The 137,016-nt window shown below is 37.6% G+C and overlaps 21 protein-coding genes across 35 annotated transcripts in view; 12 read left to right on the top strand and 9 right to left on the bottom strand.

Moving 5' to 3' along the window:
- Nucleotides 1–1,061, top strand: part of LOC122843892 (RNA/RNP complex-1-interacting phosphatase-like) — a 3,287-nt gene extending 2,226 nt beyond the window's left edge. For both annotated transcript variants that reach the window (XM_044139008.1, XM_044139009.1), the window contains exon 2: nt 1–1,061. This exon is cut by the window's left edge and continues 1,540 nt beyond it. The gene's annotated coding sequence lies outside the window, so the exon portion shown is untranslated.
- An 83-nt stretch (nt 1,062–1,144) lies between these two features.
- LOC122843890 lies at nt 1,145–3,891 on the bottom strand. Its single transcript, XM_044139005.1, has 2 exons — nt 3,564–3,891; nt 1,145–2,391 (listed from the first exon to the last, which is right to left on the bottom strand). Exons 1-2 carry the CDS (start codon nt 3,754–3,756, stop codon nt 1,694–1,696), a joined length of 891 nt encoding a protein of 296 aa, XP_043994940.1. The 5' UTR covers nt 3,757–3,891; the 3' UTR covers nt 1,145–1,693.
- A 1,287-nt stretch (nt 3,892–5,178) lies between these two features.
- LOC122843849 (zinc finger protein 271-like) lies at nt 5,179–8,447 on the bottom strand. Its single transcript, XM_044138945.1, has 2 exons — nt 8,113–8,447; nt 5,179–7,525 (listed from the first exon to the last, which is right to left on the bottom strand). The coding sequence occupies exons 1-2, from the start codon at nt 8,303–8,305 to the stop codon at nt 5,661–5,663; spliced, it is 2,058 nt and encodes a 685-aa protein (XP_043994880.1). The 5' UTR covers nt 8,306–8,447; the 3' UTR covers nt 5,179–5,660.
- A 670-nt stretch (nt 8,448–9,117) lies between these two features.
- Nucleotides 9,118–17,157, bottom strand: dnai2b (dynein, axonemal, intermediate chain 2b). The gene is made up of 12 exons (XM_044138952.1): nt 16,804–17,157; nt 15,598–15,759; nt 15,319–15,437; nt 14,371–14,513; nt 13,493–13,606; nt 13,285–13,424; nt 12,409–12,531; nt 11,326–11,549; nt 10,162–10,297; nt 9,936–10,082; nt 9,522–9,749; nt 9,118–9,441 (listed from the first exon to the last, which is right to left on the bottom strand). The coding sequence occupies exons 1-12, from the start codon at nt 16,984–16,986 to the stop codon at nt 9,247–9,249; spliced, it is 1,914 nt and encodes a 637-aa protein (XP_043994887.1). The 5' UTR covers nt 16,987–17,157; the 3' UTR covers nt 9,118–9,246.
- Nucleotides 17,158–17,886: 729 nt separating this feature from the next.
- LOC122843877 (gastrula zinc finger protein XlCGF57.1-like) lies at nt 17,887–21,659 on the top strand. Its single transcript, XM_044138986.1, has 2 exons — nt 17,887–18,153; nt 19,367–21,659. Exons 1-2 carry the CDS (start codon nt 17,979–17,981, stop codon nt 20,611–20,613), a joined length of 1,422 nt encoding a protein of 473 aa, XP_043994921.1. The 5' UTR covers nt 17,887–17,978; the 3' UTR covers nt 20,614–21,659.
- A 572-nt stretch (nt 21,660–22,231) lies between these two features.
- On the bottom strand, nt 22,232–25,795 carry LOC122843857 (zinc finger protein 184-like). The gene is made up of 2 exons (XM_044138954.1): nt 25,666–25,795; nt 22,232–24,573 (listed from the first exon to the last, which is right to left on the bottom strand). The coding sequence occupies exons 1-2, from the start codon at nt 25,709–25,711 to the stop codon at nt 22,712–22,714; spliced, it is 1,908 nt and encodes a 635-aa protein (XP_043994889.1). The 5' UTR covers nt 25,712–25,795; the 3' UTR covers nt 22,232–22,711.
- Nucleotides 25,796–26,244: 449 nt separating this feature from the next.
- On the top strand, nt 26,245–29,067 carry LOC122843868 (gastrula zinc finger protein XlCGF57.1-like). Its single transcript, XM_044138971.1, has 2 exons — nt 26,245–26,584; nt 27,345–29,067. Exons 1-2 carry the CDS (start codon nt 26,476–26,478, stop codon nt 28,832–28,834), a joined length of 1,599 nt encoding a protein of 532 aa, XP_043994906.1. The 5' UTR covers nt 26,245–26,475; the 3' UTR covers nt 28,835–29,067.
- A 1,301-nt stretch (nt 29,068–30,368) lies between these two features.
- On the top strand, nt 30,369–33,743 carry LOC122843887 (gastrula zinc finger protein XlCGF8.2DB-like). The gene is made up of 2 exons (XM_044139002.1): nt 30,369–30,720; nt 32,161–33,743. The coding sequence occupies exons 1-2, from the start codon at nt 30,639–30,641 to the stop codon at nt 33,252–33,254; spliced, it is 1,176 nt and encodes a 391-aa protein (XP_043994937.1). The 5' UTR covers nt 30,369–30,638; the 3' UTR covers nt 33,255–33,743.
- A 4,415-nt stretch (nt 33,744–38,158) lies between these two features.
- LOC122843841 (gastrula zinc finger protein XlCGF8.2DB-like) lies at nt 38,159–40,866 on the top strand. Its single transcript, XM_044138923.1, has 3 exons — nt 38,159–38,177; nt 38,467–38,517; nt 39,536–40,866. The coding sequence occupies exons 2-3, from the start codon at nt 38,499–38,501 to the stop codon at nt 40,504–40,506; spliced, it is 990 nt and encodes a 329-aa protein (XP_043994858.1). The 5' UTR covers nt 38,159–38,177; nt 38,467–38,498; the 3' UTR covers nt 40,507–40,866.
- A 1,775-nt stretch (nt 40,867–42,641) lies between these two features.
- On the top strand, nt 42,642–52,732 carry LOC122843839 (zinc finger protein 501-like). Of its 7 annotated transcripts, none has more exons than XM_044138921.1 (6): nt 42,642–42,953; nt 44,011–44,104; nt 44,281–44,372; nt 45,697–46,077; nt 49,989–50,093; nt 51,426–52,732. In XM_044138921.1, the coding sequence occupies exons 1-5, from the start codon at nt 42,914–42,916 to the stop codon at nt 50,000–50,002; spliced, it is 621 nt and encodes a 206-aa protein (XP_043994856.1). In that variant the 5' UTR covers nt 42,642–42,913; the 3' UTR covers nt 50,003–50,093; nt 51,426–52,732. The 7 variants fall into 7 exon arrangements, with proteins under 7 accessions (XP_043994856.1, XP_043994851.1, XP_043994850.1 ...); XM_044138918.1 differs by having other exon boundaries at nt 42,644–42,953; XM_044138916.1 differs by lacking the exons at nt 49,989–50,093; nt 51,426–52,732 and adding an exon at nt 47,431–49,360 and having other exon boundaries at nt 45,697–47,136.
- An 835-nt stretch (nt 52,733–53,567) lies between these two features.
- Nucleotides 53,568–57,728, top strand: LOC122843840 (zinc finger protein with KRAB and SCAN domains 7-like). The gene is made up of 2 exons (XM_044138922.1): nt 53,568–53,968; nt 55,161–57,728. Exons 1-2 carry the CDS (start codon nt 53,950–53,952, stop codon nt 56,555–56,557), a joined length of 1,416 nt encoding a protein of 471 aa, XP_043994857.1. The 5' UTR covers nt 53,568–53,949; the 3' UTR covers nt 56,558–57,728.
- A 166-nt stretch (nt 57,729–57,894) lies between these two features.
- On the top strand, nt 57,895–63,006 carry LOC122843832 (zinc finger protein OZF-like). 3 transcript variants are annotated; one of them, XM_044138908.1, is made up of 3 exons: nt 57,895–58,263; nt 59,111–61,320; nt 62,054–63,006. In XM_044138908.1, the coding sequence occupies exons 1-2, from the start codon at nt 58,245–58,247 to the stop codon at nt 60,565–60,567; spliced, it is 1,476 nt and encodes a 491-aa protein (XP_043994843.1). In that variant the 5' UTR covers nt 57,895–58,244; the 3' UTR covers nt 60,568–61,320; nt 62,054–63,006. The 3 variants fall into 3 exon arrangements, with proteins under 3 accessions (XP_043994843.1, XP_043994842.1, XP_043994841.1); XM_044138907.1 differs by having other exon boundaries at nt 59,084–61,320; XM_044138906.1 differs by having other exon boundaries at nt 57,895–58,290; nt 59,084–61,320.
- Nucleotides 63,007–64,032: 1,026 nt separating this feature from the next.
- Nucleotides 64,033–75,987, top strand: LOC122843830 (zinc finger protein 771-like). 2 transcript variants are annotated; one of them, XM_044138903.1, is made up of 3 exons: nt 64,033–64,168; nt 64,868–65,248; nt 74,428–75,987. In XM_044138903.1, the coding sequence occupies exons 1-3, from the start codon at nt 64,150–64,152 to the stop codon at nt 75,705–75,707; spliced, it is 1,680 nt and encodes a 559-aa protein (XP_043994838.1). In that variant the 5' UTR covers nt 64,033–64,149; the 3' UTR covers nt 75,708–75,987. The 2 variants fall into 2 exon arrangements, with proteins under 2 accessions (XP_043994838.1, XP_043994837.1); XM_044138902.1 differs by lacking the exon at nt 64,033–64,168 and having other exon boundaries at nt 64,831–65,248.
- On the top strand, nt 67,515–71,618 carry LOC122843835 (zinc finger protein OZF-like). The gene is made up of 2 exons (XM_044138911.1): nt 67,515–68,103; nt 69,343–71,618. The coding sequence occupies exon 2, from the start codon at nt 69,357–69,359 to the stop codon at nt 70,578–70,580; it is 1,224 nt and encodes a 407-aa protein (XP_043994846.1). The 5' UTR covers nt 67,515–68,103; nt 69,343–69,356; the 3' UTR covers nt 70,581–71,618.
- A 1,096-nt stretch (nt 75,988–77,083) lies between the features above and the next one.
- LOC122843831 (zinc finger protein 84-like) lies at nt 77,084–80,358 on the top strand. Its single transcript, XM_044138905.1, has 3 exons — nt 77,084–77,465; nt 78,238–79,149; nt 79,305–80,358. Exons 1-3 carry the CDS (start codon nt 77,441–77,443, stop codon nt 79,985–79,987), a joined length of 1,620 nt encoding a protein of 539 aa, XP_043994840.1. The 5' UTR covers nt 77,084–77,440; the 3' UTR covers nt 79,988–80,358.
- A 314-nt stretch (nt 80,359–80,672) lies between these two features.
- On the bottom strand, nt 80,673–84,660 carry LOC122843834 (zinc finger protein OZF-like). The gene is made up of 2 exons (XM_044138910.1): nt 84,229–84,660; nt 80,673–83,684 (listed from the first exon to the last, which is right to left on the bottom strand). The coding sequence occupies exons 1-2, from the start codon at nt 84,272–84,274 to the stop codon at nt 82,453–82,455; spliced, it is 1,278 nt and encodes a 425-aa protein (XP_043994845.1). The 5' UTR covers nt 84,275–84,660; the 3' UTR covers nt 80,673–82,452.
- A 494-nt stretch (nt 84,661–85,154) lies between these two features.
- LOC122843836 (gastrula zinc finger protein XlCGF52.1-like) lies at nt 85,155–89,336 on the bottom strand. The gene is made up of 2 exons (XM_044138912.1): nt 88,916–89,336; nt 85,155–87,402 (listed from the first exon to the last, which is right to left on the bottom strand). The coding sequence occupies exons 1-2, from the start codon at nt 88,959–88,961 to the stop codon at nt 86,240–86,242; spliced, it is 1,209 nt and encodes a 402-aa protein (XP_043994847.1). The 5' UTR covers nt 88,962–89,336; the 3' UTR covers nt 85,155–86,239.
- A 1,075-nt stretch (nt 89,337–90,411) lies between these two features.
- LOC122843838 (zinc finger protein 501-like) lies at nt 90,412–92,881 on the bottom strand. Its single transcript, XM_044138913.1, has 2 exons — nt 92,422–92,881; nt 90,412–91,738 (listed from the first exon to the last, which is right to left on the bottom strand). The coding sequence occupies exons 1-2, from the start codon at nt 92,465–92,467 to the stop codon at nt 90,585–90,587; spliced, it is 1,200 nt and encodes a 399-aa protein (XP_043994848.1). The 5' UTR covers nt 92,468–92,881; the 3' UTR covers nt 90,412–90,584.
- Nucleotides 92,882–93,084: 203 nt separating this feature from the next.
- On the top strand, nt 93,085–95,961 carry LOC122843833 (gastrula zinc finger protein XlCGF52.1-like). The gene is made up of 2 exons (XM_044138909.1): nt 93,085–93,466; nt 94,148–95,961. Exons 1-2 carry the CDS (start codon nt 93,409–93,411, stop codon nt 95,371–95,373), a joined length of 1,284 nt encoding a protein of 427 aa, XP_043994844.1. The 5' UTR covers nt 93,085–93,408; the 3' UTR covers nt 95,374–95,961.
- A 2,611-nt stretch (nt 95,962–98,572) lies between these two features.
- cart4 (cocaine- and amphetamine-regulated transcript 4) lies at nt 98,573–103,192 on the bottom strand. Its single transcript, XM_044138901.1, has 4 exons — nt 103,088–103,192; nt 102,859–103,007; nt 100,406–100,489; nt 98,573–99,257 (listed from the first exon to the last, which is right to left on the bottom strand). The coding sequence occupies exons 2-4, from the start codon at nt 102,988–102,990 to the stop codon at nt 99,150–99,152; spliced, it is 324 nt and encodes a 107-aa protein (XP_043994836.1). The 5' UTR covers nt 102,991–103,007; nt 103,088–103,192; the 3' UTR covers nt 98,573–99,149.
- A 7,957-nt stretch (nt 103,193–111,149) lies between these two features.
- si:ch211-191i18.2 (uncharacterized protein LOC564095 homolog) lies at nt 111,150–131,943 on the bottom strand. 5 transcript variants are annotated; one of them, XM_044138900.1, is made up of 7 exons: nt 131,531–131,943; nt 126,935–126,980; nt 126,461–126,726; nt 116,271–116,354; nt 115,971–116,146; nt 114,051–114,145; nt 111,150–112,071 (listed from the first exon to the last, which is right to left on the bottom strand). In XM_044138900.1, the coding sequence occupies exons 3-6, from the start codon at nt 126,528–126,530 to the stop codon at nt 114,083–114,085; spliced, it is 393 nt and encodes a 130-aa protein (XP_043994835.1). In that variant the 5' UTR covers nt 126,531–126,726; nt 126,935–126,980; nt 131,531–131,943; the 3' UTR covers nt 111,150–112,071; nt 114,051–114,082. The 5 variants fall into 5 exon arrangements, with proteins under 5 accessions (XP_043994835.1, XP_043994833.1, XP_043994832.1 ...); XM_044138898.1 differs by lacking the exon at nt 126,935–126,980 and having other exon boundaries at nt 126,461–126,629; XM_044138897.1 differs by lacking the exon at nt 131,531–131,943 and having other exon boundaries at nt 126,461–126,629; nt 126,935–127,857.
- Nucleotides 131,944–137,016: the final 5,073 nt, after the last annotated feature.

The raw sequence follows: 137,016 nt of genomic DNA, 5'->3' as shown, positions 1-137,016 counted from the left end.
TGGGGTGGCTCCAGCAGAGACCTCCTTCAGCAAACATCAGAAGACTGTTAGCTTTCTGCTCTCTACTGGCTAAAGACTCATTCTTCTTTGATGGAAGGATCCACATCCTCCAAGATATGGACATTGGTTAAGAGAAGTTATGTCTTACATTCATTTAGAGAAGATCAGATATACTGCTAGGGGATCTGTATATAAATTCTTTGACATCTGTCAGCCATTTATATCTTATGTCGGGAATATTTCGGCAGATAACTTTGTGTAAAGGTCAAATATTGGTTCTGTGTGTGCAAACCTGTGCTCTGTATCGGCTGATGTATGAATAAAAGGTGTATTCTTGTTGGGTGTTGGGGTAGTAGATCCGGTATAGGAGGGGTGGGTTGGGAAGGATTTTTGTTGTATACTTCATCAGTTTTATTTATTTTTTATTTTTTTTATTTTTATTTTCTTTGTTTTTTTATGTGTATGTGTGTGTGTGGTGTATGTAAAAAAAATAATAAAAAGACCTTGATAAAAAAAAAGCACGAGGAGAAGGTGGAGAGCAACATCGCGGCACAGCATGTCAAGGCTTCTGGTGAAGAGTTACCAGAAAATCAGTGACCCAATGAGAAACAGACGAGCCAGAAACAAACCAAACGTAGAGCCCGACGTCGCTCCAAGAACAGGGACAAGAAGCCTGGCTGTAGGTCAGCACAGGGTCGTGACCCTGCCTCCTGAACCAAGTCGCTACAGCCGAGCTCACGCTAATCAGCTTAGACTGAAACAAACTTTCGTTTCTTTTACAGTTTCTGGGCGATTATTTGTTTCCTGCACCCGAAACACAAAAATTGACTTAAAAGCTGATGAACGATTCCCGCAGATAAAACCAAACATAACTCTCTGATTCTGGAGCGTTTAGATCAGATGATTAGTTATTATTTATTCCCATTATTGACAGCTGCACTTATTTACTGCAGCATCGCGACTGGTCTGATCATCAATATTAAGGATTCTAACTCGATATTATACAAAAAGTCTGTTTTTTGCGAATTGAAATTTGAATAAAGTTTTACATATGAAAAAAACATGTTTTCTTTCATTTTAATTAAAAAAATTTCTGGATTTCTCAGATTGAGGAAAGTTGAAATTCAATAATCTTTGAGCCACTTCCACTGGTACAAAATCTTTTAATGTGGAAACAAATTTCTGCATTGAACAATTATTTCAAAATATTATCTGATCTGAGACATAACGGATAAAAAACATAACTCTGCTTCAGTAACAATCTCTGGTTCTGAATGGAAACTCCTCTAAAAATAATTTCAGGGTGGGGAAGTTCAGAAACGCAAGTCGTTGTCCTTCCATCTCATCTTTGTTTATCGTCTTTAATCAGAAACATTCTGATGTTTAAGACATGAAGATTTCAGGTTTTTCTTTTTTTCTTTATGGTAAAAACTTTTCCATCAATCATAGATGCTGTTTGGAGGAGGATTAGGGCCATTGATAAAAACATAACTTTTCTCACAGATTAAAGTCAGAATTCTGGAAAATGTCAGAATTTCTCTGGATTTTATTTCCAGAAAAACAAAAGTACTTTTTAAAAGTAGAAAAGCCTAATAAGCCAAAGATTGGAGTAGAAAATCCAGAAGTTAAAGTTAAAACCAAGCTGCAGTCAATATGCGTGGAATAAACTGGATTAGAAGCCGGGATTAGAGGTTTAGAGTTTCCTCTTCCTTTTTTTCAGAACTTTCTGACTGTCTGGGTTTTGGTTGTCGCTCCGAGGCCGACCCCGGTTCCTCTTCTTCATGCCAGTCCGGTTTGGGTTCTCCTCTTTCTGGGCTTCAGGCTCTTTGACGTCAGAGACCTGCTGGAGCCGCCTGGCTCTGCTCTGGGTTCTGGTTTGGTTCTTCAGAACCTTCTTCCTGCTGTGGGTTTGGAGGTGAAGCTGGAGTTCGCGAGGGACGTCAAACTGCTCCCCGCACAGACCGCAGACCGGCGTGGGGTCCCGGAGGTGGCCTCTGACGTGCCTGAACAGAAACCTGCGGGCGTTGAAGGCGCGACTGCAGGCCTGGCAGCTGAACCCGTCGCCATGGCGACTAGGCTGATCAGGAGCTGATCCGGGGTCAGGCGAGCCTTTGCTGTAGTCGTCGCTGTCTTCGGTGTCAGACGACAACACAACCGGGACGTCCGGGTCTGGGTCAGCCACGGGGTGGACGCCGTCGCATAGCCTCGCTGACGGCCGGGAGCTGTAGGTGAACTCGATGATCTCCGCCGCGTCCAGAGCGGGGCGAGTCTCCTCGGCTTTGACCTCAACATGGCAGGAAGGCTCAAGAAGCAGGTTCTGGTCCAGGTTCTGGTCCAGACGGGTCAGGAGCAGGTCGTCTCTGGGATCCAGCAGATGCTGTGTGAAGACATCTGGAAAAAAATAAAAGTAAATATGAGATTCACTTTGAGTTCAGACACAATATAGACATCCATATAAAACTAGGACTGCAGCTAGAAACTACTGCAGTAATTGATTTACTATTCTGATGATCAATCGGATAAAAAGTTGATACATTCTGAAGAATTTTCACTTCAGCCTAGTTTGTAAAATGATCATTTGATCATTTGTAGCAAAAATCTGCAAATAAAAAAATATTCCAATGTTTGAAAAGCTCAAAGTTTCATGTTTGACTTAATACAATGTAGGGATGATCCATTGATTAATCGCTGGATTAAGAAATCTATAATTGGATTGAAAAAGGTGTATTTCTACAGTATGTTGGGTTTTAATTTTTAGCAAATTACCTTTTTTAAGAGTTTGTACACGACAGTTAATGATTAATCGATTACAAGATTAGTTGAGGATTATTTCAATACCCAATTAATCACCATTAATTGTTTCAACCTTATAAAAATTGTCCTTCATGGTGTGTTAAATGTGTGTTTGTTAGTCTCAGTGTGTGTGAGCTGTGTGGTTTTAGCATTTGACAGAAATTAACAAGAACTCAGAATTTCTGATTTTTGATGCACAATATTTCTGTTTCAACTTTCCTGGTGCAGACGCTCTACAGACAGACAGCCGAAAACTGTTCTCAAGTAAAAATACAAAGCAGTAGCACTGAAAAAAAATAGAGTCGCCAACATCTTTCTGCCTGGTTTTCTAAAGAGGAGTGACAGGTGGATCAGCAGTGTTTCCCCAACAGCTGATGGTGTCATCCAGGACATGTTACTGTGGAATATCGTCTTAGCTGCCCAGAAATTAAGCTTCAGTCAGAGGATTCTTCAAATTTATCGCAAGACTGACTGCTATTGCCCACAGCATCTAAGTGAAGATGCTAGGATGACATGAGATTCGACATGTCATTGGGATAAATAAAGAACAATTTAAAGAAATTTAATTATAAGATCCTAAAAACAAAAACTTTAATTCCTTTTTAAAAAGTCTAAATTCAAACACCCGCCTCAATTTAGTGTCTTTCAAAGGTTCTGAGGAGTACTAACCCATTTTACTGGGTAACTTGAGCTCCCCTGCTGGTGGAAGGCTGCATCGCAGAAGGTTTTATGTCCAAACATTCCCTGTGGACGGACAAGTGGAGGCTCACCTGCGGCCGGTGCCTCCATCACGGACTTGTCCAGGGCGCAGAGCAGCGCATGTTGGCGGGAGATCACCTGCTGGCTGAGAGCGGCTTCCTCTTCGTACTTCACGATGGTTTCCTCAAAAGCCGCCAAAATCTCCTCGACCGCCGCGTTCAGGCGCTGAGTGACGAACAGACGCAGCTTCTGGGACCGAGACATGTCGCCTTCCGGGGGCAGAGGTTGGAGTACGAGGACTATTCTGGAGAAAAGCAGCTCCGAATGACCGGCTGCTGCTAACGAGGGCTACGGAAGTAAACAACAGAAGAACTTCCGGAATTCTTCTTCTTCGCTTTTGCGGCTGCTTGGAATTATTTTAATCACTTTTCTGCCCTCTTTTGGTTTTACGTGTTAACTAAAATCATTCGACTTCTAATAAACCTAAAAGTATTATCCTAGTTAACACAAATAACCTTTTTTCTACTATGATACTCAACTCATTGTCTTCAGTTCTTTAACTGCAAATAAGTCTAGGAAATACTAAAAACCTTGAACTGTGATGGGTATAAAAAAATAATTGGTGCATTTTAAATAAAATAAATATGGATGCAAATCATGAAGTAGTGCAATCTGCTTTATTTTTTCTGAAACCCATGCAAGAAGAAGATTGAACTGAACTCAAGCAAACCCAAGGCATGCATCAGACCCAATAGCAGCAGCATTTATGGTTCTCCTTTGCAGAAAGACCCCGGGTCGGGAATTGAACCCAGGACCTTCTTGCTGTAAGACAACAGCTCTCCCAACTGCTCCACTGTGCAGCTCCTAATTTGTGACATGAGAATAAATAAACATTTGCCTGATCAGATCCTGTTAGCTTCACATGAAATGTAAGAAAAAAATTTCAAATATTGATCAACAGATGTTAATTTACCAGTTTCACAATTATAATAATCTTTAATCACAGTTCTGCTTCAAATAAAGAACTTTATGTTTCCTAGATTAATTAATCATTTACAGGTCTGTATTACCTTCATGAACAGTGATTTAAAAAAAAAAGAAATGAACCTGTAAAACTGTGATATTAAATTTGATGCCTGTTGAAAATCTATGTGCAAATAGCCTTTGTGTTGGTGCACCTAAAACACAAAGCTAGGAAAGAGATTTGACCAAAGAAGGAGACAAGTAAAAATGTTACTTCACATCAGGGCCGTTACAGATTGGACGAGTAATTTTCTGCCAAATAAAATCATAAATTTTTATTTTAATTTCTGATATGGACAAGAAAAAAAAATTATATATTCTCTGATGCCAAAAAGTTGTAAATTTGCAAGAATTGTTTCCTCCATGATTACAGGGATAAATTTACAATATTAAAACTAAACTATTCTTTGGCATTATAGTCAAAACTTTGTAAAAAAACAAACAAAAAACTAAGTTTATTATCTGATGTTCCTTTTTTCCAGTAAATTCCTGACTGTTTGACATCAACGAGTATTGAAGGTTTTTTTTTATTAAAACTGTTAATCTCTTACACTTTTTGGGTGGAAATTTACTCCCTATGGCCAATTATTCACAATATCCTCATTACTACAACATGAAATGTAAATCTGCAAATAAATTTAAAAAAAATAACAAAAAGCAACCTTAGCATCGTCCATGTGGCTTTATTTAACAACAGACCCACTACAACCTTTACAAAGGGATACAAAGCAGTATTGATTTTTCTTGAATAAAATTTATTCTTAGGTTTGAAAGTAAAAGACCTAGTATCTGGATTTTTGCAAATCTCAAAAACCACACATACAGCACAGCTGAAGATTATTAAATAAATACATTTATAATTTCTTCAGTAAAAATGGTCTTCAGTTGTAGAAGCAGATTTCCATGTAAATCTGCTTCTGGTACTAAAGCAGCTCCATAGGATGCAAGAAGACACTTTAACTTGAACTTCATTTATTTTTGTCAGAAGGTGGCACTACTGAGCTCTTCCTTAAGAAATTAACCATTTCTCAGAATATTTTTCAGTAAAAACCTCACTGTTTCAAGAAGCTTCAGGAAATAACTGACATACAATTTTTCAAACAGATAAAAACAGTCATTGAAGCAACTTCTGCAGATGAGTCACTTCAGCTGTATGACGTGCATCGTTTCAGGTTGATGCTCGTGTCCTTGGGCGTTTGCTCCCCTGACGACTCACCAACACACTTATGGTATTTGAACTCCGTGAACCAGGCAAAGCTTTTCTTACACTTGTCGCATTTGTACTTCCTTTCCGCATGGTATTTGTAGCTGTGAGACAGCAAGCTTTCCTTGGTTTTGTATTTTTTCCCACAAACCAAGCAGCTGAACGGCTTCTCTTTAGTGTGAGTTCTTATGTGAACCTTGAGGTTCGAGCTGGAGGTGGATTTGTGTCCACAGATGGAACATAAGTAACTCTCTGTGTGTTTATTCATGTGGATCTTCAGGTGGGAGCTATAGCGGAAGACTTTGGCACACTGTGGGCAGCTGTGTGGTTTTACGTCCGTCACATATTTTACTCCTTTCTCCAAAGGCTCTTGTTTCTGCGGGTTTGAGCTCAACCGCGGCTTCGAGCTCAACCGCGGCTTCCTGTAGTCCTTCCAGAAGTCGCTGTCGACACTGTCGTCGCTCTCAGGTTGCAAAGACTCCGACGGTTTGTTATTGGAGCAGCTGGAAGGATTTCTGCCAGAATCACTTTCTGGATTTGAACCCGACCCAAGTTTTGTTTTCGGTCTCCAACATTCGCTGTCGTCCGTGTCGGAAAACTCTGCTGGTTTTTCCATCTTACTCGGTTCCTCTTCTTCCACACAGTCTTTATGCTCCTCTGTGGGATGACACTGTAAGAACGGAGGCTTCTCTTCGTTCTTCATCGGCACAGGACTGAAAGTTAACCTGCCAATCTCCGTCTTCTCTTCTTCTTCTTTAATCTGCAGAGGCCGCAAATCCTCTTCCTCCACCTTCTTCTGTATCTTTGTGATCCTGTCAGTCTCAGAGACGTTGTTGGGTCCATTGAGGTTGAAATTTGGCAGAAGTTGGCTTGAGTCTGTCCACAAGTCATTTTCAGCTTTAAAAGATGCTGAAACCTCCATGTTGGTCTCTGTTTGCAGATCAGAATCTGTGTTCACCGGTTCTCTTGTGCCAGCGTCATCACCCTCAGCCGCCTCCTCGGTCTGTACCTGAGGAAGCTCTGATGTTTTATGAATAGCCTTGTGTTTAATCAGCCGAATATAGGTACCAAACTCAGCGTCACACACTTTGCACCAGAACGGCTTATTCCTTTTCTCGTGCATCTCCATGTGTTTGGTGAGGTGCCTCCTCCAGGCGAAGTTCTTCCTACAGATCTCGCAGGTAAACTGGGTTTGTCCGATGTGGAGCCTCATGTGCTGAATCAGCGAGTCTTTGTCGCTGCAGCTGGTGTTACAGACCGAACAACTGAACAGTTTTCCTCTGGAAAGGTGCAGGTCGACGTGTTCGTTTGTGGAGAATCCGTCACCACTCTGAGAGCCGCAGAGCAGCTTGTTGGTTGGAATCTGTTCCTCAGTTTGTTCATCAGGAGGCTCAAGAGAGTCGCACTCATGATTAACAAGCTCCGACTCTGAAGTGACGGTTTTCTTGCATATAATGCAGGTCAGCAGCTTCTCACCTATATGATCTGAGGTGTGCATCGTCAGCAGACCTCCTGTTGTGAATTCTGCTGCACAGAAAAAGCAGCTAAGCCCTTTTGTGTCAGAATGACTTTCCGAATCACTCGCCTCTTTAATTTGTCTAGTTAAACTCAGCGGTGCGCAGTCGCAGTTTTTAATGTCCTCCATATCTTCTTCACTTGCATTTTTAAAATCATTTGTTTCAGTTAGTCTTTGAGGAGAATGCAGATTGTTTTTCTTATCTTTACAAAGCTTGTCCTCCTGGTCCAGTCCAGAGCTCTTAATCTGATGATTCGCTGGAGTCTTTACTTCAAACACCTGCAGGGTAGCTACAAAACAGAAACAACAAATTTATGTTTGAATTAGTGTCTATACATAAACAACCTGCTACATTAAACCTCTCAAAGTTTGATGTTTATAAAGTGCTCCAACAGCCACAGCTGAAACAATGTGCTGAACATCAGTCATAAGGAAATAAGACAAAAGAAAGCATAAAAATAAACTGACAAAGCTAAACACAAAATAATTAATTAAAAACTCAATTCAAAACACAATAAAATGATGCAGTTAATCAGATAAATTATTAAGTAAAATCAAGTCTCCGTTGGGTTGAAGGCCAGCGAAACAATAATGTTTCAGACAGGTTTTAAAAATAGACATGGTCTGTCAAATTTAGGGCCAAAATGAATAAATATTGATCATTAATGGGACAAGTTAGTGATATGTGGCATTAATTTAAGTTACAATCTGTTCAGTATAAATTCAAACACCCGCCTCAATTTAGTGTCTTTCAAAGGTTCTGAGGAGTACTAAGCCATTTTACTGGGTAACTTGAGCTCCCCCTGCTGGTGGAAGTCTGCATCACAGAAGGTTTTATGTCCCAACATTCCCTGTGGACGGACAGGTGGAGGCTCACCTGCGGCCGGTGCCTCCATCACGGACTTGTCCAGGGCGCAGAGCAGCGCGTGTTGGCGGGAGATCTCCTGCTGGCTGAGAGCGGCTTCCTCTTCGTACTTCACGATGGTTTCCTCAAAAGCCGCCAAAATCTCCTCGACCGCCGCGTTCAGGCGCTGAGTGACGAACAGACGCAGCTTCTGGGACCGAGACATGTCGCCTTCCGGGGGCAGAGATTGGAGTACGAGGACTATTCTGGAGAAAAGCAGCTTCGAATGACCGGCTGCTGCTCACGAGGGCTACGGAAGTAGACAACAGAAGGACTTCCGGAATTCTTCTTCTTCGCTTTTGCGGCTGCTTGGAATTATTTTAATCACTTTTCTGCCCTCTTTTGGTGTTACGTGTTAACTAAAATCATTCGACTTGTAATAAACCTAAAAGTGTAATCTTTCGCCACTATTATAATATGTTTTCTGATACTTCGTGTTTTATGTTATAAACTGCGTTGTTCGTGTTGGAAAAGCTACTGGGACAAAATGTTTACCCTTGTCAGATCAATAAAGTATCTACATTTCTGTTTTTGATTACAGATCAGTATAATAAGCATTATTTTTACAGCATTGTGAAAGTACTAAATCTAAATTTAACACTGAAAGAAACCCCTGTCTTTGTTTATTTTCTTGATCAAATGTATGCTCTGACTTACCTTGTTTGGTGTTTTCATGAATATATATGTAGAAAATAAAAATCTGTACAATTTGGAAATAGAAAATATTACAAAATGTTTCAGTGTTTTATATCAGTGGTTTAGCCCTGTTTTTTTTTTTTTTTTTTTGCCAGTCTTTAAAGTACAGAAATCAAGTTCATATTTCTACAGTGATCAGTTTTAAAGTCTAAAATCTAAAATCTGCTCATTTTCCCCAGCCTGATTTTTGTTCCTTGTTTGTGTAAAACCTTTCCAGACTGTTGAGGAACCCTGTTTTTATGAAGTGCTCCATGGTGTATGAACAGATCACACAAACACAGATGAACTGCACTCAGTTTAATAATGCCAGAATGTAAAAACTAAGATGCAAATAACAAGTAAATGGAAAAACATTAACCTGGAACAAAGGTGAAGAGTTTGAGGCAGAACAGATGTTTTCATTCATAAGGATTACTCAGTTTCACCATTTTCTGCCTCATTCTTCACTCCATTTTCTGCCTCATTCTTCACTTCATTTTCTGCCTCATTCTTCACTTCATTTTCTGCCTCATTCTTCACTTCATCTTCATTCTTCACTTCATCTTCATTCTTCACTTCATCTTCTGCTTCGTCGTTCACTTCATTTTCATCACAGGCCTCTTCCTCCTGGAGCAAAGAGTTTATATATTATAAAACAAATGTGACCAATAAGAATAATAGCCAAAGGATCCTCCGTCTCTCCTCACCTGTGGTGCTGCTGCTCTCCTTTCCTTCTCCCTCTTCCTCATCTCTATTTCCACCAGGCTATAGAAGTCGCTCTCAACCTTGGCGAGGATCTGCTCGGGGTTGTCGTCTCCGTCCTCCCGCCCCGCCTCGTCGTCTTTGCTCTGTTCGGAGCGACTTCTCTCCTTCAGACGGATCTCCCTCTGACGGGCCTCCAGGATCTTCTCTCGCTTTGTCTCTCTCTCAAACATCTGCAGAATAACACAGAACATTTTTTTAGAAGATGCTGGTGGATAAAGTTTATTCCAATGTGAAACAAGATCTTAAATACTTTCTTTAAAAAAGCAGGAATTGTTTTAGAATATTTTTACATGGCACTACATTTTTACTAGTTTATCAGTGAAATCTCTGATCAGGAAATGTTTTGTGTTTCTTACAGCAGCCATTAGACTCTTCTCGTTCTTCTGCAGGGTGGACAGTCCAGAGGAGATTTGCAGCAGCGTGGCTTCGCCGCTGTGGGAACCGCACGCCAGCACCTGGCCGTTGTCCTGGATACGGAGGCTGTACAGCGCTTTGTCACTAACCTGGAGACAGAGCAAACGTCACAGTGATTCTGACTCAGCGGAGGAGACACTGCTGCGAGTTGTGGTGGGATCGGAGCACCTTGACGCTCAGCGTGGGCTCACTCTGTTTGAACAGGAGGTCCCAGATGTCCAGCACACCCTCCATCTTCACAGTGAAGAAGACAGAAGGTCTCACTGGACTCCAGCAGGCGTCCATCAAGTAGGACATCTGGTACCTGGAGCACAAAAACACAGAGAAATAAAACTGAAGTCTGGTATTTAGTAGAGATGCACCAAACAGATATTAATATCTGTATCTGTATCACGATATTGGAAAAAAAAATCTGGATCAGTAACAATGTGCCGATCTATTCTGTCTAATTCTATGCTTTGTGCTCTGAATGGCGTCATGTTTATTATTTATTTTACATCATATCAGGAATTCCTAATTGTACTTTCTGAGCCATTTGACAGAAGATTTGTTACAGTTTATTCTTCGTTTATTTTCAATTCCTTTATTATTTATTTTACATTGGGTGTTATTCTCCTAACTGCACTGACTGAGCAAATAAAGAATTGTTTTAACATGTTTGACCAAGCTTGGTGCAGAGTTATGAAATAGATTTTTAATTTAAAAAAATAAATCTTTCATGTCAATCCAGCTCTGTTTCTCCGTATCAGACTGGCATCGTCTGATACTACACTGCAAAAACACAAAATCTTACCAGATATTTTTGGTCAAGTTTCTACTGCAAATATCTTAGCGAACTGGAAATGAGACAAAACTAACTTACAAGGAACTTTTAAGAAAATAATTCCTTAATATTGATGAAATAGTTCTAGTTTCACTGGTAGATTATTTTGTTTATAACATGGGAAAAATGTCTTGTTGTAAGTGAAACAATCTGCCAGAGAAACTAGAACTATTTCATCAATATTAAGAAATTACTGACCAAAACAAGCTCCAATATCTTGCTGAGAAGTTACTTGAAAGTTAGTTTTGTCTTATTTCAGCTGTACTAAAATATTTGCACTAGAAACCAGAGCAAAATTGCTTGAAGATTTTGTGTTTTTGCAGTGTAAACCTCAGATATTGGTATTGTATTGACAGTGATACTGGTATTTAGAGTAAAAAAGAGCAGAGAGTTCAGGAAGAAGAGGAAGAGAAAAGACAATGAAGAAGAAAGAAAATGGAAAACACATGGACAGCCCAACAGAGTGATCTCTGCAGAGCCTCTTCCAGAGGAGTGAGGCTGATTCCTACTTGGTCCACATGATGGAGGACTCCTTGATGTCCTCTGACCAGATGCGGGCCGTCCAGTCCCCAACAGTCAGGAAGTTTTTGGGGAAGAAGGGATTCCTCTGAATGGCGTAGATGGGTCCGTGGTGGCCCTCGTAGGTGCAGACGATCTTCTCGGCCGGAGTCTTCGCCTTCCTGTTGCAGGAGACCACCATGCCTTGCTCTGTGCCCACCATGAACTTCGTTGGCTGAGGGAAACATCAACATCATCAGGGTGTTGACATTTAGCTTCCAGCAGACTTACATAAAATAAGTAAGTCTAGTTTTTTGTAACTTAAGCTCTAAACAACTTAAGCTTTGGATGTATTATTATCATTATTATTATTACTGTAATAATAATAATTATAATTATAATAAAAATAATAATAATAAAAATAATAATAATAATAATAATAATAATAATAATAATAATAATAATAATAATAATAATAATAATAATAATAATAAAGGTAAGGTAGTCAAGTCCAGGTTACTTGAAAAGCACATTTCAGAAACAAGGCAGTTTAATGTGCTTTATGTGATGAAAACAAAATAAAAAAGGTAAGATAATCAAGTTGTTGACAAATAATAATGTCTTAAAATTATAACAGACACAATTATTGATGATAGTAACTCAAGGCCGACCTCAAGCTGAAGATGTTTAAAAGAACATGTTAAAAACAGGAACTAACAGCGTTTCTACACAGATTTGGAGGATTCTGGGAGAGGCGGCCATGTTTACCTGGCTGAGCTTAAAAACCATCTGTGATAGTTGGTTATTATTTGCTGAGATGCATTATTAGCTAAACTGACCTCAAATACAAAAATTGCACTCATTGCATCAGACTGTAGCTATGGAAACAACAAATAAACTATGAGAACTTTTATTTGGAACGTGGCAGTTCCTGTTGATGTTAAAGTTTAAACAGTTTAAAATGTTTTAATTCATCAATGCTGAAATCATTAAGTCTAATTTAATAATATTCTTATTCTGAATGGATAAATGTTGAAACTGCAGCTTCGGTTTGTGAACAAAACAAAAACAAAGCAAAAGAAACAAACAGTCACCATGGTGGGCTCAAACTCCAGAGAGATGGCACCTAAAGCCCGGTCCAGATTCCCCTCCCGGCTCGGGTCCAGAACCAGACGATCTGTTGGCTCGCTCAGCTTACGAACGTCCCACCACAGAATCTGACAAGAGAAGATAAACCGTCCTCTCAAAGGCTCATTACTTTAACTAGGACATCTTCATTAATCCATCAAATGTCCCTCCATCATTCACTGACCGGTCCGGTTCGGTCTCGTCCAGCCGTCATTGATCTAAAGCAATAACTAACAATCATTTTAGTAATCAGTTATTCTGAATCAGATAAAAGCTATTTGTAAACCAGCAAAAACATTAAAAAATGCTAATAAACAAATACTTCAATTATTTTTCTTAAAAATCTTTTTTTATTTTTCTGTCTGAAATGCAACAAAGTAGCATTTCTTCAGCGAATGTTTGAAAATAAATAGCAAAAATTGTATCTGTAATTAAAAAATACTTCTAACATCAACATGTGAAAAGCTCAGCCTGACTTATCAATGCGGTGTACAGCTTACCTTTGGATTAACTAATTAGTAATTCAATGGTAAAAGGAGCTTAATGGATCTTATTTTACAGAATTTAAATCAGATGAAACTAAATCTATTCTACTTGATGAGTTTTGAATTAAACTTATTAAAAGACAAAGTTTTTTTTTGTCCTGAATGCAAAACATATATTTTTTGTATAGTGTAATATCTTAATATCTGGGTTGTTCTTTCAGCAAATGACCTTTTCTTGAGAGCATACAACAGTTAAAATTTGTAAATTAATTAATCATTTCAATAACTGATCAATCGATTCAGTCCCATATTAATCCACCTATAAGGAATGATTTAATCTGTGTGGGATTGTTCCACCTGTCCGTCGGTGGAGGCGGAGAAGGCGTCCGTCCCCGTCTTGGACTGCAGCCAGATGATCTTGTAAACCGGGTCTCTGTGGTTGTGCTCCAAAGAAGAATACTCCACAGGGTGGCTTCCTCTTCGGGTGTCCCAGAAGGCTAAAACAAACACACCCTCAGATAAATCTCCATCCTGGGAATGATTTGAATCCTGAATGTGAACGCACCAATCTGCCCGTTGTAGCTGCCCCCCACCAGAGTGTGGGGGTCCTTCGGGTTGTAGTCCAGACAAACCAGTGGAGATTCTGGTTTCAGAGCCATCTCAGGGTAGTTTGGGTTCTCTGGAAGACAAAATATCCAACAAATCTGGTTGAGGTGGAAATACGTTTCTACCTTAGAGCTACAAATATCAAAGCTTTTTTTTGTTTGATAGATGAAGAGGAGCTCGGAGCTGTGAAGTGAAAGCAAAATAACACAAAATTGTTGTTTTTTTAAAATAAAATTGTTTGGTGTACCAGTAATGGTTTTTATTTATTATTTCTGACACATTTGCTAAAGTTGTCACTCATATTTATACAGTCTTTCCCATTTTTAATCTGGTTCTTATTTGATTTCATATTATTGTGTTCTATAGTTTATCCAGCTGGTTTCTGTTTGTGACCTAGTAGCATCTCTGATGTTGTGTTTAATGACACTAAAGACAATCTGAATTCTCCAACCTGGAGAACATGTGTCCACCAGATTTACACGCCTGGATTCTTAATTTCTGCACATTTGTTTTAATACCTTGCCCTCTGTCAGACTAGATGGAAACATCTGGAAACATCTACAGCTGAAACCAGAAGTTTACATACACTAAATTAATTTTTTCCCCACTTTCTGAAGTTAAATCAGACCAAACTTCTCCTTAGGGCTGCAACTAATAATTATTTTACGAACCAATTATTCCACCTTTCCATCATCTATAACCATCTTCCCTATCCCAGCTGAAGAAGAGCATCCCCACAGCATGATGCTACCACTACCACTAGAGGTTTTTGGTTATATTGTGTCAAGGAAAACTGAGGAAACTTCACCAGGCCTCTGTGACTGAAGTTTGACCCACCAAGGTCCCAGATGTAGGAGTCAAAGCTCATGTCTGCGGGGCTTTTTTGGAAGTCCAGGCTGCAGTACGCCGCCGCCAACTTCCTGCCACCATCGGGATGCCACGACAGGCCGGTAATGGTACGCTTCACCTCGTTGGGATCTCTGAGGGAGACGTGAAGCATGGAACAAAGTCTCAGTGGTGAATCAGTCTGACGTAGGATTGAAACTATTAATCAAATTAATGGTGATGAATCGATTAGTAAATAATCAACTGATTTAAAAAGAGATTGATAACTGCCGTATACAGAATCTAACACACTGAGCTGATATTAAGCCAAAACTGTACAAAAAATATAAAAATTTTCCATGCAAGGTAAAAAAAAAATCTCTTCTTCCTTCTAAGAACTCCTCTAGTGGTAATTTTATCTTCACCAGGTTCAAATTCTGTAAATAAATCTCTTATTAAACACCTTTTGACATCCAATTAATAATCAGTTAATCCAAAAAATAATCACCAGATCATCCCAACACTGTATTGATGTTAAGTCAAGTAGAAAGGTTTAAGCTTTAACATGTTAGAAATATTTTTCAGCTGGAGAAAAAATTTTTGGAATTACACCAACATTTAATTTCCCTTTAGGAACAATAAAGTGTTTTTGACTTGAATTGATTTGAATCCTTTAGTACAAGAGTTCACCAACGGAATGCTGCTAATGCACTTTATGCAAGAAAATTTTTATTTTCCACCATCGGGATGCCACGACAGGCTGGTAATTGAACTGAATGTCTTGTTTATTTGCATCATTTAATGTATTTTTTAATACAGTTTAAAAGGCTGAAGTGGTTATATAAAAAATCTGCATAATGTGAAAATTTTTCCTATTAATCGTCAGAGTAATCGATAGATTAATCAATAACTAAAATAATAGTTGGTTTGAGCCCTGCGCTGATGCTTGGTCAGATTTACCTGAAGACGCTCATGGTCTTTGCTGTCGGAAACGCCGGTACTTTCTCAATCTTGTCTTCCTTGAAGTGCTCCTGGTAGATGTCTATGGTGTTGTTCTGTCTGATGCAGTGATCCATCACCTGGTTGTCATGGTGATAGCAGAGGGACAGCAGTTAGGTAAATCGATAAAACAACATTTTCTGTCTTTACATGGCCTTCACCTGAATGGAAAGACTTAAGATCAAATAAATGGAAGCAGCGATGACTTTCAGTTGCTGATTGGACCAAAGTTGATCTTACGTAGCCCAGTTGCACGAGGCTGTTGACGTAGTTTTCCTCTTTTTCAATCTTCTTCTTGAAGCGGACGGTTTGTTCCAGGTCCCTCGGGTTGATGTCTTTTGGCCACGCACCCTCCATGTGGTTTACGCCACAATTGGCGGACTCAAAGCGCTCTGTGTTTACCTGAAAACAACAAACATTTTACCCAGATTAACACGGCTTAATCCTTAGTTGCTTAAAACTTAAAAACGTCAGATAGTTTCATTGTTTCCTCCAAACACTTTACATACTTTCACAGCTAGGAATAATTTTATTAAGTCCACCAAAACATGCTAAAATTAGACTTTTATCCACTTACATATTGCTTAAACAGAAGGCAAAGACAACATGTTTCTCAGGGATGTTGCATCATGTTACTGTAATGTGAAAACGTTTATTAACTTGGCTCGTTTATAATCATAAATGAACACGACAAAATAAGGTACAATGTTAGAGGTTGGTCTATAAAATAACAGTCCAAGATCTAAAAGTATAAAAAGAATAATAATTTATTGTAAACCTGCAATACACATAAGAATTAATATTCATATATGTCTAAAATGTTCCCATCTTTAATAGGCTTTCAAGTAACTGAAATAAGTAGCTTCTAATTACTAATCAGATGAAAATATGGCATAGAAAGCATGTTAATACATTACATTAAATTATTTTATTAGATATTTAATTTTTTTTTATTTATCTTAAATGATTTTGGAAAAACTTTAATAATTTTTAAATTGTTTGCATATTTCTGTTGCTATATTTTCCCACACCTGGTTTGGTTCGTCCAGAAGCTACAATTATTTAGACACCGTAAATAAAAAAGCAGCTAAAGACTAAAAAAAATATATTTTCCTCTATTTCATGAGCAGAAAGTCATGCTAACTTTCTGTTCATGAAAAGAGCCAAAGACATCACAGCATCACCAGATTGATCCATCAAGCTACTAAAAAGCTTGACAGGTGTTCAGATTCTGCACTTTATAGTCTTGCATTTATTATGTAGGTTTCACCTAATTTGCTGATTTGACATTTACGATGATTTATTTTCCCTTCTTCTGAATCTCTTCTAATAATAACAACCCTACATAATTAAGTAATAAGGTAAAATAAGTGATTTACTATGAAACGGTCAGAAAGTGTTACCAAAAACCGTTATTTAAAAATGAATTTAAAAAGGTAAACCAACCGGGTGCTCGGACATGTCCATGCAGGCCTGCGAGGCCTGATCTCTGGGGGTCTTTACGACAAAGTTGGAGATCAGGTTCGGATTCGGCTGGATGTCCACCATCACCGTCTCGGCCCGGTCGGAGAACAGACCGGGGCGGCCAAACTCCCGGCGGAACTTTGTGTAAACGTAGGTGATCTCCATGGCTGGAGGGATTCGCCGTGCAGCCGCCGGGGACGAGCACCGAGAAGCAGTAGGACGGACTCAGAGCAAACCGGGCTACAACTTTGTCCAAAAGAACCGAAGACGAACTGTAACTGAAAGAAAAAAAAGACAAAGGCGGCGGAGCGGCTTGTCGTATCCTAGCAACGCCGCCATGGCAACAACTTCTTTTTTTTAAAACGGCTACAGTTTTCAAAAATAAATAATGTAGTTAATTTCCCCAATTATTATTCTCCACAATGGAGACCGGTTTTCCTCTATAAAATTTAAAATATGGTATGCGGTAATTATAATTGTAAAAAGTTGATATTAAGCTTTTAATTTATTTTAAAAGTCCAAATTATTACTCTTTGTCTCGTTATTATTTATTTGAATCTCTAATATAATACAGACCGTTTAATTTTCCAATCTCTTAAGTAGCAGGAAAGGACTCAAAAAAACACGGCAATATGTACTATAACAATTTCAGAAAGAATTACCAAAATTTAAAAGGACTAATTTTACATCTTAAAAAGCACAACCTTGGTAAGTTTGAGTTTCAGTACAGAGGAAAATGTTCTGCTCTAATGTATTGACTGTCACAAAGACGTCACAATAAAGAGTACTCATTCAAAATGTTGTAAGCATGTTCAAATCTAAAACAAAATCTATTTTTTACAACACGAGTCAGTGTCAAGTCAATGCAAAACCAGATTTATAAATAAATATTTTGCATAAATTTAGACAAAGACGTCCTTAATTCAAAATTTACCTGGACTAATACCTGGGAAAAAAAATATAAATAAAAAATTCACGATGGAGTTAAATGACAAGCAGTTGTAAACAAAACAAGGAGGTCGCGAATTGGGGCTTTTATTTTGAAAACCCATCCGGAAACCGATCTATTGTTTACTCAAATTTAGCAAAAGGATGGTTTGGTTTGGTTCTTTGGTTTGAAACAACCCAAAAAAACGCCAAAGTCTTCAGCTGTAAAGATGTCCAGACTCCAGAGTCTGAAGGTCTTCGTCAGCCAGCGGCTGTCCGCGGCCGTGGAGGATATTCTGAGACATCTGGAGGAAACGATCCTGGAGTACGAAGAGGAGACGGAGCGACGCCATCGAGACTTTCTGGATGTGATTTTAACGGCTGAAATGAAGCATGGCAAAGCAGGTTTGCATCTACACTGGGGTTATAAATCCTCATTTGAAAACTCTAACAGCAACTACAAAGTCTGAAGGAGTAAAATGCTTTACATTTTGTCAGAAAACAAAAATCTGACGTTTTATTATGATTAAGAATAAAATTTTATGGGGTTTTTTTCTGCAGCAGGAACGTGATATAGATGGAGGTCGGTATATAGAATACCCAAAAATTGTACACAAGTAAGAGTAGCTTTACTTCAATGTATTTTTACTTAAGTAAAAGTAAAAAGTAGCCATCCAAGAAATTACTTAAGAGTAAAATACAGCGGCGTTAAATGTCTCCAAATTAATATTACGGATGTCACAATTTAAGACGGAGCTCGGCAAAAAAAAAGTCATGTTCCTTAAAGTTTTTCACATTTCACAGCTCAGATGGAAAAATAAAATTTCATGGATAATTATTAGACATTTACTCTACAAATCTGAGATCTATAAGAGAGAGACAGGAGGAAATGTTGACAGAAAGCCAAATGAAATCTGTTTTACTGTTCTCCAAACCCCACATTTTCCGTTTTTATCATTCTGATGTTCATTTCAACCATATATATCAACCCAAAAAGAAATGTAATTATGGTGCGAATAAAAAAGAACAAATAAATAGCTGGAGATCAACAATTCATATTATTCTGCATTAGCTTAATAAGATGTTAAAAATGTATTTCCCTATTTTTTAAATAGCTCAAACATTTTTTTCTACATAATAATGTTTGAGAAAACATAGCTCAAACATAATGTTTGAGTTATGTTTCGTTATTATTTATTTGAATCTCTAATATAATATAGACCGTTTAATTTTCCAATCTCTTAAGTAACAGGAAAGAACTCAAAAATCACAAAAATATGTACTATAAAAAAATTTCCTAAACATAAATTATAATGTTTGAGTTATGTCAACATCCTAAAATAGATCAGTTATAACCAGTTGTGCTTACAATTAAATTACAACTAGCAAGAAAACAGGGTTTTAATTAACTAAAACTGGCAACATAAAATATTACTGTTGTTAAATTTTGGTGCAGAAGAGTGCAGAACTCTTCACAATAGCAAGAAAATATATTTTTATTACTTACTGGAGAAAACACTTTTGAAAAACCAAAATTTAACTATGTTCAGTACTGGAGCTGCTGCTGTTAGGAACTATTAGCAAAAATCCTTCCTTTCCTTGTGTTTCTGTGCTTTAGGTTGTTCAGATGCCCAGCAGATGTTGATGAAGCTTCACTCTGAGCAGCAACAGCTGGAGAAAAGCTCCACAGTCGACCAGGAGGAACCAAAGAGCCTCCAGTTTAAAAAGGAACTTGAAAGCACCAACATGTTTAGTGGTTCTGTCCATGTGAAGACAGAAGAACAAGAGGTGGAAGCTCAGTCTTCTGAGCTTCATGACAGCCAGACTGAAGAAATCGTAATTATTCTGGAGGAAGACGACAGTGGAGAACCTGAGACTGGTATCGGTTACACTAATTCAGACTTGATGGCACCAAAAACTGACCCTGCAGATGAGGAGTGTGACGTAATCCAGGATCATGAAAATCCTCTGAACGACATAGGGTCTAATGTTCTGAACTCGTTCCGATGCTCTGAATGTGGGAAAAGATTCGGGTCCCTGAGCTACCTGAAGCTGCACATCAGATGCCACACAGGAGACAGACCTTTCCGGTGTCCGGTTTGCAGAAAGAGCTTTTCGTGGAGAGGACGTCTCCAGAAGCATATGAGAATCCACACAGGGGAGAAACCTTTCAGGTGCTCGGTATGCGGAAGAAGGTTCAGCGAGAGCGGCAACCTTAAGGTCCACATGAGAATTCACACCGGAGAGAAACCCTTCAGCTGCACCATTTGTGGAAAGAGCTACGCACAACGAGGGAATCTGAACATGCACATGGCTGTTCACAAAGGTGACAGCATAATCAAATGCAGTCTTCATCACTCACAGCAACTTCATCATCACAGCCAGGCAGGGGTGAACAGAAACTTTGTGAAAGGACAAGAATTAGCCTCTCAAGAGGATTTAAAAGCAGGACCTAATCTCAAAGTTGATGAAAGTAGAAGTGGTAAAGTCCATGTAAACTGTACAGGATGTTCTACCTGTAAAAAACCTCTCAATTGCACTGTGTGTGGGAAAAGATTTGGCTTTAAGGGACAACTGACGGCTCACATGAGATGTCACACGGGGGAAAAGCCCTATAAGTGCCCCATCTGCTGGAAGTGTTTCTCGTGGAATGGCTGCTTGCAGAAACATGTGAAGATCCACACGGGTGAGAAACCCTATGAGTGCACTGTGTGTGGGAAAGGTTTTATTGAAAGTGGGAACCTAAAAGTTCACATGCGGATTCATACAGGAGAAAAGCCATTCAGCTGTCCGGTGTGTGGGAGAAGATACAGACAGAAAGGAGGTCTGACTAAACATCTGGAAGTCCATCAAGATCAGAAATGAGTTCAAGATGACAAACTTTACTTGAAATCGTGTGCATCTTATTTCCAGCTGTTAAACCTCATATTTTATTGAATATTTGTGAATATTTTCTCTAATTCCTAATCCTGTAGTCTATTATGCTAGTTAACCCAAATAACCTTTTTTCTACTATGATACTCGACTCATTGTCTTCAGTTCTTTAACTGCAAATAAGTCTAGGAAATGCTAAAAACCTTGAACTGTGATGGGTATAAAAAAATAATTGGTGCATTTTAAATAAAATAAATATGGCTGCAAATCATGAAGCAGTGCAATCCGCTTTATTTTTTCTGAACCCGATGCAAGAAGAGGATTGAACTGAACTCAAGCAAACCCAAGGCATGCATCAAATTCCATAGCAGCAGCATTTATGGTTCTCTTTTGCAGATACAGACATAATCAAAGCTCCAGGCCCCTGAGTTGAAGAACATCTGACTGGAAGAATTGTGTGGTAGATAGTTTTCCATATTATAAGGGATGTAGATGTTTTCGAGGCACTGATGCAGAATGGAGTGGACCCAACACATCATGTCCTGATCTAAATAGATTCAAGAAAAGAATAGAAACAGTCTTTGATGTCAAATCCGAGATCCCACTTCCATTCTTCCCAGCAGTGGTCAGCCGAACAAAATTACTCCAAAAGCACATTGACGGCTCATCCAGGAGGTCACAGATTGGCTTAGAGTTAAAATGTAACAACTAATGTTAAAATTGTATCAGATTGTAAAACGATTATGTGGGGTCCATACAAATATGTCCTGAACTAATATGTGACATGAGAAGAAATAAACATTTGCCTGATCAGATCTTGTCAGCTTCACTTGAAATGTAAGAAAAAAATTTCAAATATTGATCAACAGATGTTAATTTACCAGTTTCACAATTATAATAATCTTTAATCACAGTTCTGCTTCAAATAAAGAACTTGATGTTTCCTGGATTAATTAATCATTTACAGGTCTGTATTACCTTCATGAACAGTGATATTTTTTTAAAAGAAATGAACCTGTAAAACTGTGATATTAAATTTGATGCCTGTTGAAAATCTATGTGCAAATAGCCTTTGTGTTTGTGCACCTAAAACACAAAGCTAGGAAAGAGATTTGACCAAAGAAGAAGAAAAGGTAAAAATGTTACTTAACATCAGGGCCGTTACAGATTGGAGGAGTAATTTTCTGCCAAATAAAATCATAAATTTTAATTTTAATTTCTGATATGAACAAGAAAAATATATATATATTCTCTGATGCCAAAAAGTTGTAAATTTGCAAGAATTGTTTCCTCCATGATTACAGGCATACATTTACAATATTAAAACTAAACTATTCTTTGGCATTATAGTCAAAACTTTGTAAAAAACAAAACAAAAAAAACAACAACTAAGTTTATTATCTGGTGTTCCTTTTTTTTCAGTAAATTCCTGACTTTTTGACATCAAAGAATATTCAAGTTTTTTTTTAATTGAAACTGTTAATCTCTTACTTTTTTTTTGTGGTGGAAATTTACTCCCTATGGCCAATTATTCACAATATCCTCATTACTACAACATGAAATGTAAATCTGCAAATAAATTAAACAAACATAACAAAAAGCAACCACAGCATCGTCCATGTGGCTTTATTTAACAACAGACCCACTACAACCTTTACAAAGGGATACAAAGCATTATTGATTTTTCTTGAATAAAATTCATTCTTAGGTTTGAAAGTAAAAGACCTAGTATCTGGATTTTTGCAAACCTCAAAAAACTTTAGAATAAGCACAGCTGAAGATTATTAAATAAATACATTTGTAAGTTCTTCAGTAAAAATGGTCTTCAGTTGTAGAAGCAGATTTCCATGTAAATCTGCTTCTGGTACTAAAGCAGCTCCATAGGATGCAAGAAGACACTTTAACTTGAACTTCATTTATTTTTGTCAGAAGGTGGCACTACTGAGCTCTTCCTTAAGAAATTAACCATTTCTGAGAATATTTTTCAGTAAAAACCTCACTGTTTCAAGAAGCTTCAGGAAATAACTGACATACAATTTTTCAAACAGATAAAAACAGTCATTGAAGCAACTTCTGCAGATGAGTCACTTCAGCTGTATGACGTGCATCGTTTCAGGTTGATGCTCGTGTCCTCGTGTGTTTGTTCCCCTGACGACTCACCAACACACTGATGGTATTTGAGCTCCGTGAACCAGGCAAAGCTTTTCTTACACGTGTCGCAGTTGTACTTCCTTTCCGCATCGTGGATGGACATGTGAGACAGCATGCTTGCCTTGTTTGTATATTTTTTCCCACAAATCGAGCAGCTGAACGGCTTCTCTCCAGTGTGAGTTCTTATGTGAACCTTGAGGTTCGAGCTGGAGGTGGATTTGTGTCCACAGATGGAACAGAAGTACCTCTCTGTGTGTTGCTTCATGTGGATCTTCAGGTATGAGCTATAGCGGAAGGCTTTGGCACACTGAGGGCAGCTGTATGGTTTTACGTCTGTCACGTATTTTACTCCTTTCTCCAAAGGCTCTTGTTTCTGCGGGTTTGAGCTCAACTGCGGCTTCTTGTAGTCCTTCCAGAAGTCGCTGTCGACACTGTCGTCGCTCTCAGGTTGCAGAGACTCCGACGGTTTGTTATTGGAGCAGCTGGAAGGATTTCTGCTAGAATCACTTTCTGGATTTGAACCCGACCCAAGTTTTGTTTTCGGTCTCCAACATTCGCTGTCGTCCGTGTCGGGGTCGGAAAACTCTGACGGTTTTTCCATCTTACCTGGTTCCCCTTCCTCCACACAGTCTTTATGCTCCTCTGTGGGATGACGCTGTAAGAACTGCGGCTTCTCTTCGTCCTCTTCGTTCTTCATCGGCACAGGACTGAAAGTTAACCTGCCAATCTCCGTCTTCTCTTCTTCTTCTTTAATCTGCAGAGGCCGCAAATCCTCCTCCTCCACCTTCTTCTGTATCTTTGTGATCCTGTCAGTCTCAGAGACGTTGTTGGGTCCATTGAGGTTGAAATTTGGCAGAAGTTGGCTTGAGTCTGTCCACAAGTCATTTTCAGCTTTAAAAGATGCTGAAACCTCCATGTTGGTCTCTGTTTGCAGATCAGAATCTGTGTTCACCGGTTCTCTTGTGCCATCATCACCCTCAGCCGCCTCCTCGGTCTGTACCTGAGGAAGCTCTGATGTTTGATGAATAGTCTTGTGTTTAGACAGCAGATAATAGGTACAAAACTCAGCGCCACACACTCTGCAGCGGAACACCTTCTTCCTTTTCCTGTGCACCTCCATGTGTTTGGTGAGGTGCCTCCTCCAGGCGAAGTCCTTCCCACAGACGTGGCAGGTAAACTGGGTTTGTCTGGTGTGGAGCCTCATGTGCTGAATCAGCGAGTCTTTGTCGCTGCAGCTGGTGTTACAGACCGAACAACTGAACAGTTTTCCTCTGGAAAGGTGCAGGTCAACGTGTTCGTTCGTGGAGAATCCGTCGCCACTCTGAGAGCCGCAGAGCAGCTTGTTGGTTGGAATCTGTTCCTCAGTTTGTTCATCAGGAGGCTCAAGAGAGTCGCACTCATGATTAACAAGCTCCGACTCTGAAGTGACGATTTTCTTGCAGATAATGCAGGTCAGCAGCTTCTCTCCTGTATGATCTGAGGTGTGCATCGTCAGCAGACCTCCTGTTGTGAATTCTGCTGCACAGAAAAAGCAGCTAAGCCCTTTTGTGTCAGAATGACTTTCCGAATCACTCGCCTCTTCTTTAATTTGTCTAGTTAAACTCAGCGGTGCGGAATGGCAGTTTTTAATGTCCTCCATATCTTCTTCACTTGCATTTTTAAAATCATTTGCTTCAGTTAGTCTTTGAGGAGAATCCAGATTGTTTTTCTTATCTGTACAAAGCTTGTCCTCCTGGTCCAGTCCGGAGCTCTTAATCTGATGATTCAGTGGAGTCTTTACTTCAAACACCTGCAGGGTAGCTACAAAACAGAAACAACAAATTTATGTTTGAATTAGTGTCTTTACATAAACAACCTGCTACATTAAACCTGTCAATGTTTTATGTTTATAAAGTGCTTTAACAGCCACAGCTGAAACAATGTGCTGAACATCAGTCATAAGGAAATAAGACAAAAGAAAGCATAAAAATAAAGTTTTAAAATGTTTAAAAATGTAGTAGTAGAACACAAAATGGATGTAAGATAATAAAAAACAGGCAAAAGCTGACAGAAAGACATCTAACATCTTTGTGACACCAGTTAGTGAGCTTTTTTACTGATTTATTTTTTCCACATGAATAACAGTTGTGGTGCCGATAGCAGCCTTGTTGCCTTGCAGGAAGAAGGATTGTGTTCCAATCCATATGCATGGAGTTTGCATGTTCTCCTTGTGAGTCTGTGGGTTCCCTCCTGGGTACTCCAGCCTCCTCCCACAGTCCAAAACCTTACTGTCTGGTTAATTAGTTTCTCTAAATCAGAGGCCCACATTTATCATGTGGCCCAAAATTGTCAGTTCACAAGTACTTGTGAGCCAAAAAAATAAATGAAAATAGCAACAAAAAACATCAGCAGACTGAGTCTGCATGTATCAGAAGTAACATTTGAGTACTTAGTTACTTTATGTGCAGTAATTGCACAACATTTCCCCTCTCGATTAGATTTATTACCAGGTACCAACACTATTCCACAACCAGTTACCGAAATTGTTGCCTTAGTTGAGTTTTTGTCAATGACAATGAGGTAAATGTTTTGCTCTTTGGGTTCTCCTACCATCATTTTCGATCACTTTTAGCAAATAACATATGGTAGCACACATTGTTAAAAGGATCTACAGATTCCCACAAGATGGATGCTATTTCATAATACAATCATTACAATACACAAAAAGCATAAAATACGACGCATTACCGATAAAACTTTTAAAATATTAATGCATAAGTTGAATTAAAACGATATCAGGTGCCAGGTTGTGTTCTGAGAAGAGCTTAGCTACCATTATCTTAGCATCGATTTTAGATATAAACTTCAGAACAAACTGATGAATATAAAACTAAAAGAAAAACAGAACCGAACTTGTGAGTCCCGATCCAGTAGATGTTTTTTGTTGATATAGATCCATTCTTTAAAAATGATTAAAACTGCCAAATTTTACTCCGAACGACTTTAACCTGCCAACATAAACAAATACGGAACGGTTGAAAACTACTTTCGGGTAATGATTTTCAAAATAAAACTCAAACTACGCCAATCCTTTTTTTATTTTGATCAAGTTTTGTTCAAATTAATAATAATTTTAAAAAACATACAAAATGTATTTAGATGTAATACAAATCATGGTGGTTGAGCTTATCCTTGATAATTATGTTTGTGCGTGGCAACAGAGAAGTTGTTAATGTTTTCTTTAATGAAATAGGTCATAATAAAGTCATAAAAACAATGTCTTTTTAAAAGTCTGTATAAAATATGCAGTTTCAGCTGTAACTTGATACATTACATAACCACTGATCATTCTTTAGCACAAACTAAAACCAACCAAAATTACGAGAATGTCGTTAGTCGTACGGGTTTACTGTGCTGAGCTCTTATTTTGAAGGTGCACTAGAGAAAACAGAGAATAACGGAAGTGAGTCCGTCGTTGTCAGCAGTTACTCCTGTATTCTCAGTTTCTCCACGTATATCCCATTTAGAGAGAGATAGTTTGACCAATTAATGTCTAAATGTAAGTTCTTAATTTTTTTAAAATGGTATTTTCATTTTTATTCTGGCAGCAGCTAAGCTAATGTTAGCTTAGCATACTGAACGACAGGACGGGACGTTGTCACAGCGACGCTTTGACGGAGGCTGTGTTCATGATGGAGGTTATGGAGAAGTTCCTCTGATTGTATGAAGATGGCTGAGCTCCAGAGGATGATGAAGTTAGACACCGAGCAACCAGAACCAGCAGCGGAAAGACCAACTGGAAGAAAACCTGGGGAATCTCCCCGACTCTCTGGTAAAGTCTCTGCTTTTCTCTTTGTTTGTATTCTTTTAATGTCTGATATCGACTTCAGGGCAGCAAATAGCAAATGAATGACATTATATTGGGTAAGTTTACCTTTACATTCTCTCATATATTTCCCAGTAAGTGAACCAATTTGTATCCACTCATCGTCCCCAAATACAGCAATAAAGTCCTTTTCCCACAATACATTTAGGATTTTGCAATCTAAACCAAAAATGTTAAGGTAACACTTTATTTGACAGGTTGTGAATAAGACTGTCATGACACCGTCATAAACGTGACATAACACCTGTCATGAACATGAGTAAGTCTTCATGAATATTTATGACTGTTGTCATAAAGTGTCATTTAGTAAATCATGACACTTTTAATGCAAAGTTGACATTATTCAAAATGTCTTTGTTATAATAACTTGAGATTAACCAAGAAATCATGATCTGACATAAATTTGTTATAAAAGTATTATTGATTACACTTTAAAAATTATGTGGCTTTTATGTTATTAAAGCTAAAGTTTAATCAGTAATACTTTTATAACAAATTTATGTCAATAACCTTTGAGACAATTTATTGCCCAGCAAAATTTGGTGTGACAGAAATACTCAGAGAGTGCAGTGAAGTTTTTGCTATTGTTGTGTTATAACCAAGAAATGTGTGAGTTCTTTGGTTTCATGCATTTGTTGTACAGCAGATAGTGTCTGGATCATTCCTGTAGAAAAATAACCCAGGGTGTGTTTCTGTTTTCCTGCAGGCATCCACCAGGTCAAACAGGAAGTAGTTACTGAGGAGAAGTGGAGTCTCAAACCAGACCAGGAGGAGCAGAAACCTCCAGAGATTAAAGAAGAGCAGGAGGAGAATGAGATTACAGAGTTAACTTTCAGTCCTGTCCATGTGAAGAATGAAGATGATGATGAAGACAAACCCCAGCTCTCTGAGCTTCCTCACTGTAAGACCGAAGAGCACAGAGCTTCTGTTGGACCAGAACCAGATCAGTGCGTAGAATCAGACAATGAAGACAATACTTCAGATTCCTCAGAAACCGACATCAGTGATGGAAACTGGGAGGAAAGCAGCGACTTACTGGATTCAAACTCTGTTAGAAGTGATAAAGATTCAGTGTATGGTAAATCAGGAAACGATGAATTTCACACCTGCGCAGAATGTGGCGAAAAGTTCAGCCTCCAGATTTATTTATTAAGACACCAGAGAATCCACACAGGAGAAAAACCTTTCAGTTGCTCTTCTTGCCGGCAGGCTTTTATATTGAAACACGCCTTAATGAAACATGTGGAAACTCACAGTGACGACAAACCTTTCAGCTGCTCCATCTGTGGCCAGAACTTCAGAAGGAAGGGATGGTTAACTCAGCACATGAGGAGACACACTGGAAGAAAACCTTACAGCTGTTCTATCTGTGACTGTTCTTTTGTGTGCAAGCGTGAATTAGCTGAGCACACAAGGACTCACAGAGGAGAGAAACCTTTCAGCTGCTCTGTCTGCAAGGCACCTTTTTCAAGTGAAAGAACGCTGATGGTGCACTCAAAAATCCACAGCGGACAGAAACCACACAGCTGCCCTTATTGTCCGACAACTTTTAGAAGAAAAGACAGTTTGAAGCGACACTTAAAAACCCACAGTGGAGAGAAACCGTTCAGCTGCTCTATCTGCAGCCAGAACTTCAGCGTCAAGGAGAGCCTGAGTCGGCACATGAGGCGTCACACAGGAGAAAAACCTTACAAGTGTTCTGTCTGTGAGGCCCGCTTTCAGCTAAAGCAAACTTTAGTGGAGCACATAAGAATTCACACCGGGGAGAAACCGTTCAGCTGCTCTGTCTGTCAGGAAGCCTTCAGGAGAAAACAGGATTTTGTGAACCACACAAAAATTCACAGCAAGGCTACGTGTGAGTTCTGCGGCCAAAGCTTTGACAAAGCTGTTCGCTTGGCTCGGCACATGAGATTTCATGACAGTGAGAGAGCTTTCAGATGCTCCATCTGCGCAGTGGCTTTCATCAGGAAGAATGCCTTAATCCAACACATGAGAACCCACTCAGAGGAGAGACCATTCAGCTGCTCTGTGTGCAAGGCCACCTTCAAAAGGAAGGATGGCTTGAAGCTGCACATGAGGATTCACACCAGAGAAAAACCATACAGCTGCAAGGGCTGCAACAAGAAGTTCACCCAACTGTCCTGGTCCAAAACGCATCAGAAACGATGTTTAAGCTTACGCAGCAAGCTGAGCTGATGTTGGCTTTCAAGCTACAGATTAATCAAGTTTCATCAAAATTTCTCATCATGACCTCTAACACAAAGTTTCTGCAGTATGAAGGAGCAATAAGACCATGCTGAGACTATTTTTAATTTGAAATAACAAAAGAACAATGCCAGAATTACATTGTATTTATATGAGAATAAACTCATAATAATATGAAAATTAAGTAGTAATATTATGATAAATCTGACACGAAAAATAAAAAGTTAAATATATATATATATATATATATATATATATATATATATATATATATATATATATATATATATATATATATATATATATATATGTTTTGTTTTTTTAACATATCAGCATCAAATTACTATCAGCAGCATGACTTTAACAGGTTTGTGAAAACGATTTCATTTCCTGTAGAAAGTCTCTGTTAGCTCTCGGCTGTGTCTCAGATTAAAGCTCCTCCTGCCTGGGCTCAGAGTTTAGGCGGATGGATCACATCTTGATAAGTTTGTAATTGTGCCTTACTCTTGATTGGAATGTTAAAGCAGTTGGATGATGTTTTTTACTACAACTTTCTTAAGGTGTATTGATAGCTTCCTCCCTGACCGGTAGCTGTGTTTTTTAGTTTTATGTTGTTTGTTCATAAATGTTCTCAAACAAACTTATGTGGCCTTCAGTGAACAGCTGGATTCATTAAATTACACACAAGTCGACTAATTGGGTGACTTCCATAGGATTTTTACATGGAAACTTGTTCAGACTAAGTATAATTATCCTTCCTTCACATTCATGCACAACATTTGAACATTCACTGATGTTTGTACTTATGGCTACTCCCTATAAAGGCAGAATCTCTTCACCCCACGGGTCATCTCTGAATGAAAATAACAGTTGATCTGATGGAGGCTGATTATTTTTATTCATTTTAAAGAGTTTCATTTAGATTAATTTGATTTATCATAAATCTGTGCTGTATTAACCTGTTATTTATATACTTTTAAATCAATAATTGATTTAAACAGTTTTGATAATTTTATAATAAAGAGTTGTGTGCTAAGCTTTTCTTACCTCTGTTGTTTGTTTTTAAATATATGCCTTATTTTAAAACCATTTAAGTTTTATATTTTTGTGTGACTTGTGTCCAACCTGGGATCCAGTCCATTAATTAGTCTTTAGCTAGAAAGCCTGCAGCTCCTTCGATCCTTCGCTGTGGCTTAAGTACTAAAAAAATGAGTAATATTTTAAAATGTAAAAGTAATTTTAAAATGCTAGTTTCAGCAGTTTTTCTTGCAACATATGAATAACATTTCAAGAAAGAATGGTACAAATAACGTTAAAAATATTTGTTATCAATGGATTTTCTATAAAAATAAATAAATGTCTCATTAAAGAAAACTTATTAAATCTAAAAACTAAAATACATTTTGTTTCTTGGACACACGGGCGTTGGTCATTTGGAGAACCTGTCTGGAAAAATACTTTAACTTTGTGGCGTTGAAGTACCATTCATTTCGAGCTTTTATTCTGAAGGCCATTAGAGCCCACTTATACCGGAAGTGTCTGTCTCCTAGCAGCAGAAGCTATTCGAACAACGTTTCGTTTCCTCCTGACAGTGTTGGGGAAATATCCTGGATGACGTTGCCCTACCCCGTCACCTATACACACGCTTAAAAAGTCACAATGGTTTTAATTATCTTTAACAACTTTGTTTAGTTAAATTTTCTCCCGATAGCAACAGAAGCTCAGAGTGTTAGCTTAGCTTGTTAGCTTGCAGCAGACTGACAGTGTTTCTGATGGAGTCGAGAGAAAACCTCAGATGTTCAAAGTGTTGGAGAAATATCAGCTAACAGAGATGGAGGAACCGACACACAGTGAGCGGATGGACTCTCAGTTGGATGGTAATTTAGCTCTTCAGTTCTGCAAATGCTTAGCATTCAGGAACTAACCTGCAAATACGCAAGACAAAAGTGGACAAAATATCAATGCTTGATTTAATAAAGCTGAAGGTGTTTTTTATAAATAGTGAGACAGACAGAAATGAGTGACAGTCTGAGTCACAGCAGGATCTCTTTAACCATAGCTAAGATTATAAAGAAGTAGTACTTTTTTAAAAAAGATATAGATATAATAAAAAATTTAAGTTCTTGCAGTATTTTCTTTTTTCATGTAATAATTGAATTTTCACAAAAGAATGACACTTAAAGTAGTGTCATTGTGTTGACACTACTCTAAGTGTCTATCTTTAAGATCCATTTTCTGCTCAGGCTGGAAATTTAGATTTTTCTTTTTTCTTCCTTTTAATATATAATTTTCCACAAATAACATCCCATCGCAGAAAATGTATCCATCCTCTTATTGCAAAAGTTTTTCTTTAGTTTAAAAATGTAAAAATATAAATAAAATTGTGGATTTTTAAAATAACAAATTTACAATAGTATATACTTATAACAAAAATCAAAAGTATTATTATTATTTTTTTTCATAGGTCTGTGTGACATTTTTGGCTCTAAAGGTGTTTTATCTAGCTGGGCTGGGGGAAAAATGGCTCTTTGGATTGTAAAGGCTGCAGGACCCCTGGTTTAATTTATAAGAGTCATGAAGGACAAAAACAACATTTTCCTTTGCAAGTGACGAAATAAGACATGCAAAACTACCACAAAGTAAACTAAATACAGCCTCACCCCTTGAGCTGTTCATAAATTTAATCCAAATTTATGGCAAATTTTAAGTAAAATTATTAAAGATAATACAAATTCCTTTTATTTAATTTTAACAATAGTGTTTGCTCTTTTAACTATAAAAACAACAACAGAAACTACCGACTTGGTCTTGATTAAAAGTTTATGTATCTTAGTTATTATTATTATGTATTGCCCTTTTCAGCATGAGGTCATTTCTGGTAGTTAAAGAAACTGGAGGAGTCTGGGTTTTTAATCAAATGGTAAAATTTCAGGAAAAAAACATTCAGTTTCTATAAATTGCTGGTTTCCTTTGCAGGAGCCTGAGATGCCCAGTCCAGATCTTCTGCTTGGTCCTCTATACTAGATTATTGTCGCATTGGAATGTTACAACTATATATACTAGGCAGCTTTTGAACCGATTAGTTACAATACTCCTTTTGATATCATGCTGGCATCAACCTACCAACTTATTTAATTAAGTTCCCTTTGTCTCTGGAGCTCATATGTCCTCAAAACTTCAGTGATCCACCTCCTTGTTGCGTTTATTGTTATGGCTGTAAAGCTTGTTGTAATCTGGATTTGATCAATTGTCTTCCCTTGTATTTTTGTTTTATTTGTGAGCTTCCTGTAACTTGCCTGTGTTTCTGTTTCCTGCAGACGTGCAGAAGGTGTTGGTTTTAAAAGAGGAGCTTCCTGCTGAGGAGGAGAACTGGAGTCACAACCTGGATCAGAAACACTCACAGATCAAAGAGGAACAGGAGGAGAATGAGATTACAGAGTTTATATTCAATCCTGTAAAGACTGAAGATGATGAAGAGAAACCTCAGCTTCACTGCCAACCTGAGAAGAACAGAGACAGAGGTTCAGAATCAGGTCATGTAGATTCTTCTGAGACAGACATCAGCGATGGAAACTGGGAGGAGAGCGGTGAAACTCCATCTCATTCAGACTCTTTAGGGAACAATAAATTTCCTGTAAGTGAGAAAGGCAAGCAGCTCCATAGCTGCAGTGAATGTGGGAAAGCATTTAACCAAAAGTCGGATTTGTTGAGGCACAACAGAGTTCACACAGGAGAGAAACCTTTCAGCTGCTCCATCTGCAACACCTCTTTTACATGGAAACATGTGTTAGTGCAACACCTGAGGACACACAGTGGAGAAAAACCGTTCAGCTGCGCTGTTTGTGGTCAGACATTTAGAAAGAAAGAAACTTTAACTTACCACATGAGGTGTCACAGTGACGAGAAACCTTTTAGCTGCTCTGTTTGTCTGCAAGCGTTCAGCAGGAAGGAGAGCGTAAATCGGCACATGACGTGTCACAGTGAGGACAAACCTTTCAGCTGCTCCATCTGCGGACAAAAGTTCAAGAGGAAAGAAAGTGAAACCCGACATATGAGATGTCATTCGAAAGATAAACCTTTCAGCTGCTCCGTCTGTCACAGGAACTTCCCATCTAGGAGAACCTTGAAAGAACACACTAAGGTCCACTCAGAGAACAGACCCTTCAAATGTTCTGTCTGTGACGCCGCTTTTAAAAAAAAGAAAACATTGTCAGAACATGCAAGAATCCATACGGGAGAAAAGCCTTGCAGCTGCCGGATCTGTGGCCAAAGCCTCAGTTCCAAGTCATACCTTACTGTTCACATGAGAGGTCACACAGGAGAGAAACCTTACAGCTGTTCTGTCTGTAAGGCCACTTTCAAATGGAAAAAAACCTTTGTAAGACATTCAATGGTTCATTCAGGTCAATAATGAAATCCTTCAGAATGGTAGTGTTCATGTTGGCAGCAGCTTTAATACATCAAAATACTTGAAGAGGTGTTATTTCTGTATACTTTAGAGGAAATTTCCCCCAAAAAATGATCCTGTGAAGCACTTTGAACTGACTTGTTGCTGAAATTTCCTATTTAAATAAACTTGACTTGATTTAAAGTTAGTGCGTTAGCAACACGACAACCCCAAACACACCAGCAAGTGGTTCCACGTGTTACAAATTCCAGAAGTAGATCGATTTTGTGTTATATAAATTCAAATCAGTGATCAGTATTTTGTATTAATATTCTTAATGTCTTTATTGAGAGCAAAGCCAAGCCAAAGTCTGTTCATTGTTGGTGTGTGCAAAGTTGTTGAATAAATCTAATTATTATTATAATGTAACTAAATATTTGCTTGGTTTATCACAGAGAAGTTAAATATTGTAAAACTTTCAGATTTTACAATAAATGTGAAGAAAAATATTGACTGATGTTTATCTCTCTTCCTGTGTGGACTGAGACGTTTTCTTCTTGTTTTGGTTTAGTTTAGATCATGCTGTTTTCCCAGTAGTTTGAGTGCTTGGAAATGAAAGCAATATAAGAGTTTTAATCATTTTAAACAATGTGTTTAGAAGTATCTCATTTGCAGGCACACAGGACCTTCTCAGGCAAATTGATCGTCTTATGAGTTTCTTATTTCCTGCCATTTTCAGGTTTGACCTTATTGACTTGTTTTTTAACAAAATTGTAGGAATAGACCAATAACAGATCCAACTTGCTTGATTAAGTTTTTATAATATACAGAGGCAACATGTGTCAGAGAGCTAACAAAGTTACCTAAATAGAACATGTCCAAAGAACTTAGCTTTTTTGAGAAGATAAGAAAAAAATTGGATACAGAATTTTTTGGGCTTCCTTCAATAAGTTCAGTTATTGTTAAAGTGACACCTAAATATGTTCATCAGTTAATGATTTTCACTTTGTCTTCTAATACTCTAAACTAAATTATGAACTCCTCTGTAAGCTGTGATTTGAGTGTAACAACTCGAGAAAAGATGCTTTTATTTTTTTATTAGCGTGTTTAAAATTTCCCCAAATTCTGATTAACACTATATAATCCTCATTTTTGGTCATGTTTAACGAGTTTTCTATAACGCATTATTAGCTCTAAAACCTGTACTGTCACTTTAATAGAGCGCATTGTTATGACGTCAGTGCTCCCGGACAGCGCTCATTGAGCTCACGTTTTATGTATATGCGACCACATGTAGTTGTGAGAGTTTATATATGTTAAAACAAAAAGAGGAGTCATTTTGCTGATGTCACAAGTACATTTGCCCCTAGTTTACAGCAGATGCTATGCTACAGTTATGGAGTTTCTCCATGTGCTTATCTGAGAGCTGCTTGTTACCGAGCATTTTTATTTCTATTTGTTTAGGCCTCTACCAGCAAATATTATGGTGCGGGTATTTTCTTCAATATAATACAACGCAGAGTATATAACGACGATACATGTCCAGGAGCATTAGTATACACCAGTTACTCGAGCTTTTATTCTGAAGGTCAATTCGACCCGAAAACTAACGACCGGAAGTGACCTTCCACTATCAGAAGCTACGCGAGCAAGTTTAGTTTCCTATTTTTTCCTTCGGTATGTTAAGTCACTTCGTTGAGAAGGCCATTCCAGTATAATAGCTTTTCTATTAAAGTTCTTATTAATAGCTCCGGTTATGTGTTTAGTGTTTGGTTTAAATGGTTTTAGTAGAATTTTCTCCCGGAAGTAGCACCGGGTCCGAGTGTTAGCTTAGTCCGTTAACTGGAGACAGACAGCAGCACAACGAGTCAGAGACACTTGGATAGAGAATAAACTGTTTCTGATGGACTTTAAGGAGAGAAAATATTCTTATGCGATTGTATGAAAACGGGAAAACCAGAGTGCTGGAGAAAGGAGAGGACAATGGAGGAGCCACCAGATGGTGAGCAGATGGACTCTCAACTTTATGGTGATAATGTTAGCGTCTTTCCTCAACTTTAGCATTTTAGGAACAACATCTTTTTTTCCAATAATCATTTCATACATTCAAACACAAACTAATACTTATTAAATGTAAGAAATGTAAACAAACAGGAAAAAAAACATAGCAAACAAGTTTCTGAGCGTTGTCAATCACTCACTCACTGTTTACATACAACCAAGTTCAAGCAAAATGCTCCACAATTTTTCTAGTCAGGAATCACTTTGAAACTCTTGCTGTATAATAACTTTTAACAGAACACGCTCACTACAGTTTCTCAAATAAATTAAGATAATAATGTAATGACTGGTTTTATTTTCTATTGCTTGCAGATATATATGAATCCTAACAGTTGTGGTAATTCTTTCTGTTAATGTGATTTGTTCTGATTTGTTGTGTATGTGTGACGCCAAATGCTTTTTAGAGGGCTACCTTAAGAATGATAAGACTTTTCAATAATTGTGCTTGTAGCATGTTTCTTTGTTGGTGCAGTGCTGTGGTCAGATTATCCCCAAACAGTTTAGTACATTGATTTGTAGTTTTTACTGCCAAAGTTTTATAATAAACACAGTTTTCACTTGATATGAAAACTGATAAGACTTGTATTTGTTTGTGTTTCCTGCAGATGTCCAGCAAGTGTTGGTGGTCAAAGAGGAGCTGGTTGTTGAGGAGGAGGACTGGAGTCTCAGACCAGACCAGGAGGACCAGAAGCCTCCTCAGATTAAAGAGGAAGAGGAGGAGAATGAGATCACAGAGTTAACTTTCAGTCCTGTTCATGTGAAGAGTGAAGATGACGAAGAGATACCTCAGCTGTCAGAACTTCTTCCCAGTCAGACTGAGGGGAACAGAGACTCTGAAGAATCAGATGATGACAGTACTTCAAATTGTTCTTCAGAGACGGACGTCAGTGATGGAAACTGGGAGGAAAGTGAAGCTCAGTCAGGTTTAGACACTGTGAAAAACGACGCCATTCCTGTTGGTGATAGAAAATGTGGCAAAAGTAAAAAGCTATACATCTGTCCCGACTGCGGAAAAACTTTCCGAAGCAGGCAAGGTTTGTTAGGACACCACAGAATACACACCGGAGAAAATCCTTTCAGCTGCTCCATCTGTAACAAAACCTTTTCTTCAAAAGGAAACTTGCAAAAACACTCAAAGGTCCACACTGGGGAAAGACCGTTCAAATGTTCTGTCTGTGGTGTTGCTCTGAAAAGGAAAAACTCACTAATTGAGCACACAAGAATCCACACTGGGGAGAAGCCATTCAGTTGCTCCGTCTGCGGCCGAAGGTTTGGTTTCAGCTCCTATCTAAAAGTTCACATGAAGTGTCACTCTGAAGAAAAACCTTACAGCTGTTCTCTTTGTGCATCTAGTTTCAAAAGGAAAAATACTTTATTGGCACATGTAAAAACCCACACTAGAGAGAAGGCGTACAGTTGCTCAGTATGCGGAAAAATGTTCAAGTGGAAAGAAAGCGAAATCCGACATATGAGGTCTCATACAAAAGAGAAACCATTCAGCTGCGCTATCTGTCAAAGGAACTTTCCTTCCAGGAGAACCTTGAAAGAACACGCTAAGGTTCACTCGGAGAACAGACCTTTCAAATGTTCTGTCTGTGATGCTGCTTTCAAAAAAAAGAGAACATTGTCAGAACACGTAAAAATTCACACGGGAAAAAAGCCTTGCAGCTGTCGGGTCTGTGGCCAGAGCCTCAGTTCCAAGTCATATCTAACTGTTCACATGAGAAGTCACACAGGAGAAAAACCTTACAACTGTTCTGTCTGTAAGGCCACTTTCAAATGGAAAAAAACGTTTTTAAAACACTCAAAAATCCACACTACTCAATAATAAATCTGTGAGAATTGGACTGTTCATGTTGTTATCAGCTTCAGTACATCAAAAACTTGAAATGTTATTTCCATATACCTTAGGGGAATTTCCCCCCAGAAATTATCATGTGAAGAGTTTTGTACAGCCTTGTTGCTAAAATGGGATGTACAAATAAATTTGACTTGATTTAAAATTGATGTTTTACCAAGACAACGACCCCAAACACTTCTGTAACTGAGCAGCATCTTGGTTCCAGAGCATCAAGATTAATTCCAGATTCCAGAAGTTGATCAACATTATGTTATACAGGTTTAAATCAATGTTCAGTGTTTTATATTAATATTTTAAATGTCTTTATTGAGAGCAAAGTGAAGCCAAAGTCAGTTCTTGGTTTATGTTGTTGAATATAGTTGATTATAATTGTGATGTAGCAAAAACATTTATTTGGTTTATCACAGGGAAGTTAAATGTTGAAACATTTTCCAGATTTTTAATAAATGTGAAGATGAATGTCGACCCATGTCTTTGTCACTTACATAGTGAGATGTTTTCATGATTTGGTTTAGCATAGAATGTGCAGTTTTCCCAGTGGTTGTTGGTACAGGCAAATGAAAGCTATTATAAGAATTTCAATCACTTTCTAAAAGACGCTGTTATGATTATAATGAGTTTCTTACTCTGTCATTTTCAGATTTGACTATTGACTTATTTATAATGACACTGTATTATAAACAATGTCTACAGGAGTAATAATTTGTTAAAGCATTAGCCAAGCTGCCTTAATAGAAAATGTCCAAAGAACTTTGCTTGTTTTAAAAGATAAAACGTTTGAACACAGACTTTCTTGGACTTTATTTAAAATTTCAAATGTTGTAAAAAGTGACAACTAAATATCTTTGTCAGTCAATGATTTAAACCTGTTTACTATTTTGTCTTCCAATCTCTCTAAATAAATCACGACTTCTTCAGTAATGTTGAGATTTATTTCGAGCTTTTATTATGAAGGCCAATCCAGCCCGAAGGCCCGAAAACTAACGGCCGGAAGTGACCGTCGATTGTCAACAGAAGCTACTCGGGCAAGTTTAGTTTCCTTTTTTAACTTCGGTGTACAAAGTTACTTTGTTGAGAATGTCCTACGAGTGCAATAGCGTCCGTTAAAGGTCATTATCAATCTCTGTTGTATTTTTCGTGTTTTCTTAAATTATTTTTAGCTAAATTTCCTCCCGGAAGTAGCGGTGTTAGCTTAGCTCGTCAGCTGGAGGCAAGACAGCAGCACAACGAGTCAGAGACATTTTGATGAAGAAAAATCTATTTCTGATGGACTTTAAGGAGATAATATATTTTTCTGCGATGGTATGAAATCAAGAAGTCCAGAGTGCTGGAGAAAGGAAAGGACGATGCAGGAACCACCAGATGGTGAGCAGACGGACTCAGCTTTATGGCGATTATGTTCACATCTTTCCATAACAATAACATTCTAGGAACAATACCTTTGTTTTCAATAATTATTTCACACATTCAAACACAAACTAACATTAATTAAATTCAAATGTAACAAATGGAAACAAAAACGGAAAAAAATATGGCGAGCAAGTTTATGAACATTGTCCAACAATCACTGATTTATTTACATACAACCAAATTTAAGCAAAATGCTTCACAATTCTTTTAGACAGTAATCAGTTTGATTATAATATTTATGGTATTACAACATATTAAAGTCATTATACATTGATAGTATTATAAAAGAAATTGAGATAATGTATAATCTGGTTTTATTTAAAACAAAAGCAAGAATTGTTTCTACAACTTCTAAAATAAGATTATGGTTGACAGTTATGTTATTTTTTTTCGTTTTATATGGTTTGTTCTTAATTTATTTTATGCATAAACACAAAAAAGTTATAGCACAAATACATGCTAGATTTAGCAGTAGTTTGTTTTACAGAATATTGTCATTTTTGCTGCCCGGCTCTTTATAAATGAAAAAAAAATAACATAACCTAATATTCTCTGGTTCATTTGTTGAGGTTAATTTAACAGACATAATGATTGTAGGTTTAAAACATAGTTGTCCTGTTAAGATTGCTGGGCAGTGCTGCTTTTGTCTAAAAAAATAATAATAATAATAATAATTTATCTTAATTTTAGGCCTTAAAAATGTCCAAGAAAGGAGCAAAATGACTTGCACCTATTATGTTCTTGAAGTTTATGTAAACAAATGGAAAAAGTTGTATGATTTATTTATAATGACTGAACAGTTTTAAATAGTCTATCTTGCTCTATCATGCTATTCCATTGGTGCAGTGCTGTGGTAAGAATTTCCCCCAACAATTTAGTAGATTTGTTTTTAGTTTTTATTGTCAAATATTAACAATAAACGCAGTTTTCAATTAATATGAAAACTGATATAACTTGTTTGCGTTTCCTGCAGATGTCCAGCAAGTGTTGGTGGTTAAAGAGGAGCTGGTTGTTGAGGAGGAGGACTGGAGTCCCAGACCAGACCAGGAGGACCAGAAGCCTCCTCAGATTAAAGAGGAAGAGGAGGAGAATGAGATCACAGAGTTAACTTTCAGTCCTGTTCATGTGAAGAGTGAAGATGATGAAGAGATACCTCAGCTGTCAGAACTTCTTCCCAGTCAGACTGAAGGGAACAGAGACTCCAACGAATCAGATGATGACAGTACTTCAAATTGTTCTTCAGAGACAGACGTCAGTGATGGAAACTGGGAGGAAAGTGAAGCTCAGTCAGGTTTAGACTCTGTGAAAAAAGATGTTGTTCCTGTTGGTGACAGAATATGTGGCAAAAGTAAAAAGTTACACATCTGTCCCGACTGCGGAAAAACATTCAGAAGCAGGCAAGGTTTGTTAGGACACCACAGAATACACACCGGAGAAAATCCTTTCAGCTGCTCCATCTGTAACAAAACCTTTTCTTCAAAAGGAAACTTGCAAAAACACTCAAAGGTCCACACTGGGGAAAGACCCTTCAAATGTTCTGTATGTGGTACAGCTCTTAAAAGTAAAAATGCATTAATTGAACACACAAGAATCCACACTGGCGAGAAGCCATTCAGTTGCTCCGTTTGTGGCCGAAGCTTTAGTTTCAGGTCGTATTTAACTGTTCACATGAAGTGTCACTCTGAAGAAAAACCTTACAGCTGTTCTCTTTGTACAGCAGCTTTCAAAAGGAAAAACGTCTTGTTGGCACATGTAAAAACTCACACTGGAGAGAAGCCTTACAGCTGCTCTGTCTGTGGGAAGAACTTTGCCCACTGTGTAAGTCTAACATGTCATATGAGAAGTCACACAGGAGAGAGACCTTACAGTTGCTCTGTTTGTAAGGCTACATTCAAGTGGAAAAATACATTCACACATCATGTAAAAGTCCATACTGTTGAGTAAGCTGCCAAGACTTAAGAGAAAAGAAGACTACACCAGTCCTCCCTTCCAGTCCTCGAGGAACTTGGTTCATCCTCAATTAAGTGACTGAATTACTTATTTAGTGATGCATATTATAGTATATTTTGTGTTTGAACTATGAAAATAGACAAGTAAGCACGTTTATAGAGGATGTCTCAAATATTCATAAGCGGTTTTGGTCCCTAACAAAAGCCGTTTTCCACTGTATTGGAGTAATTTGTATTGAATGTTGTGATGAGGTTGAACTCTTTTTACCTGGATATGAACTGGACCTTTTGTGTTGCATAGTGCCTTACATTTGTGAACTGGTGCCAAATTAAATTGGTCTCGATATAGCAGAAAGTTGGTGGAAAGTGGTGTTTTTTCTTGATGAATCCTCATAATTGTTTTGGGATTTCTAGATATTTTTGTTGTGATAATGATCCCAGCATTCTGATGCATTCCACATCAGTTTTTTAAGATGTAAAAAAAAAAAAAAGAATTTTAATTATCTTTTTATATGGAATTAGAATGTATTGGAAAAATTCCAAAAACATTGAAATGACAAGGTAACTTTTTGAGCTCTGCAAAAACTAATGCAGGCAAGACATTCCTGGATTATGAAGACATTTCTTCAGCTGTTTGGCCTCCAGGTGGCGCCATAACTCCATGCATTAAACAAGGTTGCAACTTTCCAGAATGAAGGAAACCGAGGTTCAACTAACGTTTGAGTCTGTGAACTCTGAGTTCACTGGTTCCAGTGTGATGGAAATGAGCTTTTAGACTAATCCAGTATAATTATGACAACATTTTACATTCATTAATGTGCTTTGTCTCATTTAAATAAAATCAATCACACAATATATCTTCAGACATTGAGTCCAATCAAGCTATTCAAAGTGACTCTTATGACATATTGGAGTATAAAACATAAGTATTATTAACCACTAAGATAAAGAATTTGACTAAAATACAATTGTGCAAATATTAGTTTACATTAAACAGAGATGTCCAAACATTGGACATCAGTGGCCAAAACTATAAAAGTAAACTTAATAGCTACCAGGCACAAATTTGATCTAAAATTAGATTTTTAAAAAAAAAAAATGCAAAAACATGTTTAATAAAAGATGAGCAATTTGTGTTTTGCATTTTAATAACATTTTAGTTTGTCTCTATCTCTTATGGAAGGCATTGTCTTAGTGACAATAGGATCCCAATTATCATTTTTTAGATTGTATTTGCATTAACCTCCCTGGCTGGTAAACCAAATGCACTTGGGATACAAATCATTCTGTAGGCAACAAATGGACCCCGGGCCACAGCTTAGAGACCACAGATACAGAGCTTACTTCTCATTACAGGGAGGGCGTCCAGGTTCAGCATCTTGGCAATTTTTGTTCAAGCAATGCTTTTCTGGAAATTAAAATCACAGAAAGTTGTTAAGGACATATCTGCACTTTCAAAAAGTTCAGGAATCTATTTCTTTGAAGTGTGTATGCAGACTTTATTTCTCATAAACATGCAATTTCAGTTATGCTCAGAGTGCTGCATGGAACTGCTGGTTATGCATTATAGAGTAATTTTCCTATTTAGTAGCTCAAAAATATCAGCAAAGAAAATGTTGCAGGACACTGAAGAAACAAACCTGTATTGGAGACTTCAAGGTGAAATGAATCTGTGATTTTAGGATTATCTCAACATCTTGTTCAAATGTCCACCATCTTCCCTGCACTGACGCTCCCAAGCCTTTTCCTCACAGATAGTTGTCAAAATCGTGGGGTATCCATTAAGAGTGCAGTTGCTTTCATAATAAAAATATTTTTCATTTGGATCCCCACAGATCAGCAGGGCTTCTGGAAACAACAGAAAACAACCAGATACAGCAAACAAAATGTTTAATTTCCAATATTCTTTTCATTTTTCAATTTCCAGTAAGAAAATGGAGAAACTGAGATTCTACAGAAAATAGACACATATATTATTTAGTAAAAATAATATGTTGGATTATTTGAAAATTTACGTAAGTCAGTGAGAGATAGATCTGATGCTTCATCGTCTGTAACGTATAAAATGAGCTATATTTTAAAGTGCGGTTCAGATCGTGCTTTTATTTTTGAAGGTCATTATGACGTATTTCCAGAGTACGTTAGCAAGAAGTTGCGCGCGCATCGTTGAGCAACGGAAATACATCCCCGGCAGTTTTCAAACACAATAGAAGTATCTAACGCTGAAAAGTACCAGCACCGGACTCAAAATGTCGGGTTGTTGCGTTTACGGCTGTTCGAACCGGTACTCGCAGGACGGGGTTAAATTCTACCGCATTCCGGGGGTTAACCGGCCGCATCAGAGGCTCTGAAGGCGGCTGTGGCTTCAGGCTATCAATCGGGTGGATTGGACCGAGAAAACTATGAAGAAAGCACGGGTCTGCGGTGCCCATTTTATATCAGGTAAGGTTATGTGAATTTACTTTTAATTCACTAGAAACTCTGGTTGCTTTCAACAGTTGTTTGTAAAGGGTAGACCCACAATCTACTAGAGCTGCGTCGAATAATCCAGAAAAAAAAAAAATTGAGTAACTGGTTCATCAATTTGATTGTGAATTGAAAAGGGCAGATATTTAGTATTTACCCTCGTCACATTTTATTGTTTTAGGATGTTTTTGTGTGTGTGTTAGCAATATACATAAACCTCTCCCCCCTTTTTGTGTTGCAATGAACCCAATTTTCCCACATCTGGCGACATTTTAATCTGCTAAATCAAAAAATTTGCCCGTAAATAAAAAAAAAAAAAAGATCATTTATAATAAACACAGCATATCCTGTGTTTTAGTTTCTGTTGTTTTAAAGCACAATTTGTGAGGATGAGGGGTTTTTTAAGGCTATGAAGAATACCTCATCTTTGCTGATGCATTATAAAACCCTACTAGATGGTGGATCAAGCTCAACTAAGTAATTTTTGAATACAAACATATAGTAACATTTGGGAACTGGAGAATTCCTTGGAATGTTGTGAAGGACAGAAAATGTTTCATTCCAACTTCAGTAAACCTGTTGATTCTTTTCTGACAACATCTGTGCTCTATGAAAGCTAATTTTCTATAGCAGATGAAATAATCTCACATCGGAGAAACCGCATGAAGCCGAGCACAATAAAAAAAGGTTTTTATTTAAAAGCCAATAATAACATTTTGTCCCCTGTAACATAAACATGGTTAAAGTAACAAAAGCCTATTTATATAACAACCCTCTCATCTAATTATTTTCCAGTTTTCCTTTTTATCCAGCCATTGTTTCCACAAAAACAGATTAAGAATAATTTATCTATTCATTTTAAGCTTCATACATCACATCATCATCGTTTTACGTGTTTCAACCACTTTATGTCGCAGTGGAGCAAATGAATCAAAAATGTCGAGCAATTGGATGGAAAACCTAAGTGCTGTTAAATTTGGACATAAAAAGTTGGCTGGTTGCTAATAAACAAGCTTGTGTGTTTTATTTGCAGGAGAGGCGTCACTGGACTGGCAAGATCCTGATTTTGTGCCTTCTGTATTCATGTCCACTAAACAAATTCAGAGACCTGGAGCAAAGATGAAAAGGTAAAGATAATTAGTTTGGATTTCTTATTCTTATTTTGATGTTTTTTTTCCTCTGCTCCATTGCTATAGTATTTAATGTGCATTGGTACAAGCTTTGAAATACTGCTCTGCACAAAATGTAGATGCAGTTAAAATGTTATCCACAGGAAATCTTACTTCACTTCTATTTCTTTTAGGAACCAGAGGAAAAGAGGGAGAGATGACACGGCGCACAAGTCACCAGATCAACCCAGCTTTGGCAGTGACTCCAACACAGAGCATGGTCCTGGTACAAATCCTTTTTCTTTTATTACCAACTGATTATTATTGTTTTTGATTGTTTAAACATTTCAATGTTTAAACAAAATTTATTTTCTGAAAAAGTTTAAGAATTAACAGACTGTTTAGTGAAAGCTGTAAACTGCCAGTAGCTTTTGTTTTTGCTACTGCTACTCTTGCCTCTCTAGTCTCATACTGTGGTCCAGTTTTCTATTTACTTTACATTTCAGTGGACTTAGTAATTATATTAGCTGGAATATTTCCATCTGAAGCACATTTTGCAGTATTCAAGCCGGGGTGGTTTTCTGGCTCTTCTGACCCACAATTTATCATTCTGTCACATCACAAGTATAAACATAAATTCTCAAATTGCAATAGAAGAAGCAGAATATACAAGTCAAGAACAAAAAAATAATACTAACCCTTCAAACAGGGACAACAAGAATGGACGCATACATTCAATCACAGCTTCTAATCACTTCTTACTAAACCAGATAAGTTTATCCACGCAGAAAATCAGCATCAGTAATTTCTGAAAGCTGAGCATCTACATTAACATGAAATAGACAATGTAGCTAAATGACCAGCATTGCGAGAAGCTGTAACAAATCACAATAATGATGAGGATGTAAATAAATCAAACATGTTAATTCTGTGTTCTAACAATTAAAATTACCATAGAATAAATCTGTTTTTATTTTTCTGTTAACTGGTAGATTCAGGACAAAGTTCAGGCATCTGAGGCCTTAAAAAGTTTTTTCTTTTTGTTATAGCACCTTTCAGCAACAAGGCTTTTCAAAGTGCTTTACATAATAAAGACACAAAAACACAAAGTCATAGAACACACAGACAACATTACGTTTTGTCATCATTACACATCAGATTATTGATTAGTCTTTCAAAAGTGACTTTAAACAGGTGGGTTTTTTTTTTGTCTAGATCAGGGGTCTCAAACTCCAGTCCTCGAGAGCCGCTGTCCTGCAGTTTTTAGATGTGCCACAGGTACAAAACACTGGAATGAAATGGCTTAATTACCTCCTCCTTCTGTGGATCAGTTCTCCAGAGCCTTAATGACCTGATTATTCTACTCAGGTGTGGTGCAGCAGAGGCACATCTAAAAATTGCAGGACAGCGGCCCTCAAGGACTGGAGTTTGACACCCCTGGTCTAGATTTAAAGGAACTAAGTGTTTCGGCTGTTTTGCAGTTTTCCCGAAGTTTGTTCCAGATTCGTGGTGCATGGAAGCTGCATGCTGCTTCTCCATGTTTAGTTCATTACTATGACATTTCATATGAGAGCTGTGTTCTGTAACTTGTCTGTTTCTGTTTCCTGCAGATGTCCAGCAGCTGGGGGGGATCAAAGAGGAGGAGAGCTGGAGTCCCAAACCAGACCAGGAGGACCAGAAGTCTCCAGAGATTAAAAAGGAAGAGGAGGAGAATGAGATCACTAAGTTTATATTCAATCCACTTCCTGTGAAAAGTGAAGATGATGAAGAGAAACCTCAGCTCTCTGAGCTCTCTCACAGCCAAACCAAGGAAAACGGAGACTTTTATGAACCAGATCGATATTTAGAATCAGATGGCGAAGATAAAACTTCTGATTCTTGTTCAGAGTCCTCAAAGACGGATGTCAGTGATGGAAACTGGGAGGAGAGCAGTGAAGCTCAGGCAGGTTTGGGGTCTGGAACCAATAACACAGATCCAGTTTGTGAGAAAGGTAAAAAGTTACACCACTGCTCTGAGTGCAGTAAAATATTTACCTGTAGACAGCATTTGTTAGAACACAACAGGATCCACACTGGGGAAAAACCATTTAGTTGTTCTGTCTGTGACGAAACCTTTATGCGGAAACCTTCTTTGACTCTGCACATGAGGAAGCACAATAAGGAAAAACTTTTCCGCTGCTCTGTTTGTGATAAAACTTTGGCTTCTAAAGCAAACTTTAAAAATCATGCAAGAGTTCACACTCTGCATAGGCCTTTTAAATGTCAATCTTGTAATGCAGCTTTTAAATGGAAGAGCAATTTAATAGAACATATGAGAATCCACACTGGAGAGAAGCGTTACAGCTGCTCTGTCTGTGAGCAAACTTTTACATGGAGACGATCTTTGACACAACACATCAAGATGCACAGTGAAGAAAAACATTTCAGATGCTCTGTTTGTGATGACACTTTTATTTCGAAAGCTAATTTAAAAAAACACTCAAAAATACACAAAGAGAAAACTTTTGATTCTTTAAAGTTGTCAGATAAAGATGGCAGTGATGAAAACTGTGAGAAGAGCAGTGAACCTCAGTCAGCTTTGGGACCTGGGAAGAATCAGACAGATCCAGTTTATGAGAAAGGTAGAAAGTTACATGGCTGCTCTGAGTGCAGAAAAACATTTAGTTGTAGACAATATTTGTTAAAACACAACAGAATCCACACGGGAGAAAAACCATTTAGTTGCTCTGTCTGTGACAAAACCTTTACGTGGAAACCATCTTTGATACTGCACATGAAGAAGCACAGTGAAGAAAAACCTTTTAGATGCTCTGTTTGTTGTAAAACATTTGCTTCTAAAGGAAACTTAAAAAATCACGCAAAAGTCCACACATTGCATAGGCCTTTCAAATGTCCATCTTGTAATGCAGCTTTTAAATGGAAGAGCAATTTAATACAACATACGAGAATCCACACTGGAGAGAAACGTTACAGCTGTTCTGTCTGTGACCAAACCTTTATATGGAGAAATTGTTTGACACGACACCTGAAGAAGCACAGTGAAGAAAAACATTTCAGATGCTCTGCTTGTGATGAAACCTTTATTTCAAAAGCTAATTTTAAAAAGCATACAAAAATACACAAAGAGAAAAATTTTGATTCTTTAAAGTCGTCAGAGAAAGATGTCAGTGATGAAAACTGTGAGGAGAGCAGTGAAAATCAGTCAGCTTTGGGACCTGGGAAGAATAAGACGGATCCAGTTTATAAGAAAAGTAGAAAGTTACATGGCTGCTCTGAGTGCAGAAAAACATTTAGTTGTAGACGATATTTGTTAAAACACAACAGAATACACACGGGAGAAAAACCATTTAGTTGCTCTGTCTGTGACAAAACCTTTACGTGGAAACCATCTTTGATACTGCACATGAAGAAGCACAGTGAAGAAAAACCATTTAGATGCTCTGTTTGTGACGAAACATTTACACAGAAACTATCTTTGACAATGCACAAGAAGATGCACAGTGAAGAGAAACCGTTCGGCTGCTCTGTTTGTTGTAAAACATTTGCCTCTAAAGAAAACTTTAAAAATCACGCAAAAGTCCACACATTGCATAGGCCTTTCAAATGTCTGGCCTGTCATGCAGCTTTTAAAAGAAAGAGCAATTTAACAGAACATATGAGAATCCACACTGGAGAGAAACGTTACAGCTGTTCTGTCTGTGACCAAACCTTTATATGGAGAAATTGTTTGACACGACACCTGAAGAAGCACAGTGAAGAAAAACATTTCAGATGCTCTGCTTGTGATAAAACCTTTATTTCAAAAGCTAATTTAAAAAAGCACTCAAAAATACACAAAGAGAAAACTTTTGATTCTTTAAAGTCGTCAGATAAAGATGGCAGTGATAAAAACTGTGAGGAGAGCAGTGAACCTCAGTCAGCTTTAGGACCTGGGAAGAATCAGACGGATCCAGTTAATAAGAAAAGTAAAAAGTTATACCATTGTTCTAAGTGTCAGAAAATGTTCAGCTGTTTACTGTATTTGGTTGAACACAACAGAATCCACACTGGAGAAAAACCATTTAGTTGCTCTGTTTGTGATGAAACTTTTACATGGAAAACATCTTTGACACTGCACATGAGGATGCATAGTGAAGAGAAACCTTTCAGCTGCTCTGTTTGTGGTAAAACTTTTACTTCTAAAGGAAACTGTAACAATCATGCAAAAGTCCACACATTGCATAGACCTTTCAAATGCCAGACTTGTAACTCGGCTTTTAAAAGGAAGAGCAATTTAATAGATCATATGAGAATCCACACTGGAGAGAAACGTTACAGCTGCTCTGTCTGTGACCAAACCTTTACATGGAGACGATCTCTGACACGACATTTGAAGAAGCACAGTGAAGAAAAACCTTTCAGATGATCTACTTGTGACAAAACTTTTATTTCGAAAGCTAATTTAAAAAAGCACACAAAAATTCATGACGAGAAAACTTTTGCTTCTTTATGTCCACAAAGAAAGATGGCAGGGATGAAAACTGGGAGGAGAGCAATGAACCTTGGTTTGCATGAAATTCAACATAATTCGGCCCAGTTAAAATCAAGATAACCACAAGCAGAGCACCTTCTTTACGAGAGTCTTGTACAATAACAAGGTGTCTTCAGTTGAGATTTATTTTATTAATTCCAGAGGGAAAGAAAATGTAAGTCATATTTCTCAATCATAAAAGACTTGTACATACTGATGGCTCTGGGCAGGAAGTATCTCATTTATTATTTTTTTCTGACAAACCACTTTTACTGCTATATTCAAATTACAGATGAGTTTGACATGGGTTTTACTAATATTATATAATGCATAATGTGGAAAAAACAACTCTAGTTTAAGCCTGTATTTATGTTTAAAATTACTTTTCTTTAAAAGTGTTTTGGCCAGTGTGTGATCAGTTTATAGACACAGGAAACTGATATCTATTAGGTGGAAGAAGATGTGTTAAATATGTGCAAAACTTGTTTCATCACAACAGTTCTGCTAAGTGGAGGGAGTTTTTAATGAAGACAAACTTAAATCTAGTGACTATCTTTGAATTCAACTTGATTTTTGTCAAACTTGTTTTTCTTCTCTATGCTGCTGTGAGTTTATTTTTTTTACTCTGTAGTTTTATTTTTATGCTTGTATTGCTGTATTTTGAACTGTGCAATAAACTCAAGTTTTATGTTTCTTACTAGAATTTGAGTAAGCTTTTGCTTTATATGTGAAAATTGCTAAGTAAATGAAATGTGCAAACTTCATGGTGGTGTTTTGATGGCATTGGTCCCGTGCAGGAAGAAGTTTCTGGATTTGAATATCGATCAGGTTTTAAGTTCTCCCTGTCTGGTTTCTCTGGGTACTCTGGTTTCCTCCCACAGTCCAGAAACATTCATGTCAGGTTATTTACTCTATATTCTGTTAATTATATCGATTTTTTGCTTGAAGCTCATGAAAGCAATATTTAAGATGAGAATATTTACATCAGACTAAAAAACATTTCAACACAGAAATGTAGACTTAATAAAAAGTATGTTTAGCACTTGCTTAAAGGCTGTTATTTTCAAAAAGTAACTTTAATCTAAGAATTGAGTCGGATAGGAACGCATATTCTAATTTGTATCACTGTGGATGCAACTCCTACGTAGCTATAACTTGCGGCTCAAATTGAGCTTTTATTTTGGAGGGTAATAAGATCGATGAATAGCGGAAGTAGTTGTCTCTTAGCAGCAGACGATAGGTGGACAAAAACTTTTGTTTCCTTATTCAATGTGAAATGTTCGTGTTCAGTCAGCTCTCCGGGTATTTATACATGTATCCTTAAAGCCATTGAAATTTTACGTTAATTATGAAGTTTTGTTTTAGTTAAGTTTTTCCTTAATTTCCTCCCAGGTGTGTTAGCTTAGCCTGTTAGCTGGATGCCGACTGGAAAGCAGCGAGTTCAAGACGTCAGCGTTGGAGGAAAGAATCTAAGAGAGATGGAGGAACCGATACACAGTGAGTAGATGGAGTCTCGGTTTGACGGTCATTATCTTCTGTTTCAACGTTTTTTTAAAACGCAGCCAAAAACGATGAAGGGCAAGGTAAGTTGTTTTGTCGAGCACATTTCACAACAAGACCACTCAAAGTACTCTACGTGAAGAAAACATTAAAAAATGCACTGGCATACTAAAGGAAAAGAAAAAGTTTCAACACAGTCCAAAATATCATAATGACTTAATAAATAAACAACAGTTATTAATGTAAGTCAGACCCACTGTGTTTAGCCCTTAAAGCTGCAGCATATAACTTTAAAAAAATATGTTTTGGACATGTTTGTTTAAACTGTCATCAAGTTGTCACAGTAGAGCAAGAGACAGATAATCTGTGAAATGATTGATCTCTTCCACCTCCCAGTGCTACGATTGCCATCTGAAGAAATGCATCGCGCTGGTCGAAACAAGAAACCAGAGCCAGTAGGAGGATCTTAGTGCTGTCAATCATCGTCATATATGCACTACTAAATGTACTAATGGCAGAGAAACCACTTATGGTTCCAGAAAAACTACAAGTCTATCCACGTGCATCCGTGGCCATGCTAACTAGCCTCATTCATGACAGAATCAGCTGTTGTGAATAATCAGCTGCAGCATAGCAGGGAGCAAGTGTGCATGAGGTTGATTGACAGCTGAAAGACCCTCCTCCTGGCTTGGGGGAAAGCCAAAGAAGCTAAATTTTTTCACAGATTATCTGTCTTATGAAGTAAACTTTACTGACATGATAAGAATTTTATCAAGTATGTAAAAAATATTTCTTGAAAAAGTTACATACTGTAGCTTTAAATGAATTTTAATTTAGTGTGTCATATTCAAGCTATTTAAAGGTATGAATGTGTCTCTCTGAATTTGGGAATTAGCAGTAGAATAATTACATGTTAAAAAAGATTTCACAATAGCTGAGTTTCTCTTCACTAAGAAACGGAATTTAAAATCAGATGTGAATAAGTTTGTTCACGCAATATGATTAAAAAACATGCTGAGTCGTAATCCTTCATCTACTTCCTGTTATCTTCTTTTGTGGTTTGTGCCAGTGGGAATATCAAGTTGTTGATTGTGTGACGTAAAATGTTTCCATTGTGGTTTTGCAAAATAAACCAATCTTAATATGGCCAAAAATAAACATCTCATCCAACAAAAAACAACAACAAAAAACATTTGATTGAAAAATTTGCTTTTTCAAAATTGGATTTTTTTCCATTAACCAAATTTAACTAGAGAAATTATATGAGTAATGGAAGCACAGCTTGTGTCACTGCCAGTTTTACAAAGACTGACTTTATGTTTCCTGCAGATGTCCAGCAGTTGTTGGAGATCAAAAAGGAGGAGAAGTGGAATCTGAGACCAGACCAGGAGGACCAGGAGCCTCTGAAGATTAAAGAAGAACAGGAGGAAAATGAGATCACCAAGTTTATATTCAACCCACTTCCTGTGAAAAGTGAAAATGATGAAAAGAAACCTCAGACATGTCATCACAGCCAAACCAAGGAAAATGGAAATCTTGTTGGACCAGAACCAGATCAAAATTTAGAATCCGGCACTGAAGATACTTCTGATTCTTCGTCAGAGACGTCTGAGACAGACATCAGTGATGGAAACTGGGAGAATAGCAGTGAAACTCAGTCAGGTTTGGGGTCTGGAACCAATAACACAGATCCAGTTTGTGAGAAAGGCAAAAAGTTATACCACTGCTCTCAGTGTAGAAAAATATTTGTCCACAGAGGCAATTTGTTAGAACACAGAAGAATCCACACTGGAGACAATCTGTACCACTGCTCAGTTTGTAACAAATCTTTTCCTTCAAAAACTAATTTAATAGATCACACAAAAGTTCACTCTCAGGATAGACCTTTCAAATGTTCTATCTGTAATGCAGCTTTTAAAAGGAAAAACAATTTAAGACAGCACTTGATAATCCACACTGGAGAGAAACCCCACAGCTGCTCCATCTGTAGCAAAACATTTGCTTTTGAGGGAAACTTAAAACAACACATGATAATTCACACAAAGAAAAGACCTTACATATGTTCTGTCTGTAGTGCAGATTTTAAAAGTAAAAACGCGTTACTAGGACACACAAAAATCCACAAAGAGGAGAAACCGTTCAGCTGTTCGATCTGCAGTCGAAGCTTCTGCCGTACGTCGTATCTAACTGCTCACATGAAAAGTCATTCTGAAGAAAAACCTCACACCTGCTCTGTCTGTGAGGCAGCTTTCAAGAGGAGACGTGGTTTAATGGAACATAAACGAATCCATGGTGGGGAGAAACCTTACATCTGCTCTGTTTGTAAGAGAGCTTTCTTGAAGAAACACACTTTAGTAGAACATACAAGAATCCATTCTGGAGAGAAACCTTTCAGCTGTTTGGTCTGTAAAAAGAATTTCAAGTGGAGAAACACATTAAAGAAACACTCAAGACACCATAAGGATGAATAACTGTACCAATTGTACAGAATGTGGTCAAATCTTCAGTCACTTTCACAATTACTTTAAAAGGGCAGTGTTATGTATTTTCAGACACATTCTTTCTGACATTTGTTTGTATTTCTGCTCTATGTATGAAAACTTCTAAATGAAGCAAATTTGCTCATGGCTTTGAAACCTGGTGAGTGGTTTATTTAGCATGTTCTTCCTGTCTATGTGGGTTCTCTCTGAGTACTACGGTTTTCTCTAACAATACAAAAACATTCATGTTAGGTTAATTGATTTCTTTAAGTTGCCCTTAGTAGAAAGTTTTTTGTGTTTGCTGTGCTATAATGATCTGCTAACCTCTCCAGGGTGAACTTCTCCTCTCTTCCAATTTTCACTGGAGTGACTGGATGCCCCCTTACATCAGAGGTAGCAGAAAAAGGATGGGTGAATCCTGAGTAACGTATTTGCCACCAGGATGAGAAAAAAAACATTCTGTCACAATGAAGTAGAAATATGTTATCTGGTAACAGCTTAAAATATGCGCTGTTAATTTTTAAAAGAAACTGCCTGCTGGTTTTGATGGTGTTGATTCCTCTCATTTACATATATTGGTTTATTATTTGCATCAATACACAGGCAGTAAATTATAATATTTCTTAAGTGCGTTTTAGTAACTTAATTCAAAGAATGAATCACATTAGCATCTGAGAGCGTCTAATCAGAACTGTGACTATACTACTAATAATAATGGAGGAAGAGGCTTGCGGTCTAAAAGAGAAATTTAAATGATTGACTTTAAATTCATCATTACATAGATTAATTTAAGACAGAATTTTTTTAAGCCTTTATTTCTTTCAGTTTACAGCTAATCCAAAATTTAAAAGATTATTTCACCAGACCAATAAAAACATTTTAGAGCAGAAATGTGAGCTGAATAAAAAAAAGTTATATTCTTGCTTGAAGGTTATTTCCAAAAAATATCTAATAAATGACCATGATCTGAATGCATATTTTAATTTACTGAATACAACTATAACTGCTGCTACTGTTTAGCTTTCAAGAGCGGTTAAGATCGAGCTTTTATTTTGAAGGTCAATGTTACCCGACGAATTTGCGGAAGTAGTTGTCGCCTAGCAGCAAAAGCTAGGCGAACACAAAGTTTTGTTTCTTCCTTTTTGAAGCTAACGTGTCTCCGTTCAGTGGGCTTTCTGAGTACTTTGTTATTGAATTTCCTCCCGTTAGCTTTCGCTTAGCTCGTTAGCCAGAAGCAGACAGAAAAACAGCGAGCCAGAGTCGGGTTGTTGTAGAACAGACTGTTTCTGATGTTTGAGGAGAGACACGTTTGTATTTTTATTTTATGAAAACCTCAGAAGGTCTCAGCGTTGGAGAGAAGACAACTACCAGAGATGGAGGAACCAGCACATGGTGAGTAGATAGACTCTCAATTTTATTATGATTATCTCCTGCTACATCCGTTCTTTAACATTTTACTAACAACCAGACAGGGGAGGGATATTAGTTTGTGAAGCACATTTCATAAGTAAGACAATTCAAATTGCTTTAATAATGAAAACATAAGAGCACATTACAGTAGCGTAATAAAGGGGACTAAAGAGAAGTTGGAATGCAGTCTAAAATTAAGCATCAATATTATAAATGGAATACTCAAACAAAACTGTAAAAAAGCACTACAACCTTGATTTAAATTAACTCAATGTTTCAGCAGTTTTGCAATTCTCTGTATGTTTACCCCAGATCAGAGGAGCAAATCTTCTGTCGATAATCACCTTCTGTTTTTTAAGAGGGTCACAATGTCTTATGGCAGTGAGCAGTCAGTGATATAAAAATTGAGAGTAACGGCCTTGTGGATGATACAAACAAACAAGTGGTTTTAATTAAATTTCAATCATTAGAATTCAACCATAAACCACATTGATTCAATGACATCATTTCAACGTCGGTTAATTATCTAGAATTTGGTGATTGTTTGATGGTTGATCCACCATCAGCAATCAACCTTAACTAAAAATCAATGTTTTTGACCATAATCCAACACTGAATTAACATCTTTTGCTTTCTGGGTCTGTTCTTGTTGGCTATAAGCTGGAAAAGGAGCCTTGGCTACCTGCTGGTTTTGATGCTAATCTAACTAAGCTAGTGAGCCTGTACCACAAGAAGAAAAACTATGTGAAACACTAATATTTCCCAAAAGGTATTGTGTGACAGTAGACAATATATTTTATAAGGTGTTTATCCATTTGAATAACTTGATATGGCGAAAATAGATCAAATCTAGAGTCTGAAACATCAACACATTCGGATATTCCATCAGGAAATAACTCAAAAGACCTCACCAGATGAAACAACTTTATACAAGCAGTTAGTGAATCAAGTATCAAGTAGATGATGTAATTCAACGACTAGCAATGCAAGAAGCTGTGAAAAATCTAAATAATAATGAAGATGTAAATAAAGTGTGATCAACCATGTTAATGCCATGTGCCATTAATTTAAAATTTCAAGTTCAGGAATTTTAGGCTACAAAAAACGGTGGTGACCATCAGCCTACATTACTGTGACATTTTCTGTAACTGGTGTGTTCTTGTGTTTCTTGCAGACGTCCAGCAGCTGCTGGTTATAAAAAAGGAGGAGAAATTGAGTCCCATCCTGGACCATGAGGACCAGAAGCCTCCACAGATTAAAGAGGAACAGGAGGAAAAAGAGATCATTAAGTTAATATTCAATCCAGTTCCTGCGGAAAGTGAAGATGATGAAGAGAAACCTCGGCTGCCAGAGCTTCATCACAGCCAAACCAAGGAATACGAAGACATTGTGGATCCAGAACCAGATCAATATTTACAATCAGAAGAAGAAACTTCTGATTCTTGTTCAGAGTCCTCAGAGACGGATGTCAGTGATGGAAACTGGGAGGAGAGGAGTGAAGCTCAGGCAGGTTTGGGTTCTGGAACCAATAACACAGAAGTAGTTTGTAAGAAAGGTAAAAAGTTACATCGCTGCGCTGAGTGTAATAAAATATTCAGCTGTAGACAATATTTGATAGAACACAACAGAATCCACACCGGAGAAAAACCGTTTAGTTGCTCTGTCTGTGACAAAAGCTTTAGTTTAAAAAAAACCCTGAAAAGACACACAATAACACACTCTAACGAAAGGCCTTTCTGCTGCTCGGTATGCAGCCAAAGTTTCAAGTATAAGTCACATCTATCTTCCCACATGATTAGTCATACTGGAGAAAAACCTTACAGCTGTTCTGTTTGTAAGGCAGCTTTCCAAAGAAGACAAAGTTTAGTGGAACATACCAGAATCCACACTGGGGAAAAACCTTACAGCTGCTCTGTTTGTAGGGAGGCTTTCCCAACAAGACAGCGCTTAGTGAACCACACAATGGCACATTCTGGAAAAAAACCTTTCAGCTGCTCCATCTGCGACAGAAGTTTTAGAAGGAAAATATCTCTGACGCACCACATGAAGACGCACAGTGAAGAAAAATCTTTCAGCTGCTCCGTCTGTAGCAAAGCTTTTATCTCCCGGGGATGCTTACAAAAACACAAAATCATGCATGCAGAGGAACGATCTTACATATGTTCTGTGTGTAAAGCAGGTTTCAAAACAAAAAAGAATTTAGTGGAACACACAAGGATCCACTCTGGGGAAAGACCTTTCAGCTGCTCAGTCTGCGGCCAAAGCTTCAAGTGCAGGTCCTATTTATCCTCTCACATGGTCGGTCATACTGGTGCAAGACCTTACAGTTGCACTGTCTGTAAAATGGCTTTCATGAGAAAACGCAATTTAAAGGAACACACAAGAACCCACACTGGAGAGAAACCTTACAGCTGCTCTGTCTGCATGGCAGTTTTCCTGAGGAAACACACTTTAGTGCAACATAAAAGAGTTCATACTGGGGAGAAACCTTACAGCTGCTCTGTTTGTAAGGAAACATTCAAGTGGAAAAACACCTTCAAGAATCATGTAAGACTGCACACAGATCAGTAACAGACTGAGGTTAAAGCTTCAGCCAGTCTTTGATATTGGATTTGGAGAATGAAGTGTTCACATTTAAGCTCATCTGTCTCAACATCTCTTTAAAGGAAATAAACCTCACAGGACAGCACTGGAACTTAAGCTAAAGAGAAGCTATGTAATGTAACTGTAGTAACATCATATGTTGTTTATGGAACTAAATATTACACAATTGTCTCGGGATAAAGTTGCTTGGTTTGAATTGAATCTTGACCCAATTAGACCCTGTTTAAGAAGGATTCTTTATAAAGACAAAAAAAAATACAGACAACCCAAAGCATGCTCTTCATGAGACTGTTATACAACAACAGATTGTTTTTGGCCCTCTTGCCCTCAAGGACTGGACTACAGGAAACAAAGACCTATTTAAGAACTATTAATCTCACAGTGGTTTCTTTTTAGCATCCCGCCCACATCAAGAAGACAACTTCCTCCTCTATTTTGCTGGCGAAGGGAGGTCTGCCCTGGATATAATAAATATACAGTCTACTGTCTGTGCATCCACTGTATGGATTACAGCCTTATTTATAATTCTGCTAAAGGAATCTTTGAATTATAGAGGGAATATGAATCAACGTAATGCTGCGTCAGCGTCCGCTGCACTGTGCGGCAGATTTAATTGCCTCTACTTTTACTTGTATAATTTTGTTTTACTTTTTAGTAGTTTTACTTCTCACCATTATTCTATCTTTAACTTAGTTTAGTCGAGTGTGGCTAGTTTAGTAAGTTTACCTATGACATTCTGTGTAAACTTCTGCTTCTGTAAGAAAAGGGCTGAATAAATTAAATGCTTACTTCATGTTGGGGTCTTTGGTACCTTGATTTGAATCCAGGACAGGTGTTTAGTTATCCCTGTCTATGTGGGTTCTCTCTAGGTACTCTGGTTTTCTTACACAATCCAAGAACATCCTTGTTAGGCTGTAGGTAGCCTACTTATGTATGGGAATCGCTAAATAAATTAAATTTGCCTACTTTATTGTGTCGTCATTGGTCACTCAGTACTTTTAATATTACTAAGAAGTTTATTTGAGTAACCTCACAGAATGAAACACATTGCATAGATGACTTAATGTTTTCAAGTTTTTATTTATGTAATTTTTTTTTAATTATTTTTTTTTTACTTACAGCTCATTAAAACATGGTATTTAAGATGAATACATTAAGTCAGAGCAATAAAAACAATACTTTTAATCTAAAAAAATGAGCCTCATGGCGACGCATATTCCAATTTATTGAATATAATTAAACTGTTCCTTTGGAGCTTTGAAGTGCCGCTCAAGTCGAGCTTTTATTTTGAAGGCCAACGTGATCCGACGAATAGCGGAAGTAGTTGTCTGGTAGAAGCAAAAGCTAAGCGAACAAAGTTTTGTTTCATTTTGTCCTTCCAATATGCCTATTAAGTCGGTTTTTCAGCGAAGCCATGAATTTTTATTTTAATTGCTTTTTACGTCTTTTCTTTTTTTTTTTTTTTTTTTTTTTTGCATTATTTTTATCTTTTTTTTTTTTTCCAGCTAGCTTATCCTTTTAGCTTTATGAAAATAGGAAACCGAGTCAGAGGCAGTTTCATGGAGAACAGGCTGTTTCTGACGTTTAAGGAGAGAAACGTTTCTGTTGTGATTTTGTGAAAATCTCGACGTTGGGAAGAAGATAACTAGTAAAGATGGAGGAACCAGCATATGGTGAGCAGAGGGACTTGCAGATTGACGGTGATTATCTTCTGCTATTTCCGTTCTTTAGCGTTTTACTAACAACGATACAGACATGGCATTTTATTTGTGGAGCATATTTCAGCTACAAGACAATTCAAAGAGATTTAAATGATGAAAACATAAAAAGGAGTAGCGTTAAAAAGAGCTCATGTTACCAAAGGATTGCTGATTAAACGACTTATTGGAATGAAGTTTGAATCATTAATAGCATGAGCTTCAATTGGAACAGTTTTAAACATCAACAATGCAAAAGCACAATAAAATACATAATAAAACACTTAAATTGTTTACCCCAGCCTAATTTACCCCTGCCCAGGCACAACCTAGTAGTTCAGTGAGGAATTTCCAAGGAACGTGGGAAGCTTAGTGTATGTGAAGGAAATTTTCCTAATAGTGGCGCTGGCAGAGATACCAGCTGCAGCTACAATCTTCTTCTCAGCTGCAGGCTGCTCTCCTGCTGTGGAAACAAAGGCAGATATATTTCAGTTAGCAGCATATTATTTTGTTGAAGTGATTATCTCATGGCATCTGAGGCTCACATGAAACTTCTCTGGTGCTTCATTCACATGCACTAAGGTCGTCCTTCTGTGTTCCCCTAAATTTTTTCACCAGGGAACATCAGGATAATTTAGCTTTACATCTTGTTAATCAAATTAGAATAGTCCATGTCTTTAAGCATCTTTAAATATATTTCTTGCTCCACCCTTAAGCCATATGTTAATATAACAATTTATATGAGAGCCATTTCCTGTAACTTGTCTGTTGTTGTTTTTTTGTTTGTTTCTTGCAGATGTACATCAGCTGAGAGTGATTAAAGAGGAGGAGAAGTGGAAATCAGACCAGGAGGACGAGAAGCCTCCACAGGTTAAAGAGGAACAGGAGGAGAAAAAGATCACTGAGTTAATCTTTAATCCAGTTCCTGTGAAAAGTGAAGATGAGGAGGAGAAACCTCAGCTCCCAGAGCTTCATCACAACCAAACCAAGGAAAACAGGGACCTTGTTGGACCAGAACCAGGTCAACATTTAGAATCAGATGGTGAAGATGAAACTTCTGATTCTTGTTCAGAGTCCTCAGAGACGGATGTCAGTGATGGAAATTGGGAGGAGAGCAGTGAAGCTCAGTCAAGTTTGGGATCTGGAACCAATAACGCAGATCCAGTTTGTAAGAAAGGTAAAGAGTTACATCGCTGCTCTGAGTGTAATAAAACATTCATCTGCAGACAGCATTTGTTAGAACACAACAGGATCCACACTGGAGAAAAACCGTTTAGTTGCTCTGTCTGTGACAAAAGTTTTCTTTCAAAAGGAAAACTAAATAAACACAAAATGACACACAGTAGGGAAAGGCCTTACGCCTGCTCTGTCTGCAGCCAAAGTTTCAAGTACAGGTCAAATCTATCTGCTCATATGAGCTGTCACTCTGAAGAAAAACCTTATTGCTGTTCTGTCTGTAAGGCAGCTTTCCACAGAAAGTATAGTTTTGATATGCACACATTGACCCACACTGGAGAAAAACCTTTCAGTTGCTCTGTCTGTAAGGCGGCTTTCTTGAGGAAAAACAGTTTAGTGGAGCACACAAAAACCCATACTGGAGAAAAACCTTTCAGTTGCTCTGTGTGTAATGTGGCTTTTGCAAGAAAAAGCAGTTTAGTGGAACATTCAAGACTCCATACTGGAGAAAAACCTTTCAGTTGTTCTGTTTGTAAGGCAGCTTTCTACAGGAAACGCGGTTTAGTGAGCCACACAAGAAACCACACTGGAGAAAAACCTTACAGCTGCTCCATCTGTAGCAGAGCTTTTAATACTCAGGGAAACTTACAAAAACACCAAATCATGCACACAGAGAAAAGACCTTACATATGTTCTGTGTGTAATGCAGGATTCAAAACTAAAAGGCATTTAGGAGAACACACCAAAACCCACTCAAATGAATCCCCTCATTGCTGCTTGCTCTGTGGCCAACGCTTCAAGTGTAAGTCCTACCTGTCTACTCACATGAACCGTCATAAAGGAGAAAAACGACACAGTTGCTCTGTCTGTAAAGCAGAGTTTCTGTTCAAAAACAGCTTAATGTTGCACACAAGAATCCACACTGGAGAGAAACCTTACAGCTGTTCTGTCTGTAAGGCAGCATTCAAGTGGAGACACACATTCAGGAACCACATGAGAACCCACACTGGAGAGAAACCTTACAGCTGCTCTGTCTGTAAGGCAACGTTTAAGTGGAGACACACATTCAGGAACCACACAAGAATATGTGTAAAGGCCAGCTGAGTGAAGTTCGTTGTACCTGAGTGTTCATTGTAACTACTGTTAAGGTTATGTGTTTTTATTTTGGTAATTTTGGCCAGGTTCCTATTGAAAATGAAGTTTTTCCTTATGGGAAATTAAAAAAAAATAATTCTTGTGAAGGTGTGTTCAAACATTTGGTCTGTACTGTATGAAAATGGCTAAATAAATTTAATTTACTTACTTTATGGTGGGGTTATTGGTAACCTCATAGGAACACACAATCTCATTTATTGAATAAAACTGTAAATACGACTCTTGAGGAGCTTTAAATTTATAAAATAGATATTTTAAGCCACATTCCGTACCAGTAGGTGGCGGTAATGCTTACCAAATGTTTCTTTCCAACCGCCAATAAAAATCAAGACAAAAGCTTTTATTTTGAAGGCCTCCGTGAGCCGACGAATAGCGGAAGTAGTTGTCTCCTAGCAGCGAGTTTTAATTCATTATTTTTAATGTACAATTTTCTTGTGTTGGCTTCCCGATCATAATAAAACGCATCATTAAGTCCACCGTGATTTTATATCAGTTGTGAAGTTTTGGTTTCTTTAGTTTTATCTACTTCCTCCCCGTAGGTTTAGCCTAGCCTGTTAGCTGGAAGGAAACGGGAATGCAGCGAGTCAGAGACAGTTTGATGATATATAAAGAGAGAAACGTTTCTATTTTTATTTTGTGAAAATCTCAGAAGGTCCCAGCGTCGGAGAGAAAACTATTAACAAATGGAGGAACCAGCACACGGTGAGTAGATGGACTTTGAGTTCGGTGATTATCTTCTGCTACACCGTTTACTAACAATGATTCAGGTTGTTTTTGGAGCAGATTTCAGCAACTATTGAAAGTGCTTAACATCATGACAATATGACAAAAGAGCACATTAGAGTGGGATAATGAAGACTAAAATTCATATTAGTGTCATAAATAGAACAATCAATGGCATCTGTAAGCAAATTGTGGATTTACCTACAGATGCCATTGATGTCAAATTTTTCAGTTTCCTGGAAGTTTGTTCCACATTTATGGAGCATAAAAAATGAAAGTTGCTTCTCCGGTTCTGCTTCTGCTGCTGGTGTTTCAAAGTAGACTAGAATATAGTTGATTTGTGGAGCACATTTCAGCAGCAACACAATTCAAAGTGCTTTGCATGATGAAAACATAAAAGAACTGAGTAAATAAAAGTTTAAATACATGCTAAAATAAAGTTTTAGTGTGGTATGGATGTTGTTGAAGAATTTTCTGATTGCATATGATTCTCACAAGCTGTCCAGGAGCAATATTTACAAGTTCAAACTTCTGTATTCCTCACAGTTATGTCACAAGTGAACATTAAAAAGAATACATTTTAAGTTTTAAATTAGAATATTCCATGTCTGCATCTTAATATATCGTCATAAAAAGTCTTTCCCCCACCTTGAGGCCCTACATTTGATATGAGAGCCATTTCCTGTACGTTCTCTGTTTGTGTTTCCTGTAGATTTCCAGCAGCTCATGGGGATCAAAGAGGAGGAGAACTGGAGTCCCAAACCAGACCTGGAGGACCAGAAGCCTCCGCAGATTAAAGAGGAGCAGGAGGAGAATGAGATCACTGAGTTAAAATTCAATCCAGTTCCTGTGAAAAGTGAAGATGATGAAGAGAAACCTCAGATCGCAGTGCCTCATTACAGCCAAACTGAGAAAAACAAACACTTTGTAGGACCAGAACCAGATCAATGCTTAAAATCAGTTTGTAGCAATGTTGTTACTTTAAAAACTAATTTTTCTGTATGTAATGCAGGCTTTAAAACTAAAAACACTGTAGTAAAACACACAATAACTCATGTTAGCAAAAGGCATTTCAGCTGCTCAGTCTGCAGCCAAAGCTTCACATGTAGGTCACATCTATCTGCTCATATGTGTGGTAATACTGGAAACAAGCCTTACAGCTGCTTGGTCTGTGGAAAGACCTTTGCTTACCTTACGAGCCTAAAATGTCACCTAAGACGTCACACCGGAGAAAAACCGTAGAGCTGCTCCGTCTGTAGAGCGATGTTCATATGGAAAAACATTCAAGAACCACGCAAGAATACATATGGATGAAAACCGTCCAGTTGCATGGACTACGGTCAAAGCTTCAGCCAGACTGATTTGAAGAATAAGCTGTCCACTTTTCAGCTTCTCTGTCTAAAATATTTCTTTAGAGGAAATAAGACACTGGACCTTCAGCTGAAGAGAAACTGTGAAACTATAAAACATTTATTGTAGTTGGAACTAAATATGATGACATGATTTGATTGTCTTGGTTTGAATTTAATCTTGACTCAATTGGACCCAGTTTAAGGTCATTTTTAAAGTAAAATCAAGAACGTAATGGTCAGCATCCTCTTTATGATACTGCGATACAACAACGGAGTCTCTTCGATTCAAAAATACTTTATTAACCCCAGATGGGGTTAATAATAATTTTTAATCACTCCTGGAAGGTTAATGAAAATAAAAACCTAAAATCTGGCAATTGCTATTTATAAATTGAAACAGCTCAACTTTAGTTTTTCTTATTTGTTTTCTTTTAAAGGACCCAATTAAGTCCATTCATTTTTTTGTGAGAAGACATTTTTTACTCCTTTCTTTCTTCTTTTTGTGTTAATTTTGACGACTTTGGATGTATTCACATTTGTCTAGAATAAAAGTTTAAATTAATTTAGAGTTGGAGAATAATTGCTCCAAAAAATAAATTTAATGTTTCTAATACAGGGTATAAACTAAGCTGGTGTGGATTAGTTTTTCTACTCAGTAGTTTATTTTTTATGTTCCATTTATTTCAGTAGTTTAATTCACAGAAAAAAAACATTGTGTAGAAAAAAAACCAACATAAAATTATGTTTTCAACCTTTATTTCTTTTATGATTTTTAAAACAAAACATTTTAAGACAGAAATGTGGGTGTATTAAATTGCACGTTTTATACTTCCTTGAAGGCTATTTTCGAGAAGTATTTTAATCAAGCCTCGTAAGATTCTATCCATCCATCCATCCATTTTCTTACACCCTTCTTCCCTAAAGGGGTCGGGAGGGTTGCTGGTGCCCTTCTCCAGCTGCGTCCCGGGCGAGAGGAGGGGTACACCCTGGACAGGTCGCCAGTTTGTCACATCGTAAGATTCTAGTTTATTGAATATAACTGTAAACTCCTGCGTATCTTTAAAGTGCGGTTCAGATCGAGCTTTTATTTTGAAGGCCAAAATCATCGGATGAACAGCGGAAGTAGTTGTCTCCTAGCAGCAGAAGCTGGGCGAGCAAATCTTGTTTCCTTTTCAAGTGTAAAATGTAACTTCAGTCGTTTTTACGAGAATATTTAAATGTATCCTTAAAGCCGAGATGATTTTACATCAACTGTGAAGTTTTCTTTTTTTTTTTTTTTTTTTTTAGTTTTATCTGAATTTTCTACCTGTAGTTTTAGCTTAGCTTGTTAGCTGGGAGCAGAAAGGAGAACAGCGAGTCAGAGGCAGTTTGATGGAGAACAGACTGGTTCTTATCATTATAGAAAACGTTTCTATTGTGTTTCTATTAAAAAAATCTCAGAAGACGACTAGCAGAGATGGAGGAAGAGGTTTATGGTGAGTTGATGGACCATCAGTTTGACTGTAATTACCTTCGTCTATTCGCGTTTTTTTAAAACATTTTATTAAAAGCCACACAGACAAAACATGTTTATTTGTGGATAACATTTCAGCAACATTCAAAGTGCTTTCAATGATTAAGACATAAAAATAAGTACATTACAGTGACATAATACAGCTAAGAGAGGTTTGAATACAGATGAAAGTGTTATAAATAGATAATGAAAGGCAACTGTAAACATGTTTTTAGTCTCAATTTAAAGAAACTCAGTGTTTCAGGGTTTTTAGAATTTTCTGGAAGTTTGTTATATTATCCACCCATCAGTTTATGACAGTAAAATCAAGCACATTTTTGCTGTGCTGCACATAAGATCATGCACAGCTGCAGTGACATATGAATCAATGCACCAACTATTAGAGCTAAATTTCCTGCCTGTTTTACCTTCGGTCTCCATGTAATGCGTCTGGATCGCTGTATCACATCTCCAATGTGGGATGATAAAGCCCTGGTTCTTTGTGATTCTGGTCGTTGATCTTTTACAACAATATTTGTAGATCACAAGTAAACACCAGGATGATCGAGTTTTACGTGTTACCAGAATAGTTCATGCCTGTATTTTGATGCAATTTTACATATAATTTTACATTACATTATTACTATGACATTTATTTTGAGAGAGAGATGTTTTTTTGCAGACGTGCAGGATCTGATGGTGATCAAAGAGGAGAAGAACTGGAGTCCCAGACCCGACCAGGAGGACCAGAACCCTCCACAGATTAAAGAGGAACAGGAGGAGGATGACATCACTGAGTTTATATTCAATCCTGTGAAGAGTGAAGATGATGAAGAGAAACCTCAACTTCCAGAGCTTCATCATAACCAAACTGAGGAAAGCGAAGACTTTGTTGGACCAGAACCAGATAAACGTTTAGAATCAGATGTTGAAGATAAAACTTCTGATTCTTCTTCAGAGTCCTCAGAGACGGACATCAGCGATGGAAACTGGGAGGGGAGCAGTGAAGCTCAGTCAAGTTTGGGATCTGCAACCAATAACACAGATCCAGTTTGTGAGAAAGGTAAAAAGTTACATTGCTGCTCTGAGTGCAGTAAAACGTTCAGTCGCAGACGGTATTTGTTAGAACACAAAAGAATCCACACTGGAGAAAAACCCTACAGCTGCTCTATCTGTGACAAAACCTTTACATGGAAACAATCTTTGACTCTACACATGAGGACGCACAGTGAAGAAAAACCTTTCAGCTGCTTTGTTTGTACCAAAGCTTTTACTTCCAAAGCTAATTTAAAAGAACATACAAAAGTCCACACACAGCATAGACCTTGCAGATGTCCTGTCTGTAACGCAGCTTTTAAAAGGAAGAACAATTTAATCGAACATATAAGAATCCACACTGGAGAGAAGCCTTACAGCTGTCCTGTCTGTAGCAAAGCTTTTACTTCTAAGGGAAATTTACAAAAGCACACAAAAATACATGCAGAAGAAAGACCTTACAAATGTTCCTTGTGTAATGCAGGTTTTAAGAGTAAAAACACTTTAGTAGAACACACAAGAACACACACTGGGGAGAAGCCTTTCAGCTGCTCGGTCTGCGGCCGAAGCTTCAGCTGTAGGTCACATCTAACTTTTCACATTAGAGGTCATACAGAAGAAAAACCTTACAGCTGCTCGGTCTGTAAGGCGGCTTTCAAAAGGAAACGCACTTTAGTGGAACACACAAGAACCCACACTGGAGAGAAACCTTACACCTGCTCAGTGTGTGGTAAGAACTTCGCTCACTGTTTAAGTCTAACATGTCACATGAGACGTCACACAGGAGAAAAACCGTACAGCTGCTCCATTTGTAAGGCCTCATACATGTGGAAAAGTGCATTTGTAAAACACACAAAAACACACAGGTGAGCAACCTTTCAGCTCCACAGACTGTAGTTGAAGTGGAGTAAAGCAGTGGGACAGACAAACACCTCTAACAAAATGTTACAAACTGATTCAGTGGACTGGAGGGAAGTGATTCAAAGTTAATCTCTCATGTATCCACCTGATGTTTTGCTGCTTCTGGAAAATTATATCCTGAAAAGAATGAAGTCTCTTGATGCAGTGAATCATTGACAACTGAACAATTTTTTTAAAAAATGCTGAATTTAAGTGTCTTTGTATTTGTTTTTTTATGTGTAAGAATTATGAGAAATGGGGCAAAGTTGTGAAGTATGCATTAGCAAAACAAAATATTTTATTTAAAAAAATAACAGCAATCTCGTTTCATGTTACTTTGTGAAGTGAAAGGAAAAGAACGGAAAAAGCTGTAACTGCACTGAAGCAACAAAAGCAATTGATAAACTCAGCCTTGCATTGGGACTCATTGAAGTATATTTTACAAGAAAAATTTATTATGATTTTTTTTACAAGTTCTTGTTTTCTGTTTTTATTCATTTAAACTTAATGCTAACACATTGCTTCTAAAGTCAAACGCTCTAATCATACTGTTAATATGTAAATTTCAACAGTTCCAATTAAATCAGCTAAACAAATCATTATAACAAATGTTTCATTACTAAACTATTGGAAAATGTATTTAAGAGAAATATCTGCATGATAAATTATTCACCCTCTTGGCCTCAAAATGGCGCTATGACGTCATCAGATGTTACTGGTCTTCACACTACCATCATTTTTTTGTTTGGGATTCCTCATAAAAACATTTTAGTTTTTCAAATGAAGCTAACTGTAGTTTCTGACTATTTAAGAAAGTTGTTGACATTTTGTAGATGGTGCATTTACTAATTAGGATTTTAAATTTATTGAAAATAAATCCAATAAAGTTTGCTCAATAGACAACCTTTCTTTGAAAATTACAGTTGGACAAAATTAATCCAGTATAAGTAGATATGTTCTGGACATTTTGGGCTTTTAAATGCATTAAGATAACATTTGTTGAGAATTTGTGCTATGTGAATGTGGCTGCATCTAATGAAATTAGACAATTATGAAAACAATTATTCACAAGGAGTAGAAAAAAATGCTTTATGGATGCAGAGGAGGACCACAGAGAGAGGAAGAAGAAGTTCAAGCCGTCTCTCCCATCAGTCTTAATGAGCAAGGATCAGATCCCCAACTTCAACATCTAATCAGACATTTAAAGAAAAGTGGCAAAAGCAAACAAAGCGGATTAGCACAACTTGACAACAGATGGTGTCATCCAGGACATTTGTTGCAAGCCTGACAGCTACCAGGGATCCTTTCTGCCAAAAGCATCTCCATCCACAACAAGTCTCTGAAGATGCTTGGATGGTAAGAGTTAAGACAGTATTTAATTTTTCTTTTGAATGAAAAAAGCATTTTTTATTGAATTGAAACAGGTCATATTTATCAGTTGGGTTCAAAAAACGCTCCTTTCTATATGTTATATGTTGATTCCCGTTAGACTCCGCCTCAACTGATATGTCTGCGTATAATTATTGGTGGTCAATTTAACATTACGTGAAATGGAAAGGGAGTTTTAATTTCTAATTCAGATCAAGCTTTTATTTTGAAGTCCAGTACGACCTGAAATCCAACGGAAGTGAATGCCTCCTAGCAACATGACCTCCGTCATCAACGTTTCGTTTCCCCTATTTTAATAAGTGAAAATTACAACTTAATAGTCTTTTGAGTATAATATAAACATTTCATAGAATTCAAACTTTTTTACCGCTGATATTAGAGATTTTTACTGTTAATTTTCCTCCCAGACGTACTAGAAGCGTCGAGTATTAGCTTAGCATGTTAGCCGGAAACGGACGGATTTTTTTCTGAAGGAGTTTAAGAAAAGTTTTAACTTTGATTGTGTGAAAACCTTCGAAGGTCTCGACTTTGGAGTAAACACAGAAGAGACGGAGGAACCGACCCAGAGTGAGGAGACGGACTTTAAGTGTGAAGGTGATTTTCTTCTTTGCCGCTCTTTAAATGTTTACATGCCGCCAATGACTGGTTTACTCTTTTAAAAAAAAAACTACCAGTTACCTTTAAAACTGAAATAAAGTAACGCTCACTGTGAAGTCCCGATCTGGAATTGGATCCATAGATAAAATATCCATTAAAATAAAGATTTTAAAAACTGTGCACACAGGTTAGTCCGGTTCCCCGAGTTGTTAAGCGCGACAAAAGGAAAATATCCCAACTTCCTTAATTTGGTTGTTTGGTTGCGCAATAATGTGAAAGTTCCTTCAGATCTTCAAAATTAGATCAGCTACAATGAATGTGTTTGTGATGCAACATAATCAAAGGTGGGTAGTAATTAAATTTGCTCAATTACATTTATTTGAGTAGCATTTTGTAAAAATAAATAAATGAATAAACTCTTTTTGGTGTAGTTTTACTACACCGTACTTTTATTTGGGTAATATTTTTGTGAAGTATCACTACTCTCATTAGAGTGAAATGTCTGATTACTTTACTCACTGTAAGTAACTTCACTTAATGAAAGAAACATTTTAACCAATAATGCAGCAGATACAAAACTATTTGTTGAAGTGAGACCTCCGGTTTGTACACCAGCTTTGTTTTTCCATCGTTATTTATCTGCTGAGCCTTTCATAGATCATGAAGATACACTAATAACTTTATACTGTCAGTGGAAATACTTAAAATATATACTAATCGGAAGTATTAGCTCCAGTAGTTTATATTGAAAAAATTTGATTAGAAAAATGGTACCTTCAGTGAGAGGCTTCTCCAGATTTGCTGCGACACAGATCTCTACAAGAGATCTCTCCTGCCAACATCACTATCTACAATAACTCTTTTGTGAATTTTAATTAATTTGAGTTACAGCAACATTTAATTTCCTTTTGAGATCCATAAAGCATTTTTGAGTTTGAATTTATACCTCTTGCATATTTGTTTGCAATTATGTTATTGTATTTATTTATTTTTTGTTCTGTAAATATCAGAATTTGCACATAATTATGACATTATTTTCAAATATTAAATCAGATGTTATGGTCATAACATCCCAAGTTACCCAATACCCAAGCTTCCTTTTTATGAAATACTTTTTTACAGTTACTTCTCTGATGACTAAGTTTTACTTTTACTTGAGTACAAATGGGGTGAAGTTGTGCTACTCTTACTGAAGTACAACTTTTTGGTACTGAATCCACCATGTGTTTCCTGCAGACGTCCAGCAGCTGATGGAGACAAAAGAGGAGGAGACCTGGAGTCAGGACCAGGAGGACCAAAAACCTCCACAGATTAAAGAAGAGCAGGAGGAGAATGAGATCACTCAGTCGACATTCAGTCCTGTTCCCGTGAAGAGTGAAGAAGATGACGAGAAACCTCAACTCTCAGAGCTTCATCGCAACCAAAATGAGAAAAACAGAGACTTTGTGAAACAAGAACCAGATGAATGTTTGAAGTCAGATGACAAAGAGAGAGATTCCTCAGAGACGGACGTAAGTGATGGAAATTGGGAGGAGATCCGTAAAGCTCAGTCATGTTTGGGGTCTGGGTCAAATAAAACGCTTGGTGATTCTGGAAAGACTAAAGATGATGAAGATCACAGCCAAACTGTGAAGAACAGAAACTCTGTGGAACCAAATGAATGTTCAAAATCAGATGATGAAGATGAAACTTCTGATTCTTCTTCAAAGTCTTCAGAGACAGACGTCAGTGATGGAAACTGGGAGGAGAGCAGTGAAGCCCAGTCAGGTTTAAACTGCACGACGCCTAGGGAGTCCTGTGGACGTTTCAGCTGCTCTGAATGTAGTAAAAGCTTCACTCGCAGACAGTATTTATCAGAACACCAGAGAATCCATACAGGAGTAAAACCCTTCAGCTGCTCCATCTGCTGCAGAGCTTTTAGATGGAAAAACGGATTAGTGCGACACATGAAATCTCACAGTGGAGAAAAACCTTTTAGCTGCTCAGACTGTGACAAAACTTTTTCTTCTAAGAAGAATTTGATGGAACACACAAAGGTTCACTCAGGGGATAAACCTTACACCTGTTCTGTCTGTAATGCATCTTTTAAAAGAGCACACACCTTAAAGGAACATAAAACAACCCACACTGGAGAGAAACCTTACAAATGCTCAATCTGTAACCAAAGCTTCAGGTACCGGTCCTATCTAATCGTTCATGTAAGAAATCACAAAGAAGAAAAACCATTCAGCTGTCCCACCTGTAAAGCAACATTCAAACGGAAACTCACATTAGAGGAACACATCAGAACCCACACTGGAGAGAAACCTTACAGCTGCTCGCTGTGCAGTAACAGCTATGTCCGCTATATAAGCCTGTCTCGTCACATGAGGTGTCACACAGGAGAGAAACCGTATAGCTGCTCCACCTGTCAGGCCACGTTCAGGTGGAGACAAGCGTTCGTGGCCCACACAAAGATCCATCCAGTGAAATAACCTTTTACCTGCTCAGGGCGTTTTTGTCCCATTTGAGCCCTCCCAAATCACAATCAGGGCTCTTTAATCTGTTAGTTGAAATATTGTATTTTTATTGTTGGGACATTTGATACTCATGTGTGCGGTGCTGATAAGCCAATGGCAACTTACCTTTTAAACCATGACAATGTTGATGCTGTTTAAAGCCATGGGTTACCTCTATTTAACTTAGTTGAGTGGTTTATTGATCATGAGCCTGTTTTATTTTACGTTTTTCTTCTACCAAAGTTGACATTGCTGCTGTTGAAAGTTGCTTATTTTAACTCTTTCACTTCCCTGTTGATTTTAATTGGAGCTAGAAGCTCACAGAAGAGTTTAAGTTATGGTTTTGCTTAATTTTCCAAACTGTTTTGGACTCCATGGACCTTCTTTAAAATTCAACAAACATTATCCACCTTTCCACCATTTTCTGTCTACCTCAAAACACAGAAATGTAGCAATTTTACTTTGTATGGCTGCATAAAAATGGGCCAACATGAGTCAATAAAACAGAAAACTTTAAACTCAGCAACTTGTACGATTAGTTTTTTTTTGTTTTTTTGTTTTTTTAACAAAAATTAATATTTGGTCACTATAGGTCAGTTCAACAGAAGCTTGCTTCTATTATTTAAAGTATTAAGTGGCAGATGAGAGAATAAAATCCTAATTGTCAGAGGGATGGCAGGGTAAACTTGTTCATTTAGTCCAAAATCTGAGGAGGAAAAGACAAAAAAACTGCAGCTGAGTAACTAGAATTCAGCTTCTACGCACCGTAGTTCTGGAACAAACTTCCAGAAAACTACAAAACAGCCGAAACACTGCGTTCCTTTAGATCAAGACTGAAAAAAGAGAAATTGATTATTTTAATGGCGGCACTTGAAAAAATATTATGTCTGTTTTTGGTTTTCAAAATTGTTGGTTGTATGATGTGTTTATTATGTTTTTTGTGTTTATATGACTTTGAACTGCTGTGCTGCTGCAATGTGCTCTACAAATAAACTTGATGGATTAAGTTATGAATATAGCATCTTCTTTATGAGGCGGGTTTTATGAATGTTTTATTGTTAAAATATTCCCAGTGTAAACATAAAAAAGTAATTTAAATTTGCCTCCATCTGAATTTGAGTTGGCAGTTTCATACTTAGTGTCCATATATTTGCATTTGTTTAAATAAATCTACAATACATATATAACTTCAGTTAATTTAAAAAACAGTAAATAAAAATCAAATAAATCAAAAAGATATGATATCAGTAACAAAACTTGAGAATACCATGAAGAATAAAATAGATTTAAGTGACATAAAATTTTCTACTAAACGTCAATAGAAACAAAAACTGGTGCTTTACCGCCACCTTGTGGTTACAGGCTTACATTACATCCACTTTTAAGTACTTTTTGTTTTTATATATTATATATATATTTTTTTATATATACATATATATTTTATATATATATATATATATATTTTTTTATATATACATATATATTTTATATATATATATATATATATATATATATACGTAAGCTACTAAGGTGGACTCAGGGTTGGAGACTCATGGGCAAATGTATTCAGGATGGGATAATATTGGATGAAGTGTCATGTTCATATTTTAAGTCTTTATTATGACTTGGTCCATCATGTCTCATTCTTTTTAAACTGGCCAATATTGTTGAACTTTGACCTGAATCTGTATTATAGATGTCACACTAATTGGACACTTCTGATCCTCTTGTCCACAGGGGCTTCAGATCCATAAATAAATTATATATATATATATATATATATATATATATATATATATATATATATATATATATATATATATATATATATATATCCATCCATCCATCCATTTTCTGAACACCTTTCGTCCCTGATGGGGTCGGGAGGGTTGCTGGTGCCCATCTCCAGCTGCGTCCCGGGCGAGAGGCGGGGTTCACCCTGGACAGGTCGCCAGTCTGTCGCAGATACCTTATAAATTAGAATGTTTACTTTATTTCAATACATTCTCTTTAGCCCAAAATTTTATACTCTGGCATAAATCTATATCACAGGTTCGCGTTTATATGTAGTTCGTAGCTACCTTTATTTTGAAGCACGAAGTCACTACCGGAAGTGGCAGAAGCTATGTAAACAGTGTGCAGTTTATTTAGCGTTTCTCGTGAATCGGGGTTGGACCAATCGTCGGAATATCCTAACTATGCTTTGTTTACGTTATTTTTTTTCATCATCTTTGTGAAGTTTTATTTGAACTGAATTTTCCTTCCGGAAATAACGGAAACGTCGAGTGTTAGCTTAGCCTGTTAGCTTTACACAGATAATATTACAGAGCGCAGCGAGTCAGAGACTGATGGAGAACAGATTGTTTCTGAAGGAGTTAACGGAGATAATAGTTTCTGCGGTGATTGTGTGAAAACCTCAGCTTTGGAGAAAATACGACTAGCAGAGATGGAGGAAACGACACAGAGTGAGCAAATGGACTCTGATTGTGATGGTGATTATTTTCTTTTACAGCTCTTTAAATGTTTGCATGCCATTAATGAAAACTCTGATTGTGATGGTGATTATTTTCTTTTACAGCTCTTTAAATGTTTGCATGCCATTAATGAAAACAGTACAAATAGAAAAGATGATTTTTCCACCGAGACGGAACGCTCAGAGTGAAGTCATAACCTGCATCTGGATGCATAAATAAAATAAAGTAATAAAACATTGATTTACAAATGTGTGCATCCAGTCCAAAGGGGTAGTAAAGATGACTAAATCAATTTTAGATCCCATTTTAAAACATCACCATGACTAGAAAAAAAGCAATCACACATTTTTACATTGACTTACTTTTAATCAAAATCAATGATTTACTTGGAGCCTATTATCAAAGAAATGCATTAATATTCTTGGCAGATTTAATGTTGGAATGACCCAGAAGATAAATGCCAGGAGTATAATTTAATGTAAAAAAAGAAAAGAACAATCTTTGACCATTTTTAAGCCTAAGTGCTTCTGAATAAACAAATGAAACAACACAGATAATCTATTTTATTAGTGTAAGAAAAGGTAATTAAATCTGCAGCATGTAATTATTTTTTTTTTACATATTTGTCACCACATCGTGACAGTATAACATGAAATAGATAATCAATTGCTTCCTGAGCATCTATTGCCATCTGAAGAAATCAGATGGCAATAGACCAAAAACAACCAATCAAAATCAGGAGGAGGGACTTAGTCTTGTCAATCAAGCTCAGGTACTTGGTGCTCAATCTGCTAATGGTGGAGAATCAACTTACAGTTTCAGGAAAATCATTTATCTGCCATTATTGGTGGCTATGCTAACTAGCCTTAATATTCATGACAGGTTCTACTAGCTTCAGCCGAGTGCAAGGGAGAGGGAGATTAGCAGCACTGCACAGGTGGTGATAGACAGTACTAAGACCTCCTCCCGGTTCTGATAGGTTGTTTTTAGTTAGCACGGGGAGAGAGCAAAGACAATTTTTTCAAAGATTATCTGTCTCATGCAATAGTGTCATCACTGATAGTTTCAACAAATAATGTTAAAAATGTTTTTGTTTTTTTTGTTTTTTATAAAAGTTACATTCTGCAGCTTTAACTGCATTTACCTTTGCAAGAAGTGACCAGGATTCTGATAATAGAATATTGCAGGTATCATGCTGCATTGAAACCAAAGGTGACATATTGGTGGTTTGATCAGTAACATAATTTACCATGATGGAAAAAAAGCTTCAATTCAGAACTTCAAAACTAGATTAGTTGTGGAATCAGAGGTAGAGAGCCGTTTCCTGTAACTTGTTTTGTTTCTTGCAGTCGTCCAGAAGGTGGTGGTGATCAAAGAGGAGCTTCCTGCTGAGGAGGAGACCTGCAATCCCAGACTGGATCAGGAGGAAAAGAAGCCTTTGCAGTTTAAAGAGGAGCAGGAGGAGAATGAGATTATAAAATTTATATTCAACACTGTGAAGAGTGAAGATGAAGAGAAACCTCCACTCTTAGAACTTCATCACAACCAAACTGAGGGGAACAGAGACTCCGTTGGACCAGAAGCAGAACAATATGTAGAATCAGATGTTGAAGATAAAAATATGGGTTCGTCTTCAGATTCCTCAGAGATGGACATCAGTGATGAAAACGGGGAGGAGATCTTTGAAACTCAGGCAGGTTTTGGATCTGGGAAAATTAAAAAAGTTCTCGTTGGTGAAAGAGGTTTCAGTCCTGGTTCTCTGGAGAGTGAAGATGATGAAGAGAAAGCTCAGCTTCATCATGGCAAAACCAAGGAGAACAGAGATTCTATGGAACCAGATGAATGTTTAGAATCAGATCCTGAAGACAAAACGTCTGATTCACAGACGGACGTCAGTGATGGAAACTGGGAGCAGAGTGTTCAAACACAATTAGTGACCAATAGTGAGTCCTCTGGTCGTTTCAGCTGCTCTGAATGTAGTAAAAGCTTCACTCGCAGACGATATTTATCAGAACACCAGAGAATCCACACAGGAGTGAAACCCTTCAGCTGCTCCATCTGCAGCAGAGCTTTTAGATGGAAAAACGGATTAGTGCGACACATGAAATCTCACAGTGGAGAAAAACCTTTTAGCTGCTCAGACTGTGACAAAACATTTTCTTCTAAGAAGAATTTGATGGAACACACAAAGGTTCACTCAGGGGAAAAACCTTACACTTGTTCCATCTGTAACACATCTTTTAAGAGAGCACACACCTTGAAAGACCACATCAGAACGCACACTGGAGAGAGACCCCATAAGTGCTCGATCTGCAGCCAAAGCTTCAGGTACCGGTCCTATCTAGTTGTTCATATAAGAGGTCACGCAGAAGAAAAACCATTCAGCTGTCCCACCTGCAAAGCAACGTTCAAACGGAAACTCACATTAGAGGAACACATCAGAACCCACACTGGAGAGAAACCTTACAGCTGCTCGCTGTGCAGTAAAAGCTACGTCCGCTATATAAGCCTGTCTCGTCACATGAGGTGTCACACAGGGGAGAAACCGTACAGCTGCTCCACCTGTCAGGCCACGTTCAGGTGGAGACATGCCTTTGTGAATCACACAAAGATCCATCCAGCAATATAACCGCTCAGCTGCAAAGCTGACATTGGAGATGAGAAAAACAAAGAACACCTTCCAGCTGGTCTGTTAGCAAAACAGCTTTTCAAAGAACCTAAACTCTATAGGACAACATTGAAAGTAAATATAAAGGGAAGCTGTTCAACTGTAACAGTTTTTTGTACATAAATCTAGTTATAAAAATGTAGCTGTATTGCAGTGAGTTCAATTGTTCTGGACTGAATGTAACTCTTAAAATTGTTGTGAATTTGTGCCAGTTAAATAAACTGAATTGTTCTCATTGTTCTAAGATGTTTGTAGACCTTTCAGGGTTCAAACTCATATTAATTCTTGGTAGTCAAACTCAATAATGCAGAAAGGAAAACCACATCTACTATATGTGTCATGTGTGACTTAGATGTATGTATTAAATATATAGCCTACAATAAACATTTGTGTTCTGAATCTAAGGTTTTATTTTAAGAACATAAAACATGTTCAGATTTGAAGTCTTCAAGGCACAGTCAAAGTATTTCTCTAAATGAAGTTCCAGTAATAAAGGGCGGAAGATCACATGGTGAATTTTCTTTACTGGATTAAAATTCAACGGCTTTCTGGCCTTGTACCAACAGGAATGGCAGTTTCCAAGCTAAGAAAACATTCAGAGATGTTCCTCATATATATATATATATATATATCACAATTATGTGTGTGTGTTATGTATTGTATTATTTTTTCTTTATTACTGGATTCGTTTATATAGGTGTGTCAGTGTGTCATCCTAAAATATTCATTGGTCCATCTGTCTAGCCCATGTAAATTTACTGTTTACAGCAAATAAAAATACAACATTATACGTCATTAAAAAAGACATTTTAATAGATAAATGTGGGCTAAATTAAAAGTACGTACCTGCTTATAAGTTATTTTGGAAAGGTACTTTTAATCTGGCCCAGAGCGTAATCAGAGCTCATATTATCCATCCATCCATCCATCCATCCATCCATCCATCCATCCATTTTCTGTTCACCCTTATCCCTAATGGGGTCAGGAGGGTTGCTGGTGCCAATCTCCAGCTGTGTTCCGGGCGAGAGGCGGGGTTCACCCTGGACACAACACAGAGACATACAGGACACACAATCACTCACACACTCACACCTAGGAAGAATTTAGAGAAACCAATTAACCTGACAGTCATGTTTTTGGACTGTGGGAGGAAGCCGGAGAACCCGGAAAGAACCCACCATGCACAGGGAGAACATGCAAACTCCATGCAGAAAGACCCCGGGCCGGGAATCGAACCCAGGATCTTCTTGCTGCAAGGTAACAGTGCTACCAACTGCACCACTGTGCAGCCCCAGCTCATATTACTCATATTATTCTAACCGTAAATGCAACCGTTGACGCACAAGCTTTTATTTTGAAGGACTCAATCACCACCGGAATTGATCGTAGCTATGTAAACAAATTGAGTTTTTTCAGCAAGTCTTGCGAATCGGTGTTGAACAACCATTTTGCGTGTCTAAAAATATACTAATAATGTGTTTATGTTGTTTTTATACTCCTCGTGAAGTTTGGTTTTATCTGATTTTTTTTCTTCCGGAAGCAGCAGAAGCGCGTAGAGTTAGCCTAGCCTAGCCTGCTAGCTGGAAACAGTGAGTCAGACACATTGATGAAGAGCAGATTCTTTTTCTGATGGAGGTTAGGGAGAGGAAAGGTCTCAGAAAGTCTCAGCGTCGGAGAAAAGACAATTAACAGAAATGGAGGAACCGACACGCAGTGACGGTAATAATATTACACATATCTCTGTTTGACTGGAAATACTAGAAAATAACACTAACTTGACTAACAATACTTTTAGATTTTTGAAATGATCGCCAGGTGATTCATGTAGTTAAAATAATAATAATAAAAAAGAGCTTCAGCATTTTTAAAATCTGGCATCTTAATGTAAAAAGTAGACGGATTGAATTTATTGAGTGCTTTTGTAATCATACTGAGCTCTAAAAGCGGCTTTAAAGAGCCTCATTCAACCAGCTTCTCTCCCAAAACTGCATCGATATGCACATTGACAGGCTTGATGCCAGAAGGTTTCCTTTTTCTAATGTAAATATCTTCTATTGTCCCAACAGTGGCGACATTCAAGTGCAACAGCAGCCAGTCAAATTAAGATATATGTGTTTTCACACAAAGGTTAAAGAAAGAAAGAAAGAAAGAATAAAAATATGTAAGGACAAATTTACAATATAAGACAAATAACAAGGCACAGCTATAAAGTTAAGATTATGCATCCAATTATTGTTTTTAAAATTCAACATAAAATAACTTAATATGACATTTATTCATATGATGACTGCATGTAACAGCAACAATGCGTAAAATCCCTGGAATGACATCCATCCATATATTTATTTATCCATCCATCCATTCATTGTTCATGTGTATTTTTTTTCATATGTAAAATAATGAATATATATTTTTGCCAAATAACTACAAACTGATTGCTGCGCCTCTAGGTCTGTTTCCTTCAACCTTTCATTGTTTGTGTTTCCTACAGATGTCCAGCAGGATGACCCAGATATTAAACAGGAACAGGATGAGGCTGAGGTCACTGAGTTTGTATTCAATCCTGTCGAAAATGAGGATGAGGAAGACTTTGCTCAGTCTTTGGAGCTTCATCACATCCAGACTGAGAACAGGAACCCTGTGGGACCAGAATCGCTCTCATCTAAAACTCCAGAGGCTTTAGAGAAAAACTGCAGAGAGAGCAGTGGGTCTTCATTAGGTGATATGAGTGCGAAAAAGTTCTACAGCTGCTCTGAATGTGGGAAAACCTTCAACAGCCGACCATGTCTGGTAAGACACAACAGAATCCACTCTGAAGAAAAACCCTTCAGTTGCTCTTTCTGTGACCAGAAGTTTAGCAGGAGGGAAAGCGTAACTCGCCACATGAGGTGTCACACCGAGGAAAAACCTTTTAGCTGCTCGGTTTGTGAACAAAAGTTCAGCCGAAAGGAGAGTCTGACGTATCACATGACCTACCACACTAAAGAAAAACCTCACAGCTGCTCCATCTGTAACAAAGCTTTCACTTCAAAACGAAATCTGATGGAGCATGGGAGAATCCACACAGATGAAAGGCCATTCAGCTGCTCTATCTGCAAGGCCACTTTCAAGCGGAAATACACGCTGGTGGAGCACACTAGGAGCCACACCGGACAGAAACCATACCAATGCTCAGTGTGCGGCCAGAGCTTCAGTCATGGCATCAGCCTGACCCGTCACATGAGGTGTCACACAGGACAGAAACCCTACAGTTGTTCCATCTGTAAGGCTGCTTTCAAACTGAGGAATGCCTTGATGGAACACACCAGGATTCACACGGGAGAGAAACCATTTAGCTGCACCATCTGTAAGGCTGCATTCAGGAGGAACCAGGATGTTGTGAAGCACACCAAGATCCATACAGGTTTTTCTGTCTCTCTTTCTTTTTCTTCTTTTCACCTTTCGTTCAATACATTCTGATGTCAATGTATATTCATTGAAAAAAATAAATGTGTTGTTAAAATTAAAAATAAACTCTTTCTTTCATTTTCTTCTCTTTTCTTTTCCTTGTTTCTGAAGGCGTCCAGCAGCTGTTGGTGATTAAAGTGGAGCCTTTGCATCAGGAGAGCAGCGCTAGACCCAAACTAGTCCAGGAACAGCCTAACCCTCCACAGATTAAGGAGGAAGAGGAAGAGGCTGAGATTACAGAGCTCAGGTTACCTGCTGTCCCATTGAAGAGCAGAGATGTTCAAAACAAATCTCTGTCGTCACAAATTCATCCCAGCCAAGCTGAGGAGAGCAGAGACTCTGAGAGCCTGGAGCCGAGTCTAGATCAGCATTTACAGTCGTCCTTTGACAAGGAGTCGGGTTTAGACTCTCTGCAGAACGGCCCAGTTAGCGAAACTGTCTGCGAGAGCGGCAAGAAGCTCCACAGCTGCTCTGAGTGTGGTAAACCTTTTAACCACCGGGCAGACCTGTTGAGACACAACCGAGTCCACACAGGAGAGCGACCCTTCAAATGTTCAGTTTGTAACGCAGCGTTTAGAAGAAAATACACGCTAGCAGAGCACATGAGGACACACACTGGAGAGAAACCGTACAGCTGCTCCCTTTGTGAGCAAAGCTTTGGCCGTAAGTCCAGTCTCACCTGCCATATGAGCTGTCACAGCACAGAAAAACCTCTCCAATGTTTGGTTTGTAAGGCCAAGTTTAGGGATAAACAAGATCTTGTGGAACACACAAAAACCCACTCAGGTACATAACTATTAGTTATTTACCTGTTGGGCTGTACAGTCCGGGGTCAAAGGTTCACATGGTTGCATGCAGTGCATGCTCAAAGAATAAAATTTCAGTTCTGTTTGCAAAAACACAAGAGGCAGAGATGAGCAGTTATCACAAGGATTCTGATTTATCAACAATAAATTAATTTTTTATGAATAAAAACTGCAAACCCAGATTCACTCTTGATTTCATAACAGCAGAAACTGAATCGGTATTTATAAAAAATATCCTCTATTGCAAATATTGTGTTGGTTAGCTGTACAATTGCACAAATGTATACAACTGTTGCACTACTGTAATCATGTTAAAAATGAACATATTTCTGGATTAAAATATTTTCTCTTTTCTTGCATTGGTGTGATGTAATATGTTAAATATTTATTTTCATTGGATGTAGGCAGAAAATCAACATAATTAGAAATAAATATGGAAGAGGATTAAGGTCAGTGAAATGAGACTTTTCTCAGCTTGTTCCACATAATTCAATTTTTTTCCTTAGAACTTTGACTTTTTTCTTGGAATTGACTTTTCTAAGAATTCTGACTTTTTTCAATATTTCTGACTTTCTTAGAATGTTTAGTTGTTCTTAGAGTTCTATTTATTGGAAATTTTGACTTAAAATTATAATATTTATACTTTTTTCCTAAAATTCAAACATTTTTTTAAAAAAATCTTACTTTTTTAGAATTCTGGCTTCAGAAATGTGAGTTGTGTCGAAATAGATCCAACTTTCTGGAGGAAAATGTCAGATTTAGGTGATTTTGTTTTTATGTGTCAGAATTCTGAGGAAATTTTTTTTTTTTTTTTTCAGTGGCTGTAATCCTCTTTCATAAAGACTTGGAAACATCAGTCGATGTGTAATTAATCTAAAATGTGATGTTTCTTATGATAATGGGGTCCTGACTTGAACATTGTACGTTTCCTCAGGTTGAGAAATTGCTTGTTTTTTGTTTTACTTTATTTTGTTCTCAACCAAATATGAAAAGGATCTAAATATCTTTCGTACTTTTTGGTAAGTCTGTCCACTTCACCACTTACACAGTGGTGCGTTACAGCAAGAAGGTCGTGGGTTCAATTCCCAGTCCAAGGTCTTTCTCCGTGGGGTTTGGAGGTTGTCTTTTATTTCTCTACATTCTCTGTTGGGTGTGTGTGGATGCATCAATCACAAATTAAAAAACAAATAATGAGAATAGTTAAAAACCACAGCTGTAGCAATAACTTTTGCATGTTTTCAATTAAATATGTGTCTAGATATAAAACAAAACAAAGCAAGAAATAACATATCTAGTCAGCAGGGAAGTAATGGTGTGTATTTTTCATGTAGTTAAAATAATTCTCACATCAGAAAAATGTGTTCATATGTTTTTATTGCCATGTCTTAAGTGTCATCAAGAGTCCAGTTAAAGTTACACTGGATCACCATGAATTATGTTTGTCCAATGAGCAGAACTGGAAAAATGTCCAGGTGCATCTCATTTAGAATAATCATCAAAAAGTTAAAGCTTTTCAGTTAAACAATTCAAAAAGTAAAGAGTGATGCATAAAAGTTTATATTTATGAATGGTGATGATTAATACTTGGTGCTAATAAATCCTTCAAAAATCAGCTTCTCCAATTTACAATATTTCAAATAAAAAAAATATTAACAAAAATCCATGAATGATCAGAACATTCATGGAAGAAGCTGCTGACTTGACAGTTTTCCAGCTGACTGTCAATAGTTACTTTTCTATTAACTATGAAATTTCAGTTATGCAAAATATATATATTAAATGGAAACACGCTAATTTTGGGGGAAAAACCCCCACATTTTTCAATAAAGTTTTTGATGAAGTGATTTTCGGGTGGATCGATATTTATGTATTTTACAAAACTGCAGTGGAAACACTTTTCTTCCACATCACATGAATCATGTAATTAAGTTACTTTTGTTTATTGTAACTACCGATAAGGCTATATACTTTTATTTAGGTCATTCTCTTCTCGAGGTTGCTATGGTAACAAAACACAGTTCTACCTGAGATGCTTAGCTGCAAACAGAAAAGTTAACAGCAAAACAGGAAACAGGACTAAAAGCAACTCAATTTTAGCTCTAGACGTTAGTTACTTACAGGGTTAGTAACTGGGTTTTAAGTTTATTTGTGCATCTTGAAAATAACCTTTTAATGATATTCTGAAGAGCTGAATCTTTTTCAGTCTAATCACCTTAGATTGACACTAACAAGCTGATGCAGCTTCTGAATCAATCACTGTGAGCAAACATGCAGCACAGTTACTCATTGCTTAAAAAAATTAAAACATCTAGTAACTGTGTGTGTGTGTGTTTGTGTGACTTATGGGTTTATCACACTGCAGAATAAAATGTAAATTATTTTTACTCAGGCAGACAAGGCACAAATTTCCAGTTAATACATCAACAGATCATCCCGTCTGTGCAGCTGAAAATTTATTTCCGTGTGTGGATTTTTTTGTGTCTCAGGAAAGTTTTTTCCCATTTGAACGTTTCCTTACAGATGGAGCAACTAAGAGGTTTTTCTCTTGAGTGACTTCTCATGTGGCGCCTCAGACTCACACAGTGCATAAAACTCCTGCCACAGTCTGAGCAGCTGTAAGGTCTCTCTCTGGTGTGGGTCCTTGTGTGTTCTGTTAAGGTGTACCTCCTCTTAAAAGCTGCATTACAGACAGAGCAGGTGTAAGGTTTCTCTTCTGCGTGATCTCTCATGTGGACGGTTAGATATGACCTGTGAGCAAAGCTTCGGCTACAGATGGAGCAGCTGTATGGCCTCTCCTTCGTGTGGGTTCTGGTGTGTTCTGTTAACGTGTACCTCCTTTTAAAAGCTGCGTTACAGATGGAACATCTAAATGGTTTCTCCTCTGTGTGGATCCTGGTGTGTTCCATTAAAGTTACTTCCAAAGAAAAGGATTTGTCACAGAAAGAGCAGCTGTAGGGTTTTTTTTCAGTGTGACGTCTCATGTGGTAAGTTACGCTTTCCTTCCTTTTGAATGTTTTCCCGCAAACAGAGCAGCTGAAAGGCTTTTCTGCAGAGTGCCGCCTCATATGGGAGGTGACGTCTTCCTTTCTTCTGAACATCTGACCACAGACAGAGCAGCTAAAAGGTTTCTCTTCACTGTGCAGGCTCATGTGCTGGACTAATCCATGTTTCCATGTGAAAGCTTTGTTGCAGATGGAGCAGCTGAAAGGTTTCTCTCCTGTGTGGATTCTGTTGTGTCTTATTAAATATGATCTGCTGTTAAATGTTTTTTTACACTCAGCGCAGCTGTGCAACTTTTCTCCGCCATCACATATCATATTAACTTCAGAGACTTTCCTTTTTCTCATAGAATCCAAACCTGACTGAGATTTGTTGTTATCCCAGTCCCCATCGCTGACATCCGTCTCTGAACCAGAAGTTTTATATTTACTATCTGATTCAAAACATTCATCTAGTTCTGGTCCAACAGAGTTCTCGCTGAGTTTGTTGTGAAGATGTTCTGAGAGCTGAGGTTTCTCCTCATCATCCTCACTCTTCATAGATACAGGATCAAATATAAACTCAGTGATCTCATTCTCCTCCTGTTCCTCTTTGATCTGGGGAGGCTTCTGGTCCTCTTGGTCTGGACTTTCACTCCAGTTCTCAGCAGGAAGTTCCTCTTTGGTCATCACCAGCTGCTGGACGTCTACAGGAAAAAGAAGCAAGAGCAAAGACAAAACAACTGTCTTAATATCCATCATATACATTTAGTTACACGATTAATCCAACTTTAAAGCTTCAAATAAAAAAGCAATGGCTGTTTAATACTTGATTAAGTCTTGATGGAGAAATAACATCAATAAAATATCATATTGAGATTAAAACATCTGTTTCATTCCTTAAGTGCCTAATGGATCTAATTTGCATCATGCCTACATTTACACATTGTTCAAATTGTTAACCTTTGATAATTTAACATTTGATTGACAGAAAAACAAAATAACATTTTGGAATAATTGGATATAAATCCAAGTATTATTTGGTTATTAAAATACTCAAGCAGAAGCAAAAAGCGTGGGGCTTTTAAAGTATTCTGTTTCAAAGCTACTCAAGTACATGCAACTAATTACTACCCACATTTGAATTAATGCATATATAATTAATACGCATATTTATGAATTTGTAATGAAACTACAATTGATCTTCATAACAATATATATTTACAAAACTCCCTTAAATATAATAATTACCTTTAAAATTAGATTCTTTCTGGTCACTCAGTGTTGCTTCCTCCATCTCTGTTGTCTTTTCTTTAACGCTCTTAACCGGTGAGGTTTTCACACAACCACAGCAGAACCTTTTCTCTCATTAACCTCCATCATAAGGAGTCTGTTCTCCATCAAACTGAATCTCTGACTCGCTGTGCTGCTCGGTGCTGACGGTCTGCTTCCAGCTAACAAGCTAAGCTAACACTTCGGCTGCTTCCGGAAGGAAATTCAGATAAAATAATAAGGATAAACCTGATCGTCGGGTTTTAATGCGTGTTTATAAAACAAAAGGAAGCGCAACACATCATGGGAACATTAAATAAAGCGATATGCTGTTTTTGTTCGCACAGCCTTTTTTGTTACTACTAGCAGAAAGCAACTTCCGTTTATGCTGAGGTCGTTTCAAATTAAAAGCGCGAAGTGAATCTATTAAATATCCGTTTCTCTCACTTAATTCTTTATTGGAGGCAGTAATCAGGAAGAAAATATTTTTTTACTTTGTATTGATAATTGTTAAGTCACTGAAAGATAAAAAATTGTAATTATAAATATGATGATTTAATCCACTCCTCCTTTATTTTGCAGTAGGTTTTTCGATCTCTGGTGAATTTACTGTGTTTTTTCTGCCACCAAACTTGCTTTACTGCAGACAATCACATGCAAAAAATCTCTGCACAGAAAAAGAGCATATTTTTTAATGATGCCACAGCTTGTTCCAGCAGTGTTTCACTTTTATTAAACTCTCTAATATTACTTCAATTTGCAGAGATTTCAACATATGGATCTCTAGAGCTGTAAACTAAAATTGATGCACTGTACTGTTGTATGAATTGCTGGATTTTGATCTAAAATGTATTAAATTTGTTATATTAAATAATTTTAAAGACATAAATCACTTATAGGCATCAGACATGCAGCAGAGTTTATTTAATTCTACACATCCATTAAAGAGTCACAACAAAATCCAAACAGGGCAAATTGTTACACTTTGCATAAAAAATATTCACACCCCTGAATTTTTCACATTTTTGTTACTTTGAAACCACAAACATCTCTGCTTGTTCTTGCATTTTATGTAAAGTAAATATGAGTCTTTATTGTTAAACAATAAAGCTCATCTCTGTAAGATTGGACAGAGAACCTTAATTTTCAACTCTCACCACACATTCTCAGTTAACCCTATGTCTGAATTTTCACCGGGACACTTTGAAACATTACAACAATGTAAAGCCTTTACAACTCTAGCCTTTCTGTTTTACTGTCCTGCATTTTTGGCTACTTTCCTGCAGCAACACCACTGAATCAAAATTTTTTTTGTTACATTTAGCTACTTTTCAGACAACAAACATTGGCATCAGCTAAAATTGGTAATCAGCCATAAAACTGTCTATTTACTATGAGGCTCGTCTGTCAGATTAAAGTATGCCTTGAAAACAACCTTTAATCCGAAATTAAACATAATTTGTTACAACATTTCTGTTTTAAAAGTGTTTCTGTTGATTTAATGTAGTATTTTAATCTGAAATGCTGCATTTTCATTAGTTTAAAGTAAAAAATCATTCTAATTAAGAAATAAAAGTTTAAAAACATTTGTCTGTGTGTAATTAATTTATATAGTGTGTTTCATTTAGAGTTAAGTCACTGAAATAAACTTTTTAAATAATATTTAGATTTGCTGAGTGATGCACCTCCATCCCACAGCCACAATTTTTGTCCATCCATCTTCCAAACATCGTCTGAAACAGATCTCATAAACATAAAAACCTAATCACTGCTTGTTCCACCCATAGTAGTGATGAATACCATCAACCGCAATAACTGATAAAATGATACTGAAAAACAATCATTCTCCTCCCACCACACCATTATTCACTACTTTTTGTTGGTTTAATGAAAACCCTGGACTGCTGTTTGTTGTTGTAGAATTAGAAAATGTGGAAAATGTTAATAGGTATGAATACATTTGCAAGACACTGCATCTCTACTTCACTGGTTATTCACCTGTGTGATTTTTTACGTGTTTTACACAAGCACTTTTCCATTTGAATGTTGCCTGACAGACGGGGCAGCTGAAAGGTTTTTCTTCTGTGTGACTTCTCATGTGGCGCTTCAGGCTGTTAGACTGACGGAAGCTTCTGCCGCAAACTGAACAGCTGAAAGGTTTCTCTCCAGTGTGAATTTTTTTGTGCTCTGTCAGATAGGCTTTTCTTTTAAAAGCAGTTTTACAGACAGAGCAGCTGAATGGTCTGTCCTCGGTGTGAAATCTCGTATGTTCCATCAAAGTTACTTTCAGAGCAAAGGCTTTGTTACAGACAGAACAGCTGTAGGGTTTCTCTGTAGTGTGATGCGTCATGTGATAGCTTAAACTTTCCTTCCTGCCAAACTTTTGCCCACAAATGGAGCAACTGAACGGCTTTTCTTCAGTGTGACATCTCATGTGCCGAATAACATTTTCCTTCCTGTTGAACTTCTTCCCACAAACGGAACAGCTGAAAGGTTTTTCAGAAGAGTGACATCTCATGTGAGAGGTCACAGACTCCTTTCTGGAGAACCTTTGACCACAGACCGAGCAGCTGAAAGGTTTTTCTCCACTGTGCGTTCTCATATGTATAACCAAGCCTCGTTTCCATGTGAACGATTTGCTACAGATGGAACAGCTGAAGGGTTTCTCTCCTGTGTGGATTCTGTTGTGTCGTACCAAACATGATCTGCGTTTGAATGCTTTACTACATTCACCACAGATGTGAAGCTTGCCATCTCTCTCACAGTTTCCATCACCTACAGATTTGTTGTTTCTCACAGAGTCTGAACCAGATTCAGTTTCGCTGCTCTCCTCCCAGTTCCCATCACTGACGTCCGTCTCTGACGAACCCGATGCTTTGTCTTCCTCGTCAGTTTCCAAACATTCATCTGGTTCTGCTCCTGTATCGTCTCTGTTCAGCTCCGTCTGGTCGTAATAAAGCTCTGAGAGCTGAGGTTTCTCTTCGTCGTCTTCATTTTTTATAGTTACAGGATCAAATATGAACTCTGTGATCTCATTCTCTTCCTGCTCCTCTTTAATCTGTGGAGGCTTCTGGTTCTCCTGGTCTGGTCTGGGACCGCAGTTCTCCTCCTCAAGAGGAAGCTCTTCTTTAACCACCGTCAGCTGCTGGACATCTGCAGGAAACACGCAGCTTAAAAACAGTTCCCATATTAAAAATCAAATCAGTCCTCTTTGGTGTGTTTCCACTGTAGTATAATTTTTGTTTTTCTTTTACTTCTGTCTTTGCTTTTGAGTCTTTCAGGAGAAATTAGTTGCAGCTGACTTTGAGTCAACTTCACCCCTTTACCATTTCACTGATACATTTTTCTTCCCATTTCTATTTTAAACTTGTAAACAAACCCCATAATACCCATTTACTGACTTCATGCCATAAAATATTTTCAGCAGCAATGGGAAAAATGTATAAAAAATACAAAAACTCACATATATTGTAGTTAATTTGTCTATTATCTGAAAAGATTGCATGACAGTTGTGTAAAAAAACTATTTACCAAACACTGTCAGGGGAAATCACTCAATTAGGTTTATTCATATATTGTGCACAATACAGAGAGCTTGTATGATAATCAATCATGAAGCAGGTCTGGATGAAAAGCTCTGCCAGGCAGAGACCACACATGAGTTTTATGCCAAGGATAAGGAATCCAAACATGGGGCGAGAAAATCTGGTTCTGATGCAGCTGTGGAAAACAACTCCCAGCCTTGTGTGTGTAACCCAAACAGGCTCTTTTGGTGAGAGTTCACCAGCATTTCATATAACATGATCAGCAGAAGTTAACTTATAATAATTTTCCACTACAATTTCCCTCATTTCTATTGGGGCCAGTTGAGCTTTAAGTGTCAGATTATGGAGTCTGATAAACCAAAATAACAGTGACCAACTGCATTTATTTCTTTATGTTGATAAATATTATTTATGTGAAATATATAAAAAACATTTACTTATAGTAGCCTGTACATATATTACACGAAATGACATACATTTTATTAAAACAGGTGCAGCTTCCAAACTGGTTAAAACTACTGTATTCTTGTATCTAAAGCATTATTAATTATTATTATTATTATTAATTATTATCATCATCATCATCATTTTAAACACGTTTATGTACAATTTGTACAGGTATACTTATTTTAGTGTTTTAGAATTAACATTTTCTACAATACAGTTTTTCCACTTGTAATTTTTGTCTACAGATAAGTTAATTATTTTGTGTTGGTGTACTTCTGTTCGATAACTTTACTGCTGAAACTGAGAAACAACTAAGGGATTATTCTGTTCAGTTGCTTTAGTTTATGCTATTTTTTTCTTCTTCGAACAATCTGCTTTTCCAGCTAGAGCAATAGTTTTACGTTTTAGGAAACTCAGTCCAGGTGTAAAAATAAAGATTTAAACTCCATTCAACCTCAAGAAAGATTCATAAACAACATGTCTGAGAAGATAAGCAATTTTATACAAAAGATTTTATCCTGAAATAGTTCTTTATAATCGTTATTTATATAAATTGAAAAGTATTGCTGCAAATTTGCCTCGTTTTACTTCTACCTCATGTTTTCAGTTGGATTTATTTTTCTAGACTAAATATCAACACAATAGTAAAGCTTTAGAAAAGCCAAATTAATTACCACGAAAGTCGGAGTCCATCTGCTCACTGTGTGTCGGTTCCTCCATTGTTCCGCTTCATTTTTTTAAGCTTTCACCCGGTCACAGCAGAAACCTTTCTCTGCTTACACTCCATCAGAAACGGTCTGTTCTCGACCAAAGCGCCTCTGAATCGCTGACTGTCTGTTTCCAGCTAACGGAAGATGCTAACACTCAGAGCTTCTGTTGCTCCCGAGAGAAAACCAAGACAAACAACAAAAATAAATAAATACTCCTCACAGACGATAAAACCCCCTGTGGTTTTCAAAGCATGTTAAAAAGACTCTAAAAGGTTGACAACACATGAAAACGTAAACTGGGTAAAGGAAACAATACTTTTTTTGCTCAATAGCATCTGCTCCTAGGAGACAATAACTTCCGGTAGGGAGCGGGTCATATTAGCCTTCAAAATAAAAGCTCGATCTGTATCCTGCCCGACGAAACCTGTAAAAGGCGCTTCAGTGTCTGTACTAGTACATTTAACAGTAGGCTACAATTCCACACATAAAATGAGATTTAATCACAATATTCAAAGAGATTTTAAATAAATTACATTTGAGGTTCATACTAAGTGAAAGAACACCAGTGCTACCGTATGGTTGGATGGAAATTAATTCATGAAATGCTTAATATACATAGTTGTTCTGTTATTCTTTAAGCTATATTTTGACTAAAAATATTACGAATCCCCCTGAAAGGTTCTGGAGGCGGTAACAGCCAGCTTTCTTTTCTAGATTGAATCACACTGCCATCTAGTGGTCAAATAACCAAAGTAAATCTATCGTCGTCCTTGGAGAACTTTATTTTTATTGAAAACATTGAAAGTTTTACCTGTGCAATGTTGAGATATATACATTGGTTTAATAATCTTAATATTTTTTTCATCTGTACCACAAAGTGTTTAAGAATATCTTGATTAGGGGAGCTCAAGTCCAGTCCTCGAGAAATTTCATCCTGCAACTTTCAGATGCTTCCCTGCTCCAACACAACCCAGCTCCGCTCTGAACAAACCTGGTTAGCAGGTTTGTTCAGAACGGATCCTGGTCTGTTGGATGCATCTAAAGAAGGGAACATTTTAAAAGTGGCCAATTTAAATATGCTGAAAACATTACAAACTTCCAATTCTTTCATTTTAGGACAAAAACAACCTGCAATTAAACAGGAATCTGTTCTATTTATATTTTTACATAGATTCATTGCATCAAATCATGTATTAATTTCGCATGAAATTGTCAAACTAGGGCGAGGCTATTGCTGCTACAGATAATGTGGTTGGTCTGCAGTTAAGGGGTTGGGCAGGATTATTATAGATGCTGTTGTTTTGCTTTAGGAACCAAAATTGAATGCTTAAATAATTTCAAAATGAAGCAAGAAATGTACAATAATTAAAATCTACAACAAACATGTATGATTTTATCTCAAAATACAAACGAATACATATATAAATACTCACCAAACTTAATTAACTGGCACACATGGAGAAGTTTTAATTAGTTTATTTTTTGTCTGTTCTTTTGATAAAAATGACATGATTTTTCCTGTGGTATTTCCATATTAAACAAGGCAGATTCAATGTGAGCTGATCTGCCACAGAAAACACGGCCAGACTTTGTCTAACCTTCGTGGATGTTTAGTCTGTTCACAAGATGAAAATTATTCACCGCAGTGTATTTTTGTGTGCGTCAGAAAAGTCTGTTTCCATTTGAACGTCTTGTTGCAGGTGGGGCAGCTGTAAGGTTTTTCTCCCGTGTGACCCCTCATATGACGAGTTAGACTGATAAGTTGAACAAAACTTCGTCCACAAACAGAGCAACTGTAAGGTCTTTCTCCAGTGTGGGTTTTTGTGTGTTCTGCTAAAGTATATTTCCTTTTAAAAGCTGCACCACAGACAGAACAGCTGAATCGTCTTTCTTCTGAATGGATTCTCTTGTGCTGCATTAAAGTTATTTTCAAAGTAAAAGCTTTGTTACAGACGGAGCAGCTGTACGGTTTTTCTTCAGTGTGATGAGTCATGTGATAGGTCAGACTTTCCTTCCTGCCAAACTCTTGCCCACAAACAGAGCAGCTGAAAGGTTTTTCTTCAGTGTGACGTCTCATGTGCCGAGTCACACTTTCTCTCCGGCTGAAATTTTGTCCACAAATGGAGCAGGTGAAGGGTTTTTCTGTAGTATGACTTCTCATGTGAGAGGTGACATGGATCTTCCTTCCAAACCGCTGACCACAGACGGAGCAGCTGAAGGGTTTTTCTCCACTGTGTGTTCTCATGTGTTGAGCCAAGACGTGCTTCCAAGAAAAAGCTGCGTTGCAGATGGAGCAAATGAAAGGTTTCTCTCTTGTGTGAATTCTGCTGTGCCTCAAAACATCAGATTTTTGGTTAAAAGTTTTACCGCATTCAGTGCAGCTGTGTAGCTTCTTACCTGTGTCATACACAATACCAGTGACAGATATTATATTTATAACAGGGTCCAATCCTGGCTTAGCTCTATCGCTCTCCTCCCAGTTTCCATCACTGACATCAGTTTCTGAAGAACCTGAAGTTTTGTCTTTATCATCTGATTCTAAACATTCGTCTGGTTCTGGTGAGTTTCTGATTTCCTCACTGTGACAGTCAGGAAGCTCTGAGAGATGAGGTTTCTCCTCCTCATCCTCACTCTTCACAGGGACTGGGTTGAATATGAACTCTAGAATCTTCATCTCTTCCTGTTCCTCTTTAATTTCAGGGCGGTTCTGGTTCTGGTCCGGTGACAGAGTCCAGTTCTCCTCCTCAGCAGGAAGTTCCTCTTTTGTCAGCATCAGCTGCTGGATGTCTGCAGGAAACACAAACAGGTTAAAGTGCACGGCTCTCATCTGAAGTATATGAATTTTGGAATCACATCTTTTCAGCCTCCAATGTAAATGGGGGGGGGGCATAAATTAGCTCAGAATTTCAGATTTAAAAAGAGCAATTCAATTTTTAACCTACTAACTCGATGTTTCCATTATTTAAACATTCTAATGTTGCTATAGGGGAATGAAATGAAGCTACAACTCTTTAACTTAACTTTTATCAACATTTTGTAGTGAGACTTTAGCAGGTTATTCATGCTAGAAACTCTTCCCATGTAGCTGAATTAAAACAAATACTTGATGCCAACAAGTTTCTAATGATTTCCTCTGAGAAATCATTATAAACTTGACATTAGTTTCATAATTTGAAAAAAAATCAAGTGAGGAAAAAATAAGAAAACAAAAAGATAAGTATCCCATCACATCCTGTTGGTTTAGTTTAGTGTGGGTTTAGTTTTGACGCCAGAATAAAAAATATAATTTTTAAGTGCATAACATGTCATGTCTTGAAAGTGATGTGCTACAGCAACAGAAAAATGCCTAAAAAAATCGTCCAATGACAACATTTAGTGCGTTAGAAAACAATCCTTAAAAACAACCTAATGAAAGCAGCAACGAGTCTTGTTTATTGTTATTTTATCACTATGGTCTTTATGGCTGTTACCTTGAAACCGAGAGTCCATCTGCTCTCTTTGTGTCCGTTCCTCCATCTTTGTTTTCTGATGTTTTCACACCAACATGGCAGGAGCCTTTCTCGCCTTTAACTCCATCAGATTTCCAGTCTGTCCTCCAAAGCGGCTCTCTCTTCCTCTGTGTGGCTGTTTTGATTCCAGCTAACAGGCTAAGCTAACACCCGACGCTGCTGTTGTTTCCAGGAATAAAAGCCCTTTTTAAAACTAAGAGAAAACTTCAAGAAGCGTTGTAGTTTGTACGGCATTTACAACACATAAGGATGATTAAATCAACCCAGAAATGTCCAAACTCAACAATAAACAAGAGTTTTACATGGATTTGTTGCTAGCAGGAAGTCACAGCCCCTGGTTCTTGTTTGTGTCTAATGGTTGATCACAGACCACGTTAGGATACACACCGCCACCTATCGTCCCGGGAACATATGACAGGGTATAACCTGCTTGCTACACCGTGTTCAAATTGTAAAAAAACAAAAAACAAAGGGAAATTAAATGTTGTTGTGATTTTGTCTAATTAATCTATATAATCTTCTCCACGTGGCGATGGACTTCCTGAAATAAATTGATTTTTAAATAATCTAATTTAATGAATAGGTCTGTGGATTTGATGCTTTTATTTTGAAGGCCACCAGGATGTATCGTGGTGCTTCACCGGAAGTGGTTCACTCTAAACAGTGAATTAACGGTCGCTCTGTTATCCGTTAGTTTTTTTCAACATCCACTTGTAATCCCACTGAGTAGATATCTGTATAATCGTGTTTTGATTGTCACGTTTTACTCAAATAGTTTTTAAAATATAAATTTTCCTGATTTAGCGTCGTTTAGGCTGCTTAGCTGCCGACGTTAGCTTGACCATCTGTTAGCTTGAAGCAGTCACGATGATGAAGATAAATAACCGAAGGAGAGAGACAGATTGACGGGGAGGAGGCTGGCTGTTTGTTTCTGAAGTAGCATCTAAAATGTCATCGCTGGAGGATCTGAGATTAAAATCGTCCGATGAATCAACCAAAACTAACGGTAATCATAGTTTTTTTTTTATAGAAGTTAAATCACTTTCAGGTTGAATATTTATGAAGATAATATGGGAGGTAGTGGCATAGACTTTAGTTTTTATTTATGTTTGTTTTCAGTAAAAACATTAAACATATCAGTGTATTAAAAATCTAATATGGGAGCAATTGGCAAAAATATAATTTTGGACACACACTGTTGTCCAAAAGTATTTGTGTCTTTAACTTTTCCAGTTTGTCAGCTGACAATCTCTAACTTTAGTGTATTTATTATGATTTTTAATAAATAAACCAACACAAATCAGTGCATTCATGGCAGGTAATTCACATTGTTGTCAAACCTTTTCAAAAATAAAAAAATATTACAGCTTCTAATCTCTTTGTGTATGGCTCTATCAGCTTTGCACATTGCCCCCAGTTTCACTTATTTGCAAAAAATAAAAGGAAAAAGAAATATCTGATACATACATAAATACATTAATTGGATGGAATAAAATGTAAATACTTTAGTAAGGCACAAGCATAAAAAAAGATCCAATTTCAATTCAGGATGTTTACATTTATTTTATGTTCACTTCTGTCCTAGATGTATTCAATATGTGTTTTTCTAATTTTGTTGCTTGGTACCACAGTGAGTGTTAAATAAGTTGTATTTAGGTACTTTTGTGATCTGTTTTGTTTCCTGCAGATGTCCAGCAGCTGAAAATAATCAAAGAGGAGCAGGCCCGCAGTCCCAAAGTGGACCAGGATGACCAGAACCACCCACAGATTAAAGAAGAGCAGGAGGAAGCGGAGATTTTTGAGTTCCAATTTAATACCATCAAGACTGAAGAGAATGAAGAGAAATCTCAGTCTACAAAGCTTCATCAAACCCTGACTGAAGAGAAAGGATACTTTATTGGACCAGAACCAGATGAATGTTCAGAATCCGATCATGAAGAAAAAAGTTCTGGTTCTTCAGAGACAGATGTCAGCGATGGAAACTGGGAGGAGAGCAGTGAACCACAGTCAAGTTTAAAATCAGATGATATAATCTGTGACATCGAGTATAAACTACACACCTGCAGTGATTGTGGGAAAGCATTCAGCCGCAGGGAACGTCTGTTGAGACACAGAAAAGTCCACACAGGAGGGAGACCCTTCAGCTGCTCTTTTTGTGATGCAACTTTTAAAAGAAAGTATACTTTAGTGCAACACCTGAGAACCCATACAGGCGAGAAACCATTCAGCTGCTCCATCTGTGGCCAGAGCTACCGACACAGTGTGGGACTGAGCCGCCACATGAGGAGCCACACAGGGGAAAAACCGTACACCTGCTCCTTCTGTAAGGCCACCTTCAGATGGAAGAACACTTTCCTGGAGCATACGAGGATCCACACGGGGGAAAAACCCTTTAGCTGTGCCGTCTGTAACGCAACATTCACATGGAAGAATTCCTATGTGGAACACATGAGAATTCATACAGGAGAGAGACCCTATGGCTGCACTCAGTGTGATGCATCCTTCAAAAGAAAATATACTCTAAAGCAGCACATGAGAACCCACACGGGTGAGAAACCTTTCATTTGCTCCATCTGCAGTCAGAGTTATCGACATAACGCAGGTTTGAACCGTCATATGAGGAGTCACACAGGGGAGAAACCTTACACCTGCACCATGTGCAAGGCTGCTTTTAAATGGAAGAACGCTCTGATGGAGCACACGAGAATCCACACAGGAGAAAAACCTTTCAACTGCTCTGTCTGTGCAGCAGCTTTTAGGAGGAAACAGGATTTTGTGAACCACACAAGAGTTCACAGCGGAGAAAAAGCCTTTAGTTGTTCCGTTTGCGGTCAAGGATTCAGCAAAACCTTGTATTTAAATTCTCACATGAGAATTCATGAAGGACAGGAACCGTTGTGCCCTGCTGTCTGATGACTAAAAGAATCACCCTAAATGTCTTCGAAGCAGCAGATGAGACTATTTAAAAGGTAAAAAAACCCTCAAAAATATTGCTTTAATATTGCAGAAAGAAGCAAAACCACTGGCTGTGGGGATTTTATTAAAGTGGCATGAATTTATTGATGTTCATAAAAAAAATCCAACTTTTTTGGTAATTGGATGTAGTCAGTTTTATAAAAATTAAATCTCAATCGGGAATATGAAACTCCAGTTCTTCAGCCAAGGTACTTTTTTAAGACCCTTATCAATTAAATTGTTAGCTGGACTCTGTAGAACTGGAAAATTACAGATGTTCCCTCAAACTGGACATTAAACATACAGGGATTAGGATGCAATTCCTTCTTGTGAAAGTTTTTCTCATTCAGTTTCAATTCAATGACTCAGTGCAATGAATTGCACCCGATCATTGCCTTCTCCGTGTGAAATCACTGATGTGCTATTTGTGGAAGCATTGCATCGTTCCAAGTTCATCATGACTCAGTTTTACTTCATGTTTGTGCCAAGAACAAAACTGTAGAACCCATTTCTAATGTGAAATAAACTTGAGCTGTATATTACGAACATTTGAGTTAATGTAATGTTTTTAAGCTACTTTTAAGTCTTTTTAAGGAGGTAAATCATTGACGAAAGTCACAACTAGAAGTCACCTTTGTAAGATGCCTCAAAACATGTAGAGAGCACAACAAAGGTGAAAGATTAAGGTGTTCTGGTCTTTTTTTACCAGAACTTTTCTTTTACCTGAGGTAAACAGTATGTGTGGAGAAAAACTAAGACGACTAATCTGAAAACTAAGATCCATGTGATGGAAAATGGTGGTGGGATCATCATGCTGTTGGGGTGCTTTTCATCAGCAGAAAGGTGACTGGAGCTAAGTACAGATCTCTGATTTATTTTTGTTTAAAACAGGGACAGCATTAACCACTGCACCAGGTTACAGCTCTAAGTGCCAATTTCCGCCTGTAGTCACGGATCCAGCTGATACAATTTTTCAAAAGAAAAAAAAGTACATGAAACCATCTGGATACTATTCAGTTTATATCAAAAGCATGTTGAACAGTACTACAGGAAATCCGGTTAGTAGCCGCAAACAATAAAAGACTGAGAGCCGATTTCCTTTGGCCCAGTCAAAGTCCAGTCCTGAATCAAGTAAGCAGGCTGTGGTAATGCTTTAAATCTAATGTTAGGAGACGTTGTCTATTAGTCTGACTGAGCTGAATCTATTCTGCAAACATAAGTCCGCAAAACTTTCGTTTCTTGACGAAGGTGGGAAAAAGTATAGATATTAAGGGATTGTAGTGAAAACTTTGACTCAGTGGAGCTAAAACAGATCCTAGGTACTCTTTTTGGATTATTTTCATTAAAAAGACCAAATATATTGAAATATTTTTAAAATTATGCCAACTTTGTGTTGGTTTATCACATAAACCAACAAATATGTAGAAATTGACGTTTGCAGTAGTAACAACAGGTGCGAAAACCTTTGAAATGCCCTGAATGTGTGAATGTGCGTTAGCATCGGCCTGCTTCTTATTGCAGCTCTGGCGGCGCTGCAGGTGCCGGATCCAGTAATTACTCCATCTTATCTTTGAGGGCTGGAAGCTGGGAGCTAAATGCCATCCTGTTCCTGATTCTGGCTGATAAATCTACGCCCGCCTCAACGACATGTTAAAGGTTTCCTTAATCAGACCTGGCCCGCTCTGATTGGACGATTCAGGTAATGGAAACTCAGCTGGAGGTGAACATTTCTCACTGGACAGGAAGCAAAAAACACAAACATGCACAAAGAGGAAAATTACAAAGCAAGTTTATTCTAGCAATGTAAAAACAAAAAATTTTACCAAGTATTTTGATCTAGTTTCTAGTGAAAATCTTAGTACATTTGAAATACAACTAACTTACAAGTAAAATATCTATATAAAAAGTTATAGTTTCATTGGCAGATTATTTCACTTCTAATGTTGGAAAATGTTTTGTTGTAAGTGGAATAATCTGCCAGTGAAACTACAACTTTTTCATAGACACTAAGGAGTTATATATAGCTGAAAAGTTGCTTGTGAGTCAGTTTTGTCTTATTTCAAGTGCACTAAAATATTTGCACAATAAACTATTTCAAAAATACTTTGGTAAGATTTTGTGTTTTGCAGTGAGAAAACTCAACCATAGTTGAATTTTTAAAGCACAATAGTAAATATATTACTGGAAAGGAAAATAAAATGTACATAACAGAAGCTTCAGATTTCTCTCCTGTTGTTCCCAGTTTGTGAAGTGGAACGAATGGAAGCAGCTGAAAGTCTCACTTTTCTACATATTTCCAGTTTAATGGCCGTCTCAAACTCTACAAACCACTGTTAGTTTTCACACAACAAAACTTGTCAATTTCAAGCTAATGCTTTTGGGAGAAGAGAAACTGATTACACTTCCATCATCGATTTTGAAGTATCACTCAAGAAAAGATTGATGGAAACCTCAAAATGTTGGAAAAACGTTTTTTACTCTCTGGGTGTTTTTTATGCTTTTACAAAAAAGAGTTAATGTAGAAAAAGGAAAGAGATGTGTTTAATATTTGTTTGACTTGCTAAATGAAGTAAAGTAACAAAGCTGCTCAGATTCGGAGCAGAACTTACAATCCACCATCTTGTCTCATTGCAGACCCACTGAGTAAAGAAAACGGACCTTAAATGACTGGATGGCGCCGTTCTGTAGGCCTGTTGATCCATGACAATATTCCTAAACAAATATGGATTATTGAATGCAAAAATAACCTGAAGATTTTATCACTGCTTTGTCATTGGGTGTTGTGTTACATATTGAAGCATGAAAGTTTTGCTTCACTAACTTGATGGATTTAAACATTTTGTTCAAACATTTTTTCTTAATATTGTAAAAACCACAATGTCTGGATTTTAGCCATGTTTATAAAGAGTAATGATGTATATTTTTCTTATTCAAAGCTTCCATATGGTCACATTTACATTTGAGTTAAATCTGTTTTATGTTCCTTTTTTCTCTTAACTTTAGTGGAATAAATAAGGAGCTTAAATACAGAATCTGTTTTTGGTTTCTTTTGGTATTGTTACCTAACACCAGTAAACAACCATCCAGCAGAGCTTCATCTGCATGTAAATTTAAATTACATTTTAATACGACACAAAACGGTGAAGAAAAGCAGAGGTCTTTGTAGTGAGCTTTGTGGTACACCACCATTTATTTAATTCCAAAAAGATAAAGATTCACAGACACAAACATACAAATAGGCAGATAAAGAATATCTACAACATCTGTTTCAAATAACTGTATATAGAGAACACACAATATACTTAAAGTAAACATTGAATTTCAGATACTTTAAAAATAAACAGAGAAAGACAAACAACCTAAACTAAATGTTTACAGCTGTGCTTCAAGAATAAATACAATAATCCACATTTATGTGTTAAAGAAATATTTAAAATTTATCTGACGACAAAAGTTTGTGTTTGACTTGTCAGGCGAACAAATTACATAAAAAAAAAATAAAATAAAATAAAAAAATCATAAAATCATTTCCATAACGCAGCTTTGGAAAAAACCTTTACTAACAAAAACCAACAAATCTGAATTACAGACAGAAACTTTAAAACAAAAACACAAAAACACCGAGACGAACAGGAGGGAGTCGGTCCGTACTTCTATCTGTGAGGACCGGCTCTGTTTGACCCGATTATAGATTAACGATTAAATTTCACCTCCTCACAGGATTAAAGTAACGATCAGTAGCAGCGCAGGAAGAAGGTGTTGCAGGCCGTTCCTCTCAGGCAGTCGCAGAGCCGGCCGATCCGAGGTCCGTGTTTCATCGCACAGCGCTCGCCCACATCGCACTGACAGGACACACAGCTGGATTAATTCAACCTGATTTAATCTGATTTAATTTGATTCAATCTGATTTAATTTGATTCAATCTGATTTAATCTGATTTAATTTAATTCAATCTGATTTAATCTGATTTAAATCTGATTTAATCTGGTTTAATTTGATTCAATCTGATTTAATTTAATTCAATCTGATTTAATCTGATTTTAATCTGATTTAATTTAATTTAATCTGATTTAATTTAATTCAATCTGATTTAATCTGATTTTAATCTGATTTAATTTAATTTAATCTGATTTAATTTAATTCAATCTGATTTAATTGATTTTAATCTGATTTAATTTCATTCAATCTGATTTAATCTGATTTGATCCAATTTTAATCTAATCTGATTTAAATTGCTCCTTAGCTGATTTTTAATTTGAGGCAGACATTAAAATACAATTCACCATAAAAAAAATATTAACTACTCACTTATCTTAACAAGAATTATATGAAAATATTACTTAAAAATGCTACAGAATTTTATCCTGTTTCTGCTGATTTACCTTCTTGATTTGCTTCCAGGTTTACTCTTAAAATTATTAGCATTTTTAAAACTAAGCTGTCATTTTATTGAGTTAATTGAGTTTTAACACCATATTTCCTGTGTTTTTAGTGTTTGGTGCAAACAGGTTGCAGACATTGTTAGAAAGAAAAATTAATTAGACAATTCACTGGATTTCCTTATAAAAATTTATTAGACCAACAAACTGAGTGACTTTAAAACTAAAGGGGAAATTATTCTTTTAGGCAAAGTCATCAAGCCTTTTAAGTTTATAAAAAATATTAATTGTTTTGAGACTTTTTTACAACATACATAATATGATATGTACTCATGTTTTTCATATAAATGTAATATTTGCTCTCAAATCTCTGTCTTTTGTGACTTTTTGTAATTGTGTATTCGTGAACTTTGAACCAACTCGATGCTGAAATGTGCTGCACGAATAAATCTGACTGATACCTTGATGAATAAAATCTGATTTCTCGCCTCAGAAAATAACGTCAAACAAAGGCTGGGTTGAAAAATGAACCACCAGTCGTGCTTAGTGATGCTAATGTTGGTGGCAGCAGCTGCCGTGTGAGGATTGAAAGCCGTCAGTCATGTTCTCACCCTGGGGATGACGCTGGCCTTCTTCTCCACAGAGAGGCCGACTCTGCTGTCAGCTTCGTCCAGGAGACCCTGCAGAGCTTCAGCCTGCTCACGCAAACCAGACACAAATAAGACGTTCACACAAATAAGACGTTCACACCTGCAGCCTGACGGTTTCTGACCACATGGCAGCTCAGGGTGAGTCTGTCAGCAGGATAACTCTGCTAATGGAGGCTTTTACCGTCATTTATTGTCGAAAACTATAACATTAGATGAGAATTTCTATTTATTTTCCAACTTAGTAACACAAAAATTGTGCTAGTTTTAAGGTGTGTAATTAAATACTACACTTAGTAATAGTAGTAGTTAACTGCTAACTATCTAATTTAAATTTTCTTAGCGCTGGAGTTGGTAATTAGCTTAACTGATGGAAACTTGCATGTTAAAATTGTATCTATTATTTAGCATTTATTTGCCGGAACTGTTAACAGCTTAACATTTAGCTTATGCTAACTCTCAGTATGCCAGTGTTAGCGGTTAGCTCAATTTAACTGCTAACACTTAGCCAACTGCTAGAGTTTATAGTTTGTTTCAGAAATGATTTAAACTCACAGTTACGTGTTTAAATTAGAGCCCAAATACTGACAGAAAATTCTTTTTATGATGTAAAGCACTTTGAACTGCCAGGTTATTGAAATGTCCTATTTGAATAAATTTAATTGATTGATTGTAATTCTTCCTGTCCAAGTTATTTAGCTCAAGCCAACTGCTAACACTTAGCATGCAAACAGTTACATTCTTGAATTACAAGTTAGTTTAGCTACTATTGAGCCAAGTGACAAATCACCAGAATTAGCATTTAGCTCAAGTTGACAGTTTGTTAGTTTGTTAGCAGCTAATTCATTAAGCAGTTACCTCCAAGCTAACCACCTCCATGACTCAAAAATGTAAACTTAGCTAGATAGCAGGTGTTTTAAACTAATTACTGACTCCCTGCTAACTGCTGGAGCCGACAGTTTGCTTAATAAACCATTAGCTCCTCACCATCTAGCAACAATTTGAGGTAACTGCTAGCGAGCTAACTGCTAGCGAGCTAACTAATAACTCAAACTACAAGAGGCTGGTTGTAATGGCTAAAACTCAAGAGTAAATCATGAGTTGTTTGTTTGAAAGATTTTATTTTATTATACAAACATTAAATCTACCATTTCCATCCCTTTAGGGTTAATATTTCTTTGACCTTGCTAAGGCTTAACTTTTCCAAATATAACGCTCTTTAAAAGTGAAAGTTTGTTCTTGCTTGTCAGTTGATTTTCTTCTTCTATGGTGTTAAATAAAGAAGATAAATATGCATTAAACCCAATGAATTAATTTCTGTAGAACCTGTTGATATTTGAATTTAGTTAATGCTGCTAGAAAAATTTTGGTTTCAATATTTTTTAATATTGGATTTAAAAGACTTGACAGCAAGTCAAAAGCAAAAAAACAAAAGAAAATGAATATAACTGAAAGTATATGTATTTTGTCAAACTAATACAGAGTGTAGTTAAGTTATCTAACTTTTGTTTTCTCTACCTGAAGTTACTTTCAGTAGGTTTAGAAAATGTAACATAAACAAATAAAGAAAACGTGAGAGAAATAGTGAGCAGTTTATATAAAACAAACCATAATGGGATTTTGTTTTCCTCTCAGAGTCTCTGAGTTTTCCTGCGTCATCCGAACGCACCACCGTGACCTTTAATGACATTTCCTGTCCTCATCATCAGGGTTGAATACATATTTCTGATAAACCATCATTTTAAATCTTGGTCCTGAATCTTTATGATCTTTAATTCAGTTTAGCTTATTGAACATAAATAAGTTAATTGTGTTTTTAGTCTAAACCTCCTGAAATAATAAAATATTTTGCACCAATTTCAAATTCTGTCACTACGTTCATGCAAATATTTATTTATTATTGACTATTTATTGATATCATGTTTACTTATTTTATCTAAATTCACTGTTTCACAATTTTGTCACAGTTATTTACTTTAAATGTATTCATTTTATTAATATTTACCTCCATTTCCTCTTTCATTTATTTTAACTTGTACATATGACAGCTGATTATTTAGAAACTTTTTACAAATTCTTATGTAGTTTGAACTTAAACATACGTTATTTTATGTGTTTCAATATTTAAATATAATAAATAATCAATAATTGTAACATAATTTTACTCAGAATAAGTTTGAATGTTTTCATAAATGCTATATTTATGTACATGATGCTCTAAATATCACATGCAGCTGGAAATCAACATTATTTACTTTAAAAAGCTTTGCTACAATAAATAAAACTTATATTTTATTATATTAAAAATATCAATAAATTTGACTTTTTCTACTAAAACAACTTTATTCAAATTTTATGGACATTTTTCCAACCTTTATAAAACCTCCTGAGCTCCAGTTTGAGAGGGAAACACTCACCAGTTCAAATCCAAAGGTCGGCTCGTCCGGTGCCGACGGCAGCTGACCCTCAGTTGACCTTTCACCCTGACAAACGGATGACATCGCCGACAGGAAGATGGACAGGTAGACGACGGCTCGCAGGCTCTCCATCTCCAGAGTTAGAACACCTAAAAAAAAAAAAAAAAAACTGAAGTGAAAACCTTCAAACTACCAAACTACCGAACTTTTAAATAAGGCAGGAATTTACTTTAAATGTGGAAAATAATTTAAAACTGATGAGAAAAACGTTTGATTTCTTCGTCTGCGGCTCCGTTGTGGTTAAACGGTGTTTCCGTCTTCAAGTTTTCTGCTTGAGCTCCAGCTTCTCCCGCTCCTTTATTTATACCGCCTCTTTCTCCTCCTCCTCTTCTTCTTCCTCCTCTTCCTCCTCCTCCTCCTCCTCCTCCTCCTCTTCCTCCTCATCCTCCTCTTCCTCCTGTGCTGCACTTTCTCAGATTATTCATGTATTCGGCTCATCTGATAAACCGTGACCCTGTGTTGTCCTGTGATTGATGGTCTGCTGCTTTTCTGAGTTACTATTAAACACCTTGATCTGATGTGTATGTGGAGGTCAAAGGTCAGCTGGTGACGAGAACCAGCAGAAATGGCTCAGCTGAAACATTTCTGTGTTGATTTGTTCATATGATGTGGAGGCCACCTGAGTTTTATTGAGAATGTTCTGATATTTTAAAGCTTTCACTGTGGTCCAAAAACAAGCCCACAGCATCATAGTTCCTTCACCGTGCTTTATTGCTGCTGAAAAGTTCAATCATACACTGAAAAAACATCAAATATTACCAAGTATTTCTTTTTAGTTTATTGTGTAAACTAGAAAGTCTTATTTCACTTTGAATAAGACAAAATTAACCTACAAGTGACTTTTCAACAAAATATGGAAGCTTGTTTTAAGTGAATAATTTCATATTACTGATAAACACAAATGTTGGTTCCACTGGCAGCTTATTTAATTTATAACATGGGAAAAATGTCTTTTTATAAGTGAAATAATCTCCCAGTGCAACTAGAACTGGGTTGCTAGGTAACGGGCTGGGCGTGGCTGGAGTTGCTAGGTAACAGCTCCGGGCCCCTTGCCACTGCAACAAAATTTTTTATTAATACTAAGGAGTTATTTAATTAAATCAAGCTCTTATTTTACTAAAAAGTTGTTTAGTTTTGTCTTATTTAAAGTTTATTAAGATGTTTTTACTAGAAACTCAACCAGAAACCTTTTTCTGTCTTATTTCTGTTCTTACATGGTTTCTGTAATTATAAATTAGTTAATTATAATTGATGTTTTTTGCTGCTAGTGTTGCTTTTATTTGTAATCTTTTGGTTATTTTCTGTCTGTGGCGATCAGTTTTATATCTTTTATTTGTTCATCACAATGCTTTGCCTCTTGTAATTGTTTTTTATGGTTTGCTTTTCTACGTGTCATTTCACCAGATCTAAACCGCATTATTGACGTTATTTTGTCACTTTAAATGACCAAAATTAAACACAAATAAGTCCTTTTATGTTTGTGAAAATGGTTGAAAAAGATGTATTGGAAGCTGTAGTAATCCTCTGAGGGATCGGTCTAATACCTGGAAACAACCAGAGAAACCCCTGCGTCTCCACCTGCTCATTAAACAAAGGCAGCAGGTCAAAGGTCAGCAGCCTCAGGAGTTTCTGTTTATCATACGAATGCTGCGTATCGATAAAGGTGCATCCTGCAGCCCTGCTAATGGCAGCTGGTTCGATCCGGCTTCCCCCGGGTCAGCTCTGAGCTTCATCATGACGCAGGAGGAAAAGGTTTGTGCCCTTTCCTTCGTCTGATTTGCATCGTGCTGCGACCTGCGGCTCGACTGCTCCGGTCTCTGCTTTCATCTCGGCTTTCATTAACGGCTAAATGTCACAGCGCGGAGCAGCTCCTATCTCAGCCGCTCCACATCCGACAGCGAGTCCAGAGAAAGACGAACCAAAACCAGTCAGCTTAAGGCAAAAATAACAGCATTGAACACGGGGAGTTCACTCTAGAATAAATGGGAAATAACATCTTGAATCTGCATTTCTGGAGCAGTAATTTGTAACTTTCACTTTCAAAGATGAATGTTTTAAAAGTGACAGAAAATGACTGTCAGCATATTGGACAAACTAAACTGATTTAGTGAAGAAACCCAACAAAATGTCATAAGCCTGAGAAAAAAGCAAAAGATCTGAACAAGAACAACAATCTTCATTTGCTCTCTTTTGTATAAAAGGCTCACAATGAAAAGTTTCTCAAGTCATGTAAATTTTTTAGGATTTCAGTTTAAAGAAGTACAGATTATTTTGGTTTGACTGTGCAGCTACTGAATCAAAACTGACCGAAAGACAAGATTATTTATACGGATTAACACTGAAATGTTGTTGTGAGTTTTAACTCTAAATCACGGTGAAAAATTAGTTTACTAAAAAAAAATTCTATTTTAATCAACAATCTCAGAATATAAATATCTATGTACATTTTTCCTCAGAATTCTAACTTTAATTTCTGAATTTTAACTTTTTTTTCCTCACAAAATTTTGACTTTAATTTCAGAGGTTTTTTTTATTTCTCCTCAAATTTTGAGGTTAAAATGACTTAATAGTAAATAAACAAAAATAATAATCATGAGAAAAAAAGTCCAAATTCTGACTTTTTAAATAAATTTTTTATTCTCATTTTAATCTCTCAGTCCTGACATTTTTCAAATAAATCTGAAATTGAAGTCAGAATTAAATTCTTTTCAGCATCTTTGTGTTAAATTCTTTAGAGGCACTATTCTTCTTCCGTACTAAAGAGCATAAAGTTAACTTTAAAATTCTCAGCATGTTTTGTTTAAATAAATGTGGCTGATTTTTTACTGCAGCCATGTTGGATTTTGAAACCTCAAGGTGAAAAATAAGTTTCAATGTTTTATTTCGTCCACTGTTGGTTAATGATAATTACAGCCAACAGAAACTAAGAAATAAAGTATTTTCCTAAAAATTAATTCTCTAGATTTAGTTATTTATTTGTATTTTGAGCATATCCACTTCTTATCCGGCCGTAGATCCACATCAGGTACAGAGAAACTGTGACGAAGTTTGTTTTTCTGTTTGTTTTTTTTGTTTTTTCATGTGAATTAGTATAAAACCAGCAGCCGGAGATAAATCTGCGCCTGACAGCGGAGGCTGAAGTTGACGTCACCAACGCGCTGATTATTCAGAGGACGCTTCGACCCCCAGCTGCAGCTTCTGTCACCTTCAGAAGAAAAATGAGCTGCAGCTGCAGAACAAACCCAACAAACCGCAGCAGCACAGGATTTACTAAAAAATAAATAAAACCAGAACTTTGAGAGCCATCTGAGATCAAAACCAATTAGTCTTACTAAGAACGACTCAGATTAAGTGACTCCATGTGGAGTTGGGTTTGTAATCTCAACATTTGATCAGGGTTATAATAGATTTGAACTTTTTATTATTTTAGTTTTATTTTCTTTTGACGATTTCTGTCTGATCAGTCAGCTTTATTTAGCTTTAAGTGTGTTTTCTAGTTTTTATTAGTGTTAAGTGTAATTTTTATTAATTGTGGTAGTAATTGTAGTTCTTAAATAATCAACAAAAGATGCTGTTTTCCAAAATGGATTTAATTGTTGTAGAACAACTCTTGCCATTTTAACGTAATCAATGCCAGGATTATGGAGCATCGTAATTTGCCACCAGATGCTTACGTGGAGAAAAAATAAATTTCACTTCAGTCCGAAAGGCTATAAACATTTAATAAACACAAAAAGGATATTATATCAATAAGTTACGTATGTTTCAGTTAGTTTTATAAACAGATAATATAGTTTTTCCCCATTAATTAAAGTTCTATTCAGTTGTTTTCTCATTTATTATTAATTAATTTTTAATAATTAATTTTTCTTGTTAGTTTTAGTTAACTATAATAGCTTTGGCTCTGATGTGCTCAGGTCATTATTCTGCTTCCAGCAAAGCCTTGATTAATTATTGGAAAAATATCCAGCAACAAGGTGGTTTCCAGTGGCTTACTGGGAACATTTCTGTGATGAACTGGGTCTTCGTCCAGGTTTGTTTGTTTCTAATTACAACCAACAATTTTCCCCAAATGTCACCTGAAGATGCTTCACAAGACAAACCCGTCCAATTCAGCATCAAATCAATATCCAATCACTGAAGATCGATAAAAAGCAGGTCAATATTTGACCTTCACCCCAGATTTAGGTGTTTTTTTTGCAGGATTTCTTCCAGTATTGACTCGTTTATTACTGACTTCAGCATCTTTGTGTTTTCCAGTAGATCCGTTGGGAACAAAACGGCAACATTTGTTACATTTTTAGCTGCTGTGGTTTCCTTTCACTCTGCGTCAAACGATCAAAACTCATTGAAAAACCTGTTCCCCTCCTCGCCTGTGGGGGCGCTGCACCGAGAACCACTGAAGGAAACGTCTCAAAAAAGACACTGATTCACAAAGTATAAACAAAAATGGAGTAGCGTCAGACTTCAGCGGCTTTTGTCTTTGTTTAAAAATAAAAACACAAGTAATTTCTCCTGCTGGTGCTCGATTATTGTTTATAGAAATTTAGAGTATTTTTTCTTTCACACAGAGAGTTTAGGTTTTGTTCAAAAAGGTCTTTGCCGGTCTCATTAGACCAGATCACGTTCCTCTGCTGTGAGGCTTTTTATTTCATTTTATTTAACTTTTCTCATTTTATTATTAATCCATTATTTATATGGTAATATGAAATCTGTTTAAATTCACTGTCTGATTTACAAAAGAGACTTGCTTCACACATAAACGATGTTGTGATTAATATAGTTATATTCCATTTCCTTTTAATTTATTTTGTTTTACTTTGATCGTTGTGATTCCTGATTCCCTATCTGTGCTTGTTTATTTGAATTTAATTTGATGCTCTTATTGTAATCTTTTATTTTAATAAACTATTTTATTTGATCTGATTTATTTTGTCTTCTGCTTCTTATTTTCACTTTATGTTATTTAACTTTCTTAAATTTTAGCCATTAAGTCATCTGCTTTCATTTTATAACATTTTATTTTGTTCTCTACTTCATTTTAATTTAATTTAATTTAATTTAAAAATGTAAGTTAATTTTATTTTATATTCTGCTTCTGTGGCTTAATTTAATCTTTTGTTAAGTAATTTTATTATAATTTACTCACTGACTCTTTTACTTTTATTTTATAAAGCTCTGCTTCTTTGTCTTTATTTTTTGTTTCATTTTTGCTTCTATTATATTTTGTTTATTTCTCTTCCTCAGGTGTTTTATTGTCTGACAGAAAAAGGCTCAATTTATACTTTAATTTCAGGCAGAATTTTAAATATTTCTCCTCGTTGACGTAAAATCTGAATTGTTTTCCTCTGCGATGACGCCTCAGTTTTGCTGCTAATCGCTGCTGCCATCACGCCTGTCGCCTCGATCAGAAGAGTCCGTCATCGCTGCTGAAACTTTGGGTTTATTTTCAGCGTCTGGAAATGAAGCTGATGTTTAATCTGTTGACGGCCGAGTTTCACTGAAGGTCAGAGACGACCAAAAGCTTCAAACGGACCTTTCATCCACTGAGAGGTCAGAGCTGCCGGATGGTTTATTTCTGAGTCTGGAGGTCAAAACTGCACCTCAACGTCAATTTAGAAAATAAAATCTTCATTTTTGTTTGTAACTTCAGCTTCAGAGCTGAAGGCTCGTTCATGTTTCCTCCTGAATGTAAACAGGTTCTGTAAAACTCATTAAATCCAGATTAAAATCTGACATTTTCGAGGTACAGTATGTTTTCTTTTTTTTTTCCTTGTCGTGCAAATTTCTGCTGGACTGAAATATCCGATCGGCCCCGAGGCGTCCATCACTTCCTGCTCTCTCTTTAAGCAACATTTGCTGCCAGATTTTGACAGTGATGGACTTTTCCTCGTTAGAAGACGCCTCAGATCACGATCAAACATTTCAACGTAGCAGAAACCAGAAATAAACCGCTAGCGTGAGAAGCAGCAGGGCTCCAAGCAGACAGGAAGTCACGATCAGTTTAAAATGTCAAAATGTGATTTAAACTGAAAAAGTTTATCTACTGAGTCTTCTGATGCAGTTGATAGAAAACTATCTGATCAGCAATAATTGAATCCAGCTCACATCCAGTTTTATAAAAATGTCTTCATGTTTGTTCAAAGGGCCAGTATTATGTCAAAGTGACTTTTTTAAACTTTACATCATGTTATTTTTTAATCATTCATCAGGAATATGTTGCTTTGATTCTCTGATGCATGTTTGAGAAATCCTTTAATCTCCATGGCAACCACCCAGCTGTGAATAACATGTGGGTGGACCTAGCCCCGCCTTCCAGGATGAAGCTCCGCCTCAGAGCTGCAGCTCACAGAGCAGCTCTCTCGCGTGACGGCCTGAAACTTTGGGTTCATTTTTATTGTGCAGAAGTTCCTTCAGGCGACAGGTTTTGTTTTGTTTCATTATCTTACCCTCCATACTATTAAAAAAAGTGGAGAAAGATCTTTTGTGTCAAAACATCTTGTAAGTAACGCACATTTGTGTGAGTTTGTGGGGGTCAAAGGGCAAGCCAAAGCCCAAAGGTTATTGGTCAGTTTTGTTTTATTTGGCGGCTTAGCACCAAATAAAAAGCGATCGTTTGGATCCTGCCTGAGTTTTTTTACTGTGTGTGCGGTTCTGGTGGGGTTGCCAGTTTAACAGCTTTCTGGTGGTTTGGGAAACCACCAGAAAGCTGGTAGGTCGTGTGACCAGGCAGGCCGACCGTGACATCTGCTGCTCTCTTCCTGAGCATCATGCTTAGACTGAGGGTTAAAAGGTTAAATCTAGTCAAAACTCTGCCATAAAGAGGAGAAATTAATCAACCATTGTTGCTTCACCTTCTCCTCCTCTGGACGTCTGACACACCACCCAACCCGGGAATCTCCATCCTCCTCCTCCAGTGGATCACAAGGGTAAACTTTGCTTTCATGTCTTTATTATTTAGCATAATTTGTAAAAAATAAATACATTTTAAAAAAGGGTTGCTGTTGCCGTTCATAGTACTCCTATGAGTCCTGTATTTGTGTAGTTTAGGTTTGTGCTGGTTTTGTGCGGTTCTGCTCTTGTGGGTCTGGTGCAGCGATAGTTAACATCCTGCAGGCGCCCCTGGTGGGAAGGAGGGTTGGGAACCCTCAGCGTTAGTGGGCCAGTGTCTCATCACAGTAAATACTACAACACTACAACACTATTATTTAAACCGTAGAAGATGTTGGTACCAAAATAGTTAGCCGTAATGTCTTGAGCAGAATATGGTGAAATATACAGAGGCAGTTAAGTGGCAAAAAGTGTAAGGAAAAAAAAATAATGTACAAATTAAAAGTCACAATTTACCCAGAGAAAATGAAGAAAGCCTGTTAACTATGGGAAATAGTTTGTATTTTTACTTAAAGCTGAAACCTAAATCATGTTCAGAAACCTCTGATATCCAGATGTTGGACTATTTTATCACATGACAACAGTTTCATATTTACATACATATAAAAGTGGCATCCTGGATATTTTCTCCAGCGCCGTCACTCATCGCTGCATCAGCCTCCAGGAGGCCAGGCAGCGACCTTGGTCAGATTAATCCACAACGTTTACTCAGTTTTCCTTGGTCACAATCTGGAGTTAAAAACAGGAACAAGGTGCTTCGAGACGGTGTGGATCGCCCACACCATTCATCTAAAACCTCCCAGAACCATTTAAACCCAAAATGATGAAGTGGAAAAGATAAGACGACTTTATTTATTTATGGAAGCTGTAAGGAACCGCAGCCATACTAAACAGCCTCAACCCGATTTCCCTGCTTTAGGTTGGAAGATTTATCCACTTTTTAAAAGAAAATCTTTGATTATTATTTCTCCTGCTTGGACATGAGCAAAAAAATATTGATCCCATTGATAATCCATATAAAATAAAAGTAATGGAAAATAGTTTTTAGATTCTATCTTGTTGACTTGATCAGACAGAAAATAAAAATGAAAAATATGAGACATTTTCATACATTAATCTTTGTGAATCAGTAAAAAAAGCAGCTTCTTGTTTGATATTTACAGTCGCAGCAGCAGCTGAAACATTTAAATTAAAACCAAAAATAATATTTCCAGTGACTGTAGAGGGCGCTGTGGTTCTCCTTCAGATGAAATGACTCACTTTTAGTAAAAAAACAAGCGTCTTTATTTCACATTCTCCAGAAACCTTTCTTCCTTTTTGCTATCACTCTCATTGAAAAGTACATGTATGTATTTATTTATTTTTTTGCATTGCAAACAAAGTGAAAGTCTTTATTTAGACGAAAGGTCAGAGGTCAGACCTGTGCAGGTGTGCAAAGCTTCATAATGAGCGGGGAAAACAGTGACTACAGAAGTTCTTGCTACTGTGCTCGTATTTATGGTTTGATGCATTTGGCTCCTGAATTAAAACATCATAACAAAAATTCACATTAAGAGGCAATAAAAAAAGCTCTTTGGCTCTTTTCTGTTTTCTGTTTTTTATGTTTGTGACCTTGTTTCTGTATTTGTGAAACAACTATAAGAACATTTCTGCTGCTGCATTTTTAGAGCATTTTGTTTTTTTGCCACTTGAAACAGTTTGATGGGGACATTTTACCACAACAAAGGCTTTTATTGTAATTATTTATATTTTGGTGGGGCATATTAAAATATATCTTTGGGTTCTTAATAATGAAGCTGTGCTGTTTGGGGTCAAACTGGATATAAAACTGTAAAAATAAAGTATTTTAGAGGAAAATAATCTCAATGGTTCTCCATTTGGTGTTATATTAAAAATAAATTCCAGATGTTTTCACTTGAAAATAGACATTTTGTTTGGTTATAATTTCATTTCTAGAGGAAGTTAACGCAGCAAATTCTGGCAAAATCAGACATCCATACTTTAAATATTTCCAAAATAAATTTCAAAATGTCCCCACAAAGAGGAAATGTTGCTCCCAAAATGAGGCGGATTCCCTTTGAAAGGATTCAGGGTTTGACGCAGTTCAGTCTGTTTGGAGTCGAGTTCAGAGTCTGGCTTGGCAGGCGTCCAATCAGAGCGAAGGGCAGCCATGTTTGGACCAGTCAGGGCGGCTCAGCCTCTGCCGACTTCAAACGGACCCAACCCGCTGCGCTTCAGGTGATTCAGCGGACCCGCCAAGACCTGGAAGAGACAAACAGTCCATCAGAAAACCATCAGCTGAAGCTTCAGCCACGTTCACAGTAGATGAACGTATAAACAGGAAAATACGTGAACTTAAGGAGTCATGCACTGCGTACTTTCCACAAACTTAAGCTAATATGGTGCACTACTTTGTCAAAAATACTCAATTGAGCACATGTCTGTCGTTAGCTTGCTCGAGTTACCGTATTTATCTTAAATATCAGAGGACCGATGACTGAGCCTTGGGGATCGCCAGATCTGAATTTTGTTTAGTCTGGAACTATTTAGCTTGTTTTACTTGTATGCTGTATTTTGAGTGGATCCCAGTATTTAGAGCTACAGCCTCTTAAACCTAGCTGAAATACCTGAGATCCCCTTTAAAAACACTGTAACTGCAGATTTAAATGAATTAAATGTGCCTTAATGTGCTCAGTGGAAACCGTCTTAGCACCACCACAAACGCTAACATCTACTTATCTTCACATTTTGAGGTATAGCTAATCAGAACCAAGGAAAAACTCCTGGATTGATCAGAACCAAGGAAAAACTCCTGGATTGTATCAAGTAGAACTGCATCTACATAGTTTAGCTTCCCAAGCTGAAAATTCACAGATAGGCTTCGTTTCCACGGATAATTTGGATGTGATTTTTATTATTAGCTTACGAGCTAGTTAGTTCTGAAGTTAATAACAAAACTATTAGCTTATAAACTAATTAGCTTTTGAGCTAATAGCATAAATCACAGCATAATAACAGCGTTTTATGATGTGGGACCTGAGCTGGAAGGTGAGATAATAGGTTGAATTGAACATCGGCCACATGTCTCGTTTCCCGCAGCTGCAGACAAACTTTTGTTTGAGTCTCATTTCATGCAGCAGCTTGAATCTGATAGTTTTTTTCTCTAAATGTCGAGAAAAGCAACGGTTTTTGTTCAAAAAGGGAATCTGTCTGCTCAAAATGGTAACTGCACCATGAACTAATTAGATGCAGAGAAACATTTAGTCATTTAGACTTTTCATCTATAAAATGACTTTTTGTTATCGGTCCAACCCAACAGAGAAAGACGACCTCCTCTGATTCAGGTCAAAGATTCAGTGACTTCCTGCAGATATCGATGTTCAAATGTTTATTTTTTAATTATTGCCGAGTTCCTGTGGATGATCCGAGATCCTTGTAGGTTAACCCCATTGGTGCCAAAAATGTTGAGCTAAATTATGTGTTTTGATGTTTGAACTAATTGTTTCCAGAGAAATGTTTGTGGATTTAAAATGTCTGCTTCTCTCCGCTTCATGTTGAGTGGGAGAGCGTTTCCCTCTGGGAGACTGGAAAGGTTTTTGAAACAAAGCAGAATAACTGTGGGAACACATTTGTTCTTCATAATGAATTCATCCTGGAGCTCCAGAGGTTAAATTATGATCTATAAACAAAGTCTGTCATGAGCCATTTAAACCTGAAATGTATGTTTCTTCTTCTGCTGTGGAGAAAACAGATGAAAACCAGAATGTAAATAAAGCTAATTATGAAAACAGAAAAACACGATTCAGCAAAAGTTGGAGGATACAATCTTATTTACAATAGTATTAAATTTCCTAATTTTTTTGTTCTCATGTTGACATGTGAGTGAAAAGTGGCTCAGAAATTAGCCACAATTTCTTTATCTTTAAAAACATAGAAGAAATGTTATTTTTTAACTCTAACGGTGATTCCTGGGCTGTTTTTTCCAAACAAATCACATTAAGATAAAATCTGGGATGCAGGTCTTGTGTCAGGGGTTTCTGTTCCTTTACATTTATTCTTTGGTTTTCCTGTGATTCATGTCCCATTATAGCACTGGACACAAAAGGATTTAAAAAGTTAAACTGGAGAAAGTTGATGAAAACGTCTGTAAGTCGTTTCAGATCAAACTGTTTAAAAATACCAAAGGTGGTTTAAAACTTATGCACAATGCTTTCTGTGTCTGTCTCATGTTTGTGTTTCACCTGGACGTTTACGTTTCCTCCATCAGTTTGTGTCACAGCTGCTGTAAGTTCAGAACCACGAGAATCATCGACGTCCAGAGCAGCTTCGTGAGTTCCTGCAGACAGTAAACGCATCATCAGTGAAACCCAAAAACAATCATGAGGTGGAAACGTAGCCCAACAAATACAGTAACAGTAAAATGTGGGTATAGAGTCCCTAAATTGGGATAATGGAGACTTAAATGAGAACCTCTAATAAAAATGTCACCTTTTGCACGTTTTTGTATTTTCATTTGCGTCTCCACTGATTCTAAAATCAGTTCAAGTGATTAAAAAATCACCCAGCTAGTTTTTGGCAACAAGTTTATGTTTTTTGGTCTCTAGAAAGTGAGTGGTTTCAAGAACGTTCTGAATGTTTAGTCACATTCAGAAGTTTGTGACCCCGGCCCGTTACCTAGCAACCCCAGAGGAGCCCAGCCCGTCGCCTAGCAACCCTACCAAAATTCCAGCACGTTTGGTTACTTTTCTTTGCCTTGTTCGAAAGCTGGTGGAAAACACAAGTGCTTTGTTGTTGACTTTCCTTCCAGAAACCTCTTTCTGCAGTCCTGTTGGTGGCAGGAAGCTCTACCAATGCCACTTCCTGTGCCAGTGTAAACGTGGAGGTGAGGGGCGGGGCCAACAGAAATTTATTGGATTTAAAGTGACAAGACGCCCTAAAAACTTCTCATTCTGAATGAGCTGAAAATATTCAGAACCAAATAATCAGTTAATAACTGACCGTCTTTTAATGATCAGACATTAAAAGATGTAATGAACATGTTTTGTATATCCTATATATAAGGAAGAGTAATATGTCACTTTTAATGTTAGCAGTGTGTTCACAGTCTGCCCCCTGCTGGCCGCCTCAGGAACGTCTCCAACTGTGAGTTAAATGCAGCAGTGAGAAATGTCTTTAAAGTATGTAAACACATTCTTACCCCCCATCAACACTGGGTTTATATTGAGTCTTCATCAGCTTTTATATACAAAACTGAAATGGTTCTATGACTGCTTCAGTCCAGATTTCTTACAGTCTGCAGGAGGTAAAACCATTTAGACGAGACAAAACTCTGTCTTTTGTTGAGAGGAAAAGTATAATTAAATTGTCACGTCAGAGGTTTTAAAAACTGTCCCTGAACTCCATTTTTCTGCCTTTGTGGTGAAGACGACAGCCTGAAGATGTTTATGCCGGTTCTTAAGCTGAACAATGAGAACCGTTTCTCCTGAGACGACACCGAACCCCACACTGATTCAACCCAGAAGAACTTCAGACTCAATCAGGGTCACTTATACTTAAAATAAACAGCAACGTTTCCATCTCCTTCATCCTGCTTGTTCTTTTCAGCCCCGATCCTCCGTGTCGGGCTGAACCACTCGGCTGTATTTGTTTGGCCGGTCCAGAGGAGCGCTGTGTTTGTTGATGCTGGCAGAGATCGGGTCCACTCTCACAGAAAGCAGATGGACTCTCCATGTTAACAGAAGCCACCTGCATGCTGAATCTGCACTTTAAAGAATAACATCAGACGGATCGCAGCTTTGATCCGGATCGTCTGCTGCTGCGCTTCGTGTTTGTCTTTGCTGCTGGATTCAAGAAAATAAAAAAAAACTATTGAGAGGAAACAAAAAGCTCGAGTGGAGACTGAGGTTTGAGTCAGAATCAGCATCTTCAGGAAGTTCAGAAGATCAGTTTCCATTAATGTGAACAAATTGACTTTAATTTTTTAAAAGCAGAATATTTTTCTCTGGGTTTTTTAGCCAGACTACATGGTTTCTATGTTGGCTTGATGGAAGTCAAGTTTATAGGATGACGATGTTTTTCTGAAATGTTGTTAGTATTAACGTACATTTGGTGATTGAAAAACATTGAAGTGGAACCAAATGAAACTCAGACTGATGTCTTACCAGACAAACAGGAAGAGAGGCGCTGCTACCAACACTGCCCCCTCTTGACCCGCCTCGCTCTGTGGTTTCCCTGGATGTAGCTGCTGTAGTGAAAGTCACTTCTTCTTCTTCTACTTCCTCCTCCTCGTCTATCATCCCATCGATGAACTTGTCCAGCTCCTCAATGCTGCTGTTACCTGGGAGGAGAGCAGCCATTAGCAGGGGTTTCATTCCTCCACCTGAGATGCTATTTACGTCCTAAAATCAGTCCGTTGAAGCAGTTTCAGATGGAGAAACCACACGGTTGAGCGCGGGACTCACTGAAGAAGCTGTACTCGATGGTGGAGTTGTCGAAGTCGTACTCTGAAGGCGTCGTGGAGTCGCTGTAGTACTCAGCCTCACAAACTGGAAACACATTAAAACGTTAAACAGGCTGCTGCTTCCATCAGCATTCTGTAACGGGGTCAGAGGTCAACAAACTCAGAGGTCAACGAACTCAGAGGTCAACATTAAGTCTCTACTTTCTCTCACAGTTAGTGGAAAAATTATCTCAATATTAAAACTAGAAACTAATAAAACATCCATCCATCCATCCATCCTTCTTTCCATCCATCCATCCATCCATCCGTTGCATTTATGGCTCATCAGTAACAAACTAACCAATACTTAATCTCTTGACATTTTAGCATAAAGAACTTGTTTAAGCATTTATAGTTGAACTTTTACCACCAGAGACGATCTATTAATGTTTCTCTCTCTTTTTTTTTTTTTAGTTTTCTATATGTGCATGTGCATAAGCTGTTTTCCAGCAGCCTGCAGCAGAGTCTGTGGGGAGTTTGTGAATACTTTGGCTTCACATAAACTCTGTGCATGTTTCCATTTTATTGTGAAACAGAGGTACTGCTGTTGTCTGGCAGAGACAGTTAAAAAGATATCCAGCTAAACCAAACAGCCCAGATAAACAGACCGAGTGATTCTTGGTTTTAATTTAGCTACTTAGGTTTAAACTCCTTTAGTTTTCATTTGCTTTTGCTTCAACTGAGGCTGAACTGAAGTAGTTTTGTGTCGCCCAGAGATTTTCCAAAGCCATAAATGCAACCAGTTGCTTTGGCAGATTTTCTTAAAATCCTTCTTGCTCACATTTCATGCAGCCTTTTTTCTCCTCCTTTGCCCTTCACTCATTTCTCACTTTCTTAAATTTCAAACAGAGAGAAAGTGAAACAGTGGGCTTTTTCAACTTAAACGCACATTGTTCTGGTCCACAACTGAGTAGATAAAACTGTTGAAATCTGATACTTTGAACAACTGCACCATTTTCTCATTGATATCACATCAGACTAAACCTTTCTTGTCCTCTGACTACCAACAATATTTATATTTGAAGGAGAAAATATTCTTTAAAACCTTGAAATTCAGATTAGGGCTGAAAAACATATCTTGATGTAAACACTTCATATCAGTGAATATCAATAATTGTTGATTAGTTTTTTGTTTTAAATATCTGAAATATTTCCAAACTGGTGGCGTTAACTTCCCTGTTTCATCCAGTTTTCATTCCACGCCGTTGTTTTTTTATTTTTAAGCAGTTATGAGTAGTAGTTATGAACTACTGTGAAAGTTACTCAACAGGTTGTTGCTAGGTAACCAAAGGGTGCGAGAGTTGCTAGGCAACCACAGAATGAATGAGTTGATTCCACCAACCTAGCTTTACTGAACACTGAATATTCTATCAGAGGGATTATCCATTGATCCGTTGTGATATCTATTGCTATTGATTTGTTGTCCAGCCCTCATTAAGAAGTTTACAAACATTAAATTACATCTCAGGTTTGTTGAGCTTCTCACAGGTTAATGAGTTCAAGTTAAAAGAAAACACAAAGTTAAAACTTTCCTGACAGAAACCCAGTCCTGAATCCTCTCTCTGTTTTCTAGCGTGTGGTCCAGGCTGGTTTGAAACCTGTTTGTTACAGACAAGCGTAGCGTCGCTTTGGGTTGCTGGTAGACCTGCCATGATAATTAATCACATAATCAATTAAAACAAACTCAGTAATTTCCTTTTGAGTGATTTAACATGTTTCTCTTTTTTCTCTCTTCTTTTACCAAAAAATTGGATGATAAAAATCTTCAGTCTGCTGTTTTGGTGGAAGATTTTGTTCATAATCCATTTTATTTATTGTTTCTGTTTTGTTTATTTACTTTGGATACTTAAAATGTCTTCCAGTGTCAGTTTTAAATGTTCATTAGATTTTAAAGTTTATTGATCTTTGAGTTGTTGAATTATTTATGCTAATATTGTTATAGTACTTGAATATTATTGATTGTTGCAATAACTTCTGTAACAATGTTGTGACAGGCCTGGTAGATGAAAACATGCCTAAATTTCACTTTTCCTCTTTTTTGTGACATTTTAAAAGTTTGCTCACAATTTTCATGACATTTGGAAGGAATCACAGCAATTAGAAACTGTATTTTCAGCGTCATCAGATCAAAATGCTGGCAGATGTAAGTCCAGTGGACGGCGGTTCTCCAGAGTATGAAGGCGAAGCGTTATTTTCTCTTCCATGCCTCAGTTATGGGTTAGTTTGTGTTGGTTGGCCACCAAAAACCCAGTAAACATAAATTAAAGCCGGTTTCCTCCCACTGCTGCTGGTTGCATCAAAGTGGACAAACAGCAGGTGGCGCTGATTCTCCAGTAGAAACGCACTGGAGCAGGTGGGTGAAAAAACACAGATCACCCATTAACAGAGATGTTTTAGGAGTGGACACACAGTGATGAGAAAACCCTTCAGCTTGGGTCTGATGGGAAAGCTGCTCCCTCAGGACCCTCGTCTTCCTCCCTCACATCCATCAGCCGCTCCAGAGACCCTCAGAGACGTTCCTGGGAAAACGTTTCCTCTCTTCGTTGGAGCTTCACATCATAACTCTAGTGAATTAAGCCCATCGTAGTGACTGATAAGGCCTCAGAGAGGCAGTTAAAGTGTCCCTCCTCCTGAGAAACAGGATTTATTCGGCTTTTATCTGGATTTTACTGTCCATCAATGTGAATAAACAAAACATATTGATGCTGTTGGCTCTTTTAATGGTGAAAATAAAGGTTCAGGAACTGCATTAGATGTGGAAACGTTATGTTTGTGATTCATTGTGACAGTTTTAAAAGGTGCATTTGAAGGGTCAGTTTATTAGTCAGCAGGTGATTAACCTTAAAGGGCAAAAATTCACATTTTGCACATTTTTGCACTTCCCTTTTGGTCTCTACTGCCTCTAAAAAAAAAGCCCAAGCGCTTAGAAATCCTTCCAGTCGTTTTATGGAAATAAATTAATGTATTTCGGTGTCTGGAAAACAACAAAAACATAGTTCTAGGATGAGATTTCCAGGACAGGTTTATATAAAATGTAAAACATACAATACAAAGAATTTCATAGACCAATAAAATAAATGCAATTGACTCAAAATGTATAATAAATGTAGAAAATGTCATATTAATGTTGGTTTCATTCAAATGTAACTGATTTTATTTATTGTTGTGTGGATAAATATTTTTTTCATGTTTTTGATTGGAGGAGAAAAGCTCATTTTGAATTTGACTCCCTTGTTCTGCTCTATGCAGATGATCTGATGATCATCCAGGATGTTTTGCTGTTTGCTACCCTGATGCCTGTTCGTCCTCTGACTCTTCCGCTACTTTTACCATGTGACTCAAGCGTAAAAACAGCTGCAGGCTCTGCAGGTGAGTCCTGACTCTGCTTCCTGCTGCCTTTTCTCTTTCCTGTTTCCTGCTGTACAACACAAACACGCGCAGAGGACTCGGACCCCAGACCGTAAAACCTCAGCCCTCAAACGTCCTTTTGAAGCTCTGTCCCTGAATGAGGACTGGAGTGAGCATCGGGAATGTCCCACCTTTCCACCAACACGCTCTCTATCCTCTCATCCATCTTCCTGCCCTTATCTGTGGGGCTCAGTGGGGAATGGAGCATTGATCCATGAACTCCCTCCTCCAGGCCTTTTCTCCCAGCTCTGTGGGGGGGATCTTGACGTTCCCATGCCGGCCATGAGATATGATCTCTCCTGGCGCTCCAGGCCTCCTCTTGTGGAGGACATCTGGAAGGCATCCCCACCAGATGCCTAAATTACCTTGGCTGGTTCTTTTCTTGCACCACTTCTAATCTGAGCGGCTCACCTTTCCCCTCAAGGCTGAACAGAGCGAACGCTTTACAGAGAAGATATTTTGGCTGCAGTTGTTCCAGATAAAAGAGCAACGTTTTTCCCAGGATGCTACTGACTCAACCATAACATGGACATAACAAAACCCGTCAGCTGCTTTTAAACATGAAGGTTAAACACGTTTAGTATTTATTCAGCTTACTGCACATTTTATACCTCTGACTGAAGCATTACAGGAAGCTCCTAAATGAGATGCAACTATTAATGTAAATTCACTCATCAGTGGGTGTCCAAACCTTTTTGCACCAAGGGCCAAAATCCCTTATATGAAAATCCTCAGGGGCCAAAATTAGCTTTTTCTCCCCAATTAAAAGCGCAAAAGTAAAAATATTACACAATAATAAATTAAACGGGTAATATTTTGATAAAACAGACACTAATATGAGGTTTGCCTCAATGCTTGCAGTAATTTAACATCTTGGGACAATTATTTTCCATTTTGTTAATCTATAAAAGGTTTTTTTTCACTTCCAGCAACACAAATGTGAATTATCTTCTAAAACCTTTACTGTGTTTTTACCTTTTTGTGAAACCATGTCATTGCAAAGAAAAGAGCAACTTTGACCACAACATTTTGAAAGATGCAACAAAATTAGCAATTTTGTGCCGCAACAATCACAAAAAAGAAACACTGCAACATCCTGGAGGGACAAATTAAATATATTTTCCAGGATAATTTAGTGAAATTATTTAAAAAGTGTTAAAATAAATCAATATTTCACCATGGCAACATGTAAAAAACACATAAAAGTATAACAAATTGACCAAAAAGTGTAGTGGAGCTTCTTTTTAAATATGCAGCCTGAAACCCAAACTGATGCTCACAAACATACAAGAGCGACTCAGCGAATGAGGTCAAATGTCCCTAATCTGCCATCCTTAATCTGTCAAATCTGATCTGGTTCGTTGTCGGCCAACATTTCCCACCTGCTCTTTTACATGGAATTAAAGATGCTATCTCCCCAAATTATCCTGACCAGAAACAATCGGAAACATCCCGCTGGACGACGCAGCGGAGCGTTTGGAGTGAATATTTTGGTTTTGTGTTGATTGGACCCTAAGAGGACTCCTGCTGTGTTTCTGTGAGACTTTCTAAACCAACCATCACTCAGACAGCAGCGCTGACATGAAGCCACCCCAGCTCGTAAACCTCGGTCTGACCTGGCAAAGTGGGACGTGTTTGGTTGTTTTAAAGTCCCCACTGGGATATCAAAACTCACGGCTGACTGATGGGCTGCTAATAATGATTAAAAAGGAAGTGTGTCGTCTCTGACCGCCTGTCAGTCACACACGGAGCCGAGGAAATGAAACCCAGCTGACCCACACACACAAATGACATCAGCTGTCAATCAACAGGGCTGGGATCAATACTAATATGGGCAACATGGGCAGCTGCCCAGGGCGGCTTCCCGTCTTGGGCGGCAGGAACTTTGTTGTTTGCTTTTAGCTGCTTAGGATGACAGATTTGGTTTTCAGAATAAAATATTACAGTTTTAAATATTTAAATTCTTGTCAAAGTAAACAACAAGATAATAAAGTAAAACTATTAATTATGGAAATAATAATGGCAATAGAGGTGTTGCTTGAAGAATATTTAAAAATATTGGAAAATATGTAGGCTTGTTTGTTTTGTCATGTCATTACAACAACCCCTTCAAGTTGATCTGTTGTGCTTCCTTGAGCAGGTTAGTATAGGTTTATGACCTATACTAAGGGATCAATAAAATCTATTCTATTCTATTCTATGTAAAACATGTTCATTACATTTTTTGAACACAATTATTCTTAAATAATGAGATTTGAGTTTGGTCAGTTCTGCCTATTTTGAGTTGTTTTAGGGCCTCGTGTCACTTTAAATCCAAATAAGCTGATGCTTTCCATGCCGCCCCCCAACTCCACACATGCTGGAGCTCCACTTGGGTTGCTAGGTAATGGGCTGGGCTTTGCTGTGGTTGCTAGGTAAAGGGGCACTGGTAACCCTAAGCCTAACCCTGATTTGTTACATTCCAAGCAGACACCAAAAAAGTCACTGATTGCCAAAAACTGTGTGTGTGGTTTTATTTAAACACTTGTCTGTTTAAGACGCAGTTGAGGCTCAAATGGAACTACAAAAATGCACAAAATGTGAATTTTACATAATCCATCCCCTTTAATTAATTCACATTAGTTGGGAAAGTTATGTTAGTCTGCTGTAATCAATCTATTATATAAGGATACTTCATAGAAACTACTTTATAACCTATTGAATAGGAATGAACCAATATGAAAATTTGAATTGATATTAATACCTCTGCTATCGCCAATAATTGGTATTTACAAATATGATGTAAGGTATGTTTTCTAACACTTTTGACGCTGTATCACACTTCCATGTTTTTCAAACAAGATATTAAAATAAATTTTAAGTCTGTTTCTGTTGGCAAATAGAAATTTAAATGATTTTTGGTTGGTTGAAAAAGCAGGAAGGGGGCGCTGAATGTAGTTCGCCCAGAGCACCCAACATGCTAGGACCGCCCCTGGCAGGGACGACTTTGGGAATTAAACTAAACAGTACAAGGGAAAAGAGGGAAGAATCAGATGACAAAGAGGAGGAGGAACAGGGGAAGAAAACCAAGTGTAAACCAAGCGAGGACGATGATTAAGGCAGATGATTGGAGACTGAATTTAGCTGAGAGGAAAAACGGGGGAGGAAGTTGACAGGAAGTCAGAAAAATAAAAGCCTGAGGGGGTCTGTGAGAGTGTGGGGGTGTTTGTTGGAAAGTCACATGATCCTGAGAGAAACTTTACCAAAACCAGCTGCACAACACAAACTCTCCGACGCCCACGCACTTCAGAGAGCAAAACGCATTCAGCCTGGGTGAAATTAAATGACACTCAAACCGAACGTGTGCACTTTAAGGACCGTCGGATCTTCCTGCTCTGCTTAAAGAGCCGACGTTAGGCGGACAGCTGTTCATATCTGTCCCGCACAGTCACCGCTGATCCCCGTAACCATGACGACTGCAATTTATCTGACCCCCGAGGAGGAGAGGGGTCAACCATGTGGGAGGAAGCGGCTTATTAAGCCACATTTGGACATCAGAGCAATTTGATGGATTGTTGCCGTTGAGAAGAAGCATGAATGAATAAATTTTAAAAAATGCTGCTCTGACCAATAGACGCTGAAGCCTTTGTTACTTAAATCTGGCTGAGCACATGTTGGATTCACTCACTCCAACGCTCTCAGGGTGAGCATGAGCGCCCCTCTGTGGTCGCTGAGGAGTACAGCAACTAAACGCCACAGCAACTTTACACAAGCAGGTGAAAAGTGGAATTAGTAAACAGTCTTGGCAGCTTTTTATAGAGGAGGATAAACAAAAATGTAATCAAGTTTCCACTTGTTGTCCATGTCTTTGTAAACACCAGTTGTAGCACATTTAGTTTCAATTGAAAACCATTTGAGAACAAAACTTTATAATATGTTGGATATTTCATCACCAGTTTTTCCAGTGTAAAAAAGGCAGAGAAAAACACAAAGAAGCAAACATAAAACCAAATTTGTTCCAGTTTGTATAACATGCTGCTCTTTCTGCTGCACTATTGCATCTTTTCGCCTGTTTTTTTCTTCTTAGACAGTTATTATGATGCGTCACCGTGGCAACAAGGTATTGTTTTTACAACAAGAAGCAGATGATTAGCATATCAAAAGCTTAACTCAACTAAGACTCTAAATCCATCATAATAGACAAGGATCATATAATGACTCTAGGGTCTCTGCCTGGTTTTCTAACCACATGACCAGCCAGACGTTTAAAGGGGAGCAGCAAAAGCAAATGACGTGGATTAGCAGTGGCAACGGTGTCATCCAGGACATGTTACTGGAAAATATCACATCTCCTGCCTGGGAGCTAAGCTGTTAGCATGTCAGGACAGTCATGTGTTAGTCATACAACAACAGTCTTCAGTCAGAGACCTCTTCAGGTAGCTGTGAAACTGACTGCTGTCAGAGGTCTTTCCTGTTCCCAACAACCGTTTGAAGATGCTAATATGATCTGAGTTAAAACAAACTTTAATGGAACACCACGTGTGACTGCTAACTGCTGCCAAAAATGTTGTTAGCCATAACTGCTAATGAAAAGGAAAAAAAAATTAATTTGACTTAAGAGAAAATCCATTTTAATCTAAAGAAGGCTAAAATGAAACTTTTAATAATCTAAAATTAGCCTTAGTTTTCTTATTAATATCTGTGAAGTAAGCATTAAAATAAATACAAAGTTAGCTTCTAAAAGCTACATGCTAATTAACTGTTTCCAACCATCTAACAAAACAACAGTTCAAAAAACGAGGGCAAAATATTATTTGTGAGAACTGCCCCCATTGCCACAAAGAGGGGTAAAGATCCTCACAATACAAAGTTACCACTTTTAAAAGCTCTTTGCTTTTTAGTAGCTGCTAACAAAACATTTGCTACTGTTTAAACAAAGCTATCGCTAGCAATACAACCCACTTAGCATCTACTGGATGTTAGCAAAGGCAACTACTTAAATAAATTACAATTACAATCTAAATATAATGCATTATTTTAAGCTTTTTGTGTTGTCATAAAAAAGAGAAAAAAAAATTAAAATGAGTCTTACAACTAATCTATAGTTGTTCCAGTTTGTGTACAAGCTAACGTAGCATTTCAGCACAAATTGCTAGATGCTAACAAAAATGTTCTCTCTAATTGTTATAGAGGAGAACATATATTAGCCTCTGAGAAGGTATAACAGAGGAAATGGATAAAAGCAAAGTTTAAACTTGTTATAAGCGTTTTATTACAAGTTAGCATTAAAATTGGAGTAAAGCTAGCTGCTAATTGTTGGACCTGACAAAAACTGTTACTCACTGCAGGCCTGTGGAGGAAAACAAAAATAAAATGGTTACATCTGAATTGGAAAATAACAAGGTTGAAAATTTTATTTAACTTTTTATTCTTATTTACAAACAAAAAGTGTTAGCGCTAGCTGCTACATACAGGTGAAAAGTAGCCCTTCCAAGTACTTATTCAAAACTTATTAAATAGTTTATGAGCTGTTTGTTTGTGACATGTTAAAGTCATTAAGGCGTATATTCACTGTAGTAATTATTCAGTTTAATATTGGTAATGCTGAGATTATTGATTTAATATTGATAACAGAAGTGATAAAGTTTAGTTTTATCACAAGAGGAAGTGTGATACCATCTTCATCTAGTTAGGAAACTCCTACAAGTTCACTCACAGCCATCCTGGATGACTAATCTGAACAGCCTTAACAAACATGCTTAAACTTCTTGCTTTTGCTGCACCTGCACTAATGAACTGTTTCCAAACTCAGCCTATGTCTGCAGTTAGACGTTTGCAACCTTGTTCTTATTCTAAAATTCCTATTGCTTCACATTTGGTCAATACTGAGGATATAATCTGATTTCCTCCACCTAAACTCTCTGAAAGTCACCAAAGTTAACGTTAATTAGATTATAGATGGAAGCAAACAAGCCTGTGAGGACAGCAAACATTAAATGTTTCTCCCACAACCATCCAGTCTGAGACGCTGGTGTGAAATCTGCAACTTCAATCAGGCTGGGTTTAATTAGAAATCACCAGCAGTGAAAGTAGTACACTGCAAAAACACAAAGTCTTACCAAGGATTTTTGGTTTAGTTTCTAATCGTAATATTTTAATACACTTGAAATGAGACAAAACTTGTTTACAAGTAACTTTTAAGGAAAACATTGGAGTTTGTTTTTAGTCAGTAATTCTTTAAAATTTATAAAAAAGTTGATTAATGACTTAGTGAAATAATTTACTTTAAACTAGATTCTACTGCTTAAAAGTTAGTTTTGTCTTATTTCAAGAACACTAAGAGATTTGCACTAGAAACTTTAAGTGTTGCTACTTATCACTTAAGTAAAAATATTAATTACAGAGAAGAAAAACCGTCAAAGAATGAGCCCAAAAGTTGAATTTTGCGTCAACATCAGCAGATTAGTCAGTTTTTTTTGCATGAACAGGTTACTTACTAAATGGATTTTATTAAACTCAAATGTTCATTTTTTCAAACATCCTTGGATTGATATGAATTTAATTAAATGGTGTAAAAAAAACACAAAGTCTAAAGCGAACATGCATCTGTCATCCTAACAAAGAGGAAGACCTCTGGTGGCTTCAGCAGGAGCAAGAGGAGGAGAAGAGGGGGTCTAACATGTCAGATTACAGTTCAGCAGTGAAATAAGTTCAACTGAACAGGAAGTCGAACAGCTGCAACATTCAAACAGTTAAAAGACTCACCGGCCGTCAGCAGCAGCAGCAGCAGCAGCACAGAGCCTCCATGGACGGACAGAAACCTGAGACTGGACATCGTTCACATGGAGGGACAGAGAGGCGGACAGCCAGAAGACAAAAGGACGGAGAGGTGTGATGATGTGAGCGCCTGAACCCTGAATGAACATGATCACATCTAGAGGAAAGGGGGAGGAGAGAGAGGGCGAGAGGGGGAGGAGAAGATGAAGAGGGGATCGGGCTGCAAAGGTTTTCCTGCCAAGTTTATCCCCAGCCTGCCAAAAATGAAGAAAAGAGACCTTCACCCACCGAGAGCTGCAGAAACAGAGAGATAAAACACTCTGTTTTCTATTGTCCTCTTATAAGGAATCAGTTTCCTCCTTAGTTTACTTTCAGTCAGAGGAAAATCCCAGTTTAACCTCAAATTGGTATATTTACCTCCAGCTATTGTGTCTGTGTGAGTCATGCAAAACATGCACTCACCACCGGCGCTGCAGGGATCCGAGGCGTCCGGGGGAGAAAGTACAAGCTAGTACAAGAAAAGTGAATGTCACAATGAAACCCACATGTGTGCAGAACAACATTAGTTTTCCATTAAAAAGTGTCGTATAAATCTTAAAAAGAGGGATTAGTTGTAACGCTACACCTTCGTCTCATTAAAAATGAGAAGATCTGAGATTATGCAAACGGGCTGCAGCTGCACCGCATTCCCTTGATCAATATTCAGCCTCACTTAGAGCTTTTCACCACCAAAATTAGCACCTCGATGTTTAGTTTAGACAACTGCTGACCATCAAGGGCAGCATGTGTAATATATCAGGCTGCAAAATGAGTTTCTGAGGAACGTAATTTATTCAGACAGGCTAGAAATACAGTTCTAGACCTTTCATCCTGCAGAACGGCATTCTCATATGGGGCCCACATGGGCCTGAGATTAATAGTCTACAGGGTGGATTGCGGCCCATATAGATTGCAGGTTTGATGCAGCACTACAGTACCTGTGTTTTCAATCCAAATGTGCACAAAATTTTCTTTATATTCCACTAACGATGTAAAAAAAAAAAAAACAACACTGCTGAGTTTCCACTAAGTAAGAAACGTAATTAAAATCACACATGAATAAGTTTGTTCACACGATAAATCATCTTCCTCTTTGCAGTTTCCGCCTGTGGCAACATCTGGTGGTTGATCTTCTGGATCATGTGGAAAATGTTTTACATTGATGTTTTGGGAAATAAACCAATTTTCATACAGATAAAAAATACAAACTGCCTCATGCTACCGCCAAATGTTTTTGTCAAAAAGTGAATTTTTTCAAAATTAAGCTAATTTATTTTCAAATTGTCAAGTTGTGCAACAACATGATCAGTGGAAACACACCTGGCTACATTCACACAGCAGCTGTTGATGCCCAATTCCGACGTCACATTAATCTGAAGGGGACGTATTACAAAAAATTCACATTTTTGTACTTCTGTTATGGTTTCTACTGCTTCTAAAAACGATCCAAGCACTTAAAAACCAGCCAGTTGTTTTCTGGCAAAAAGTTTATGTTTTTTAGTGCCTGGAAAAAGAGCTGTTTCAAAAATCTTCCAAATGTAGCGTCACAAATCCAGCAGCCCAGCCCGTTACCTAGCAACCACAGTGGAGCTCTGCCCGTTACCTAGCAACCACAGTGGAGCTCCAACATGTTCAGCTTGTTTTCAATTCAATTAGATTAAAAAATACTTTAGAAATGTAGTTGTTAATAAACTGAAATAAAATTGGTAATTAATGGGGAAAAAAATTAACTATCTAAAACATACTGAAATTATAGATTGAATACCATTCGTTTTTGTTTTTATGTATCTGTGTATTAGCCATTCAAACTGATCTGAAATATATTTATTTTTTCTCCGCACTGTCTTCGAAGTACGGCCGTCCATAATTATCCTTATGCTAGTCTGTAAAATGGCGGAAGAAAACACCGGTTTGGAGAAAACACCACAGTCAGTTGGTTATTCAACAATAAGTGAAATCATTTTTTGAAAATGGTATCTTATGTTTAGTATTCATTACCTAATCGATGTTTACAAAATCACAATACTTCTGCACCTAAAAATTAACCAAAGTATGAAAAAACTAAAACTGCTACTGTAACTAATTAATAATTACTAATAAAAACTACCAAACAAAACTTTAAATACTACTTAAAACTGACTGAATCAGACAAACAAAAAGTCACAATGGACTTAAACTAAACTATAATGAAAAACCCAAAATTATCATAACCCTGATTCTGAAAGGAGCTCAAATTAAGCAGAATTGACCAGACTAAAATCTCATGATCTAGGAGGATTCTGTGCAAAAAAATTTAATGAAAGAGTTTTGACCTAAGCTATTCTGTTCAAGGTCACCTTTGACCGTCATGTTTTTGGCCTGTTGCAGGAAGCTGCAGTACAGAAAACATGTTAGCTGTTATTTCTGAGTATGAAAGCTGATCATTTCTCCTGAGCTCCTGCATCAGCATCAGATCCAGAGAACTTGTGGCTGAATTCCCGCGCTACTCTGGAGGTTTTTTATCTGATTAGATTTTTCCTGTCTGGTCTTGCCACCCCCTCCACCTCATCGCATTGTCTTGGCGGGGCAGGAAAACTCAAAGCCGCAGCCGCTCCTTTCCAAACACACAGCAGCACAACGCTCCAGCGCCGATGCTGCAACGCCGCAGGTTCAGTCAGGCCGAGACACCAGCAGCTTCTGAGTCGTTAAACCGATCCGGCCTGTAAGAGCTGAGATAAAACAACCCTGCTCAGAAAATCTGCTGTGTGGCTTTTCAAAGCGTAATAAAAGCTCATTGTTTTGTCGCTCACAGCTGGATGCTGAACAATGGACTCAGGTCGGTTCTCAGGGAAATCCACCGCAGGGTGACCTCAGCAGTGATGTCACCGCTGTCCACATGAGGACATCTGAATGTTTGCTCAGTGGGAAAGCATGTACAACTGTTGGGTCTCCATCCTGTTTCAGTCCACTGGTTACAAACACTTCAGAGCAACTCGTCCAACTGGTTCTGGACCAGTTCAAAGTATTAAAAAAGACTCAACTTTATCCTTTTTAATTTGTGACTGAAGTTTCCTCCATCTAAATATCTCAGTGCACTTAAAATAGCAAATAACTAACTTAAAAGTAACTTTTAATCAAGATAAAAAAGATTGTATTACGTAAATAATTCCTTAATTTTGATTAAAAAGTAACTGTCAAATGCAAACATTTTCTACTGTCAGGTTTGGGCAGGAAAATATCATTAACTGCCAGGATTTATCAGAAAACTCAGAAAGTTTTCAGTGATTATCATAAATTTATTAGGAATTATCATGTAACATCAGAATACATGTTAAGATTTTCTGAAATATTAAGACTTTGAGGTTTCCTGGCATTTGAAACAGCCAAAGTAGTGTCCCTAACGATTATGGTATCCAAACACTACAAAAACACAAACGATGTGTTTTTGGTCTATTTTCTAGTGTAAATATCTTCGTACACTTGAAATAAGACAAAACTAACTTACAAGTAACTTTTCAGCAAGATATAGGAGCTTGTTTTAAGTCAATAATTTATTAATATTTATGAAAGAAGTGCTAGTTCGTCACTGCGTTGTTACCTAGCAACCCACGCCAAGCCCAGCCCGTCACCTAGCAACCAGTTCTAGTTTCACTGGAAGATTATTCCACTTATAACGAAGGAAAAATGTCTTGTTGTAAGAGAAATAATCTGCCAATGGAACTAGTACTTTAAAAAAGCAATTATTAGCTTAAAGCCAGCTCCTATTTCTTGGTGAGAAGTTATTTGTTACTTAAAGAACAGGCTCAGGTTTTAGGTTTAGGTACACATAGTCTGACCTAAATGAACAACACAATTTCTGGATCACACTAACAATAAAGCACGGTGGTGTAGGAGTGATGATTTGGGTTTGTTTTGGCCCCTCAACACCTGGGTACTTTGAGTAGACCGTTAACCTCCATATTTATCAGCATATTTAATGGTTCCTCACCAGTAGTTAGTGTAATATTGTCAGAATCCCATTAAATTCCTGCTTGTCTCCGTCTCTCGCTGCTCCCCCTCTAAAGCTCCAATCAGTTCAGACTGTAATCTGGAATGAGAGCTGGATTAACTCAGATTAAATTCTGATTTCTTATTTGTCACACACAGCACAGAGAGGCTTGCTCAGACGACGCAGTGGCAGAGAGAACAACCCAGTGTTTTAATTTTTCCCTTTTTTCCAGCTCAAACAGACAGTTGAGTTGTGCAGACATTTCCTCCTTAATTATCCCAGATTAAAAAGGTTTTATCTTTGATGGGTCAGCAGCGATGATCAGATTAAAGCATGGCGCAGCTCAGCTGTTTGATCGACGTTTTGCTGTGGCTGACATGTAAACTAGTGAGGAGCAGCTCGGGATAAACTGAGTCAGAACATCAAAGCTGCTGTAATCGACTCTGAAACGGTTGATTTTTCTGCTCTGATCCTCTGCTGGACTCCTTTAGCCTCAGACTGCACGCTGGGCAACAGTTTAACATGCTAATGCTGCTCAGAGGGAGGCTAACAGATGCTAATGAATGCTAATCGGCCTTCTGATAAATACACAGTTTCCAGATGTGCCGGTCAGAGGTCAGAGTTCACGATGACATCGGGCCGAGTGCAAATCCCACTCGGCCCGAGTGGGATTTGCAAGGTCTGGTCTTTGTCCTAAATCTAAATTTAAACAGAGGACAGTCAAGGTCCTGAAATCCTGCATCCCCCCCGCTGATCAGAGCCGTCCTTGGGGGGTGAAAGGGTGCGAAGCGCTGGTGCTGGTGGACATGCTGGGAAACGGGTTCTGTTCTCATGGTTCTATATTTAAGCACCAATAGGAATGAAGGACACGTTCACAACAAAAATCTAACGGATTTGAGTTCATTTAAGTTACCCTCAGTGTGTAAAGCTAAATGTGTAAAACTAAAGTTAATACAGGGTTTCTATATGTTTCACCAACTCAGAACTCAAATTTAAAACCATTTAGCCACATATATTCAGATAGATTAATTTAGATCTTGTCACATTCTTACTTAATTGAAGTTTGTCACCATCATAGCTGCATCTTTGACTTCTCTTTCGGTTCCATGTTCTGCTAGCTTTCCTTTTTTCCATATTAACAACTTTCTTGAAATGAAAAAAATAGTGCCTGACAACTGAGTTTAAAATCCACTAAACCTCCGATTTTAAGAGTTTGTGTCGTTCTTAGGCCAGTGCTAACTGTGGTAGCAACGGCGACTATTTTCTGGGAAGCTTTGGCCACTCAAGGAGATCAAGTGACATTTCTGAGGTTTGTTTGTGGCCCTTGGTAACATAATGGCTAACGTCGTCCAGCCAATTGGCGACACATTTGGACTTAACTCAGTAAAAGCAAAACAGATAGCTAACTAGCTAGTTAGCAGCTAGTTAATCGTAGCCTCAACCGCTTCCGACTCGCAGAACGCAATCCATGCTTCTGCGCATGCGCGCGATTCAACCGTTTGCCTGACAGAAAAATCCAGGAAGAAATAAACCCTACAGATTACACGAGATTAAATAGTCCTGTCATGACAACATGTAAAACGATTAAATGACTTAATATTAAATACATAAAATTAAGACTTTTTAAGTTTTCACTGACACCTTATATAAATTCTCATTCAGTTCTGAACAATTTAGTGAGTCAGTGACATCAATTTGAACATAGCTTCCTTTATTTTACTAGTCTCATTCAGTTCTGAACAATTTAGTGAGTCAGTGACATCAATTTGAACATAGCTTCCTTTATTTTACTAGAAAAAACATCACATAATTCATGTTACAGTAAAAAAGTAACAAAAATAAGGTTTATTTTACAAAGCAGCAGTGAGAAAAAATCCCAGCAGAGTTACAACTTTACATTTTTAATAATTATGCAGTGAAAACTCATGTTTCCATTCTGAGCTTCAGAATCAATATTAGGTTCTTTTTCATGATTTATTATTAGTTGATGTTGAGGTTTCTGATCATTTCTGGTTTTTACATTTCAGTGTCGTTAATGATCTATAAAGTTTTTTTCACCTTAAAAACACAGTATTTCCGGTTTTCCTTCGACTAGCTTTGTATCAGTAGCATTTATTAGCATCTCTAAACGTATCAGAGGCTCCGGATGCAGCAGTTTCTTTATACGACGTGTGGTGCAGAATCAGACGTCGGCGAAGCCGTGAAACGACTCAGCGTCGCTCTCGCTGTTGAACACCTGCCGCAGGGCGGACAGGCTGCCAACCTCTGCCTGCTTCTCCTCTTCATCCCAACCGTTAGTCTTCTCCTCCTTGATCACCAGCAGCGGCAGAGGAGTCCGCTCCAGTAAACGCTCTTGTTGTGGTCCGGGTTCTGGTGATCCATAGTCGAGAGGCTGGGTCAGCACTTCGGTCAGAGTTGTGATCATCCTCGCCGCCTCTCCCTGGTTCTCCAGGTGCTGCAGGCTGCATGCTAACGTGAACGACCTTGAAGGAGGTCGAAGAGTAAAGAGGCCGTGAGTAAAAGTTTCAGGGTTCTGAAAAAGTTTTCACACTTTTAAAGTTGTTCACATTTTGTGAAGAGATTCCACTTAAATGTATTTTAAGTGATGAAAACAAAAAGAAAATGTTTTAAAAATCTCAAAAAAAATCTGAAAAGTGTGGCGTATATTTGAATTTTTTTCTGTTGTATTTTAGGCTACAAATGCTTTTCTTATTTAAAAAAAGAAATTTAATTATTTGTCTTTTAATGTATTCCTAATAGGTAAGGGTATTTATTACTTACTATTTATTATAATAAATTTTCTCTCATGATAAAAATAAATTTGATGAATTGTTTTTATAATAAATTCCAATAAATAGTTTTTTTTAAACTGTCCATATTGTTATTTTTACTATTTTCTCCACTGTTTATTCATTGAGAGAATCAATACATACATTTGAAAACATGATTAAATGTAATTACTGTGAATATTGGTGAGAATGGTCCAAAAACAATATTTTTGTTTATCCGGAATAATTTATCGTTCATTAATATTTGTTATGAGTTTCCAAATTCAAACCCATGCCACACTTATCAGATATTTATTTGTATCTGAAAAATACCATCATGCATCGTCTTTTAGGCGTCTTTTGGTCAATCCCATAAAATCCAAATAAAGACGTTTAAAATGGCCTTTAAGGACTGTGATGTCATCATCAGGTGTTCTCACCTGCGCAGGACGTCGGTCTGCGCGTTCAGAGTGGAGCAGACTTCACTGAGCCAGCAGGCCAACGTCAGAGCCAACTGGTCCAGTCCAAGCCCATCCAGGCCTCCATCAGCAACCAGCTGGGACCACCGGGCCTGGAGACGCAACAGCCAATCAGAACATCACAGATCCAGACACTGAGACAGGAAGGAAGGAAAGAAGCTCCGCCTTCACCGCCATGTACCTGCAGAAAATCCCGCAGCACCTGCGTCACGCAGATCTCGAGCGGCTGGAGGCGGCAGCTGCATCCTGCGGGAATGAAGGCGATGTTGGTGTTGACGGCGGAAAGACGGTCCCTGAACGCATCGCTGAGGTGACCGCGGTGGACGTCCATCACCAGCAGAGACCTGTCGCCGGATCTGGAGGTCATGTAAGGGCGCCACACCTGCAGCGGAGAGGAGGGACGACGCCAAACACAGACCGGTTAAAGATCCGGACTGACCCGGAGGAAACGACCTGGTTTCTATGGCAACGGACAGTCGAGTTAAAATACAAAGACAAAAATTCACAGAGCAATGAGAGACGAACGGATGGAGAGATTAATGGATGAGTTTGATATGTGGAAGGAAGGGTTGAAAAAACAAACTGACGGAGGAAGGAAGGAAGGAGAGGTGGAAGACAGGAAGGAGGACAGGAAAAATGAAGGGAATAAAAAGGAAAAAAGAAGGAAAGGAAAAGTTTCGTGAAAGAAAGTGAGGAAGGAAGGATGAAAATAGGAAAGATGAGGGAACAATACAAGAAAGAAGGATGAAAGGGAAGAAGGAATTATATAAATACAGACTAATGAAGGAAGGAAGGAAGAAGAAATGGAAGAAAAAATAAAAGAAATGAAAGAAAGAAATGTTGACAAATTCAGAAATGAGGAAGGAAGGATGAAGGGAATAAAAAAGGAAAGACGAAAAAGTTTGATGAAAGGAAAGGAAGATGAAGGAAAGAAAGAAAAGAATTTAAAAGAGAAGGAAGGAAGGAAAGGTTTGATGTAAGGGAAAATGGAAGGAAGGAAGAATGACAAAAGGAAGAATGGATGAAAGTGAAGAAGGATGTAAACACTGATCATGGATGAATGAAAGGCCACTGATGGAAATGGATGGACAGACTGACAGATGAATGAATGAAGGAAGGAAGGATGGAAACGGACTGATAGATGGACGTCAGTAACTAAACAGAGACGGTCAAATGATAAAAGAGATAAAATGATCTGATGTAGATAAATATTTACTATTTCTATAAATGTTTTTTTTTTTTTTTATTAAATCGATGTCTAACGCCAAACATTTTCCCGTTGCCATGGCGCCGCTGACCTTATCGACCCAGATTCGCAGGCGCTCCTCGTCCCTGAACCCGCCTTCCTGGGCCTCCAGCAGAACGTTGTCAGGGAAACCGTCCGGGACGCTGGACGCAGTTCCCCTGAAGAACAGCAGGGGGGGCAGGAGGCGGCCGTCTGACAGCGCGGACAGGACGACGTCGAAGACGGGCTTGTCCTCGGGCGACCCGAACAGCTGGAAGGAGGACGCCAGCTGCTTGGAGAACTGGTCCGAGTTGATGAAGACGGGAAGCTCGTCCATGCAGCCCCAGCAGTGGAGAGGCAGCGCCCCCTTCTGGACCTGGAGAACATTTAAAAACCTAGTCAGTCATGACCCAATGGGCATCAGGAGTGTTTTCACACCCTCCACCAAACTGAAATAATACTTAATAATTTATGAGTACAAACCGCTGGGACCAGCTTTCTGTGATCCGATTATCAGAACAGAATAATAAATCGGCCGATACTAAACCTCAGATATCGATATCGGAGGTGAAAGACGTAGATCAGTGCATCTTTAGTTTTTAGACTTAAACCTTTTTAAAACTGTAAACGTTTATCACTAAATAGGCTTCATATATTTCCTGGTCTTTTTCAGTGAGCTACAGCTGCTTACTTACAATAACGAAATAATTTTTGTTGTGTTTTTAATCCGAGAATAAAGTCACAATGTTATGATTTAATGACAATAATTTGAACACTGCTGCCATCTAGTGGCTGGAGGCTGGTCTTCCAGTCCAGCTTGAATAAAAACAATAATAGATCCTGTTATTTGAGAAGTTCTGGTTTAAATAAAGCCAAGCGGACCTTCCAGGTTTTCTACCGACCTGTGAGGAGACGGACTGGATGAAGCTGCTGCTGTTCTCCCGGATGCTCTTCAGCCGGTTGTTGTTGGTGGTCTGCAGGCCCAGGTCGTGCCTCAGCATGAAGTCTATGGTCCAGCTGTAGCAGTCCTCCACCTGCGTGCTCTCGCCCAGCGTGGCCCGGGCCGTCAGCAGCAGAACCGTCTCCGTCACGCTCAGCTGCTGCTCCCTGCGGTTCAGGACCCACTCCGCCATCTTGTCCGTTTTCCAGCCCCACCTCCTCTGCGCCAGGCCGCGCTGCTGCAACGCGATCCAGGACCGGATCGTGGCGGGGGACACGCTGGTACGGCGAGCCGTCTCGTTTATACCGTGACACAAAGAGGAGAGGACGATGCAGAGCTGGTCGTGGGACAGAGGACCCACCCTCTGGAGAGGAGGAAAGACAAAATACACCACATTAACACAAAATACTACGATAGTTTGGTCTAACTTTGGCTGTAGACATCTTAATACACTTGAAACAAGACAAAACAAAACAAGTAACTATTCAGCAAGATACTTGTTTTAAGTTAATCATTTCCTAATACTGATGATAAAATACTAGTTCCACTCAGGTGTGCACCCATCCACTTTTTCACTTCTGATACCAACGCAGAAATCTGAGGTTTCTGAGCCGATAATTATTCAATATAGTGAAGCAGTGCTGAATTGACTTAAATTGACTTCATAAATATACTAAATCACAAATATATTTGATAACTCTGCACACAATTAAATACAACTATACCTTCCAAGCTTGGTCAAACGTGTTAAAAACAACTTTAATTTGTTCAGTCAGTCAAATTAGGAGTGTAACAGCCAATGTAGAAAAAATAATAAAGAAACTGAAACCAACAAAAACAACAGGTTGACTACCTTGTGAAAACAAACTGCAACAAACTTTCCTTCAAATGATTCAGGAAAGTACAGAAATTCTAAATATATTGTAAAATAAATCATATAGAATGACGTCACTAAGAACAGATCTGCCACTATGAATCAGGCACAATGTCACCAATTTAGAATTTTTTTAAATATTCGGACCGATACAGATATTAATATCGGCTCAGTGCATCTCCAGTTCCACTGGCAGATTATTTCATTTATAACATGGGAACAATAGCTTGTTATAAGTGAAATAATCTGCCA

Source organism: Gambusia affinis, linkage group LG14 (assembly GCF_019740435.1).
Source record: "Gambusia affinis linkage group LG14, SWU_Gaff_1.0, whole genome shotgun sequence".
Classification (NCBI taxonomy): Eukaryota; Metazoa; Chordata; class Actinopteri; order Cyprinodontiformes; family Poeciliidae; genus Gambusia; species Gambusia affinis.
The sequence above is the reverse complement of the archived record's forward strand: the minus strand, read 5'-3'. Positions and strand labels throughout refer to the sequence as shown.

Excerpts from the sequence above, each read along its gene's own strand:
- LOC122843890 (XM_044139005.1), bottom strand. The coding sequence starts at position 3,756 with ATGTCTCGGTCCCAGAAGCTGCGTCTGTTCGTCACTCAGCGCCTGAAC. Across the intron at positions 2,392-3,563 it reads GATGGAGGCACCGGCCGCAG|ATGTCTTCACACAGCATCTG; the intron begins GTGAGCCTCCAC and ends ATTTTTTTCCAG.
- LOC122843849 (XM_044138945.1), bottom strand. The coding sequence starts at position 8,305 with ATGTCTCGGTCCCAGAAGCTGCGTCTGTTCGTCACTCAGCGCCTGAAC. Across the intron at positions 7,526-8,112 it reads GATGGAGGCACCGGCCGCAG|CTACCCTGCAGGTGTTTGAA; the intron begins GTGAGCCTCCAC and ends TCTGTTTTGTAG.
- dnai2b (XM_044138952.1), bottom strand. The coding sequence starts at position 16,986 with ATGGAGATCACCTACGTTTACACAAAGTTCCGCCGGGAGTTTGGCCGC. Across the intron at positions 13,425-13,492 it reads CAGCTACAACGGGCAGATTG|CCTTCTGGGACACCCGAAGA; the intron begins GTGCGTTCACAT and ends TGTTTGTTTTAG. Across the intron at positions 9,750-9,935 it reads AGAAGAGTCTAATGGCTGCT|ATGTTTGAGAGAGAGACAAA; the intron begins GTAAGAAACACA and ends GTTATTCTGCAG.
- LOC122843877 (XM_044138986.1), top strand. The coding sequence starts at position 17,979 with ATGTCCAGACTCCAGAGTCTGAAGGTCTTCGTCAGCCAGCGGCTGTCC. Across the intron at positions 18,154-19,366 it reads AATGAAGCATGGCAAAGCAG|GTTGTTCAGATGCCCAGCAG; the intron begins GTTTGCATCTAC and ends TCTGTGCTTTAG.
- LOC122843857 (XM_044138954.1), bottom strand. The coding sequence starts at position 25,711 with ATGGATCTATATCAACAAAAAACATCTACTGGATCGGGACTCACAA. Across the intron at positions 24,574-25,665 it reads TACTGGATCGGGACTCACAA|CTACCCTGCAGGTGTTTGAA; the intron begins GTTCGGTTCTGT and ends TCTGTTTTGTAG.
- LOC122843868 (XM_044138971.1), top strand. The coding sequence starts at position 26,476 with ATGAAGATGGCTGAGCTCCAGAGGATGATGAAGTTAGACACCGAGCAA. Across the intron at positions 26,585-27,344 it reads GGAATCTCCCCGACTCTCTG|GCATCCACCAGGTCAAACAG; the intron begins GTAAAGTCTCTG and ends GTTTTCCTGCAG.
- LOC122843887 (XM_044139002.1), top strand. The coding sequence starts at position 30,639 with ATGTTCAAAGTGTTGGAGAAATATCAGCTAACAGAGATGGAGGAACCG. Across the intron at positions 30,721-32,160 it reads GATGGACTCTCAGTTGGATG|ACGTGCAGAAGGTGTTGGTT; the intron begins GTAATTTAGCTC and ends TGTTTCCTGCAG.
- LOC122843839 (XM_044138914.1), top strand. The coding sequence starts at position 42,914 with ATGAAGAAAGCACGGGTCTGCGGTGCCCATTTTATATCAG. Across the intron at positions 42,954-44,010 it reads CGGTGCCCATTTTATATCAG|GAGAGGCGTCACTGGACTGG; the intron begins GTAAGGTTATGT and ends TTTTATTTGCAG. Across the intron at positions 44,105-44,280 it reads CCTGGAGCAAAGATGAAAAG|GAACCAGAGGAAAAGAGGGA; the intron begins GTAAAGATAATT and ends TATTTCTTTTAG.
- LOC122843832 (XM_044138906.1), top strand. The coding sequence starts at position 58,245 with ATGGAGGAACCAGCATATGGTGAGCAGAGGGACTTGCAGATTGACG. Across the intron at positions 58,291-59,083 it reads GAGGGACTTGCAGATTGACG|ATGTACATCAGCTGAGAGTG; the intron begins GTGATTATCTTC and ends TGTTTCTTGCAG.
- LOC122843830 (XM_044138902.1), top strand. The coding sequence starts at position 64,831 with ATGACATTTATTTTGAGAGAGAGATGTTTTTTTGCAGACGTGCAGGAT. Across the intron at positions 65,249-74,427 it reads AGATCCAGTTTGTGAGAAAG|TCGTCCAGAAGGTGGTGGTG; the intron begins GTAAAAAGTTAC and ends TGTTTCTTGCAG.
- LOC122843835 (XM_044138911.1), top strand. The coding sequence starts at position 69,357 with ATGGAGACAAAAGAGGAGGAGACCTGGAGTCAGGACCAGGAGGACCAA.
- LOC122843831 (XM_044138905.1), top strand. The coding sequence starts at position 77,441 with ATGGAGGAACCGACACGCAGTGACG. Across the intron at positions 77,466-78,237 it reads GGAACCGACACGCAGTGACG|ATGTCCAGCAGGATGACCCA; the intron begins GTAATAATATTA and ends TGTTTCCTACAG. Across the intron at positions 79,150-79,304 it reads GCACACCAAGATCCATACAG|GCGTCCAGCAGCTGTTGGTG; the intron begins GTTTTTCTGTCT and ends TTGTTTCTGAAG.
- LOC122843834 (XM_044138910.1), bottom strand. The coding sequence starts at position 84,274 with ATGGAGGAAGCAACACTGAGTGACCAGAAAGAATCTAATTTTAAAG. Across the intron at positions 83,685-84,228 it reads GAAAGAATCTAATTTTAAAG|ACGTCCAGCAGCTGGTGATG; the intron begins GTAATTATTATA and ends TTTTTCCTGTAG.
- LOC122843836 (XM_044138912.1), bottom strand. The coding sequence starts at position 88,961 with ATGGAGGAACCGACACACAGTGAGCAGATGGACTCCGACTTTCGTG. Across the intron at positions 87,403-88,915 it reads GATGGACTCCGACTTTCGTG|ATGTCCAGCAGCTGACGGTG; the intron begins GTAATTAATTTG and ends TGTTTCCTGCAG.
- LOC122843838 (XM_044138913.1), bottom strand. The coding sequence starts at position 92,467 with ATGGAGGAACGGACACAAAGAGAGCAGATGGACTCTCGGTTTCAAG. Across the intron at positions 91,739-92,421 it reads GATGGACTCTCGGTTTCAAG|ACATCCAGCAGCTGATGCTG; the intron begins GTAACAGCCATA and ends TGTTTCCTGCAG.
- LOC122843833 (XM_044138909.1), top strand. The coding sequence starts at position 93,409 with ATGTCATCGCTGGAGGATCTGAGATTAAAATCGTCCGATGAATCAACC. Across the intron at positions 93,467-94,147 it reads TGAATCAACCAAAACTAACG|ATGTCCAGCAGCTGAAAATA; the intron begins GTAATCATAGTT and ends TGTTTCCTGCAG.
- cart4 (XM_044138901.1), bottom strand. The coding sequence starts at position 102,990 with ATGGAGAGCCTGCGAGCCGTCGTCTACCTGTCCATCTTCCTGTCGGCG. Across the intron at positions 100,490-102,858 it reads CGACCTTTGGATTTGAACTG|GCTGAAGCTCTGCAGGGTCT; the intron begins GTGAGTGTTTCC and ends TTGCGTGAGCAG. Across the intron at positions 99,258-100,405 it reads AGGCCAGCGTCATCCCCAGG|TGCGATGTGGGCGAGCGCTG; the intron begins GTGAGAACATGA and ends GTGTCCTGTCAG.
- si:ch211-191i18.2 (XM_044138896.1), bottom strand. The coding sequence starts at position 131,612 with ATGGAAAAAAGGAAAGCTAGCAGAACATGGAACCGAAAGAGAAGTCAA. Across the intron at positions 116,355-131,530 it reads TGGTGACAAACTTCAATTAA|TTTGTGAGGCTGAGTACTAC; the intron begins GTAAGAATGTGA and ends ATGTGTTTCCAG. Across the intron at positions 116,147-116,270 it reads CATCGAGTACAGCTTCTTCA|GTAACAGCAGCATTGAGGAG; the intron begins GTGAGTCCCGCG and ends CTCTCCTCCCAG.